We start from the raw sequence: 144,179 nt of genomic DNA, 5'->3' as shown, positions 1-144,179 counted from the left end.
TGAAGATGACACGTCTCCATTCGTCCCTCCATTCACGCCTGTCGCGACACCACTGGAGGCGGGCTGCACGATGTTGGGGCGTGAGCGGAAGACGGCCTAACGGTGCGCGGGATCGTAGCCCAGCTTCATGGAGACGGTTGCGAATGGTCCTCGCCGATACCCCAGGAGCAACAGTGTCCCTAATTTGCTGGGAAGTGGCGGTGCGGTCCCCTACGGCACTGCGTAGGATCCTACGGTCTTGGCGTGCATCCGTGCGTCGCTGCGGTCCGGTCCCAGGTCGACGGGCACGTGCACCTTCCGCCGACCACTGGTGACAACATCGATGTACTGTGGAGACCTCACGCCCCACGTGTTGAGCAATTCGGCGGTACGTCCACCCGGCCTCCCGCATGCCCACTATACGCCCTCGCTCAAAGTCCGTCAACTGCACATCCGGTTCACGTCCACGCTGTCGCAGCATGCTACCATTGTTAAAGACTGCGATGGAGCTCCGTATGCCACGGCAAACTGGCTGACACTGACGGCGGCGGTGCACAAATGCTGCGCAGCTAACGCCATTCGACGGCCAACACCGCGGTTCCTGGTGTGTCTGCTGTGCCGTGCGTGTGATCATTGCTTGTACAGCCCTCTCGCAGTGTCTGGAGCAAGTATGGTAGGTCTGACACACCGGTGTCAATGTGTTCTTTTTTCCGTTTCCAGGAGTGTATATGTGAAACACTATTTTAAGACAATAAATATCATAAAAATTTCTTTTGATTCTTTTTTAACTTCTCAAGATTTGTTTTTAATTTTAATATATCATAATTTTTATCATTTCATCTTAAAAGACACTAAAATTGGTGTCACATATTTAAAATGAAAAAAGAAAAACAATTTCACTGGCCCCAATACCTCTTTGGTGAGGTGAACGCAGTTTTGTGGAAAATATTTGTAGGTGTCCCAAGTCACCCCACACGTCCCAAGCCACCCCAACCTGCGGGGTGACTTGGGACACCAACAAAACATTAAATTAAAAATAAATGACCGAATTTAAGATAATATTTGATACATAAATGTAATCTACTGACCCAGACCTAACTTTTGATATACATATCCTTTTCATAAGTTGCATGGGCTCTGAGAAATAGCTAAGGAAACACAAAAATTGTCCCAAGTCACCCCTTTTTGTGGTGCTGTACTGTAAAACAAGGTGGTTCCATTCTATAGAGGCATGGCAGTGGCAATATTTTGAACTGTTGAAACAGTGGTTTACAGTGTTCAGTGCTTTCTTTACATTTCATTATTCGTACCACATGTTTTTGTAACTAGAAAATTATGAGAGACTCAGAGCTATTTCCCCAGTAGATTAGATCATACCTCAGGACAGGCTCAAACGGCATGATTGTGCATGGGCCTATGCTTTATATTATGTCTGTTATATTTCGTTTGGTGCCTGCTTTTCATTTCGTTTAAGAGGTAGTAATAGATAACAATCACTGAGCATTGTTGCATTCCAGATAGTTCGCAGGTATTAAAATTGGTGTCAGTTTCGGCTGTCAGAAGTATTGTCACCTTACCTTTAATCTACAAATGCTGGTTTGTAAATCTAATTTGATGTAATTGTCGCTTTAAATCACATGAACGAACGGACAGAGCAAAGAGAGAAGTGCATCACGACTTCTGTATACAAATGATTATGCCACAGTTAGTGCTGTTAACTTTTGACAACGCTTTCTCGTACTGCTGACACAATTCATACGGCGCTGCTACTCTGCCATCTGTTGGCAACACCGAGCAACTAATGTTTTGTCACGCCGCTCAAGTGTTCCAAATGCGGTACGTAATTTGTTTCCCATTTTGAAGATTTTTATTGCCGTAAATGAAGTAAGACTCATATCACAAATACACCTATTTTGATCGTTTGTGGAGTGGCTATAAACGAACTTGGACCCGAAATATTTATAGTGCATATATCTCCTACTCGCTTCACGAATATGATGGTGGATTCTATTTATGTTTTTTGTTACACTGACCAGCGTCATCTAGAGGGTTGGATCCCCTCCTTCGAAAGCGTCAGATTGCATCGTCCGTCCGCCTGCTGGCTGTCCATCGCCGTCGTCGTAACCGCTGCCGCCGCCGCCGCCGCCGCCTGCTGTTCGTCCGTCTGTTCGCCGCCGACGCCGACGCCGACGCCGCCTGCTGTTCGCCGCTGCCCATCGCCGACGCCGACGCCGCCTGCTGCACGTCCGTCTGTCCGTCGCCGTTCGTCTGCAATGAGTACTCCCACCTCCACCGTCATCTACACCTCCCCCTCCCCCTCTCCCACAGTCACTTCCTGGAGTGCCGCCTCTGGCCTCCCTCCTTCCACCTCCCCTTCCCTTCCTCCACTTACCCACCCCCCTATCTCCTCCCCTGCTGTATACCCACACCTCTACACCCTTCCTCCTGCCTCCACACCCTCAACAGCTCCCACTACTACCCCCGCCCTCACGTACGCCTCTGTTGCCGCCTCTGCTGCCGCCCCTCAGGTGGTTGGCTTCCCCTCTCTCACCGACCCCGTCGCTTCGTCTTCTGCATCTCCCGCACGCATCACGTTGCGCCGAGCCACCATCGCCACCACTGAACCAGCTGCTTCTCCCGGTGCCTCCACTACGCCACAGGGATCTGCCACCCGCCACCTCCCTCTCCTCCCCGTCCCTCTCCCCTCCTCCCAGCCTCCAGTCTCCAAAAAACCCCAAAAGCGCGTCCTTACCGACTCTGCTCCCGCCACTTCCCACAAAAAATCAACGCCACCTCCCCCTCCCCCTGCCGTCACCATGGACACCACCCCTCCTCCTGCCACCCCTACCTTGGCCCCTACCCTCCACACCTTTGTCCTGTCCACTCCCGATCCTAAGTTCCTCGACGCTCGTACTCTCACCAAGGAAATACGAAAGTACTTACCTGGTGCTCCCATCTCCCAACTCATTCCCCGCAGGGACTCAGTCCTTATCAAGTCCCCGTCCCCATCATTTCACACAGACCTCCTGCGAAAACTCCCACGAGTTATGTTTGGCCCCCACGCCTCTCTGACACCCTTTCTTTCCGCTTCCACTCCTCGTCAGCCCCAGCCTCCCCGTCGCCCCCCCACCTACACCGCTGTGATCACCAAGCTCAGCCCGGTGATCACAGAGGATGAAGTGTTGGTAGAACTGAACTCCCACCCGGACTTGGAAATCCGCTCTGCTCGCTGTATCCACAATGCCTCTGGTCCCACCTACCTCATGCGGGTATTCTCAGAGTCCGCCCCGTCCATAGACCATCTCCTCACCCAGGGTGCCCTGATATACCACCGTCGCCACCCTGTTGAATCCTCCAAATCCCCTCCCCAATCCTACCGTTGCCAACGGTGCCTGATGTACAATGACCACCTGACTCCCGACTGCAAAAACCCCCCCACCTGTCCCCATTGCAAGGCCTCCCACTTTCTCAAGAACTGCCCCAACCTCGCTGCTCCTCCTTCCTGTAATACCTGCAATGGCCCCCATCCCACATACTCCCACAAGTGTAAAGCTAAACCCCCTCCAGCCACCCCTGAACTTACAGTCCCAGTTCGTCCCGTCGATCCTCCTGTCCATCCTAACAATTCCCTCCGTCCACCCCCCACGGCCGAGGACATCATCCGGTTCATTACCGTTGTACTCCAAAACATTCACCCTTTCCAGCGCCCGCACACCTTCCAACAAATATCCCTTGCTGCTCGCTCTGTTTTCCACCTGAACACCTTCGCCACTTACTCCCACAACCAAGCCCACTTCACCTTCACCCGCCTCGACACCCTAGTTTAAGTCTCTTCCCTTCCCTCTCTTCCCCCCCTCCTTCCCGTCATGGCGCGGCACGAGTGTCGCATCCTCTTCCAGAACATTCGCTCCTTCCGCTCCAATAAATACCTCCTCATGCACACCCTCTCCCACCACCAGGTCGACACCTTCCTCTTGAACGAAACCTTTCTCCAGCCCAACCATTCTATCCGCTCCTCCCCCTATATCCTCCACCGCACTGATGCTCCTGGTCCTCGTGCGCAGGGTGGAGTCGCGATTGGCCACCTTAAGCATATCCCCGTCCAGCCACAACCTCTCCTCAATGACCCCACTGAACACCTTATCCTTAGCGTCTTTTTCCCCTCCCTCACCATTACCTGTGCCACCATCTATGTCCGCTCCACTGCTCCTCTTCCTTATGACTTCATCTCACACATTGACCACACCTTCTCCACCTATGTGATTGCCGCCGACCTCAACGTCCATAGCCGCACTCCTGCTGCCCTTCGGCGGTGGCATCAGTTCCTCTCCACAATCCAGGGTGACCTTGTTCCCATTCCCCAGCACACCCGACCCGAAAGTAACACCACCCCCGATGTTGTCATTGCCTCCGCCAACCTCCTTGGGCGTATCACTGTCGCCGTCCTCGACCCCACGGGTAGCGATCACCTCCCTGTCCTTCTCACCATAACGTCTGCAAACCGCCCCCCTCCAGCTCCGCAACCTGCACCCCCTCCCAAGGTCGTCCATGACTATCGCCGTGCCAACTGGGATGCCTACCGGGACTCCATCTCCACCCAGGTCAAAAGCCACCCTCTTACCTATCGCCATCCTGACGACATCATCCGCGCCTCGTCCTTCCTTCAGACGGTAATTACTGACGCCGTGGAGGCCCATGTTCCTACTAAAACCATCCACCCACACCGTCCCACTCTCCCTCCGCGGGCTGTCCTCCTCCTCCGTGAATCCCGCCGCCTCTATCGCTCCTTCCTCCGCACTCGTGACAGGGATACACTCCAACGCCACCGGCAAATACAGCGACACGTACGGAACCTTATTACAGCAACGAAACGCCGGGACTGGCGCCAGACCTGCACACGACTCAATGCCACCCTCCCTATCAACTCCTCCAAGTACTGGTCTGCCTTCCATCGTCTTACTGGTTCCCTTTCCGCTCCCCACTACCCCCTTCTCCATGACGATCGCCCCCTTCCAGAAAACCTCAGTAAGGCCAACCACTTCGCTTCCCACCTTTCCGAGGTCTTCTCCATCCCCGATGATCCCCACTTTGATTATTCTCTTTTCCCCACCGTCATGGAACGTGCTGATACCTCAGTCGCTCCACTTGCTCCTAGTCTCCAGTACTTGGGGCAGTTGCCCCCCTCCGATGTCAACACTCCCATCACAGCACAAGACATTAAGCTTCTCCTCCAGTCCAAACGCAACACGGCCCCTGGTCACGACTGTGTCACCTACCGTCACCTTCGAGAAAGCCCCTATTCCTTCCTAACTGTCCTCGCCCATCTCTATAATGTCATCCTCTCTACTGGCTTCTACCCTGACCTGTGGAAGACCTCCCGCGTCCTCCTCTTCCTCAAACCCAACAAACCCCCTTCTGCCGCCTCTTCCTATCGTCCCATCTGCCTCACCTCCGTCTTCAGTAAGGTCCTTGAATCCATCCTCTCCCACCGTATCCATCGGCAGCTTGCTCAACACCACCTCCTCCCCCTTACCCAGTGTGGCTTCCGACCCTCCTTCTCTGCTGACGACCAACTCCTCCACCTTGTTCACCTTCTGTCCCTCCAGCTCAACTCCCGTCGCTCCGCCATTTTTGTTTCCCTTGACCTCCAAAATGCCTATGACCGTGTATGGCATCCCGGTCTCCTCTTTAAACTCCAAACCTACGCCCTGCCTATCAATTTTGTCCGACTGGTCGCTTCCTTCCTCTCGCACCGTCCTTCCTATGTCACCCTCCACAACACCAACTCCCGTATCTTTTATCCCACGGCTGGCGTCCCCCAGGGTTCTGTCCTCTCCCCTCTCCTTTATCTCTTGTATACAGCTGATATGCCCAAGCCACCCCCACCAGTTCACCTTCTCCAATATGCTGATGACACCGCCTTCCTGGCTCTCTATCCTACCCTTCAATGGTCTCAACGTACCCACCTTAACCAGTTCACCACTTGGTGTAACCAGTGGCTCCTCCGTCTGAACCCCTCCAAAACCCAGGCAATCATCATAGGCCGTACCACTCGCTCCTTTCGCCTCCAAGATTTCTACCTCACCCTTTATGGTCGTCCTATCCAACTCACCCCCACCCTGAAATACCTTGGCCTCACCCTTGACCGACACCTCACCTGGACCCCTCATCTCCTGACCATCCAGCAGAAAGCCCATTCCCGCCTCCGCCTGCTGAAACTCCTGTCCGGCCGGACATGGGGATTGCATCCTTCCACCATCCTCCACACCTACAAATCCCTCATCCGTCCTATCCTCTGTTATGCCAGCGTCGCCTGGATCTCCGCCCCCACCCGCTTTTACAAGGCTCTCCAAATCCTTGAACGCCATGCGCTCCGCCTTGCCTTCCGTATCCGCCTTCCTTCCCCCACACGGCTCCTGTATGAACTGATCCCCTTCCCCCACCTCCTCTTGTTCCTCCAACATCTCCGCATCCTTTACATTGTTCGCAGGGTTGATCCCCCCCACCCTCTGGTTTCCTCCTTCCTCTCCACCCCTCGCCCGTTGCCGCGCCTCTATCGCTGTATCCCTCCCTCTCTCCACCTCCACACCCTCCATCTCCTTCATCAGGGCAATTTCCAACGCCTCCCCCTCCCGGATGACGAACTTCGCCGTGACATATACCCTTCCTTCCAACTATAACCCGGCCTTGTTCCCCCCCCCCCCCCAGGGCCCCCTTCTCCTCTTTCCTCCTTCTCCCAGAGCGGATTATCCTCCATCCCCCCCTCCCCTGGGACCCTGCACCCCATACTTGCCTCTCTCCTTCCCACATCCCTCCCTACCTGGCCCTCTTCCGAGCGCCCCCCATTCCCCTCCCCCATCTTTCCCCTCCCTCCCTTCTTCAGGTCTCCCTCATCTCCTTGAACCTGGCAGATCCTCTGTATTGATCATCATCAGTGTGCCACGTCAGTGTTGTTTCGTGCTGTTTCTCGTGTGCGTCCAGAGGTGTGATTTTAATTGTGTACTGCCTTGAGGTTCGCCGTCAGTGTTCCGTTGTGTGCTATGCCATCCGTCAACACCTTTATGCTCCAGTCATACTGTGCCTTGTGTTCTTTTAATCGTCGCAGAGTGTGGCTTTTTGTGTGTGCTACTTTTAAACCGTTTTTTTTTTATCTCCATTTTACAGTCACCTCGTTTTTTTTGTATATTGCCTTCCATGATGTTCTCCCTTTTTTATATCTATGTTCGCCTTCTTCTCTCCTTTGCTGTTTTTAAATGTCTTCTATTGTTTTGTTCTATGTCTTTCGGCTGAAGAGCAGCGTATATGCTGCTGCCAGCCCGCCCCGATGGGGAATTGAAATACAATAAAAAAAAAAAAAAAAAAAAAAAAAACTGACCAGCGTGAACATATAAGCCGATTAATAAACCTACTTCATATCGCTCAATCTCGCTTCTACCAGTAATAGGCAAAATATTTGAATCCATTCTAAATAACTGGTCCCACAAATTCATAAACAAACTAAAGATCCTCCCTCCAGAACAAGCCGGCTTTAGGCAGGAACATTCAACCATGGACCCTATCATCAGACTAGTCAGCACAACAACAGAAGCCCTAAACAGAGGCGATGCGTATTGGCACTGTTCCTAGATCATCAGACTAGTCAGCCCAACAACAGAAGCCCTAAACAGAGGCGACTGCGTATTGGCACTGTTCCTAGATATCGAGCGAGCTTCCGATAAGGTGTGGCACTGCGGGCTGGCGTATAAAATGGCCAAGCAAAATTTCCCACCGCACTATGTACGCCTTATTCTCGACATAATTTCCAATAGAACTGCAACAGTATCGGTCGGTAACCAGCTCTCCAAAAAATTCTCTCCTGCTGCTGGAGTAGCGCAAGGTGCCGTCCTCTCACCCACGCTCTACAGCTTATACACCGCCGACATCCCTCGCCCCAACAAGTGGAACGAACACTTCGCCCTCTACGCAGACGACACCGCCTACTGGTGCACGGCGCACTCGGTAGAGGAAGCGAAGAATGTAATAGCTTCCTACACACCCCAGCTAGAACAGTGGATGGCCAAATGGCGCATCAAACCCAATCCAGCAAAGAGCCAGCTGCTACTTTTTAGACACCGCAACCAAACACAAAGTGCCAGACTAAAACAAGACGACCTCCACATAACCCTACGGCAAAAGAGAGTCAACCCTGTACAGAGTGCAAAATATCTAGGGATGACTCTCGACTCTATCATCGAAGCACCACACCGAAAACATCATCAGCAAATGCAAACAAAGAATGAACCTTGTGAAGCTAATCAGCTCAAAATTCGGGGGCGCCAGCCCAGATGCAGTGCTACACACCTACAGAACATTTGTCCGACCTATCCTAGAGTGCGGTGCCTGTCTGTGGACAGCCTCCAGGGCGCAGTATGAAAGAGTTTCCGCATTTGACCGCCACAACTTGAGACGAGCGGGAAAGCTGCACTACACAACCGCCAACGACTTAGTCTACGCGGGCACCAACACCTGCCCTATATTAGACAAGATCACTCCTGAGGTAGCCAAATACGGCCGGAACAGAGTGAGAACAGATGGGTTAATGAAAGACGTAATATGCAACCCAATTCACGAATACAGGATCACCCTATTTAGATACCCTTACCCCCCAGACTTCATTGCCCATGCAATTCAACGAACATTCCCGAACAGCAAAGATCTCATAGATAAAATTAGAAAAAGAAGAGTGTAGTAATTACAGTGAAGTGAAGTGGCCCACTATCTCCCCCCAACTCTCTCCAACCACCCCAGTGAAGTGAAGTGCAACGACCCTCCACAAACCGTCGAACCCACAACTCAGAATAAGTTAGGAATAGAATTCACCATTTAAACTATTAGTCAGACACATTCTAAAATAGAGCAGTAGGTTAGACGATATAAATAACTCTAGAACAAAACTCTAAACAGAGATGAAACAATCTACCAATAGATCACTATTTAGTATAAACCTAGCATAATAAACACATTTCAACAGACGATAATCCAGTGCCATCCCGACTGGGGTTTTGGTGGTTTCCCTCAGTTGTAAGGCGAATGCCGGGATGTGGAATTCCACCACTTAGACATAAGAAAACTGACTACAAAATGGCATGAGCCAAAACATACAGAAAATCCAAGTAGGCAGGTTTCCCCACTGAAACTAATAAACAGAGTCCCAACAGCATCAAACAACCCCAGGCTGAGAAGGACCCGAGTCCTCAGCAGCCGCCACTTCCCGAAAGGGTATGGCAATCCTTTTAAAAAAAAAAAAAAACATAAATATTTCTTGCATTGAAGCTTCAAATTTTCGAACGTTCGGTTAAGCAGTGGGTCAGCTGAACTTTAAAGTACAAAGTGTGGTAAACTGGGAAGAATTTAAATGTGGTTAACTGGTTGTGCTATGGTTGTTTGTTACGTACTTGCCACTTGTAATTTGCGTGTCGTATGTTGAAATGGTTGTTCAAAACCATACGCTGTAACGGCTGGAAATTAAAAGTTTCCAGGTCATGTAACTACGATGGAAAAAATTACAATAACATTTACAGCTTGTGCTGTATCTACTAAAATATTTGATAGTTCAGTGACAAAAAGATAGTAAAACGCAAACAGTTAGAACATTGGCACAGGGTCAGAAAACGGTGTACTGTCAATAGTCAGTTGCAGTAAGAACAGAGTAGAGCAGGAATAGAATAATTTTATTGTCGTTAGGCCATTAAGGTAATATACAAAGTCATACATGTAACAATGTAATTCTCGTTGCAATAGAGCAATAGGTTTGTTATTACCCTATAATATTACAATTTATGAAATCTTACGAAGTCATAACACAATATAATTCCAGTTCAAAAGAGCAATAGATTTGTTATTACAGTATAATATTACAATTGACAAGGTCATACATATAATACTATATAATTCATGTTGCAAAAGAACAGTAGCTTTTTATGACAGTGTAATATTACGATTGGTGAAATACTACAAAGTCATACCTATATTACTGTATAATTTATGCTAGAAAACGGTGTACTGTCAATAGTCAGTTGCAGTAAGAACAGAGTAGAGCAGGAATAGAATAATTTTATTGTCGTTAGGCCATTAAGGTAATATACAAAGTCATACATGTAACAATGTAATTCTCGTTGCAATAGAGCAATAGGTTTGTTATTACCCTATAATATTACAATTTATGAAATCTTACGAAGTCATAACACAATATAATTCCAGTTCAAAAGAGCAATAGATTTGTTATTACAGTATAATATTACAATTGACAAGGTCATACATATAATACTATATAATTCATGTTGCAAAAGAACAGTAGCTTTTTATGACAGTGTAATATTACGATTGGTGAAATACTACAAAGTCATACCTATATTACTGTATAATTTATGCTAGAAAAGAGTAATCGGTTTGTTATTACAGGATAGTATTACAATTGATGAAATCCTTTATGTCATAGAATGGGTGGGCAACTAACAAGTCATACAGTGCTTGTTTGAATGGTTGCTCTGGTAAATTGTTGTTGTTGTTGTTTTTGGGGAACGAGACCAGACAGCGAGGTCATCGGTCTCTTCGGATTAGGGAAGGAAGTCGGCCATGCCCTTTTCAAAGGAACCATTCCGGCATTTGCCTGGAGCGATTTTGGGAAATCACGGAAAACCTAAATCATAATGGCCGGACGCCTGATTGAACCATCGTCCTACCGAATGCGAGTCCAGTGTCTAACCACTGCGCCACCTCGCTCGGTGCTCTGGTAAATCTTGCGTAGCTAGTGGCAGTTTATTAAATAATTTGTGCCCCATCAGTTCATAACTGTTCACTGATTTTGGGAGTCAATGAAATGGAGTATAAATGCATCTATTCACCCTAGTATTGTAGCAATGTATATTTTCTCTGTGTTTAGCTTCGGGTAGCTTCCTTTTTGTATAGATTAAGACATAGTATACAGGGTGCTCCATTGATTGTGACTCGGCCAAATATCTCATGAAATAAGCGTCAAACGAAAACACTACAAGGAACAAAACCTGTCTAGCTTGAAGGAGGAAAGCAGTTGACGCTTTGGTTGGCCCGCTAAATGGTGCTGCCATATGTCAAACTGATATCAAATGCGCTTTTTTTTAAAGAGGAACCCCAATTTTTTTTACATATTCGTGTAGTACGTAAAGAAATATGAATGTTTTAGCTGGACCACTTTTTTTGCTTTGTGATATATGGCGCTGTAATAGTCGCAAACATATCGCTCGTAATTTTAGATGAACGCTTGGTAACAGGTAGGTTTTTTAAAATTAAAATACAGAACGTAGGTATGTTTGAAGATCTCTGGAGGTACCTCAAAAGAGTACCGCCCTTCGATGAGTGCATAGGCATTTATCGAAGTCTTAGGTGTTCCAGGTCTGGCCAGCCAGCAGGAGCAGTAGCAACCATTCGTGAGCAGCAGCAGCTGCAGCCCAGCTGTCCCTGCAGCCCAGCCATCCCTGCTGTAGCCCAGCTGCCCAGCAGCCCCTGCTGTCGCCCTCCCACCAGTGGCAGTGGAGTGGGGCTCTGGCCCCAGTCTGCATCTACGTCTGTCCGTCCTTGTCCGTCCGTCTTTGTCCATCCATCTTCATCCGTCCGTATTCATTCGTCCATCTGTCTTTGTGAGTTCCTTTCCTTCTTTGTTTTCTCCAGTCCTGTCCTTCTCTTATTCCCTTCTAATCATGACTACGCCCACCAACACTACCACCACCACAGCTATCATCTTTACGTCGCCGTCCACCGCTGCCACCACAATTACATGGTGTGTCCAGTCGCCGCCCCCCCCCCTCCCATTGCATTCCCCCACTTCTCACCCTCCCCTCTCTTGCACTCTTTGTCGCCTTGTCCCTGGCTCCTTCTCCCCTTGCCTTCTCCTCTGATTCCTCCCCTCCCCTCCCTCAACCTGTTGCCGCCGTTCCTGTGGCCCCTACCAGGGTGATGCCCGCAGGGCCATGAGCCCACGCATAGCTGTCGCCATCGTCATCGCCATCAGCATCACCTTCTCCATCATCGTCGCGCACACCAGCTCCGGCGCCCACAGCGGGACCTGCCACCTCCCTCTATCTTCTGGTTGCTCCTGTCCCCCATGCACCTTCTCACCCTTCCGTCGCGGTTAAGCATCCCAGCGGCACACCCGCCTCCTCTGCTCCCCAAAAATTCCAGCCTCTTCCTCCTTCCACCCCCGGAGATGCCATGGATGTATCCTCGCCTGTCCCTTCTACCACCTCCTCTTCCTTCTCCCCCTCCTCCTACAAATACCTCCTGTCCCGTCCGGATTCCACACTCCTCGAAGCCCGGAACCTTGCCCTGCTCTTCAGCGCGCATTTTCCCGGAGCTCCCATTTCCTTCTCTCTCCCTGCCGAGACTCCATTCTCATCACCTCCCCTAGCCCCACCCTTCACACAGACATCCTCTCCAGAATCCCCATTACCCGCTTTGGCCCCAGTGCCTCTCTCACCCGTGCTCCTTTCCCGTTCCCCTCCTGCAAACCCCTAACCCTCGCATAATCCTCTGACATCAACCGCCGCAATCATTTGGGTTAGTCTGATGATCACAGAGGAGGAGGAGGTGGTAGAGCTTAAGGTACACACATACTTAGAAATACATGCCGTACGCCAGATTTTTCAACCCAGCCAGCCGCACCTGCTTTATGCGGGTGCCACTTCGATCGACCTTCTCCTGAATGTGTGTGCCCTCCTATTCCATTTACAGTACAAAGTCGACCCCTCCTGTTCCCCTCCTCAATCCCTCTACTACCAGAGGTGCATGTATTATACCTTACATCTGAGTGCTGCGAGACCCCTGTCTACCCACACTGTAAACTAGCGCACTTCCTCCGGCAGTGTCCCAACCTCCAGTCCACTCCTTCCTGCAACACCTGCAACCTCCCCCACCCTACCTACTCCCAGAAGTCCAAGGCCCAACCCCCCCCCCCCCCCAACCACTCCTGAACTCACTGTATCCATCCGCCCTTTGGATGCCCCCATCCTCTCCTGGCAATTCCCTTCATCCCACTGAAGAGCACATCATTAGGCTCATCACCATTGTCCTCCAGAATGTCCACGCATTCCAGCGCCCCCATACCCTCCAGCAGATATCCCTCACCGCCCGATCCATCTTCCACCTTAACACTTATGCCACCTATTCCCATAACCAAGCCCTCTTCACCTTCTTCCGTCTTGTCACCCTTTTCTAAACCAGTGTCATGGCCCAACAACACCATATCTTGTTCAGTAACATCCGTTCCCTTCTCGCAAATAAGAAACTCCTCCTGCACACCCTCACAACCCTCCGCGTGGATGCCTTACTCCTCAATGAAACCTTTCTTCAGCCCCAACATACCATACATGCATCGCCCTACCTCCTCCACCACTCTGGTAATCCCCTCACGATAGCGCGAGGTGGGGTAGCCATCGGCCAAAATCGCCAGATCCCTGTGCGGCTCCAACCCCTCCTTCCCGACCCCACAGAACACCTGAACCTTAGTCTCTTCTTCCCCGGCCTTACCATTACCTGCGCCACCATCATGTCCACCCTAACGCCCCTATTCCTTTTGACTTCCTTTCCCACATTGACCTTCTCCTGCTACATGATTGCCGCCGACCTCAATATCCATAGTAATTCCTCTGCTCAATTACAGTGGTGGCATAAGTTCCTCTCCTCCCTCCAATGCGACCTCATTCCCATTCCTCAGCACACCCACCCTGAATCCAATACCACTCCACATGTCGTCCTCTTCTCCCCTAACCTCCTTGGCCGTATAGCGGTGAATGACCTTGACCCTGTTGGTAGTGACCATCTCCCTGCCCTCCTCACCATATCAGATGGATGTTTCCGCTATCCCGATCCTTGCATCGACCCTTCCCTGACATACGTCCATGATTATTCCCATGTCGACTGGAATGCCTATCGGGATACCCTCTCTACCCAAGTCCATAGCCACCCCCTTACCTACCACCACCTTGATGATGTTACCCAAGCCGCCTCCTTTCTCCAGCAGACCTTGTCTGAGGCCGTGGAGGTCAACGTCCCCACTGTCGCCATCCACCCGCACCGTCCTACTTTACCCCCACAGGCTGTCCTCCTCCGAGAATCCTGCTGTCTCTAGCATGCTTTCCTTCACATGCATGTCCCAGACACACTATGACGCCACCGGCAAATACAATGACACATCAGGAACTTGCTCGCAACTAAGAAACGCCGGGACTGGTGACAGACATGCACCCGTCTTAATGCTACACTTGCTATCAACTCATCCAAGTACTGGTCCGCCTTCCGCCATCTTTCCAGATCTAAAACCCCTCCCCTCCCCCCTACTAACGTCTCCTTCATGATGACCAACCCTTCCCTGACACCCTTACTAAGGCCAATCCCTTTGACTCCTACCTTTCCGATGTCTTTACCCTCCCTGACGATCCCCAGTTGCCGGCCAGGGTGGTCGAGCGGTTCTAGGCACTACAGTCTGGAACCGCGTGACTGCTACGGTCACAGGTTCGAATCCTGCATCGCGCATGGATGTGTGTGATGTCCTTAGGATAGTTAGTTGTAAGTAGTTCTAAGTTCTAGGGGCCTGATGACCTCAGATGTTAAGTCCCATAGTGCTCAGAGCCATTTTTTGAACCCCCACTTTGATTACTCCCTTTTCCCAGATGTCCACGATCGAACTGACACCTCTGTCCCTCCACTCGCTCCTGGCTTCCTGTACTTGGACAACATTACACACAATGAACTCAATGCCCGCTACACTACTTAGGATATCATCACTACACTCTGCACAAAATGCAACACCACTCCTGGTCTTGATCGTGTTACCTATCACCACCACTGGGAAGCTCCCGCCTCCTTCCTCTCCACACTGGCCCAGCTCTATAACGTCGTCCAGCGGCTACTACCCCAACCCCTGGAAAACCTCCCGTATCCTGATGTTCCTCAAACCCAGCAAACCGCCATCCGCTGTCTCCTCCTACCACCCCATCAGCCTTACCTCGGTCTTGAGCAAGTTCCTGGATTCCATCCTTACCCACCTCATCCACCTGCATCTCTGCCAGCACCGCCTCCTTCCCGCTAACCAATGTGGCTTTCGACCATCTTTCTCTACTGATGACCTTCTCCTTCACCTTACTCATATCCTCTCTGAACAGCTCAACTACTGTCGGTCCGTCATCTTCCTCTCCCTCGACCTTGAGCGTGCTTACGACCATGTATGGCATTCCGGTCTCCTCTTCAACCTCCAAACCTTCGACTTTCCTACCAATTACGTCCGTCTGATCAGCTCCTTTCGTTCCCAACATCATTCCTATGTCACTATCCATAACACGGATTCCTACAACTTCAACCCCTCTGTCGGTGTGCCCCAAGGTTCTGTCCTCTCCCCTCTTCTGTACACGGCGGACATGTCGCTGCCTACACCAACTGTCCACCTTCTCCAGTATGCAGATGACACCGCCTTCCTTGCCTTCGCCCCCACCCTACAATGCTCCCAACACCTTCTCCAATCCCATCTTGGCCGGTACACCACTTGGTGTAACCAGTGGTTGCTCAAGGTGAATCATTCTAAAACCCAGGCGATCATTGTAGGCAAAACCACCCCTTCCTTCCATCTCCTTGATTTCTATATCACCATTTATGGCCGTCTTATCGCACTCACCCCCAACCTCAAGTACCTTGGCATCACCCTTGACTGTCATCTCTCCTAGACCCCCTTTCTCCAGACAATCCAAACCGAGGCAGACTCCTGACTCCGTCTCCTCAAGCTCCTTTCTGGCTGCACATGGGGTCTGGACCCCTCCACCATCCTCCACACCTATAAATCCCTCATCTGCCCTATCCTCTGCTATGCCCACCCTGCCTGGATCTCTACCCCTCCTACCTTTTACAAATCGCTTCAAATCCTAGAACACCATGCTCTCCGCTTTGCCTATAGCATCTGTGTCCCCTTCCCCACGCGAATCCTGTATGACCTTATTCCATTCCCACACCTTATCCTTTTCTTCAAATAGATACGGATCCTCTACACCTCCTGTAAACTTGATCCACCTCACCCGCTTGTCTCTCCCATCCTTTGCCACCCCTGTCTGCTGCTGCACCTGTATTCCCATGTCCCACCTGCTCTCCATCTCTCCACTCTCCATACCCTCGCCCAAGGTGGTTTCCACCAACACCCCTCCCTGAGTATGCCCTCATTCCCTCCATCTACCCCTCCTACCAACTTTGATCCTCCCCTTCCACACCCTCTTTTTTCCTTAGGGCACCCTCTCTCCCTCCTCCCTTCCTCCTCCCTCCTCCCCCCAGACATCCCCTACCCCCATACCTTATTTCCTCCCCCTACCATCTCCTCTGCCACTGGCGTCTACACTCTCCACTCTCCCTCCTCCCCACCTTTTCCTTTTTTGGCAGGTCCCCATTCGTGTGCCGGAGTCATCAGTGTTCGTGTGCAGTGCTGACTGTTTTTTATTTTTTACTACACCTGTGAATGGCTCCGTGTTTTTTACTCAAGGGTCTACTGTTTTTTGTCCACCATTCTGTCATTTTTTTCTGCGTCTTCCTTGTTTCCATTTGTGCTGTCTGTGGCCGAAGAGCGGCGTAATATTGCCGCTGCTGGCCCACCTTTTGTATAAGGTGTCAAAATTACAATAAAGAAAAAAAAATACGTTTGAACATTTTATTTCGGTTTTTCCAATGTGATACATGTACCTTTGTGAACTTATCATTTCTGAGAACGCATGCTGTTACAGCATGATTAAATGCATTTGGCAATACATGTAACGACATTCATTTACACAGCGAGTAGTTCACCTTCCGTAATGTTTCCACATGCATTGACAATGTGCTGACGCAGGTTGTCAGGCAATGTCGGTGGACCATGATAGCATATATTCTTCAACTTTCCCCACAGGAAGAAATCCGGGGACTTCAGATCCAGTGAACTTGCAGACCATGATATGATGCTTCGACCACCAATCCACCTGTCATGAAATACGCTATTCAATATCGCTTCAACCACACGTGAGCTAGGTGCCAGACATGCATCATGTTGGAAGTACATCACCATTCAGTCATGCAGTTAAACATCTTGTAGTAACATCGGTAGAACATTACGTAGGAAATCAGCATACATTGCACCATTTAGATCGCCATCGATAAAATAGGGGCCAATTATTCTTCTTCCCATAATGCCACACAATACATTAACCCACCAAGGTCGCTGATGTTCCACTTGTCGCAGCCATCGTGGATTTTCCGTTGCCCAATAGTGCATATTATTCCCGTTTACATTACCACTGTTGGTGAATGACTTTTGTCGCTAAGTAGAACACATGCAAGAAATCTGTCATCATCCTGTAATATCTCTTGTGTCCAATAACAGAACTGTACACAACATTCAAAGTAGTCGCTATGCCATTCCTGGTGCATATAAATATGGTACGGGTGCAATCGATGTTGATGTAGCATTCTCAACCCCGACACTTTTGAGATTCCCGATTCTCACACAATTTGTCTGGTACTGATGTGCGGATTAGCCGCGACAGTAGTTAAAACACCTACTTGGGCATCATCATTTGTTGCAGGTCTTGGTTGACATTTCACATGGGGCTGAACACTTCCTGTTCCCTTAAATAACATAACTATCTGGCGAACAGTCCGGACACCTGCATGATGTCGTACACGATACGGAGCAGCCTACATAGCACACGCCCGTTGGGCATTTTGGTCACAACAGCCATACATCAACACAATACTGACCTTTTCTGCAATTGGTAAACCGTCCATTATAACATGGGTAATGTATCATGAAGCAAATACCGCCCACACTGGCGGAATGTTACGTGATACCACATACTTATACGTTTGTGACAATTACAGCGTCATCTATCACAAAGCAAAAAAAGTCGTCCAACTAAACATTCATATTTCTTTATGTACTACATGAATATGTAAGACAAAGTGGGGGTTGCAATTTTTAAAAAAAGCAGTTAATATCCTTTTGACCTATGGCAGCACCATCTAGCGGGCCAACCATATCGCCATCTGGAATCCCCCTTCAAGCTAGACGAGTTTCATTCTTTGCAGTTTTTGCATTTGATGCTTATTTCGTGAGATATTTGGCCCAGTCACTATCAATGGACCCCCCTGTATACATAGGTTTAATACTGTCATAATTTTTTGCTCAGAAAACAAAGGTTTACTGTGTGTCTTATATGATGAACATGTAATCACCCTAATAGCTTTCTTCTGCAGTAAAGGGATTTCACACACACAACTGGAGTTTCCCCATAAAATGATACCATTGATTTATTATGCTTTGGAAGAAGGGTCTCCACTTAACAAATAATGGTGACTGCAACCACAGTGCCCAATGCGCAACTGAGCTAGAAGCATCTCTGCATGAAGAGAGAGGTGAAGGAAGTCTGTCCAAGCTGTTGGTAGCTGTTTAATTTCCTGGAGCTTGTTCTCATGTACAGAAGATCAGTGTTCATGCCAGAGAGATACAATAGTCCTACGTGCAGCAACGCAGAGATAATCTGAGAGGCCTAGGTAGTCGGACTAGAGTCTTGGGAGCAGCTTCGGCAGCTTCAGTACCCACACACCAATATGACCAGGGACACACATGAACATCACGTTGGCTCCATCATGAGCGAGCGAGTGGAGGCACTCGTGGATTCTTTGTACTAAGCAGTGGTATCTGTATAGCACACAGAGGCTCTGGAGCACACTACAGAACATCAAAACATAATATACAATTGTGAAGCCTATGGCATCATAATTATTGGGTGGATTGGTAGAGGGTGGAAAGTTGTGCAGTAAAAATCGAGCATTCGTCTACAGGACTGTATCTTAAATGTTTGTTACCAATAACAAAGTAGTATCCAACACCATGACTGGTCTTAGAGCTATCAGTGTAAAGGAAGGAGCTGTCTCCAGATTACGTGCAAAGTTCGAAAAACTTACAGCGATAGATTGAATCTAGAGTAGTGATCTTTGGAAGCAAACTTAAGTCCAAGATGAATGCGGACCTCTGCAAGGAGCCAAGGTGGTGATGGACTGTCACCCATCAAGAACGTGGGAGGTTAAGCTTACGAAGCAGTATATGAAAGTGAAATTTGGGAAGCAACAAAGAAGTTGCTCATACCTCGTACAGGCGGTGAAGGGAATTATCAAAAATAGATGCTTGTTGGTGGTGGGTTCTGTGTACCAGTGGGTAATATAAACGTCAATACGTGGTATGTGTGTGATGAGAAAATGTTTGCTGGTTAACAATCAACTGCATTTCTTCTCATAATACAGATGTGTTCACAAAGAGGAGAGTTCAACTTGAGTAAAACAATTTTCATGTTTTCTGTTATTTCCCAGACATGATTCACTGATGCATCAGCAACATCAGTGGGCATAAACACACACACATAACTGGCCATTAAAATTGCTACAATAAGAAAAAATGCAGATGATAATCGGGTATTCATTGGACAAATATATTATACTGGAACTGACATGTGATTACATTTTACACAATTTGGGTGCAGAGATCCTGAGAAATCAGTACCCAGAACAACCACCTCTGGCCGTAATAACGGCCTTGATATGCCTGGGCATTGAGTCAAACAGAGCTTGGATGGTGTGTACAGGTACAGCTGCCCATGCAGCTTCAACATGGTACCACACTTCATCAAGAGTAGTGACTGGGGTATTTTGACGAGCCAGTTGCTCAGCCTCCATTGACTAGACGCTTTCAATTGGTGAGAGATCTGGAGAATGTGCTGGCCAGGGCAGCAATTGAACATTTTGTGTATCCAGAAAGGCCCGTTCAGGACCTGCAACATGTGGTCGTCCATTATCCTGCTGAAATGTAGTCTTTTGCAGGGACTGAATGAAGGGTAGAGCCACGGGTCGTAACACATCTGAAATGTAATGTCCACTGTTCAAAGTGCCGTCAATGCGAACAAGAGTTGACTGAGACATGTAACTAATGACACCCCATACCATCACGCCGGGTGATACACCAGTATGGCGATGACAAATGCACGCTTCCAATTTGTGTTCATCGCGATGTCACCAAACATGAATGCGAGCATCATGATGCTGCAAACAGAACTTGGATTCATCCAGATAGATGACGTTTTGCCATTCGTTCACCCAGGTTCGTCGTCGAGTACACCATCGCAGGCCTTCCTGTGTGAGATGCAGCATCAAGGGTAACTGCAGCCATGGTCTCCGACCTGATAGTCCATGCTGCAGCAAACGTCATCGAACTGTTCATGCAGATGGTTGTTGTCTTGCAACCGTCCCCATCTGTTGACTCAGGGATCGAGACGTGGCTGCACGATCCGTTACAGCCATGCAGATAAGATGACTGTCATCTTGGCTGCTGGTGATATGAGGCTAATGGGATCCAGCACGGCATTCCATATTACCCTCCTGAACCCACAAATTCCATATTCCACTAACAGTCATTGTATCCCAACCAATGCAAACAGCAATGTCTTGATACGATAAACCGCAATCGTGATAGGCTACAATCCGACTTTTACGAAAATGGGAAACGTGATGGTACGCATGTCTCCTCCTTACACGAGGCATCACAACAACGTTTCAGCAGGCAACGCCGGTCAACTGCTGTTTGTGTATGAGAAATCGGTTGGAAACTTTCCTCATGTCAGCTCGTTGTAGGTGTCGCCACTGGCGCCAACCTTGTGTGAATGCTCTGAAAATCTAGTCATTTGCATTTCACAGCATCTTCTTCCTGTCGGTTAAATTTCGCGTCTGTAGCACGTCATCTTCATGGTGGATCAATTTTAATCGCCAGTAGTACGTACACACACACACACACACACACACACACACACACACACACACACACACACACACACACACACACAGATATATATATAACAGTCAAAAGAACTGTGTCTGTGACACAGTATCCATAGTCAGCTTTTGTCTTCAGGAATTCTGGGAGCAGGGGTGATGCAAAACTTTTTCTGATTCACCCCGGTGCCCAGAATACTGTATGACAGACAGAGTCCTTTTGACTGTTCGGAGATGTCACTAAACCCACCCAAAGATGAAACAACCATGCATGAGCAGCACCTATTAGACGGAGGAAGTCCGACAGATGATCAGTTACAGTCCTTCCACCAGGCTGAAGGTACATGGCTCGTGGTGTCTGTAGTTCAATCACGTCTAGACGGAAGTGTGCTGGCGTCTCGGAGTAACCTAAGTGATGTTGCTCGATCATGGAGGAGATACGGAGAGAGAGGAACTGTCTATGACATGCCTCGCTCAGTCCGCCCGATGGCTACTACTGCAGTGGATGACTGCTACCTATGGATTATGGCTCAGAGAAACCCTTACCGCAACGCCACCATGTTGAATAGAGCTTTTTGTGCAGGCACAGGACGTCGTGTTATGACTCAAAACTGTGTGTAATAGGCTGCATGATGCCCAACTTCATTCACGACACCCATGGTGATGTCCATGTTTGCAACCACGACACCACGCAGCACAGTACAAATGGGCCCAACAACATGCCAAATCAACCGCTCAGGACTGGAATCATGTTCCCTTCACTGATGAGTGTTGCATATACCTTCAACCAGACAGTCTTTGGAGATGTGTTTGGAGACAACCCGGTCAGGCTGATCACCTTAGACACATTGTCCAGCGAGGGCAGCAAGGTGGAGGATCCCTGCTGTTTTGGGGTGGCATTACGAGAGGCCGATCTATGCCGCTCGCTGGTGGTTGTGGAAGGCGCCATAAGTGCTGTACAGTAAGTGAATGCCATCCTTCAACTGATAGTGCAACCATATCGGCTGGATATTGGCGAGGCATTCGACTCCATGGACAACGATTCACGTCCCCATCGTGCACATCTTATGAGTCACTTCCTTCAGGATAATGTCATCACTCGACTAGAGTTGCCAGCATGTTCTCCAGACATGAACCCTATCGAACATGGCTGGCATAGATTGAAAAGGGTTGTTTATGGACGATATGGCCCACCAACCACTCTCAGGGATCTACGCTGAATCGCCATTGAGGAGTGGGACAATCTGGAAGAACAGTGCCTTGATGAACTTGTGGATGTATGCCACGATGAATACCGGCATGCTTAAGTGCAATAGGATGTGCTACTGGGTATTAGAGGTACCAATGTGTACAGCAATCTGGACCACCACTTCTGAAGGTCTCAATGTATGGTGGTACAACATGCAATGTGTAGCTTTCATGAGCAATAAAAAGGGTGGAAATCATGTTTATGTTGATCTCTATTCCAATTTTCTGTACAGGTTCCAGAACTCTTGGAACTGAGGTGATGCAAAACTTTTTTATGCATGTATATATATATATATATATATAAGGCAATGTACAAACTGACAGACAGTCCAGCCAAAACCGCTAAGGTTAGAAACTTCAGATATGTAGAGGGTGTGAATCTCACACTGTAATCTTCACTTAAGAAGTGATTTTCGAAATTCCTCTCTTGAGGGGATGAGAGACTTTTTGAAAATATGTCACTATTAACCCTCACATGTCATCAACTCCGGATAAGCATAATGTATGCCTGGGGTCTTGTTTGACCCCCAGAGCGATTCAAGCAACTTTATGGTGATAAAATTTGAAATAAGTCCACAAAAATAAAAATAAATTATTGAGAAACATATGCACAATGTTGATATTACAACTCCATAGTTTCATAATATAATTAAGTTACATATAAGTTGTAATTATTTACTGCATTTGTTTCAAATATGAAAACAAATTTGTTTAGTTTCAAAAATTATTTTAACATTAAATATTCATAACCTACAGAATGTGTAACAATACTGTTATTTATTATATTATGTGTAATATCTCTTATACGGAATTTTATTAGAAATACACTACTATTCGCTTTCCGAGTCATATGACAAACAATCATTACACAACACACTTATCCTAGCAAGTTTTTTACAGACAAACTTGTGACATCCATCACATTGTTGATTCACTTTCTTGTCCTTTGACTTCGGGCAGGAATCACACCGTTTTCTTTTCAGATCTGGAACATCAGCTTCCTGGTTATCATGTTGTTTTTCCTTTAGAAGATCCTTGAAGCCTGAAGATATTACTTCTGAATGAATGAGTTGTTTTCTGCACAGGAGCGACAGGATTTGTCGTTCAATGTAAGGTATAACTAGTTCATTTCCTAGTTCTGAGAGGAATTCTTTTCTCGCATTTTTACTTCTCATATCATGTAATAAATTGGAATACAAAACATAAGCATTGAGACAAGCTAAATCTAATATATCAAAAAAATACAGCTAGTGGTTACCTTCTTGTTCCACGTTTCACTGAATAATGTGAAGTTATCTTATCAATTGTATGAACTCCTGACTTCCTTGAGCTGTGGAGCATTATTATTTAAGGTTTTTTGTGCTCATGCTCACTTACATGAAATTTTTGGTGCATAGTAGACAACAAAATGAGTAATTTATTTTGTGTAAGAACATATGAAGCTACAACAGTATTCTGTTGTGGTCGATAATGGATGCCTCTGTTTTGATGGCAACATTTCTTTTGACATCTCCTTTCGGATGGCCCAAAGAGTCCCCACAAGTATCAATTTTGGAGCAAGAAGTTCTTGTCCCAAATCAAAACTTGTGAAGATGTTATCAGTGGTAATGTTCCTACCAGATCGCTCCAGGTGATCAACTAAATCATGTACCACTCATTTCCCTTGATTTATTTCCCTTCCTTCAGCAGATTTCTCCATATACACTTGTGCATTGATGACATAACTGGTCTCACTATCTACAGCAGCCCACAGTTTTATCCCATACTTTCCAGGCTTCGAAGGAATGTACTCCAAAATTCACCCAAAGGCTTCCCACGTGCCTTATGCAAGCCAGCTGTTATAAGCAGACCAAAGAATGATTGCAGTTCTGTAGAATCAAGTTCAATGCAGTGTTCAAGAGTTGGGTACAGAATTTTACTATCTTTTGCATGATTATTGGTACACATTATTATTGCACTCTGCATGTGATTGGTGATAAAAAGTTTGAAACTATCTGTCCTTACCTGTAACTGCGGTCTAAGGTGACGTGGAATATGCACAGTTTCACATATAACATTCCTTGAAACCTAGCATGCGTGCATCAAGAGGTACTATGTTATATGTTATCTGTCCACTTATAGACACAAACGTTACCTGAATACCATCATCTTCTTCACAGTCACTCATATCCACTTCATCTCTGACTTGTATATCTGCCTCTATCATAGCTCCATCAGCATCACTGTCAGCCTTATTTTCAAAAATTGATTCATTATCTCTATCACTCTTGTGCTAAGTCTGCCAAATGCTGCTTGAGACTGCAGCCCCCTTGCAAAAAGTATATCACCATGATGAATAAACTATAACACCACGTCTTCCTTCCACAAAATTCAATTATAAACTGTGAATTTGTTGTAACAATGCAAGTGAATGTGTTTTCTATTCACTGTTTAGAACAATGTACAAATGAAAGTTGGTTGATGAGGTGCACTGTTGCTAAGATTTATTTTTGTAACAAAACTTACATATAATGCTGAAAATCACATATTGTATACCGGGGGTATTTTCTGACCCCACTGCAAAAATTTGAAGTTGTTGTACTACAAACTGTGATATAATCATAAATATTTTACCCAGTTATAATAAAAAGTCCGTGAACAGCATATCTGAAGGATGAGTAGTCTACACCCGTGCGTCTTCTCCAAAGTGTAGCAAACAGAAACCACACTGTTACTAGGTATGACTTTTTTATCTCTTGCTAAGAGGAACGAGACTGTCGCCGTGTTTTTTAAGTGTCTGTCTACTACTGTACCTGTCTGCTTACTGTGTTTTTCAACTATCTTCACCAACTCTTGTATTATATCTTAACTCCCACAAATTTCCACCATTTTTAAAATTTAAATGTCACCGCTTTCTTGCCTACTTTTATCATTATAATCTTCTTATGTTGTTTTTAAAATTCTGTAGGCTGAAGAGCAGCATACTAAGCTTCTGCCAGTCCACTCCCTTGGGGGGAGGGGGGGGGGGGGGAAATAGAACACCGATAAAAGAAAAAACAAAACCACAAACAGTTGATCAACATCATTAAGTAACTACATTGCAAAGCATGCGTTCTGTATAATGAAGTAATGTTGCAAATAAAGGAATGTTGAAATTTTGAAGGATTTGTCCTAGAGAAAATAAAGAAAACTTTGGAGAAACCAGAAGCAGCTGCTGTTTGTCAAGAGCTCAGACAAAAAAGTAGTCCTAAGCACCGCAGGTCAAGGTAAAAGAAGAATATAGAGAGTCTATACAATGGAGATGATCGTATCAAGGTATTGTTATCGAAAGTGAAGATGTCGTAGATGAAGATGAGATGGGAGATATGCTATTGGGAGAGGAATTTGACAGAGCACTGAAAGACAGAAGAAACAAGGCCCCGGAGCTAGACTATGTTCTGTCAGACTGAAAGCCTCGGGAGAGCCAGCCATGATGAAATTATTCCATCTGGTATGCAAGCATTATGAGAGTGGCGAAATATCCTCTGACTTCAAGCAGAATGTAATAATTTCAGTTTCAAAAAAATGAGGTGCAGATAGGTCTGAACATCACTCAACTATCAGTAATTCATAAGTCAGGGTTATAAAAATACAAATTCTTTTCAGTGCGATACCTGCTCTTAGTGTAATTGCTAGATATGTAATGGAACTGATACAGATTTTATCTCCCCTCTGTCCATCTCCTCTGCCTACTTCCCTGTCTCAATGTCCATTTCTTTCCTTCCTCCCTTCACAAACTTTCATTCACTTCCGCCACCCGCACCCCTGTCACCCCAACCCCTTCTGTCTAATCTTGAGTCTTGTTTATACCTCATCTCCTACCATCCAAACTTCGCAGAAGCTCACCAGCAACCTCGCAGAACTAGCACACCAGGAAGAAAGGATTTTGCAAAGACATGGCTTAGCCACAGTCTGGGGGATGTTTCCAGGATGAAATTTTCACCCTGCAGCGGAATGTGCACTGATATGAAACTTCCTGGAAGATTAAAACTGTGTGTCAGACTGAGATACACTATGTGATCAAAAATATGTGGACACCTGGCAGAAAATGACTTACAAGTTCGTGGCGCCCTCCATCGGTAATGTTGGAATTCAATACGGTGTTGGCCCACCCTTAGCCTTGATGACAGCTTCTACTCTCGGTGGCATAGGTTAAATCAGGTGCTGGAAGGTTTCTTGGGGAATGGCAGCCCATTCTTCATGGAGTGCTGCACTGAGGAGATGTATCGAGGTCGGTCGGTGAGGCCTGGCACGAAGTCGGCATTCCAAAACATCACAGAGGTTCTCAGGAGAGCTTCTGTATCTGCAAAGTCTGGAAGGTAGGAGACGAGGTACTGGCAGAAGTGAAGCTGTGAGGATGGGGTGTGAGTCGTGCTTTGGTAGCTCAGTTGGTAGAACACTTGCCCACGAAAGGCAAAGGTCCCGAGTTCGAGACTCGGTTCAGCACACAGTTTTAATCTGCCAGGAAGTTTCATCCCAGAGGTATTCTATAGGATTCACGTCAGGACTCTGTGCAGGACAGTCCATTACAGGGATGTTATTGTCGTGTTTTGACTCTGCCACAGGCCGTGAATTGTGAACAGGTGCTCAATCGTGTTGAAAGATGCAATTACCATCCCCGAATTTGTCTACAACAGTGGGAAGCAACAAGGTGCTTAAAGCATCAGTGTAGGCCTGTGCTATGACACTGCCATGCAAAACAACAAGGGGTGAAAAACGACCACACCACCACCTACGAATTTTACTATTGGCGCTACACACCCTGGCAGATGATGTTTACTGTGCATTCTCAATACCCACACTCTGCCATCGGATTGCCACATTGTGTATTTTGATTCGTCACTCCACACAATGTGTTCCACTTTTCAATCGTCCAATGTTTATTGCTGATTATAGCTATATATTACAGCACAAAAGTAAACATATTGCTATAATTAGCGACTACGAATGGGGACATTTATAACTGTATGTTTATGTATACACATTACGTAAACATATCGTTATACACGGCCTTATTGGCCGACTTCTGTGCTCGTGCCTTTCGGTGGGGGGTTTGACTGTGTTGCACCCATTATGTGCTGCTCCACTTGGACACCCATGTTTCATCAGCAGTGATAATGTTTTGCCACCAAGCATTGCCCTCATCCTCAACACACTGTTTCTTATAGTGTCCCACATCAGAGCGAGCTCGTATCTGCTGTGCAGTGAGCAGCTGCGGTACACATCGTGCGCGCACCCTAGATATTTTGAAGGTTCTTTCAAAATTGTGTGAGTACTGGAGGTGTGCAAGCTATCTCAAAGTTAGATGTGAGTCATGACAAATACCTCCCTGAATTCAGCATTTTCCTTTCTATTGTTGAGATCATGATGCCAATTGCTGAGTCCCCATAAGCTCTCTTCAGGTCGTCGTACGTTTCAGTAGTGTTTTTCTTCGAGAGAACAAAAAACTTTATTGCGTAACACTGTTCGTTAAAATTAGGCATGACGATGTTTTGAGTCAATTATGAAACACTTCACTCTCACTAGCTGCCAATACTCATTTGAAGGAACTATTGCTGTGAAATTTGCAGCGACTACTGATTAAATTCCATAGTTCAATGGTGCACAAACTGATATCTCAAGCAGACACTTAACGGAAGGAAAACTGTTCAGAGCCAATCTTTATCGAACATACCTTGTATATTTACCAAAATGTTAGGTCTAAAATGATTTTTTTGCGTTTGGTTGTTGTTCTTGTTGTTGCTATTGTGGTCTTCAGACTGGTTTGATGCAGCTCTCCATGCTACTCTATCCTGTGCAAGCCTCTTCATCTCCCAGTACCTACTGCAGCCTACATCCTTCTGAATCTGCTTAGTGTATTCATCTCTTGGTCTCCCTCTACGATTTTTACCCTCCATGCTCTCCCTCCTATACTAAATTGGTGATCCCTTGATGCCAGAACATGTCCTACCAACTGATCCCTTCTTTTAGCCAGGTTGTGCCACAAAGTCTTCTTCTCCCCATTTCAATTTTGTACCACCTCATTAGCTACATGGTCTACCCACCTAACCTTCAGCATTCTTGTCTAGCACCGCATTTCAAGAGCTTCTATTCTCTTCTTGTCTAAACTGTTTATCATCCATGTTTCCCTTCTGCAAGGGGGCTACTTTCAGAAAAAGACTTCCTGACACTTAAATCTATATTCGATGTTAACAAATTATCTCAATCTACACTTTATATCCTCTCTACTTTGGCCATCATCAGTTATTTTGCTGCCCAAAGAGCAAAACTCATCTCAATTTGATTTCATTCCATTATTCGTGTTTTGCTTTTGTTGATGTTCATCTTGAATCCTCCTTTCCAGACACTGTCCATTTTGTTCAACTGTTCCTCCAAGTTCTTTGCAGTCTATGACAGAATTACAATGTTGTCAACAAACCTCAGAGATTTTATTTATTTTTCTGAACTTTAATTTCTACTCCAAAATTTTCTTTGGTTTCCTTTACTGCTTGCTTGACGTACAGATTGAATAACACCAGGGATTGGCTACAACCCTGTCTCACTCCTTTCTCAACCACTGATTCCTTTTTGATTCCCCTTGACTCATAACTGCGAACTGGTTTTTGTATAAGTTGTAAATAGCTTTTTGCTCCCTTATTTTATCCCTACTACAGGGTGTATATGTGGACAAGGAAAAAAGATTCCCGCATTATTCCCGGATTTCCCAATTAAAAATACACTGTCTCCCATGTGAAAATACACTTCTTTCCGTGTCAAGTGACAGTATACTTTTCCTCGGCACTGTAAAAGTCATCAATCCTTTGAATGTTTACGGTTTTATATACCGATGTAGAATTTCTCGGCACTTTAGAAAATGAAACTCGGGGGGAAAAACACGTTTTTAAAGACCTTTGATGTGCAGCAACATGTATGCTGCATATTTTCGTATTACGAAGGTATAAATTTGAATTCCACCACACAACGCATGTCACTTTCCGAAGCATTGAAATCGAGATTGCGATGCGCTTTTGTAAGCGTCATAGTTCATTCACGTGATCTCGCCAGCTGATGACAGCAATAGGACACGTGGTGTAGTCAGCCAATAGCAAGATCACTCTTAAGTAGCGCGAACACACAAATAAAAAAAAGTTAATGGCTTAAATTAATATACATAGCATTCACATATAATATTGGTCTCTAAGATTAATAAGTTGGAAGAGAAGCTAAGCTTCCACACATAATGATGATATTTTTTGCGCGTGTTACACTTTAAGATACATCACACAAATGTGCCAGTAAAATTTTTAATAACAACGCAAATGTCTGATCTTCTGGGCTTGAAATTCTTCTAAATGTTCATCGTCATAGAGTTGATTTTTTAAATGAGAGTCAAACGCTTTGTGATTTAAGAAATTCATCGTACATTCTTGCACATAGTTCATCTTGCGTAAAAGGAAATCTGCTTTGAATGTAATGCTTTTCAAACCACCATTCGCAATATTTTCCCGCGACCTGTTAGAAATAGGTTCCTTTCAGCAGTTGCAAGAAAGCGTCACCACGCTTGCACAGCTACGATGACGCAGGAAGCCCTTATGTTTGTACGTGTAAAACATTCAAAGATCTTACATTATGTCATAAAAGAAACAAGACATCAAAGGATACTTCAAGAGTGTTGGGATTTCGTGAACCATACTAAAATGCATAATTCAGCTTAAAATGCACTTCCGTATGTAAATTCTCTTGCAGTACCAGTACTCATGTTTGGTTCTTTATTACGGCATAATGCCATACGTGCACTTGAAATGCAGCAAACAGCTGGAACTAGCCAATAGTGTGAAACTAAACACTTCGTTTCAAATAAATTGACTGCCTCAATAGAAAGGATTAATAAAAGCCAAATCTCTTTAGCTAAATGGCAAAAAATAACTTCATTGTTCTGTAAGGCGATTAATGCTTGACTGTCAGAAAGGTGGAAATAAAATCTGAAACTATTAACATATTTTAGTCTGCCGTAATTATGCGAATGTATTTTAATTCATTTGATAGCTCCCGGCCACAAAAATCTGTTTTTGTTATCATTTAACGTGAGAGCAATAAACGAAGAGGAAACAACAAAATCACTGAACATAGACACAGGTCATGTGGAGACTACCCACCTCCCCACCACAACTTGGAGTGCTCTGTGCATCATCAGACCCGGATCTACGGTGTTTCCGAACCCGGGCAATGTTAAGTAGTGGCGCCCAGCCACACTTCTGTAACCAGAAGCGGGAGAAGGTACTGCTCATACGCAACTCAACTGTGCATGCGCAAGAGCCCGCCCGCAATTGCTCAAACGAATCTAATTTAAACAGCTGTCACGTCATGCTCATCTGAGGCAATTTGTTGCTATAAAGCATTGCATAGTGTTCCTAAAGCCTTTGACACACTTTACTGTTGGCAGACGCTTGTATGAGCACTGTTTTGTTGTTGTATACGGTGCATTTCCTTTGTAATTTAAGTTTTATTTTCGTTTTTTTCCCTCTCATTCATGTTTTGTTGCTGCAGTATAATTCTGCAGTAGCAGGATACAATAATATCTTTTGTTAGCGTTTGGTTCTTACCAGTCAAAATCACAAAAATTTAACTAAAACAATGAAAAATTCCTGGAATTCTAAACAATTCCCAGGTTTTTCCCGGTTTTTTCCTGGATGAAAAAGTTCCCGGGTTTTTCCCGGATCTCCCGGGTCGTATACACCCTGTACTACCTCCAGAGTTTTATATTACTGCAATTATTTATGCTACAGTCTGCTGTTGACAATGATATCTTGCATTAACCTAGCAAACAACAGTTAAAGGATAATTAACAGCTTTCAAAAACGATGTGAGACCACATTACTTGTGATGGGCTTTGCAAATTAGTAGGTAGGGGAGAGGGGGTATTTATATGTAACTCCCATAACAGAATCCATGCCATGATGTTTGGACACTTGCATTCAGAACTGTTGGGGTTCAGTGCCATACTACCACATACGTTTTGTGGCCGTGTAGTGCAATAAATGTTGGTCCTCCAAACTTGAAAGTGTAATTATTTTGTATGTGTGGTACCATCTACCTGTGTGCCAAAAATGATCGCAATCTGTCTTGTTCTTATTGGTGGAGTTCTTTTTATGACGATCAGTGTATGAACTAAAAGCTTTGTTGGAAATACTAGGCGGAAAAAGCAGCTGAGTAATTTAGGGGGAGCAATGACATTTTTCTTTGTAAATGTTTTTCTCCAAATGTACATGGACACACAGTAACATAAAAATGCTTTCCACAACCATCAGTGTGAGTAAATTAGCACTAGTGATACGCCAAGGTGATTATTTCTGCATGTTAAGATGTAACTAGGCTTGTTCCACAGCCGTGAAGGCTTTCCTTCTTGAGTGGAGTTCTGGAACGTGGTGTGTGAATGAACGGGGGATCAGTATTTTCTAATTTATAGCGACACGATTTCAGTTCGGGCTGTAATACATCATTTAAGCGATTATTTCAACGATATAAAAATCACTGAAACTTTCCTTTCCACCATATAAAATCATTTAAGCCATTGTTACTTCATTGTTTCATCTTGGCTTTTATAGAAAGCCAAGGGTACAATTGGTATATACGCTGCCTATTCCACAAGACTAGTGTATTTGGGAGGCAAGGAATCTTTGGATTCCCTCCCAGCACTCACGAAGTGAAGTGTCAAGTTACACTTGTGTAGAACATATGAGTAAGAGCTTAAGAGTTGTAGCTCTGCTGTCCTGCAGCTGAATACTAGCTGAATTCTGAGAAAATTGTTGAGTGCAAAAAAAACCATTGGACAGAGGACTGCTTGCATTGTGAAACTCATATACAATACCATTTGACAGCATCACACTTTCTTGTACTAGTGCATTGCAGCCTAATATAGCCATTTCACACATTTCCTACATTTAAACACACTTTTTTCAGTATAGATTGGGTTTCCACACTTTATTTACACTGTGTCTTAAGCTCTACAGGTTGTTCCATCACTTTCAAACCATATCTATTTAGTACCTTCTTTTTTTTACATTTTTCATTCATTTTTGGAAACAAGCATACTATATCTTGAAACGAAGTGATATGGATGCAATATGGCTGACATCAACACAAGTGACATATTGTGATATGCGTGCAAAGAAGGTGAACTTCAGTTCTCTCTCTCTCTCTCTCTCTCTCTCTCTCTCTCATCCCTCACCCCCCCTCTCCATGTTGCACTTTCAGTTTTGCCTCACTTGTTGCTTTGTTTTTGGTTTATTACAATGCAGATGTGTTGGAGTACATTATACGAGCAGAAAAGGTGGCAGAGATTACACAAAAGTTGTAAATGAAGAAAGGTTATAAAGGAGGGGTAACTTCAGGGTCATCAGGGACTGAACACCAGTTTGGATGAGGAAAGGGTAGGTGAAGGAACAGATGGTGACTTCAATGAAGGAGGAATCCCAGCATTAGCCTTAACTAGCAACATACAAGACCCGAGAACTAATTTTGAGACAGTCCAGGTCGATTTTTATCTATTTCTGGTGACTCAGTTCAGTTGAACAATCTTCAGGCCAAAAGTTCCATGGTAAGGGGGCAGCACTGATGGAGTTGTGGCTTCCCTAAGTGCCAGTCAACTGTGTAGAGTAAACAACTTGTTAGGGTGCAGTTGTAGCTATTCCCAGGGTACGATGGTTTTGAACTGTTCTCAGATATTGAACTAGATGCCGTCACCTGGATAGTATATGTTACTTTGACAAGCTGACTTGTAGCCATCCTCAATCAATAATGACTACTATTGTCATTACTGCCCGAGGATGATATGCCGGCTCATTAAAATATTACACCAAATGGGTGACCATATGCAACTAAATAACAGAGAAAAATTCAAGCAGTCCCGCAAGTAAACAAGCCCGCGAACAAACATTTAGTTCCATTTACAAAGCTGACAAGTACTTAGTACATGGTGCAGCATGTAAAAGCGGCCCGTAGTACGCAACAGTAGTATTCCATTGTGTCTGTGCATGTCGTCAATCATGCAAATTGAAAAATGTTGTCCACAGAGTTGTGCACAAACTAAACATTTCCTCTGACGTACCGACACTGCGCGAAAGTTTGTTGTTGTGTACGGCAGCTGCAGCCAGCGAAACTTGTTGAAACCAGTTGAGAAAAAAGCCTTGTTGTGTGAACCCGGGTAAGTGCGAGTGTGTGATAATGCCATATTCGTTATCCGAGTGTGTCGTCATTGTTGAAGCATGCATTCATACCGGATCGTTTGTGAAAACAAAGAATTTGTTTCAGGAGACATTTCCAGGGCGTTTTGTGCCAGCAAAAAGATACACGAATTGATTGAAAAATGGTGGCATACAGGACCGGTTCAAAATGCACCAAGGAACCGACCACCACCTGTCCCCACACCTGTACAACAGATAATGACAAGAAGTCCTCGTAAATCAACCAGGAGATCGAGTCAACACGTTCAGGCAAGTGAGAGAAGCCGCATATGTGTTTTAAGGGGCCTGAAGTTAAAACCATATCGGATCATTGTTGTGCAAGAAGTGACGGCACCTGACCTGCAGAAGAGAGTGCATTTCTGTTCATGGCTGTTGAGAAATGTTGCCAGAGGTGTCTTGGACCCACCAAGGCTCATCATGAGTGATGAGGCACAGTCCCACCTACCTGGCCACATAAATTCCCAAAACAACTGTTATTAGTCGACAGAAAATCAACGCTCGATCTACTAGGTACCCTTGCATGATGAGAAGATTGGTGTTTGGTGTGCCATTTCCACCATGTGCATTAGGGGGCCCATGTTCTTTGTGCTGACAGTGAACCATGACGTGTATTTGGAAATTCTGAGAGAGTTTTTCTCAAACTTGACAACTGGGAGCGTCAGTTACGTTACTTTCAGCAGGAGGGTGCAATGTGCCACGCGTCAACTGCATCATTGTGCACGAGATGTTTGCACCAGAGAAGACAACTGGCAAAGGCTTGTGGGCTCCTCGGACACTAGACTAGTCCACTTGTGACTCTTACTTGTGTATACTGTTAAAAGGAAGAGTATACAAAAGAAATCTGCACACAATTGAAGGACACAAGACCAGGATCCAGCATGTCATCAACAGCATCACAACACACAAACTGACAAGGATACGTACGAATCCCCTCAAACACGCTCACGTGTGTGCAGAAGTGGGCGGGGGGCACTTTCGGCACATACTGTGAAGGTGAGTAATCGTATTCACTACATTACATTTTATTTTACATTCATGTGTTGACTTGACAGGCCAGTTCTATGTGCCGCACCGTGTATTAGATACTCTACTTCATCATTTTGGTCTGGAGACTGTTTAAGGGGGGTAGGACATCAAACGGGTCGACTTGGAGCAGGAGAGGCACCACAGGACATTTTAATTTCCACTGTCTATACTTTTACAAGTAAATTCATAAAACTTTGTCAGCACGATCAGGAAGGATTCAGGATTCACACTCGTAGCAGCGGAAGTTCAAAAACGTAACAAAATAATTTTTTTTTACATGTGAAATTTCATCATTTTTTCACTTACTATTGGCTGCATTTGTTCCTATAGGTACACTTATCTTCATAAGTAAGAGAGACCGTTCGATGAATTTTGCACAGCATACAAACTCTAGAATCTATTTAATTTATGAAAAAATGAATGAGCTGTTACGTTTTAAACTTTATGTTTAGAAAAAAATCAAATTTTGTAGTTAATTATCTCAATTTTTACCCCAGTTTTTAATAGATTTGGAAAATTCTAGAGTTTCATACACCTGTAAGTATGATTTGTATGCTGTGCAAAATCCATCAAAAAATCTCTCTTACTTGTGAAGAAAAATGTACTTATAGCAACAAACGCAGCCAACAGTAAGTGAAAAAATGATGAAATTTCATATCTAAAAAAAATTATTTTGCTATGTTTTTGGACTTCCACTGCTATGAGTGTGAATCCTGAATCCTTCCTGGCCATGCTGACAAAGTTTAAGAATTTATTTGTAAAAGTATAGACAGTAGAAAATAAAATGTCCTGTGGTGCCTCTCCTGCTCCAAGTCGGCTTGTTTGACGTCATATCCCCCTAACTGAAGACAGCCAGCAAGAATAAATAAAAAACAACTTCAACTGTTTCAAAATTCATTTCCAAGTGATCAGTTGCTGCAGTTCCACAGGTGCCACAACTAAGCTCATCAATCGCATACGAGACAAAGCAGTATGTCCAGGTGTGGACTAGAACGCTCGCTCTTTCTGAGTGGCAGGAGTCAGTGGAAATTACGAGGAATGCAGGTGGTGTAGAAACAGGAAAATCGATTAAAACAAATACAAGTGTTGCAGCACTTTTATGAATCGCACGAACACGGCACGCTACAGGAATTGCAATATAACAGCAGAAGGATCAGTTCTGAGAAACTACAGGAAACACCCGCGCAGCAGCGGGACGGCAGGTACATCTGCGTGCCGATACACGTACTCGGACCACATACGTACAGATATATCCACGTGGCAAGTGAAAAAAGTTAATAACAATAACAACAGATACACAACTGTCTTAACTCCGAATCTCCAAATCGGAACGAGACGTCTTTCCTCAGTACACTAAAGCATCGAGGCGATACGTTGGGAACGTGCCTCACAGACTACGTGCTCCATTCTGCATCCCACGGAGCCGGGCAGTGGCGTCCACGTACGTGACACTACAGCTGCCGTGCACCGCTCCGGGCGAGATCGCGCCCGTTCCTCGCTACGTCGGCGGCCGAGGGGCGTCTGCGAAGGTGGCGCCGACCTCCGGCGCGGCGGGTCGAGGCCGGTCGCCCAGGAGGATGCGCTCCACCTCCTGCGGGGTCAGCAGGCCACGCAGGGGGTCCTCCGCGGCAGGCGGTGCGGAGCCGGGGGCCGGGGGCGCCTGCACCGCCGGCCGGTACGAGCCCTTCTCCAGGTACATCAGTGACTTGTGCTCGCGCCGCTCTTGCTCACTCTGCCACTGCACCTGTGGTAACACAATCATTTGAAAGCTGTATATTATGCACATTTTGTTTCAGTGATTAAGTACGGTGTAATTTTCTGGGGGACTGAGAAAACTGATCTACTCAAAGTTTCTGGACTACAGAAAAAGGGTCATCCGAGCCACAGTGGGAGCTAAAAAGAAACAACACTGCAAGTCTTTATTTGAAAAACTCATTTCAATGTCCATTCTGAGTGTGTATACGACGTGAACAGAGAGGTAAGCCCACCTTTCAAGAAAACATGTTATATGGATATGGGTATAGAAACACTATCTCCACATTAAAGCTGTTTCTACGAGGGTCCCTCCAAAAGAAATTCACACTATTTTTTTTTTTTAAATCCATCTTTTATTCTACATGTTTGAAAGTTTTACAGTGTGTAGATACATCCTTTAGGAACAATATTTTCGATTCTCCACATGATTTCCATCCCTCTCAACTGCCTTATGCCATCTTGGAACCAGCGCCTGTATACCCGCACGGTAAAATTCTGGACCAACCTGTTGGAGCCACTGTTTGGAAGCGTGCACAAGGGAGTCCTCATCTTCTAACCTTGTTCACGAAGAGAGTCTTTCAGTTTCGCAAAGAGATGATAGTCACATGGAGTCACGTCAGGACTGTAAGGTGGGTGTTTCAGTGTGTTTTTTGTTGATGTGATCGAACACGACTCAGTCGAGCTCGAAGTTTCTTCAGTGTCGTCACATATGCATCAGAATTTATGGTGGTTCTTCTTGGCACGATGTCCACAGGCAAGAGTCCTTCAGAATCGAAAAACACCACCGTAGCCATAACTTTTCACGCAGAAGGTGTGGTTTAGAATTTTTTTCTTGGGTGAATTTGCATGATGCCACTCCACTGATTTCCTCTTCATCTCTGGTGAAAAATGATGGAGCCATGTTTCATCACCTGTCACAATTCTTCCAAGAAATTCATCTCCACCATTCTCGTACTGTTCCAAAAGTTTGCTGCATATCGTTTTTCTTTTTTCTTTGTGAGCCACTGTCAACATCCTGGGAACCCACCTGACACAAACCTTTTTTAACGCCAACGCTTTCAGTATTCTGCAAACACTTCCTTCCCCTATCCCAACTTAACGTGACAATTCGTTCACTGTGATGTGTCTGTCAGCAGTCACCAATTCGTTAACTCTCTGCACATTGTCTGGAGTGTGTGCAGTACGAGGCCTGCCGTTGTGTGGACAAACCTCAATACTGCCGTGCCCGCTTTCATCACGTAACCTGCTCGCCCACCGACTAACTGTACTGCGATCGACAGCAGCATCTCCGTACACCTTTTTCAACCTCTTGTGGATGTTTCCCACTGTCTCGTTTTCACAGCACAGGAATTCTATGACAGGACGTTGCTTCTGACAAACGTCAAGTGTAGCAGCCATCTCAAAGACATGCTGTGACGGCGCCACTCACGGGAACAGTTTGAACTAAGTTTGAAAACAAGTGGGAAGGATGTATCTACACACTGAAAGCTTTCACACATGCAGAACGAAAACTGTATTTTTACAAAAATAGTGTGCATTTCTTTTGGAGTGACCCTCGTATAACTCTTCAACACACAGTGCGAAACACGCATGAAAAGAACTTTACAGCACAGTACCTCACACCTTCCTAAATGAAACGTTCAAAAATCCCTCCATTTGCGAGGAAGCGAGCATCAAACCTGACATGCTGATGTATGCCTGGAGAACTGTGTATTGTTTCACAGCCTTCCACAACAGGGTCACGAAGACAGCCTTATACCAGGATTCTGAACACCTGAGTGTTCAAATTCTGCCACACATAAAAGTCTAGTGGGTTGAGGCATGGAAACTGTAGAACCAGTTCGTCTCTACCTATCCATCTGTCACAGTATTTGTTGTTTAGAGGCCTTCTAACACTAACATTGGAATGATGAGGAACACCACTGTACATGAAGTACAGGGTTTGTCTCTGGTTCTTGGAAGTGGTGGAAGGATTGGTGGATGTGAGAGGAAATGGCATACGAGATCTGTTTCCAGACTAGGACTGGGGGATAGTGTCTGTCTGTGAAGGCCTTGGTGAGATTCTCAGCATACTGGGCAAAGGAGTCCTTGTCACTACAGATACGCCATCCCCGGGTGTATGGAAGTAACTTTTTGGTGTGGAAGGAATGACATGTTGAAATGCAGTTAATGTTGGTGGTTGGCGGGTTTAATGCGAAGAGAGGTGTGGATGGAGCCATCAGAGGTGAGGAGATCAACATCCAGGAAGGTGGCACTCTGGGTTGACGAGGACCAGGTGAAGAGGATAGGAGAGAAGTTGTTGAGGTTGTGAAGAACTGGACACACGGTGTCTTGGCCCTGAGTCCAGATCATGAAGATACTATCAATGAACCTGAATAATATTAGGGTTCTGACAGTTTGGGAGGCTAGAAAGGTCTACTCTAGATGGCCCATAAATAGGTTAGCACAGGAGGGTGGTTATGCCACAGATTTGTTCGTACATGTGCCCTTCAAAGGAGAAAAATTTTTGGGTTAGGTTACAGTCAGTAAGGTGCGTGAGAAATGAGGTAGTGGGCTTGGAGTCTGAAGGAAACTGGGAGAGGTAGTTTTCAACAGCAGTTGATGAGGGATGTTGGTGTATAGGGAAGTGGCTTCAAAAGTGATGAGTAGGGATCCAGGAGGTAAAAGGGTGCGGCTGGTGGAGAGTTGTTGAAGGAAGTGTTTGGCATCTTTGAAGTGGGGGGTTAGATTTCCAGCAACTGGCTGGGAGGTGTTGGTCAATTAGGGCCAAAATTCTTTCAGTGGGGGCACAATACCCAGCTATAATGGGGTGTTCAAAATTGTTGGGTTCATGAATTTTGGAGAAATGGATTCAGGGGAAAGGTTCTAAAAGGTCCTAAGGCTTTAAACACGGATTTGGAGGTTATGTTGAACTCTGCGATGAGCTCAGTCACAAAGAGTGTATGTGAAGGAGTCAGATAATTGGCAGAGGCCTTCAGCCAAGTAGTCACTGTGATTCATAACAACAATGACAAAACCTTTGTCTGCAGGTGGGACGATTACATCAGGATTTGTTTTGTGGTTGTGTATGGCTGCCCTTTCTTCTGCTGAAGGGTTGGTGTTTTGAGGGGGGGGGACTAGGGAAGGGTGGTGAGGCTGGAAGGGTGGTGAGGCTAAGTCGGAGGTAAGGAATTCCTGGAAGGTGACCACCGAGTAGTTAGGTTGGGGGCATCACGGTCGGATGGTGGTATGAACTAGTGGAGTGAGGATTCAATGTTGGTATTAGGTTGGCTTTGGTTGGAGGATCGGTGGCAAGTAAGCGTTTCCTCTGTACGGATCAGGAGGACAGTAGGTCACTGACTAGTCCAGCATGGGGAGTAGGGCTAACGGTGAGGCCTTTGGATAGAACTGAAACTTCTGTGGGCTAAGGGTTTTGGTGGAAAGGTTAACAACAGTGTTACAGGAATGTTTAGGCTCTGCACTTGATGGATTTTGTTAGTAGGGACTGTTGGGGGTTGTGGCAAGTTGATAAGGTCAGCTAGGTAGGGTCTGTGCGCTATGCGGGGTTGACAAGAAGAAACACTGTAGGTAGAGTAGCAGTTGGGCAGTGGCGTCCCAAGGCGGCAGTAGAATGTCAGCAGGTTGGATTCCTATGGAGGTGCTGTCTGGGATGGTCCTCCAGGTGCTGCAGTGCAAGGGATTCAATTTCAGGGATGTTATATATGTGGCACATACTGCCCACAAGTATTATCTTGCAGAGGGATCAGAGGTGGTTCTCTGATGCCTATGCTTGGAGATACATTTTTGCAATAAGGTTTCTGAGGGCCAGAGACTGGTAGGATCTGAAAAGGAGAAAGTTACTCTGAAAGGAAGGGTGGGATCCAGAGATAGGAATCTTTTTTTGGGAGGGGGGATCCACAGTTCAGGTAGCATTTAAGAAACAGAATGTGGGGCTGGGGTTTAGCCAAGGAAAGGTATACTTTTCTAAACTGGTGCAGAAAGATGGACCACGGGTCCACAGAGGCAGGAATGGCGTACGCGAAACGGCACCGATGTGGAAATGGGCAAATGAAGATGTTAGATGATTGTGAGGAGAACTCACATACACGTGACTTCTATCTCTGGCTTCTCGGGCCAGACAAACTAAAAAGTGTCAAACGAGAGCAATAATGTGTAGTGGAGGAGAGATGGGGGAGGGGAGAAAAAGCAGGGTAGAGGTGGGGAAGAGGAAACATGCTGCCTGGTGGAACATGCGGGGACTAGTCGTGGCAGGGGAGGCTACGTGGCGCAGTGTCAGGCTTACGACCCACCCTCACAACGTCACTTCTGGCAATACCTCACCTCCTATCTTCGTCAACAGACGGAATGGCTGCGGATGCAGAAAGCATTTTCAGTTTATGTGCAGATTTTCAGAAATCCAAATCCATGATCTTTTCACAACTTTTTTGTGGAAGCTTAAAGCACAAGCTTGCGTTGCCTGCACTGCACACTTAAAGTACATGGAAGCTGAGCAAGTTCATTCCCCCACCCCACAATACTCAACCTCTTCCTGCAGGAAACACACTGCATTCTCCCCACTCCCTCCATTCTATAGATGGCAAGTTATGATGTGGAAAAAATTTTTGGGCTGTGAAAAATGAATTTCACTCTGATTGGCGTTGTTGTTGTTGTTGTTGTTGTTGTTGTTGTTGTTGTCGTCGTGGTGGTGGTGGTGGTGGTGGTGGTCTTCAGTCCTGAGACTGGTTTCATGCAGCTCTCCATGCTACTCTATCCTGTGCAAGCTGCTTCATCTCCCAGTACCTACTGCAGCCTACATCCTTCTGCATCTGCTTTGTGTATTCATCTCTTGGTCTCCCTCTACAATTTTTACCCTCCACGCTGCCCTCCAATACTAAATTGGTGATCCCTTGATGCCTCAGAACATGTCCTACCAACCGATCCCTTCTTCTAGTCAAGTTGTGCCACAAACTCCTCTTCTCCCCAATTCTATTCAATACCTCCTCATTAGTTATGTGATCTACCCATCTAATATTCAGCATTCTTCTGTAGCACCACATTTCAAAAGCTTCTATTCTCTTCTTGTCTAAGCTATTTATCGCCCACATTTCACTTCCATACATGGCTACACTCCATACAAATACTTTCAGAAAAAGACTTCCTGGCACTTAAATCTACACTCGATGTTAACAAATTTCTCTTCTTTAGAAATGCTTTCCTTGCCATTGCCAGTCTACATTTTGTATCCTCTCTACTTTGACCATCATCAGTTATTCTGCTCCCCAAATAGCAAAACTCCTTTACTACTTTAAGTGTCTCACTTCCTAATCTAATTCCCTTAGCATCACCCGAGTTAACTCAACTACATTCCATTATCCTCGTTTTGCTTTTGTTGATGTTCATCTTACATCCTCCTTTCAAGACACTGTCCATTCTGTTCAACTGCTCTTCCAAGTCCTTTGCTGTCTCTGACAGAATTACAATGTTGTCGGCAAACCTCAAAGTTTTTATCTCTTCTCCATGGATTTTAATACCTACTCCGAATTTTTCTTTTGTTTCCTTCACTGCTTGCTCACTGATTGACCTTAACACCTTTAAAACAAGATTAAAATTAAAATAGTTTTATATTAATTATTAAAAACCTTTGGTATACGTATTAAAGAGATTTAAACAGAAGTGGGCACAATTAGACACACAGCTGTTCTAGCCGATACTCCTCGAGCAAACCCATGAGCGAGCAGCACAGCCGTGGGCAGAGCTACAATTTATACGTCACCTCCACTGGGTGTATACACCGTAAATAGCTCAATGAAGCTATGCCTCCAAATTTTTCCATTCGCACCCAGCCCTCGAGGTTGCAAATCACAGTAGCAGACACTTTGCTAACATGGCTTGCACAGACGGACACACAAGTCCCCTACAGATACAAAAGACTTGTAAGAATTCTGGTGAATATTGTATGTCTAATTTTATTAAATGGACTGCTCGGTATTACATTTTTTGGGGTAGCGCTAACTTGCTACTCCATTCTAGAATCACACCTAACTGACACACAAAAACTGATTCTGGCATTGTGTTAGTAGTAGTAGTAGAAGAAGAAGAAGAGGCTGGATTAGCAAATGGTTTAAAATGAGAGAGGTATATACATATGAAAACCTCTTAAAGGAAATGTCATACATCGAACCTGATAATTACATCATCTTACTCTGAATTGGCAGTGAAACTTGATAAATGTTTTTGATTTTCTTCATTCCCACATAGAAAAATCAGCAAGTACTTGAAAGTTTATTTGCCTCTCCTTTGTCCCCTAATGACAGTTCTTCAAAATGCCACAAAGAGGGAATATAAAGCCTACATCATCTGTGGAAGAACTGAGAACTTCATTTTTTTTTTTTTATTTTATAGCATTCCTGCTTCTATGTTGTGTGTAGAATATTTATTTCCTATTTCCTATGTGATATATGGATGGGAAATATGTGACATTTTTACCATTTTGGTAACTGCCAGTGCTAGTTTGCTTTTATTCTGGATCATAGTTTTCACAATTGTGGAAACCCACAATAAAATGAGACAGATTGTTATAAAACTCTTTTACACTAAACATATGTGGCAAAACTGACACAAGCAATGTCATTCATGTTGCAAAATTTTCCATCAATCAAAATTTCTGTCACACATGCTCTATGTTTGACAACCATGTCAAACAGCACCATACACAGTCAAATACACTGACAGAAAAAGAAATCTCAACACCAAGAAGCAGTTGTGAGACAAACAAAAGATGGTAGACATTTTTCTACATCTGAAAAATGATACCACCAGTTGCATAAGAGTAGCAACATTGTGGGCCACACTAATTACAGCCACATACAATGTGCAACACATTTCTGGGCCACACCTGTTTAAACAGCCTTATTATGGCTACAAAATGGGTGAAAGCAAGCTATAGTGGAAGTGAGTGTGGCTCCCCCATATTTACATGCCACAAGCAAAAATGTTAGTAGGTAAAAGAGATATCCAGCTTCACAGTTGTACTCTTATTTAAGTAGTCAAACTACATCTGAAACTTATGAACTGATGCCAGATACATAATTCTCCAGGATCTTGAAACACTATTTTGAATATATCATAAAATTAATTGGCCAACAACTGGTAAGACCAATATCAATATGAAACGCTGTATACCAGTTGCAACCAGATTGGGGATCACCTTTTTTTTGGTTACTGGTGATCCACACGGAAGTTTGACGGATCTCTTTTAAGTTCACTTCTCACCAATATTCCTCTTGATACAAATTTCCAGCTTGGTCCTACAGGTATTTTATCTTTTCAAGTGTTGCTTTGTTTTCCGAAGCTTGAAGTCAAAGACTTCTTACATTTATCTTAGTTGGTATGGTACTAGCTAATACACAAATCCTTTCAGTATTGAGAACACAATCACTGGTGAAAGCTGACTTCACAGTTCTTATTGAACTGGCATTGTGTCTACTGAACATTCTTCTCTCGCTAGGAACCGAATTGGCTTTTTAGAGGGTGGGCAACACCAAACAAGTGTGCATTAGTGACCTCAGCTCTAAAGTGACGTGTCATGTCCGACTGTGACGCGTGCTCATCAGTGTTGTTATTGGACTAATGTGTACTTAACATTTTTGGTTAGAATGCTTTCTAATCAGCACATGCTGGACATGCACCTGATGTGTGGACTTACAAACAGCAATGCTTCTGCAGCTGGACATTTGTATACTGAACAATACCCTAGATATTTACAGAAAAATAAAGACCTTTCAAAAGAATACATATACATCTTATGGAGACAGGCCCTTTTGAGAGGAGATTCTTTCATCGTGGAAGATCAAATAGTGACAGAACACTTGCTTTACAAGACTGAGAACTTCGTGATATTGAAGACAATAACTGCTGTAGTACGGGAGAAATAGTAGAAAATGAGAATATGAGTCACTGAAACAGATTGTAAATCCATGAAAGCTTGGTCACTGGGGATGTGTTCAGTACCACACATTCTGTCTACCATACTACTCACTGACAAAGCACAATTTACCAGGAATGGAGTGCAGCACAGAATTTTCACAACACTTGTGTATGGACAAACTCAATAGCTGACAGTTGATAGTTGATGGTTGGAGGGATGACACATTATCTGCAAATCCAGTAATGCTGGCAACTGATGGGTTACGCATGGGGATCGTATCAACCTGTACCGCATCAAAACAGCCTGAAGATGACGCAATGAAGTGTCGAAACTGGTAGTGACAAAATAAAATAAAATCATAAGGACGGCTGTAGGTTTTTTATTTTTTGTCATGATTGACAAAAGATTCCAGAATAGTCCCCCATTCAGATCTCTGGGAGGGGACTGACATGGCGGCGGTGACCATGAGAAAAAGATTGAATAATCAACAACAGGATAATGTTCTACGAATCAGGGTGCGGAATGTCAGAAGCTTGAACATAGTAGGGAAGACTAGAAAATCTGAAAATGGAAATGCAAAGGCTCAATCTAGATATAGTGGTGGTCAATGAAGTGAAATGGAAAGAAGAAAAGGATCTCTGGTCAAATGAGTATAGGGTAATACAAACAGCAGCAGAAAACAGTAAAATGGGAGTAGGATTCGTTACGAATAGGACGGTTATATATATGCAGATGTCGTAAGTTGAAGATGAAGAGAGAGAGAGAAAGTATATGAGGATATTGAAAGGGTAATACAGTATGTAAAAGGAGATGAAAATCTAACAGTCGTGGGAGACTGGAATGGAGTTGTAGGAGAAAGAGTAGAAGAAAAGGTTACAGGAGAATATGGGTTTGGAACAAGGAATGAGAGAGGACAAAGATTAATTGAGTTGTGTAACAAGTTTCAGCTAGTAATAGCGAATTCTCTGTTCAAGAATCACAAGAGGAGGAGGTATACTTGGAAAAGGCCGCGTGATACGGGAAGATTTCAGTTAGATTACATTGTTGTCAGATAGGGATTCCGAAATCAGATACTGGATTGTAAGGCATACCCAGGAGCAAATATAGACTCAGATCACAATATAGTGGACATGAAGAGTAGGCTGAAGTACAAGACATTAGTCAGGAAGAATCAATACGCAAAGAAGTGGGATACAGAAGTACTAAAGAATGACAAGATTCGCTTGGAGTTCTCTAACGCTATAGATACAGCAATAAGGAATAGCTCAGTAGGCAGTACAGTTGAAGAGCAAAGGACATCTCTAAAAAGGGCCATCACAGAATCTGGAAAGAAAAACATAGGTACAAATAAGATAACTGCGAAGAAACCATGGGTAAAAGAAGAAATACTTCATTTGATCAATGAAAGGAGGAAGTACAAAAATGTTCTGGGAAACTCAGGAATACAAAAATACAAGTCGCTGAATGAAATAAAAAGGAAATGCAAGGAAGGTAAGATGAAATGGCTGCATGAAAAATGTGAAGAAATCGAAAAAGAAATGATTGTCGGAAGGGCAGACTCGGCATACAGGAAAGTCAAAACAACTTTCAGTGACATTAAAAGCAAGTGTGGTAACATTAAGAGTGCAATGGGAATTCCAATGCTAAATGGAGAAGAGAGAGCGGAAAGGTGGAAAGAATACACTGAAAGTCTATGAGGGGGAAGATTTGTATGATGTGATAGAAGAAGAAACAGGAGTCGATTTAGAAGAGATAGGGGATCCAGTATTAGAATTAGAATTTAAAAGAGCTTTGGAGGATTTTAGGTTGAATAAGGCAGAAGGGATAGATAACATTCCAACATCATTGGGGGAAATGGCAACAAACTGACTATTCACATTGGTGTGCAGAATGTATGAGTCTGGCGACATACCATCTGATTTTCGGAAAAATATCATCCACACAATTCTGAAGACTGCAAGAGCTGACAAGTGTGAGAATTATCACACAATCAGCTTAACAGTTCATGCATCCAAGCTGCTGGTAAGAATAATTACAGAAGAATGGAAAAGAAAGTTGAAGATGTGCTAGATGACAATCAGTTTGGGTTTAGAAAAGGTAAAGGCATGAGAGAGGCAATTCTGACGTTACGGCTAATAATGGAAGCAAGGCTAAAGAAAAATCAAGACACGTTCATAGGATTTGTCGACCTGGAAAAAGCCTTCGACAATGTAAAATGGTGCAAGGTGTTCAAAATTCTGAGAAGAATAAGGGTAAGCTATAGGGAGAGATAGTTAATATACAATATGTACAATAGCCAAGAGGGAAAATAACAGTGGACGACAAAGAACAAAGTGCTCAGATCAAACAGGGATGTAGTCTTTCCACCCTACTGTTCAATCCATATATCGAAGAAGCAATGATGGAAATAAAAGAAAGGTTCAGGAGTGGAATTAAAATTCAAGGTGAAAGGATATTAATGACACGATTCGCTGATGACATAGCTATCCTGCGTGAAAGTGAAGAAGAATTACATGATCTGCTGAAAGGAATGAGCAATGTAATGAATACAGAATATAGACTGACAGTAAATCAAAGAAAGACGAAAGTAATGAGATGCAACAGAAGTGAGAAACTTAACATCAGGATTGATGGTCACGAGTAGATGAAGTTAAGGAATTCTGCTATCTATCTCGGCAGTAAAATAACCAATGATGGATGTAGCAAGGAGGACATGAAAAGCAGACTAGTAATGGCAAAAACTACATTCCTGGCTAAGAGAAGTCTACTAGTATCAAACATAGGCTTTAATTTGAGGAAGAAATTTCTAAGAACATACATCTGCAGTACAGCATGGTATGGTATTGAAACATGGAAACAGGAGACAATCAAAGCATTTGAGATGCGGCACTACAGACGGATGTTGAAAATTAGGTGGACTGATAAAGTAAGGAGTAAGGAAGTTCTGTGCAGAATCTGAGAGGAAACAAGTATGTGAAATACACTGACAAGGAGAAGGGATAGTATGATAGTACATCTGTTAGGACATCAGGGAATGACTTCCATGGTACTAGAGGGAATGGTAGAGGGCAAAAACTGTAGAGGAAGGCAGAGATTGGAATACCCCTAGCGGGATGTGGAAAACCGCCTAAAAACCACATCCAGGCTGGCCGGCAAGCGGCCCTCGTCATTAATCCGCCGGGCATATTCGATCCGTGGCTGGCGCACCTACCCGATTCCAGGAAGCAGCACGTTAGCACTCTCGGCTACCCTGGCGGGTGGTTGCAAATATGTAAACGTGAAGAATAAATTTACTTTTCAGCACACCTTCATACACGAAACAGAAGCTGTAGTTGAGAAGGGAGAGAGATGGAGCTGTAGCCTCTCTGAAGTGTTATTCAACCTGTACATTGAGCAGACAGTAAAAGAAATTAAGGACAAAATAAAAAAGAATTAACTGATTGATTGAGGGGGATAGGGACTAAACAGCGAGATCATCAGTCCTGTGGTTCCAAAGTTACACACTGAAGAGAGAGGGTCCACTAAAAGTGGGGAGAGAGGAGTCAGACTATAAAACGAGGAAGTTAAAACACAAATAGTAGAAGGTATAAAACGGTAGTCCAAATCTAAAAACAGGGAACACAGAGGGATAAAAGGGTGATCTTTGCAAGTGGGAGTGGTCATGGGTCTCAGACTGAGAAAGCATGAAGACAGACCACAACTACAGCCAACCAGCCAGCTCCTGATACAGGACCAAAGCAAAACCTTATATCTGAAAATAAAAGCCACTTTCACAGAGGAAACTGAGGACCGATTCGACAATCTGTGAATCATCCGCCAATATTAAATTTAAGGAATCTGGAAAACTATACTTAGTACAAAGGGTCAAAAGAAGGGGACATTCCAACAATATATGGAATACTGTCAGTCTGGCTCCACAACCACATCTTGGGATGGTTCATTACGCAAGAGGAAACAGTGAGTGAGTCTGGTATGACCAACACACAGACAGCATAAGACAGTGGACTCCTTCCATCAGGAGTGGAAGGAAGAGTGCCAAACTGCAGTGGACTCCTTGATTGTGTGACATTTATTACTTTTGGGCAAAGAGAGATTTTACATAGATTCGCATATCCGTAGCTGAAATCGAGAAAAAGGAATGAGGGGGGGTTAAGTATCTGCTTTTCTAGCCAAATGGTCAGCCAGTTCATTTCCTGGGATGCCCACAGGATTTGGGACCCAGAGAAAGACAACTGAGCAGATGGCACTGCTAATGGCAGAGAGAAGGTCACAGATAGTAGAGACCACAGGGTGACGAGAGCAGCATCAGTCGATAGCCTGCCCAAATTAAAACACTGTGGAGGAATACCTGGGAAACAAAATGGAGGGCTCTGAATGGCTAGGAGCTCCACTGTAAACACACTACACGATCCCAGCAATAAATGGTGTTTGAAACCAGCGGGAGACGTGAAAGCATATCCCACCTTATCTATCATCTTAGAACCATCAGTGTAGAAGATGATGGCACCCTGGACCTCTGCAAGGGTGGCACGTACAAGACGCCAGAAAACCATAGGGGCGACAAATCTTAGGACCCTGGAATAGGTCACTTCTAATCCTTGGTCTAGGCATCCAAGAGGGCGGAGGGCGGCGGGGGGGGGGGGGGGGGGGGAGATACATGGGCGCATTCCAGTGAGTGGAGATGGAGATCCTGACGGGGGGAAATGAGACGATTCCAACTGGCAATCTCACCCTTGGGCGGTTGTCATGAGGGAGACGTCCCTCATTTGCAAAGATGACAGGGTACACGGGATGGTCAGGGAATTGACGAATGGCAATCGCATAAGAAGCTAAGAGTTGACTCCATTGCGTTTGTGGAGGGGGAATCTCCACTTCTGCGAGAAGACTGTCTACAGGACAAGTGCGAAAGACACCAATAGCCAGATGGTCTGTACAACAGTTAATAGCGTCAAGTATTTGCAGAGTGGAAGGAGCCATTGAGCCATAAACCTGACAATCATAATCTAGTCTGGAAAAGACCACAGCACGGTAAAGATGGAGAAGAGTGGTATGGTCTACACCCCAAAATATGTGGGCCAGGAGGTGGAGAGCATTAAGCTTCCACACGCATGTAGTCTTTAGGTGGCAAATGTGCGGCAGCCGTGTCAGCTTGTTATAAAAAATAAGGTCCAAGAAACGTGACCATGCTACAACATCAAGGAGCTGGACACCTAAATACAGTTCTGGATCGGGATGTACTGTGAGTCAACAACAAAAATGCATAGCCCACGTTTTGGAGGGAGAAAACTGGAAGCCGTGAGAGATGTCCCATGCAGAGGCCTGTCAGATGGCACCTCGGAGCCTGCACTAAGCAGGTGCTACTGAGTGGGAGCTGCGTCAGATGCAAAATTGTCGACGTTAAACACTGTCCTAACCACAGGCCAAACAGAGATTTCAAGTCCATTGGTGGGTATGAGGAAGAGTGACACACCTAACAAAACCCTTTGGGATACTGTTCTCCTGAATCTGAGGGGCCCAGAGTGAAGTGCCAACTCGAACCTAGAAGAGCCAGAGAGATAAAAACTGACAGATAAAAATTGGGAAGGGGCCACGGAAGCCCCAGTCGTGGAGTGATGGCACCAAGCTGTGTCGTATGCCTTATCTACGTCAAACAAGACCACGAAAAGGTGCTGGCAATTAGTAAAAGCCTGTCAGGGTGCTATCTGAGTAAATGGTCAGTCAGAGACCATCCTTCGTGAAAGCCACACTGATACAAGGAGAAACGGCCCCGAGATTTGAGTATCCAACATAACATGAAGCTAACCATCCTCTCAAGCAGTTTACAAAGTACATTCATCAGGCTAATCATTTGTCAGGCTAATTGGGCGGTAGCTGTTGAGAGACACATTGGGTTCTTCCCGGGCTTAAGGGTGGGGATAACTATACTGTCTCACTATTGCGGTGGGAAAGCACCCGTGACCCAAATGTGGTTGAAGACCCTGAGGAAATGTTGCACCTGGGTAACGTCAAAATGTCGGATCATCTTGTCGTGGGTGGAATCGGGGCCTGAGGCCGTGTCACGCGAAGATGTGAGAGACTGCAAGAATTTCCATTCAGTGAAGGGTTCATTGCAGGTTTCAGCGCGGTGTGGGTTGGAATAGATGGGGTCTGTGCAACTCAGTGTCGCTGCCGGAGAAAGGTAGCGAGACAGGAAGAGGACGCCGATGCCGTCGCAAAGTGTGTCGCGAGGTGTTCTCCGAGGACCGACAGATCAGTGTCCGGAGGACTTTGGAGGTTAAGACCCTGGACAGTTGACCATCACGGGCAACCCAGATGGCTACAGAGCTCAGACCAAACTAGCAGTTACGTGGCACACACCCCAGGAGAGGAAATGCACCACTTCCCGCATTCCTTTTTACTCTGCTTAATAAGGTAACAGGCGTTAGCACAGAGACGCTTGAAAGTGAGGAGTTTGGTCTGTGAAGGGTGTTTGTTATTTAAACTGCTGCTGTGCCTGTCAGTAGCCCTGGACAGCAACTGCTACATCCACGGTCCACCACGGTATCGGTCGACGGCGAGAGATACCTGTGGGTAGGGGGCCAGCAGCATGAAGAATAGTGGGGAAGACACCTGCACGACTGCATCAATGCATTTTGAGAGGGAGGTGTCAAAGTGCACAGACGTATATAAAGGCCAATTGGCTCTGTGGAATGCCCAACATGGGGGCCTGTCTGCCTGGTGGCAGCAAGGAACGACAAAATCACCGCAAAGTGGTCACTGTCACAAAGTCATCATGGGATGACCGATGTAGGAAAGCCACGAGAGCAGGGGAGGAGATCGTGAGATCGATAGCAGTAAAGGTGCCTCGAGCGGCACTGAAGTGCGTAGGGGAACCGTCATCGAGGGGAGACAAATTGAAGTCTGTAATAAGCTGATCAATTATAAGACCCCTACCTGTTGAAGTGGCACTCCCCCACAGTGGGTGGAGGGTACTGAAGTCTCCAAGGAGGAGAAATGGGGGGTGGGAGTTGCTGTATTAAAGTAGACAGTTCAACATAAGGAAGAGGCCTACATGGAAGGAGACAGACATTGCAAATACTGATTGCTGGCGTCATTTGGACTCTAACCACTATTGCTACCAGGTTTGTACAAAGTCACTAATGACATCGGAGCAAACCAAAGTGCAGACCAGTGCAGACCACCAGATGCTAACCTGAGGCGTGCACAATTCCAACAGAACGCCCGATAACCGTGAAATGTTGGAGAGTGGTCACCACGGGAGAGCATTTCTGGAAAAGCAAGACAGAATGCAAAATAGGAGGAAAGAAGACATTGTATTTCCGGTAAGTGATAATAGTATCTGTTGCAATTCCACTAAATGATTGTGTGGTGAGAGGAGGTAATGTTACTTGGTCAGTGGTCGCCACAGACAAGGATGGGGTGACATCCATAAATAATCAGGTTGTGGGGGGAGATGGCACCTCTGGGAGCACCAGGGGAGGGGGACTTTTTTCGGGACTTGTGTTTCTTCTCCTCCTCTTTCACAGGTGGAGGAGGGCAGGGTGCAGAAGGAGTACAAGTGTCTGCAAGATCCGGAACCGAAAGGGCGACCTTGGGGCGCAAAGATGGTGCATCTCATGGCCATGTTGTGGTAGTGGTAGTAGTAGTAGTAGTAGTAGTAGTAGTAGTAGTAGGCTTCCGGCCCGAGAGACACTGGGGAGAGGGATCGTGGGGAGGGGGGGGGGGGGGGGGGGGGAGAGCCACATCACCAGCAGGTGCCGAAGATGGTGGGCACTTCTTCAGCCAGGCAGGGGAAACAACTCCCGGAGAAGAGGTCACGGGGTCTGCAGGGAGGGGAGGGGAGGGGAGGGGAGGGGAGGGGAGGGGAGGGGAGGGGGGGATGGAGGTAAGAAAGAGGTAAGAGGGGGAAAGGATATAACAGGGGCAAAAGTTGAAGAAAGTGACACTGGATGGAGTGTCTCATTTTTGGTCAGCCTCAGCATAAGACAGGCAATCCAGCGATTTGTACTCTCGGATCTTCTTTTCTCTCTCATAAGCTGGGCAATCTGGCAAGCGAGGGGAGTGGCCGTCATGACAATTGTCACATACAGGTGGTGGAACACAGGGCTTCCCTCGTGGAGTGGGTGTTCACAGTCACAACACAAGAGTGTCCAACGTACCATGGGGAGACATATGCCCAAAACGCAAGCACAAAAAGCACCCTTATGGGTGGTAGGACATACGGCTTCACGTTACACCTGTAGCACATAACCTTGACGTTCTCCATGAGGGTACCCCCTCCTCAAAAGCCAAAATGAAGGCTCTGGTATCGGAGCGGTTGTCTTTGCGACCCTTCTGCACACTTCAAACAAAATGAATGCCACGTGGCTCTAAATTGGCCCGGAGTTCCTCATCAGTTTGCAGGATGAGGCCCCTGTGAAATATCATTCCCTGGACCATCTTCAGAGACTGATCAGGGGCAATAGACAGTGGGCCATTGCCAAGACAATCACAAGCATGAAAAGCTGCATATTGGGCAGCAAAAAAAGATTTGATCAACAGAGAGCCTGACCGCATCTTACAGGGAAGCTCCACATCACCAAACTTGTCCTCGGTATTGTCCACAAGAAACAATGCGTTTGTGGTGGTGAACGTCTCCCCATCCGTCTTAGTACATACGAGGTAGTGGGGAAAGTGTTTCATCCTAAGAATGGCCCTCCTCGCACACTGTAGCCAGGGAAGGGAATGCTGCTGTGTCATACGAAGCAGCATTCAATGATCCTTAACTACTTGAAGAGATGGCTGTTTGAGAACGGCCAGATTTTTGCAGCTTCATATGCTTCATATGCCAAGCATCAGTCCTGATACCACCCACTCCGATCAGGTGCTCCTCCCATGGGCGCAGCCCAACAGCAAGGGCCACCTGGCACGGCGGCCATTGCTGGGAGTGCCGATACTCCAGGACGACAAGAAACCACTCCATGGCATACATGGGAGAGAAACAGCTCAGGTGTCCGTAGCTTGATCCCTGTGTTGTAAGGGGGCTCAGCCAGACGGGTATATTACAGCCCCACCACACGGACTGGCTACGTGTGCTCGTGACCTAGCAGGGCAGAAGAGGGCTACAGTAGGGAAGGGAGAGGAGAAGGAAGGGGCAGAGGAACCCACACCATTGACACTAGGTAGGGAGTTCTTCCCCATATGGCTCAGAGAAAATTTAGAAGTGGAGGGAAAACCTCAAGCGGGGACCTAAATGTCAAAAAGGATGAAAGAGATCAGGCAGGAGAAACAAAATTGCAAGTAATACAGGGAACCAGGTGGATAGCCAGGTCGATGTAAACAAGAACACCAAGAGAGGGGAAGGAGGGGGCAACGGGGAAGGAGGGGCAACAGGGAACGAACGCGAAACGGGGAAGTAGAGAGGATTGGGAGAGAGAGGCAGGGTGAAGTAAATGCAGCAAGGGAAGGAAGAATGGACTGCAATAGCTCAGGGCCCCGTCGTGTGTGCCATGCTCAAACTCATGGAAAGAACCATGAGCCTCCTAGGGGGAATAAAGAATTAAAGTTCATAGAGAAGAAATAAAATGGAGATGACAATGTAGTTTTCTCAGAGACAGCAGATCAGTCTGGCTGAATAGATAGTGTCTTGAAAAGAGGTTACAGGATGAAATCAACTAAAGTAAGTACGGTACTGGAATGCAGTTAAATTAAATCAGGCAATGCTGAGGAAATTAGACAAGTAAATGAGGCACTAAAACTAGTAGATGAGGTTTAACATTTGGACAATAAAATAACTGATGATGGCAGAACTAGGGAGGATATAAAATGCAGAAAGACAATAGTGAGAAAAGCATTTCTGAAAAGGAGGAGTTGGTTAACACCTAACATCAATACATGTGTTAAGAAGTATTTTCTGAATGTATTTGTCTGGACTGCAGCCTTGTAGAGAAATGAAACATAGGCAATATACAGTTCACACAAGAAGAGAGCAGAAGCTTTTGAAACGTGGTGCTGCAGAAGAATGGTGAACATTCGATCGGTAGGTCGAATAACCAATAGGGAGGTGCTGAAACGATGGAGAACAAAATGTACAGCACAACTTGATCAAAAGAAGGGGTCATATCATAGGACACATAGTAAGGTATCAAGGAATTGCCAGATTGGTAAAATAAGTGTTGGTACAAGATTGTAAAGGGACAGCAAGACCAGACTACAATAAGTAGGTTGAAGTGGGTATTGGCTGCATCAATTATGCAGAGGAGAAGAGATTTGCATAAGATATACTAGTGGGTAGAGCTGCTTCAAACCAATATTTGGACTGAAGACCACAACAGTAACATTCTTCTTTTTAAGTGGCATATGACCACATGCAAGGGCCTGTGTACACCACAGTACACAAAATGAAAGGTGAGGCAGGTACAGAAACAGGAGACAGCGAGACGCGAGAGCCGCGCGTTCCGCAGCCACTCACCTTCTGGCGGTGCTGGTGCACGGCGTCGATGACACGGGCGACCACCATGTCGCGCGTCAGGACGCCGTCCTCCGAGGCGTACGCCGCCGCCTGCCACGCCACGCCCAGCTTGGCGATCTCGCGCCCAGACATGCCCTCCGTGACGCGCGCGATCTCCGAGCACAGCTTGCCGTAGTCAAACTGCGCCACCTTCAGCCGCCTGTGGGGGCAAAGACAGTTCACAGTCTTTAATGCTCGTGACACTTGTTCTGAAGCTCTCAATTTTCACCGAGGTTCCAGCTATAGACAATGGAGTACTGCGTGAAAAAAATCTGCAGAAATATCCACCCCGATCTCGTTAAGTGAACAGAAATGTAAAATTACGCTCTTCACAAAATGAAGCAAGTAATATCGTGTAATTAAAATATCAATAAGTCACAACTGGAATCACTCAATTCGTACAAATACTTGCATGTAAGGATTTTGTAGGGATATGAGATGGATCCATCACATAGATTCAGCCATAGGTAAGGCAGGTAGCAGCCTTCAGTCTGCCGGTAGTGTAATAAATCGAGCCTTGTCAGGATTTCTCCCCCAATTGAAACCTAAAATCCCACCTGGTTTTTGTTGTCAGTGTTTCTATTTATAAAGTATTTAATTTTTGATTTTGGAAATTCTAGTCCTATTTCAGTACTCACGCCAAACTTTGCCACATACATATTTTTCCGTTTATACGCTATGTGATCAAGAGTATCTGGACACCTGGCTGAAAATGACTTACAAGTTCGTGGCACCCTCCATCCGTAATGCTGGAATTCAATATGGTGTTGGCCCATCCTTAGCCTTGATGACAGCTCCCATTCGCAAACGCACACTTTCAATCAGGTGCTGCAAGGTTTCTTGGGGAATGGCAGCCCATTCTTCACGGAGTGCTGCACTGAGGAGAGGAATCGATGTTGGTCGGTGAGGCCTGGCACGAAGTCGGTGTTCCCAAACATCCCAAAGGTGTTCTATAGGATTCAAGTCAGCACTCTGTGCAGGCCAGTCCATTACAGGGATGTTATTGTCATGTCACCACTCTGCCACAGGTCGTGTATTATGAACAGGTGCTCGATCGTGTTGAAAGATGCAATCGCCATCCCTGAACTGTTCTTCAACAGTGGGAAGCAAGAAGGTGCTTAAAACATCAATGTAGGCCTGTGCTGTGATAGTGCCACACAAAACAACAAGGGGTGCAAGCCCTCTCCACGAAAATTACAACCACACCATAACGGCACTGCTTCCGAATTTTACTGTTGGCACTACACATGCTGGCAGATAACGTTCAATCCCACACCCTGCCGTCGGATCGTAGCATCGTGCACCGTGATTTGTCACTACACTCAACGTTTTTCCACTGTTCATTCATCCAATGTTTACGGTCCTTACACTGAGCGAGGCGTCGTTTGGCATTTACCGGCGTGATGTGTGGCTTATGAGCTTCCGCTCGACCATGAAATCCAAGTTTTCTCACCTCCCATCTGTCATAGTAGTGGGAGTGGAATCCTGATGCAGTTTGGAATTCCTGTGTGATGGTCTGGATAGATGTCTACCTACATTACGACCCTCTTCAATTGTCAGCGGTCTCTAGATGAGGTCAGCCTGTGCGCTTCTGTGCTATACGTGTCCCTTCACGTTTCCACTTCACTATCACATCAGAACGAGTGGACTTAGGGATGTTTAGGAGTGTAGAAATCTCGCGTACATGACAAGTGACACCCAATCACCTGACCACGTTCGAAGTCCGTGAATTCCGCGGAGAGCAGCATTCTGCTCTCTCACGATGTCTAGTGACTACTGAGGTAGCTTATATAGAGTACTTAGCAGTAGGTGGCAGCCCACTGTACCTAATATGAAAAACGTTCATTTTTTCGAAGTGTCCAGATACTTTTGATCACATAGTGTGTGCTGATGATTACTTATGCTACAATATTACACCACGAAAATTTGTTTTCTAATGAATAAGAGTAAAATCATGTCAAACAAAATATTATCAAATATTCTTATTTTGCAAAGTTGTTTTGATGTTGTTCAAGAAACTCGTTACTGTTCTATTTTATCAATTTAACAATCGACATCAGACCAAATTTGTAATGAAACATAAAGCCACTAACTTCAGAAATATTCACCTTATTTTGATACACCCGTCAATGTTTGTCATTATCACAGTTACACAAAATATTTACATTTGTGAATTATAGCTATTAATTTGAAACTATGTTAATAACTGAAAGCAGAACTTAGCTAGGTAGTAATTTGGCCTATAGTACTTTCTGGAAACTTCCAGAACAGTTCAGAAACCATAAACACTATTCGTCTTGGCACAAAATGCACCACATTCAGTCTGAGGCTAATTCTGCTTCTGAGAGAATGAACACAATGTGAATGCTTTTGATTTATGTGGTTAGGAAGACAACGGCTCACTTCTTATCTTTCATGTGCATTCAGAGTAATTTTCTTTCTGATTGTGAGCAGTGTTCGTGACTGTGGAATAATGGATTATGCAAATAAGTAGTAATGCTTTAGGCTTGTTTTATGAATCGCCGGCCGAAGTGGCCGTGCGGTTAAAGGTGCTGTAGTCTGGAATCGCAAGACCGCTACGGTCGCAGGTTCGAATCCTGCCTCGGGCATGGATGTTTGTGATGTCCTTAGGTTAGTTAGGTTTAACTAGTTCTAAGTTCTAGGGGACTAATGACCTCAGCAGTTGAGTCCCATAGTGCTCAGAGCCATTTGAACCATTTATGAATCCCAGGACCTACTGAAATACATTTATACTCAGCAGTTATGGAGACCCCTGGATAATGAATATGCAAGTTAGGTAAATAATTAAAAATATTTGTGAAGATTCCTCTCTTGAACTATTAATAAACATTGCTACCAAAGTTATTACCTGTCCCCCACGTGCAACAACATTACTTTTAATAATTTCACTATAAATAATAAAGTGAGGCCCTTTACAATAGTAAAATGCTGTCAGTGTCCAAAGGAGATAGCTTACAAAATTCCCTTGTGACCCACCCTAGAATATTGCTCAAGTGTATGGGAGTCTTACTAAACAAAACTAACAGCTGATATCAAACGTGTACAGACAATTGTCACAGGTTTGCCTCAATCGTGGGAGCACATCACAGTGATGCCAGAAAAAGTTACTGACAGACACTGAAGATAGAAACTGAAAGGGTAGAAACTAGAATGGATTCAGTATCCTACCTTCAAAGTTTTGAGAATGAGTACTGAGGAAGGAATCCAGAACAGCTGTGTACATATCGGAACCTCACAGATTGGTAGGCCAAATTAGAGGTGTTCCTATGAGGTCTTGATAAAGTTGTTTTATACCTTTAAATAGGTTCCTTGGTGTGAATGGTGTACCTTGTGGTGTGGCTGTTATGATCCACTTTCTGTCACACACTTCAGATATTGGTTTCGTCACAACTGTCATATAATCAGAGTTGATTTACCAAAGCCAATACTACCAATTTCAAACATATGATAAGTACGATAAGCAATTACATCTCTATCGTTAAAACTTTCAAGACCAGGTACACTTGAAACTCCGCTATCACCTCTCACTATGGCTACAGTAAACCATCCATTTCCATGTGAGAATGTGTCGTTTATGTCCAAACTAAAATTAAGAGAACATCCAAGAAATACGCACGGTCCATCTACAAGGGCGTGGGCTGCAACACTCTTCACTGGAATGCGATTTTTCTTGTCTCCTGATGTTGTTGTTGTTCAATGTTTTTGATTGTTTTGTAGACTGTTGTGTGGGTATGGCGATATCTCCTGTAAGGCACGACGGCGGCGGCATTCAATGCAGTTGCCTGTGCAGCAGCAAGACACAGACTGAGCGTAGCGCGAAAGAGCGCTCGCTTATATACTGTGCGAGGACATTGACCTTAGATAAGGACTTAAGAGTTTTTGCAGTGGCCAGCGGAACATTATCACGGATGCGCATACTATCATCACTAGATATGCGCGGCCCCGCTGGCACGCCGCCAAAGCGAAGCGATAAGACTGTTTACATAACAAAACTGTTGCATCCTCAAGCCTCCGATTCTAGATGCACCCTCGTCCGGTTAGTGGCTGACGCTACAGATCTTTATTTATGGAAATATAGAGTACAATCAGATACAAATTTTACAATGATCCAAAGTCAATGCGATCTGGACTGATACTTTCTATTTGCACCACATTAAAACTTTGTCTATAAAAAATACGTGCTGATTTGAGGAGTTCCCTCACTTTTCTATGAAGCCTGATGCGCTTACAGGCGTAAGTCTTCATATGCTAGTTAACAAAAGTAGCAGGAAGCAATAACTATAAGCAAAGCTAAATAAAGGGTGAAGCCAAACTCCACCAACAAACTTTCAGAGGTTGCTCAGGGATACCTTCTGAGTATTTTGGTAGGCGGGACCCACAGTCTATGGCGGCTCCTTACATAGCTGTCGAATTTCGCTTGCTTTTTTGCCCCAGTTAGCTTTGTATCTGCATCACACTGAAAATATTGCACAACAGCCCAAATGTCAACAGTATGTGCAGTGTGTACTGTTTCCACTCACTCACAATATCTGCTGTTGACAACAATAATGCCCTCTTTAACTCGCTGCCTGCACATTTGCAATCAGTACTGCTCGGCCCTGTCTAGGGTTTTGTTTTCTGGCAGTGTTAGTCATACGTTAACAGTGATACGAAGGAGGACTACGAACAGGTTTACTGATAAACAGTTTACCAATACGATCCTCATGTGCGGGTTCACTGAATGCAGTAAAAGTGCTCCACGGCGAAGTTATTCTGAGTTGTTCCTGCACAGACGGCAACCAAATCACTGCCTATGAGAAACGGGATCCCTCCATGAAGTATGTCTCTTTTTAAAAGAAAATTAAAAAGACATCTGATCAATATTCGCACTCACAGTGTTAAAGAATATCTTGAAATAAAAAATTAAATTGTGTGTCAGTATACATTGTAAAGGGAAACTGCAACAAATGTAAGAGAGTGTATAGAATCACTTCAAGCACGCCAGACCAATGCACGAGCCCTGAATGCAAGCCTGTTATGAAGCAAACTGAGATATTTTTACTTCCCCTTTTGTTTTGCCATCTGCCTCCTTAAATTCGTTTTTTCATATTTAACTATTTACCATTAACATATGTGAGTATAATCTGCATTTCCATAAAAGAGAAAGGTTGACCCACAGTTTTAAAGAATATAAGACTAGATCTAATTTTGTGCTTAGTTGTATGTAATTGATTTTCTAATTTATTTAGACTATTCCTAGTTAGTATTTTTCAGTATAGGGCGAGATCAGTAATTGTTTCTTAACTTAAATGCTATTGTTGATGTATAAACAAATATAAATTCTGTACTAATTATAAACATTTGGAGAAACAACTAATTACTTTCTTAAAGGATCTATTTGGCTCTATTGGATAATATGTTAGCAAAGCCAGCCCATCATTAATTCCGAAGTAATTACCAATTTTGTCAGAAGTATTGTTTGTGTAACTATATTTCTTAATTTCATCATTTAAACAAATAATTCGGCTTAACCCTCATAGTAGAAGAAGAAACTGTTAACAACAACCAATTTTTCGGTGTATTCAGTTAATTTAATGAGTTAAGTTTTAATTGTAATTTCTGTAAATTTAACTTTGAACAATGTGTAGTTTCAGTACCTATTACTGTGAGAATATATAAGGGCCTGATTCTTGGTCCCAAGACAGTCAGTCCATGGCCGAGTTTCAGATGAGAAACCTGTGTTGGTTAGAACAACAACAACAATGCTTCACCTTAACTGTGAAATAAGTGTTGGACAATTAGGCCGTGTGTTAAAACAATGACAGTGTCTGTTCCCTACGTACCTTTCTATTCTTCAAGAACTGTGAACTTTGTGTTTAGGTTTTTACTGCTCATCAATGTTCAATAGTAAACTATTGTACAGGATGTGGAGGTTTGCCTGCAAACTATTAATGAGGCTTATGGAAAGTTAAAACAATAGCGCACTGACCAAATATAATTGTGTATTATTGGGGGGTTGTGAATGGTGAAAGTAAACTACTGTGAAACGCAACTGTGCACCTGTCAGCTACATTATTTAAAGTAGTCAGTGTTATTCTTCCACACCCCATTTTCCAGCCAGCATCACAATGCAGTACATCGACACCGAGGACAACAAACGAAGAAATAAAGAAGGCAAACCGTCACAAGCTGATCAACTGTTCTGAAAGTCTTACACGAACAGAATGAGATTTTCACTCTGCAGTGGAGTGTGCACTGATATGAAACTTCGTGGCAGATTAAAACTGTGTGCCCGACCGAGACTCGAACTCGGGACCTTTGCCTTACGCGGGCAAGTGCTCTACCATCTGAGCTACCGAAGCACGACTCACGCCCGGTCCTCACAGCACAGATACTGGCAGAAGTAAAGCTGTGAGGACCGGGCGTGAGTCGTGCTTCGGTAGCGCAGATGGTAGAGCACTTTCCCGCGAAAGGCAAAGGTCCCGAGTTCGAGTCTCGGTTGGCCACACAGTTTTAATCTGCCAGGAAGTTTCTTACACGAACAATCGCTGACAGAAGGTGCAATCACGGCAACCGGCAGATTTCCCTTGTCGAGTGGTGCTTGCAAATGGCTTCCTACAGCACTGTTCAGAAAGACCCCAATTCTACTGCTTTCATGTTGTTTACAGATGAGGCCCCATTTATTAGAAAGGGCATATTCTGAAGTAGGAATAGCCTCATATGGAATAACGAAAATCCACAAGCACTGACTGGTGTGTCGATCCTATTGACAGGCATTTGCTGTGAATGCACGGGCTGGTAGTATCAATGATTTTGTGACTGAACCTTACATGTTTCCTGCACAATGAACAGAGTTGTGCACAAAACATTGCTTCAAAACACCTTGCCACATTTCCTAGAAGATGTGTCACTAAGACTTCGTCAACTTGCGTGGTTTCAATATGACAGGGCAGTTGGCAGACTTTGCTCTCAAGGTTAGGAACCAAACTGAAGTAAAGGTTGGACGAAAGTGGATTGCTCGCTTCTGTTCTGCTCTGTTCTGTGGCCAACTCTGTCACCAGACATGACACCAATGGACTACTACTTCCGGTGACATGTGGAGCATCTAGTTTACGAGACTCCGATCAATAAGCACACGGACCCAGTCACTACAATTATCGCAACCATGGAAGTTGTACAACAACTCCTTTCTCAAGTGTGTAAGACAGTGGACAGTCAGCCACTGTACACTCTTGTGCAATCGTAGTGCTCAAAATTTTGAACAATATTCATAAGGGTACAGTTCTGCATTTGTTACGTGCAGTACTGTAGACCAACAGAAAGTACTGTGATAAAAGTGTACATGTTATGTCTGAGGGTTGTTGCATTACTGTGTGTCATAAATTTTGATTACTAGTATTACGGGCTTTGTCACTCATGTGAAGATATTTTCACAGACACAGGTTGATTACTGTAACACATTGAATAAATCATAATTACATTATTTCCCTGTAATGAGTTGCCAGAGACCTAAGGTCTCTTATGCCAAAATACTCAGATGGTAAAATTTTGTCAGTGAAATTCTGATTCACTCTGTAGAGGGCCCAATGAATTCCCCACTCCCCCACCTTCACCTTTGATCTACATTTTCCTTCATCCTCACTACATGTGGTTTCTCTTACCCTGCGGATGTGAGAAAGCAACAAATGAGTTCCCTGCTTATGCATGTCACTAGACTTGTTCTGAGTGCCAAATCGTGTATAAAATGTTTCAAACATTCATTAATAGATGATGCACAAATTTTGTGGCCTCTGTTCCCTCTAGAGTTAAAAGTGACATGTGTCCAAGCTTTTGTTCTGCAAGATTTACACATGACTGTGGAGTCAGTTAAGCTATGAACCTGTTCCATGTATGAGGTGCATTCAAGTTCTAAGGCCGCCGTTTTTTTTCTCCGGACTGGAAAGAGATAGAAACATGCGCATTGTTTTAAAATGAGGCCACATTCATTGTCAATACGTCCCAGAGATGGCAGCACCGTACGGCAGATGGAATTTTACTGCCAGCGGCGAGAATGAGAACTGTTTTAAATACTTAAAATGGCGACATTTTCCTTACTTGAACAGCGTGCAATCATTCGTTTTCTGAATTTGCGTGGTGTGAAACCAATAGAAATTCATTGACAGTTGAAGGAGACGTGGTGATGGAGTTATGGATGTGTCGAAAGTGCGTTCGTGGGTGCGACAGTTTAATGAAGGCAGAACATTGTGTGACAACCGAAACAATCTCGGGCTCGCACAAGCCGGTCTGATGACACGATCGAGAAAGTGGAGAGAATTGTTTTGGGGGATCGCCGAATGACTGTTGAACAGATCGGCTCCAGAGTTGGCATTTCTGTGGGTTCTGTGCACACAATCCTGCATGACGACCTGAAAATGCGAAAAGTGTCATCCAGGTGGATGTCACGAATGCTGACGGACGACCACAGGGCTGCCCGTGTGGCACGTTGCCGAGCAATGTTGACGCGCATCGACAGCATGAATGGGACTTTCTTTTCGTCGGTTGTGACAATGGATGAGACGTGGACGCCATTTTTCAATCCAGAAACAAAGCGCCAGTCAGCTCAATGGAAGCACACAGATTCACCACCACCAAAAAAATTTCGGTTAACCGCCAGTGCTGAAAAAATGAAATTCTTAATAAAGTATTTATTTTCAAATTTGTCTCTCTTTTTTTTTGCAGTGATGAGATAAGCAGTATAATTCCATGGTATCAGAATACCCTCTCAATTTCTTTCGCATAACACAGTACTTGAATCACTCAATAACACCCAAAATCACTGCATATTTACTTCACATAAATGTCATCACACTGGTAAAACAGGGGGCAACTGTCTGATCACGATATTTCCCTGAGATCTCCAGGACTTTCTAGGTTGAAATTCCAAATTTCTGTGAACCAATTGTTGTATATGGCAGTAAGCTTTGCTTTACTTGTTTTTCTGGTCAAAAATGAAGTTTTTTGAGTTTCCATATTAGATATTACTGATTATCCATAGTTCAGTTAGGATTTACAGTTTTATCTTCAATTCTTTGTCATAAGATCTTACTGCTCTTAGCAATTCCTTTGTTACTGTTTTCCATCACTGCACTATGGCCTTGTACAATAACCTTAAGTACATTATGAGAAATTCTTGCAAGACACTACTTTGAACCATTGTCACTGGGGTGCCTCAATAGACTATGATGACAATGTCACATAACTTTTCAAACTGGATGTACTTTGCACTGAAATTAGTAAGAATGAACCAAAGCCAGAATATTCAGTTCTGATCTACAAAACATGTTGTTCAAATATGGTTCCACATTTATATATTTCTGTCATTTGAAAAACGCTTTTACTTTTGTGTGAAATGAAAAATTCGCTGCTACATGACAAATCCCCCCCCAAATTCTGCCGGGCTGATAATCACAACCTGGACCTGGATCCCAATCACCCACTGCAATAACAAACATTTCCCAGGAAAACAAAAAAAGAGCACCTGAGATAGCAAAAAATGCTACAACAGTTCAAATCAGTACCTGAAATTTCCTTATGAGACTCCACAAATGACAATTTCTGGCATAGACACTTAATACGATTTGTAACAAAATGACTCTGAAGATTTCTTTCAATTGATGAACAGATCAATCCTCGAGTCTATCAGAATTCTCTGAAGCTTCCTCAACTCACTCAGTACACTCAATTTCACAGAGAACTCCCAACTTTGCACATTTTCCAGCCAAGGCACCACCGTGTAAAAGATTGACACATCCCAGCTCAACCGCAACGAGAGTTTTGGCATGCATATACGCACAACCTCCCCTGCCCCCCCCCCCCCCACCCCTCGAAAACACACACACACACACACACACACACACACGCACACACACACACGCACACACACACACACACACACACACACAGAGAGAGAGAGAGAGAGAGAGAGAGAGAGAGAGAGAGATTCATGTACTGCAATCCTCACCTCTTGCCCTCAGCGGCCGGCTGCAGGACAAACTTGTCGAAGTAGAGCCGGACGAGTCGCTCGCGCTCCTCGGGTCCCGGTAGCGAGAACTCCACCATCTCGTCCAGCCGATCATTGACTGCCCAGTCAAACTGCTCAGGTGTGTTGGAAGCTAGCACCAGCATGAACCTAACAGGGATAGGTGTACAGTCACACACAACAAACAAACAAGTTGAGTTACTTATCCCCTATTCTAACTATAATCTATCACAGATCCCTCGAACAAAAAACCATACCCAGTTCTTGGAAAACAGGCACAGACCACACCCATCTTCAAGAAGGGTAGCCAAAGCGATCCACAAAACTACCATCCAATATCCTTGACATCGATTTGTCGTATAATCTTAGAACATATTCTCAGCTCAAACATGATGAGGTGCCTTGAACAGAATGACCTCTTCAATGCCAACCAGCACAGATTTCAAAAACAGCGATCATGTGAAACTTAACACGCACTTTTCTCACATGACATACTGAGAGCTTTGGGTTGTAGCACCCACGTAGATGCAGCATTTCTTGATTTCCGAAAAGCATTTGACTCAGTACCGCACCTACGCTTATTGTCAAAAGTACATTTGTATGGGGTATCAACTGAAATTTGTGACTGGACTGAGGACTTTTTGGTGGGGAGGACACAGCATGTTACATTTGATGAGTCATCATCAGATGAAGAAGTAACTTCGGATGAGCCCCACAGAAGTGTGCTGGGACCCTTGCCGTTCATGTTGTAGACAACGTTAATAGTAAAATCAGACTTTTTTGCAGGTGATGTGGTTTATCTATAATGAAGTACTATCTGAGAGAAGCTGCATAAATCTTCAGTCAGATCTTGATAAGATTTCAACATGGTGCAGCGATTGGCAACTTACTCTAAATGTTTAGAAATGTAAACTTTTGCACTTCACAATACGAAAAAAATGTAGTATCTTATGACTATAATATCAATGTGTCACTGTTGGAATCTGTCACCTCATACAAATACCTGGGTGTAACACTTTGTAGGGATATGAAATGGAGTGACCAAATAGGTTCAGCCACACAAAGCACATAGTAGACTTTGGTTTATTGGTAGAATACTGGTGGAGTGCAATCAGTCTACAAAAGAGATCGCTTACAAATCACTCGAACGACCCATCCTAGAACATTGCTCAAGTGTGTGGCACCTGTACTAGATAGAACTAACAGGGGATATTTAACATATACAGAGAAGGGCTGCATGAATGGTCACAGGTTTGGTTAATCCATGGGAGAGTGTCACAGGGATACTGAAGAAACTGAAATGGGAGACTCCTAAAAATCTGAATTATGTAACGAATCTCGCACTTGGTGCCATAAACAATGGGGACCTCCACTACGGATAGCTGCCGAGCCAATACTGAGCGCCACAGCAAAGCGCAGCCGGGCGCAATTGCGAATGGGGAGACAGCTGTGCATAGCAATGTTGACAGACTTCGCCTATCACCTTCCCACGTGGCTGGAGCCGTTCGGGAACCTTACTTCTGGATCAACCCTCGCATAAATACAGGACTGCAATAACAGGAAAAAGACGTTACTCGACAATTTTGCTCAGGTTGTGAAGCACAGTGCCAAGCAGTTACTGAAGGAACGTTTGCTGAGCGGCAGGTATGCCTGCGGTCTAAGTTGCGAGGCTCACTTGTTGGACTGCTCGCCCGTTCGATAGAGGAAGGCGTTGAGCGTGGCGCGCAGGTCCTCGCTGATGGTCTCCGACGAGCGCTTACGCAGGAACGCGTCCGCCTCGTCCACAAACAGCAGCAGGCCACGGCGTGTAGATCGCTGCGACCAGTCGAACACCTTGTGTACCGCCGTCACGCCCTCGCGGCCCATCGGCGCCACATCACCACCCGTCATTATGGCGTAGTCCATCCCCGAGTGGGCCGCCAGCCTCTGCCGGACAAAAATGGTTCCGCCGTCAGATTGTGGCACACTCAGTGAAGTTGCGAAAGGATCTCATACTATATGCTTTAATGTTAAGAAAATGAAATTAGAGACTGATATTACACATACTGTGACTGTGGAGAGCAAATACTGTGTTACCGCTAACTGTAATAGGGCCCAAATCGCTGTACAAGTCTTCACAGGATTTATGAGACGTTGGAGCAGAAACAGAAGAGTTGAAATAGAAGCTAAATCCACCAAGTACCTCCCCCCGTGGAGACACTTGTGTTCCAGCAGTTTCGAACACGTGTTATTTTAAAGCAGGGAGTAAGGATGAGCATGGGATATTGCTCCCATTTATTGTTTGTGCAGGCGAAACTGGAAGGGAGATAATTCGTCGGCGCTGGCAAGTGTTCAGCGCGACCTGCCAAGAATAAGCAAATATGGCTCGGAAGCTCCGTGGCCGGCTGCAAAGAGTAATGTAGCTTTGTATTGTTGAAAAACAAATGGAGTGACTCGAGATAGTGACTGTTTAGTAGAAGTTGAACTGCTGTTGAGAGTACATGGACTGGACGTGGATAGTCAGCCACGATAAAAGCTTATGTATTAATTGTGTTCAAAAATGTGTAAATTAACTGATCTTGGGTGCCCAGTAATGTGTGGGCTTACGTCATTTGTTTTTTTGTACAAAGTAGAAATAAATATGTTCTGGTACGTTGAATGATATTTCACGAGTAGCATATTTTTAAATAAGAAGAGAGAGAGAGAGAGAGAGAGAGAGAGAGAGAGAGAGAGAGAAAATTTCCCCTTCCTAGCTGTGAAATCTTTGGAGAAGTGTCCGGTGCTAGCAGAAGACATCGGCGCTGCAAGAAAGCAGAACCAGCATTCTTCAACAAGTAAGTCCACGAAAACGCCTAAGCTGTATAGTGAGAGCTTAACATTACACCGGGCCACTGCAGTTTGTGTGTGTGAACTGTCTCACTGAAAGATTTCACCGAGATTGCCACCAATGTTCCAATATCCTTATCAAAAACTTCCCCAACATTAAAAGTATGGTAAGTTATGATGTCACAGCTATTAAAAGTTTCAAGGTCACCAATACTCTCAACACCTCCACAGTGAGCAATAGCCACAGTAAGCCATCCAGTACCATGACTAAATTTATCATCCTTTAGAAGCGAAAAATTCCGAATACCATGTGCCAAAACAAAAGGACAATCATGGACAGCGTTAGAAGCAATGCCTTTCGCCTTTCTCCTTGGCTCCAGTACTGATTTCAGTATTATCAGTGGCCTCTTAAACAGTAGCGCTGTGCAAATACAGAGAATAGCAGTGGTCTTGAAAGTTTTAATAAATGTGACATTACAACTTGCTGTACTTCTACTGTTAGTGAAATTTTTAGTAAGGGTATTGGTACATCTTATTTTTATTGTATGATGTCCTTTGTACTCAGGAGTTGTGGACAACATAAATTGCATCAAGATGAAGCTATTTATGTATGGTGTAAAAGATCTGGTGTTTGTAAAACTTGTCGGCAATTTCACTGTATATTATTATGAATAAAGAACACCGATTCTCCCCCCCTCTCCCCACCACCACAAAAAAAGCTACACGTTGATCTAGCCAAAAGCTGAGTAACGATTCTTGGCATTGAAGCTCCCAGGGGCAGTCTGGGATGCTCTCCGTTTCAGGCATCCCTCAGGATCTCAAAGTCACCGCCCATAACATGCGTAAAACTGGGCCATATACTAGTGTAGTTTGTGTACTCGTGGTCTTCGAAATTTTAATTGAACCAGTTTTTGTCATTTTCATGGCTGCAAATGAAGTTTTTTAAATTCAGAATTCAACAAGCTACAATTAACAGTTTTTGCAATAATCCTGTATGGTCTACAAGACTACATGAATGACAAAAATGTTATCCGTATTTAGATTGCATCAACAAGTCTCTTATGTGCATCCTCATTAGCTAGTCTCTTATTCACATCACAAGATGTTAAAATTTTGTAAACCATTTTAATCTAGTTTGGTACACCAAACTTCCAATAGCAGGCCTATCCCTTGTGATTTTTAAAAAAAAATGATTCATGTCACCAGAACATTTCTTGTCATCAACAAAGCGTTCAGCTCACCCTAGAGTACCAAAAGTAATTCATAATTCTCCTCAGATTTCAACAACTCTTCTATAAATTTCATTTCCACAATTTTTGGGTACAATAATATTTAAAATAAACTGGATAATATATTGGGACATTGGTCTCTGATTCAAAAATTGCTCCAGATATATTTTTTTCTTTTTGGTTAAAACGTGTGAAAGTAGTCACAGTCTGGACATTCTCCATTCGAAGTCTGCTCCCCATATGACCTCTTCTTTCCCTCGCTAAAGAAATGTGTGTCCAGGGCCTCCCCTTGGGTAGATTGGTCGCCTGGTGCAAGTCTTTTTAGGTGATGCCACTTCGGTGACTTGCGTGACGATGGGGATGAGACGATGATGAAGACAACACAACACCCAGTCCCTAATTGGAGAAAATCTCTGACCCAGCCGGGAATCGAACCTGGGCCACTTCGCATGGCATTCTACTGCACTGACCACTCAGCTATTGAGGCAGACTCCTAGCTAATAATCGTACTTTTGTTGCAAACAAATCACAACTACTATCATCAGACAATGCAAGGCATATCTTTTCACTTGCACCAATACAATATTGCACTCAGCTAGCAACGTGAACATGCAAGCAGTGATGCGCATTGAGGCTGCTGCATAAATGCACCCCTATGGAATTAGTCAGTTTGTTTACCACGTGAAATACATTTTTAATGACGTCACTGAGAGCCTAATAAAAAACACACTGGCATCACATTAAGTATTTTATTCGCAGACTGCGACTCTTGTCCTGTAAAATAAGCAAAACAGCTTGAACATCAATAACCACAAAACACAGCTGTGTAAGCATCATCCGATATTCTGACCAGGATAGTATACAGGGTGAACCAGACCTCCAACAACAAACTTTCAGGCATTGTTGAGGGATATCCTCAACACGAAAAATGATAATGTGAAATTAATGATTGTTTCGCAAAATAATGCAGAATTGGCATTTTTTAAAATATCACAAAATTTGTAAATTTTCTGTATAAAAATGTTATAAATCTGAGCATACCAGTTACTACTATTCACAAGATCTTTAGCAATCACCTTGCTATCTTCAGCTCTGGTTTTGTGTACTCAAGTGCTTAGTACTGTGAATCTGTTTGAATTAACAGTCATCATACAAGGGGTGTGTCCACTGGGGGCCGAACCGCACAATAACCCTAGGTTCGGTGTGAGGCGGCGGTGGGGTGGGTGGACTGCTGTAGCCTGTCGTGGGGTTGTGTACCACTGAAGGCTATAGCGGGGACAAAGCCTCTACATTGTTTCTAGATACCCAGTTCAATTACATACATACATAGATACATACATACATACATAAAGCCAAGTTCTGTCTAGGGTTTTGTTTTCCAGCCGTGTTAGTAGTGTGTTAACATGATACACAGAGGTACTACAGCCAGGTTTACTGATGAAGATTTGGCTGATATGCACTTCATGTATGGGTTCACTAAAGGTTCACTGAATGCAATAGAAGAGCAGCAAAATGACACAATGTTCAGTTGTCACCACAGCGACACCAACCATGTCATCCGTACAGTAATCCATGAAAAACCCGATGCTGTTTTGTTTTGTACATATTGAAGATTTCATATTACAGGGTTCTTCACTTCTGTGAAGATATTTTCTCAGATGCAAAGGTGACTAAGGTAAAAAACTGAATTTATCACAATTACATTATTACTCTAAAAAGCTGTCAGAGACCGTGGGTCCCTTACACCAAAATACTCAGAAGGTACTCCTCAACAACCTCTGAAAATGTATCAGCAGAGTTCAGGCTCACCGTATATTGAGCAATGGAATTTCAGAATGAATTTTCATTCTGATGATTCAAAACTTCCTAGCAGATTAAAACTGGACAAAGCTCTTATTAACTTAGAGCAGTAATGACGTGAGGGTGGGTCGTGAGTCGTGCCCGGGTAGTTCACTCACTGTGAGCACTGCCTGTGAAATGCAGAGGTCCCTGGTTTGAATCCCAATCCAGCTCAAGAGTTTTGATCTGCAGGAAGCTTCAAATCAACATACATGTACCACTGCAGTGTGAACATTCCATACAAGATTTAAATGTCAACAACCTCAGTTTCATTAACCTTCGATAATACTGTTAACTCTTTCAAATAGTATTCTACTACCCAACAAAGGAGAAAGCTGCCACCACTCACCTTTGCGAACATCGTCTTGCCGGTTCCCGGAGGACCGTGCATCAAGATGTTGCGGTACATACCCTGGTTACGCCGCGTGTTCTTTGTCGCGATGGCGATGTCCCTGTAACAGGGATTCAAAATCAGAGAGGTATGAGCTGTTACTAAGGATGTAGCTGTAGTCATACTTACGTTTATGAAAGTTCCCGATAAAGGTTATTTATTGTAATATGCTCCATACGCAACTGCATATACATTAGACTCTCGCTAATTCGGCCATTCCTGGCACATATGGGGGCCGGATTAGCGGAAGTGCCAGATTACTGAGTGCCTGAAATTTATTTTATTCACTTATTTTGTTTTTTATGTATTTTGAAAACATAGGTGATATAGTTTACTGTATTTTATTAAACCCAAGGATAAAATTTTAAAACATAGAAGATATACTTTATTAAATCCAAAAATACATTAATTTTCAAAGAAAACTTAGTCCTTGAGTGTATATTGTACATAATTATTTATTCATATCTCTCACTATGAAACATGTCCCTAATTTTTAACTCTGGCAATGATGATACGCGATGGTGGCATGCTGTATCACGCAACCACTTTACAAGCATTACACCAGTACTGCACGAATCTGGTTGTTTCATAATGTACTCCAGGAAGACCTCGGCAGCTTCAGAGAAATGTTCATGCCCTTTCCTCCTGTGTACTCTTCTTCATCACTTTCATCATTACTTTCTTGCATGCTTCTGACTATTTCTTCATCTGTTAAACATTGATCTGTATCACAGTTTTCCTCTTTCAGCCACTTAGCAACATCTTCATCATCAATTTCTTCTCCACCTGGAAGGTTGTGGAACATGTCAGTGTACAAAGTGATTGATAATTCCGAACTGAGTGGCTCATCACTGCCACTCACTACTGGATCCAACTCGGCATCACCAATGGATGGCCACAATTTTCTCCAGCTCTTCATTATGGTGGTGCTCTCCACTTTATCCCATGCTTTGGCTGCTTGGAAAACAACATCACGTATATTAATAGCTTCCCAAGCCTTCAGCGTAGTCTCTATAGACTGCCAAAACAAGTACCATCACTAGGCAACTTCAGGCAAAACTGTAGACTCATTTCGTAATGCATGTACATCCAATTGAAAAGAAAAGTAATGTCACAAAAGGCATGTTATGTCTCACTCAAGAGAAGGAAGAAATGAAAGTGCATGCCAGTGTAAAAAAATGTGTAGTGTTGCTCTACATTTAGAAGATTGTTTTGAGGTCCATCGAACCCAACCATCACAGTAGCTTCTATGCATTAAATCTGATATAACAGCGATCAGGAGAGCATTTAAATTGTCATTCGATTAAAAAAACTGAAGCAGTAATCAATCAGATACCAGATATTATCAATAACTGACAGTTTGTTTCTAATAAAATAAAAGTACTTTTCACCACATTTCATTTGAGTAACATGTTCCCTAAGACAGATTGTTTGCTGTGTAATGAAATGAAGATTTTGTCAACACACTAAATCCACTTGTAAAACTGTAAGCTGATGAATAACTAGTCGAGGAATGCACCATGCTAACGAAGGACTACAATGAATAATTTCCAAAAATGAGAAACATGTGCAGTATGTGTCTCAGGTAGTATACAAGTTTCCCGGTAAGTTTCCATGGTAAAAAATGAGACTTCCTCAAAGAATAAGAATGCTTAACAGAAAATATGATTTTTTTTCTTTTTTTCTTTCTTTTTTGTCGTATTTGACTCACAAATGCTGTACACAGTAGATTCATACATAGAACTATTGATGTTAATATAGCAATTTTAATAATCAACTTGAGAGCTGCTTAATAACGTACTGCTAAACAATATTTTTTTCAGATTTTTAGGCATTTTAGCCCCCTCCCCATCTTCATGTACAAGTCGAGGGATATCCCTTCCACTTTCCTACTGAGTCCAAAGTATACACACTCACTTTTTTTGCACAATGGAAAAAACCTTGGAAAGGTAATCCAAATGAAAAACTCAAACTTGAAAAATAAGAACCTTCGTACGGTATACATTTTCTGGAACAAATAAATGTTGATGTTCTGAAATGTTTGGCTGATACTTTTCCTATTCTTTCAGTTTTTAGTAGTGCAGGGAATTTGACATTCAACTTTCGATATACTATATGACGTATGTGATGAAAGTTAATTCTTGCTTTTATTTCTTTCCACGGCAGTGCTACAATCGCAGTTCACTGCATGTGCAGTAGTTGCTTTGAGTCAAGGCAAAGGAGGTGTGTTCTCTGTGTACTGTTTATACTGTAAAGTATTTGTTTTGAATGGCAATGTGTGATTAGGTCTGTCATTTGTTTTATAAATTAAAAAAACACTAAACCAGACAACATTCTATGATAGACTTGTGAGCTGTATGGGGAAAATGTGGCTAGTGGTTCAATGGCAAGGAGACTGGTATGACTGTTCAATAAAGTTGTGATGAAGTGCATGATGACAACCAAAGTGTATGTCCATGTTACAATTAATGAAGAAATAGTTTGTGTAGTTGAAGAACTCATACAGGATGTTTACAGTATTCGCTCTAAGAACTTTCCACAAATTTTGAGGCCATTTCTTCACACAACTGTTTCTGACAAAAATTGTGTTTTGAAAACTTTGTGCTCATTGATACCAAAAACATTTACAGAGCAACAAAGAAAACAGAGTGTTGCCAGTGCATGTCACTTGTGGAAACATTACAACAAAGATGGTGGCAAAATTTTATTTTTGATATTTTCCAGTTTCATCATAGTTGCATTCAAAAATCGAAATGACTGAGGTAAAGCATGTCAGCAGTAAAGACTAAAGTGAAGTCAATCACGATACCTCCAAAAGTCATCTGCACAGTCTACAGGGATGTACATGGCATTCTACTGGTGCATTTTCTTACAATGAGGTGAAACAATCAGTGCAAATGTGTACTGTATGCCGTAAGATGCACCGAACATAAACCGGCAAGTGACAACATTTTTCACTGCAAACTTTAATGTTTTATGCAATGTTGTGTTACAAAGTTTTATGCGCCATTATTATTATTCACGAATGGGCCCAGTAGGACCACACGAGGTACAATCCATCAGTGTCACGTTTGGTGGTTGGGCTATCTTTGTGCCCAAATTTGTTTCATCCTTTCATAGCGAAGTCTCTCTTTCTTTCATCAGACCATGGTGTTCCAGTCTGTTTTCTAATTTCCCTCTGACCAACTTTTCAATCAAATACCTTTTGTCTGAACGTTTTCCTGTCTGTAAGGTCTACCTGAGTTATACCGGCTGATTTAAGATCCTCCTCAATCGCAGCAATCCATTTCACTGGCTCAGTTTTGGCCTTACTTCTGTTTTCGTAGAGTTCTACTATTTGTTTTATCAATCTAGTGGTGCCATTCTTTTAATGTGTCCATAAAATTTAAGTCTTCATTTTCTCATGCCACCATGTATGTCTGTGCATTCTTCTATTTCCTTATTACTTCTCAGCCTATAAGCCTATTTTATAATGAATATCAATAATAAGTCTTAATGTTGGCAGGAAAGCTGTACCTCTTCCTAGTCTCGCCTAAATACATAATAAATTTTGGGTTTTGCCCATGAAGCATGACTTCTGCTTCTGTTTTTCATATTCTTTTTAAATAGGCAAAATTTAAATTGCTTTAATTTCACATTTTGAACAATATAAAGACAAAGACAGTAAGAGTAATTTATTCATTTTCACTTGTTGCGCTTCCTATCTTTTGTGGTATTTTACATTTCCCTGTATTTTACACTTTTTTGGGACAGTCTGCTGGAAAGAGTAAAAATGTGGTATTACTATATGTCATAAGATGCACCAAACAAACTGGCCAGCAACCACATTTTTCACCGCAAACTTTTCAAAATATGCACTCTGCGTACTTCACTTTGAGGTGTCACAACAACTACAGGTAACAGCGAAAAGGAAATCAGTTCACTGTCAAGGTGTGGGTATAAATGGTGGAAAAATAATTTTTTTTTGGGAAGTAGTTTCCTCAAAACCCAATGAAAAAGACTGCAGAGGACAAGCAAAAACCAAAAAGTGTGCTTTTCTTATTTTTTTATGTGAGAGTGAAAGCTTTACTGAGAAACTAATTAAAGCAATGAATGTAGATTTGCTTCATCTACCTGCCCCCCCCCCCTCCCCCCAAGCAAATCACACGACTTGAAATTTCACTCCTCATATCGTACAATATGAATTGCTTGAGTGATCAGTACCCCGTGTTGTGCCAGGCGATATGATGGATATACGTATTGGAGTTGTACCACTTCCATCCCAGCGTGAACCAATTGGGTCACTTCCATTATGTTTCTATGCACTCTGCCAATGCGAGTTACTTCTGCATCGTATTGCCTCAGTGTGAATTGCACCTGCACCTACACACACACACACACTTACACACACACATACACACACACACACACACACACACACACACACACACACACACACACACCTGAGCCGCTCCTCCAGCTTGGGCTCCAGTACCACCCCCGTCAGCGCGTCCTCCTTGCGCAGCACCATCTTCTTCTTGACACTCTCCACGGGGTGTCGAATCGTGTCCAGCAGGGAGAACCGCGACGTCTCCCGCACCAGCGACGGCTTCCCTGGAGAAAGGAGTAAAATATAGCCAATTCTAATGTGGAGCTGTTCCAGACAGGAAACATTCCAAAAATTTGTTAATTTCCAGGTAATATCTCTCTCTCATAATACAATACAGTAGAGTAAAAACAAGCTCTATACTATACTTTGTTCATCGCAGCCTCTCAGACAAATGGCCGTACCAAAATGCAGAAAAGAGATGAGCTGACCACCTAGTGGCAGACACGTTGACAAGCAAAATGTGCTAAATTTCAATGACTGCTTCACAACTCGTGCCACCAGGATCATCCCCCCCCCCCTCCACCACCACCACCACCACCACCACCACCACCACCACCACCACCACCACCACCAATACCAGTTTCTCTGAACTATGTAGATGGGACTTAACCTTTCAGAGAGTATAGGACCCAAAAGAATTAAATTTTGGTATTTTCCCAAATGCATTAAAGGCATCAAAATTTCTGTACCTTATTCTTCTACGTAGGTTGGAACTTAAATAGTGGCTGGAAACATTGTTGTAGTGACACTGTGCAATGGAGTCTACTATTGTTGCTGATAGCACACGTCGTCATACCTACCTTACCTCCGAGCAAATGGACTCACCCATCCCACGTCATCGGCGTACACACAACCGACTGAAACACAGTCACTTGTGAGTGAGTGGTCTAATGTAACGGTGTCACTATGATTTCGAAACAGGAACAACAGAGTTGGATCAAGATTGAATGTGCCAGAGGTCATACAGCACGACTGTGTCATCAAGGTCTTCACAAGATGTGCAGAGAATCGACAATGCTGTACAGAATAGTGGCACGTTGAGTAAAAGCCTTCAACAAAGGTCGGCAAACTGTGGCAGACGTGCATCAGGCAGGTCGTCCTAGCGTCTCTGAAGAAGAAGTGCATGCTGTTGCCGCATTAGTGGACAGTGATCAACGCCTTACGATTAGTGAGCTCGCCTACGAAACCGGATCAGCGCGTACGACTGTGCTTTGCATCCTGAAGGAACACCTGGGCATGCGAAAAATTGCATCACGATGGGTTCCGCATGACTCGACAGAAATGCAGAAATAGATGGGTTACGACATTGCTCAGATGCACTTGGAGTGCTGTGAGCGCGAAGGAGAGGCTTTCTTACGCCATATCATAACACTGGATGAGACATTGGCCACATCGTACGAGCCAAAACTGAAACGCCAATCCAACGAATGGCATCATTACGGGTCACCGTGAAAGTCGAAAGTGCATCAGAGCCCAGTACAGTGATTCTCATGTACGACTGTGATGGTGTCATCCTAACGCATTATGTTCCTCCAGGGCAGACCATCAACACACAGTATTACCGCTCGTTTTTGGAGCATCACATGCGACCAGCTTTGCGAAAGAAGAGGCAACACTTTCTGTGCAACCCACCCCTCATTTTGCACGACAATGCGCGGGCGCATACAACGCAAGCTGTGGCTGCTCTGTTCAGCTGATGTGACTGGGAAGTACTGTACCATCCACCACACTCCTCAGACTCAAGCTCTTGTGACTTTGATTTGATTCCATTCGCTTCAGAAATGTTCCAGAGATTCAACAGGCAGCAGACCACTCCATTCGCACCATCAACAGAACAGGCTCTGCTAATGGTATACTACACCTTCCATATTGCCAGCAACAGGTTCTACACGACGCTGATGACTACTTTGAAGGACAGTAACAGGTGCAAACACGTACCTCTTTTGTATAGTTGCCACTATTTAAGTTCCAACCCTCATATAATGAGGACAAAAAACGTTCTTGCGAACAGGGCACTCTGTTGATTTCATAACTGCTTTGATGTTGGGCTCAATTTTTGTCGTAGACATGCACAAAACTAGACTACTGCCAATTAAACAGTGTTGTTCCCAGTTGACACCAGCAGCTCTTGTTGTGCTAGTTCAAAAATGATGAGCTGTGAAACAGGCTATTATTCCAAATTGCAATCCCCTGCCACCATACCATCTAGACTGGCATGGCTCGAAAGAAGCAAGTTCTCTCTCCTTTCTCAGAGGGAATGAAAGATAAGTAAGTTTTTTTTAGAACAAATGCTCAGGGGCAGGCCACCATCAGATGAATGATGGGCCACATGTGGCCCACGGTCTGTGTATTCCTACATTAAAGCAATTGTACTGTCTAATCCAATAATAACTGAAAGATGCAAATATGTGCAAGTAGTCGGGAAGCTCTGTTACTTACGAGATGGAATCCTAAATTTTCGGGACTGGTGCTGCCATCCGGAAAGTAGTAGTAGTAGATCTTTGCACCAGTGCTTGGAAACTGGACACAATGCAAAATATGAAGAGACCGAGATTCTGGCCCCCACCAGCTTCTACTGGGAGAGCATCTTCAAGGAGGCCATTGAAAATTGCGTAATGGACATTCTCATAAACCAAGACACAGGTTTTCAATCAGAGAGGCACAGAAACCATTACTTAGCTCCATAAAGGAATCACGCCTCAAGCGGCCACATGATCCTGCCATGACGGCTGTCGGGCTCACTCCATGGGATTCCACACTGTGCAACGCCGGGACAGCGGGATCTGGGTTTGCGACTGCAAACGGATTGTCGGCGGCCGCAATCAAAGCGTCGGCACTCACTATTGGAATGTCGGCAGCCACAATCGGAAAATCAGCGCTGGGAATCGAAGCCCGACTAACGGACATAAATAACACCGACAATGAGCAGACAGACCATTCCATCAGAACCACCTGATGATGGTGGAAAGGTTATTCGCCGAAATATTGTGGGACTTAACGATCCCATCCGACTGGACACCCGAGAGCCCTGGAAACAACACATACGCCAGGAAAGCCTCTTATCACATAGAAACACCACCGGCTTGTTTTTCCTACTGATCCACATTAACTTACATTTTTTTCTAATTTAGAGCTATCTGCCATTCATCACGCCAACTAGGAATTTTTCCCAAGTCATATTGTATCCACCTATTGCCACTCAGTAATGACACCTTCCCATACACCACATCATCAACAAACAACTGCGGACTGCTGGTCGCCCCCCCCCCCCCCCTTCTTTTTTTTTTTTTTTTTTTTGTTATGTTTTTAGGGCGCAAAACTACTACGGTCATTAGCACCCGGTCTGTGACTTAGGAAAATAACGAAACTGGTAACCAGCAGCAACGGGAGCAAAACTCAAAAAATTGGGGAAACCAAAAACAGAAGGAAAGCTTAAAAAACCACTATAGAAGGGGGGTTGTTTGTCCCCAGAAAGAGCTTCAAATGACTGACGTCGTCTCACTGGCACTAATGAACTCGAGAACATGATCGGCTGATCGCGTGTCATCTGCTAAAATAGAATATATATCAGGCGACAGCTGTAGATGGGCGCGTAATGGAGTAAAATAGGGGCACTCAAGTAAAAGGTGTCTCACCGTCCACAGTTGAGAGCAGTGGGGACAGAGTGGGGGAGGTCGCCGCTTAAAAGATGTCGATGGCTAAAAAGACAGTGCCCTATCCGGAGTCTAGTTAATATTACCTCCTCCCGACGACGAATTCGGGAGGAAGAGGTCCAAGCACAGGGAACAGCTTTCACGTCCTGCAATTTATTATTGGGCAACGTGCGTGCATTAAAGAGCAACACGACGACATAAAACATTCTGTAGATCGGCGAAGGGAATCATGTGAATAGCTGGCCGAAGAAGAGAGACTGCAGCCTTGGCTGCAATATCGGCCGCCTCATTTCCACCGATACCAACGTGTCCCGGGAGCCAGAGGAACGCCACCGAGACGCCCCCCAAGTGGAGCAAGCGCAGACAGTCCTGAATCCGGTGGACCAGAGGGTGGACAGGGTAGAGAGCTTGGAGACTGAGGAGAGAGCTGAGAGAACCTTAACAGATAACATACTGTGTCCGCTGATGGCGACGGATGTATTGGACAGCCTGGAGAACAGCGTAAAGCTCCGCAGTATAAACTGAACACTGGTCAGGAAGGGAAGTCGAAATCGATTTGGGGTGTCGCCAACAATAGGCACTCCCAACACCAAACGATGTTTTTGAGCCATCAGTGTAAATAAATGTGGCATCCTTCATTTGTGCGCAGAGAGCAGCAAATGCCCGACGATAAACAAGAGAAGGGGTACCAGCCTTGGGAAACTGACAAAGGTCACGGAGCAGGCAGATCCAGGGCCGGAGCCAAGCCAGTGCTGTACCCCAAGTTGTCAAGAAAGTTTTAGGAAAGTAGAAGGAAAGAGAATGGAGCAGTTGACGGAAGCGGACTCCCGGTGGTAGTAGGGAGCAAGGGCGGTCAGCATATCCTAAATCCAAGGAGGCATCAATAAAAATGTCATGGGCCGGATTAGCAGGCATGGAAGACAGATGGCTAGCATAACGACTCAGAAGGACAGCTCGCCGATTGGACAGCGGAGGTTCAGCAGTCTCAGCATAAAGGCTTTCCACATGGCTGGTGTAAAAAGCTCCAGACACTAAACGTAATCCATGGTGGTGGATAGAGTCGAGACGCCGAAGAATAGACGGTCAAGCAGAGGAGTAAACTATGCTTCCATAGTCCAATTTCGAGCGCACTAAGGCGCGATAGAGGCGGAGAAGGACCACTCTGTCCGCTCCCCAAGAGGTACGATTCAGGACACGGAGGGTGTTGAGGCGGTCAGCATATCCTAAATCCAAGGAGGCATCAATAAAAATGTCATGGGCCGGATTAGCAGGCATGGAAGACAGATGGCTAGCATAACGACTCAGAAGGACAGCTCGCCGATTGGACAGCGGAGGTTCAGCAGTCTCAGCATAAAGGCTTTCCACATGGCTGGTGTAAAAAGCTCCAGACACTAAACGTAATCCATGGTGGTGGATAGAGTCGAGACGCCGAAGAATAGACGGTCAAGCAGAGGAGTAAACTATGCTTCCATAGTCCAATTTCGAGCGCACTAAGGCGCGATAGAGGCGGAGAAGGACCACTCTGTCCGCTCCCCAAGAGGTACGATTCAGGACACGGAGGGTGTTGAGGGCTCGCAGACAGCGAGCCGAAAGATAGGAAACGTGGGAGGACCAGTACAGTTTTCTGTCAAACATAAGACCCAAGAATTTAGCAACGTCCACGAACGGAAGGTTGACAGGGCCTAGATGTAAGGAAGGCGGAAGAAACTCTGTACGACGCCAAAAATTAACACAAACGGTCTTACTGGGAGAAAAGCGGAAGCCAGTTTCGATGCTCCAAGAGTGGAGGCAATCGAGACATCCTTGAAGGCGTCGTTCAAGAAGGCTGGTCCGTTGAGAGCTGTAGTAGATCGCAAAATCGTCCACAAAGAGGGAGCCCGAGACATCAGGAAGGAGACAATCCATAATTGGATTTATGGCAATGGCAAACAGTACAACACTTAGCAAGGAGCCCTGGGGTACCCCGTTTTCTTGGGAGAAGGTACGGGAGAGAGTAGTGTTCACCCGCACTTTAAATGTGCGCTCTGCCATAAATTCACGAAGAAAAAGGGGCAGCCGACCTCGAAAGACCAAAGCGAACAGTGTGCGGAGCATGCCTGTCCTCCAACAGGTATCGTATGCTCTCTCCAGATAAAAAAATATTGCTACTATCTGGCATTTCCGGAGAAAATTGTTCACGATATAAGTGGAGAGAGCAACAAGATGGTTAACTACAGAACGATGCTTTCGGAAACCGCATTGCGCAGGTGTTAAAAGACTGTGGGACTCCAGCCACCAGGCTAAACGGCAATACACCACATGCTCCAAAACCTTACATACACTACTTGTGAGAGAAATGGGGCGATAGCTAGAGGGGAGATGTTTGTCCTTTCCAGGTTTCAGAACAGGAACGACGATAGCTTCCCGCCATCGTCTGGGAAAAGTACTGTCAGTCCAAATTCGATTATAAAGGTGAAGGAGGTAATGCAGACTACGGTATGATAAATGCAGCAACATTTGTATGCGGATACCATCCGGGCCTGTGGTGGAGGAGCGAGAAGAAGAGAGTGCTGCTCGCCCTATCCACCAAGTCATTGATACATATAGAGAACAACAATGGTTCTGTCATACCTCCCTGGGTCACTGCTGACAATACCCTTGTCTCTGACAAATGCTCACCATCGAGGACAACACACTGGGTTCTATTACGTAAGTAGTCTTTGAGCAAATCACCTGTCTGGAAACCTATTCCACATTGTTGTACCCTCGTTAATCTGTTGTGGGCCACTGTGTCAGTTGCTTTTTTGAAATCTTGAAGTATGGAATCTGCATGTTGCCCTTCATCCATAATTCACAGTATATCATTTCAAAAAGGGGCAATAGTTCTTGGCAGTAATGTAGCCTTGCAGAGTAACCATGGGGCACATGCAAGACCACGAGATGGCTATCCAAATGACTTTCTTCACTGCTCCATAGTCCAGGTTTTATGGCTTTGGTACAACATTTTCCTGTTCTGGCCATTTGCACTGATGAGTGGTTTTGGGATTCCAGCCCACCCTGCAATTCCCTTCTGGTGCTGACAGGGTTTATGAGTGTGAGATTTACCGGGTGATCAAAAAGTCAGTATAAATTTGAAAACTTAATAAACCACGGAATAATGTAGATAGAGAGGAAAAAATTGACACACATGCTTGGAATGACATGAGGTTTTATTAGAACCAACAAAAAACAAAGTATTGCTAGACGCGTGAAAGATCTCTTGCGCGCGTCGTTTGGTGACGATCGTGTGCTCAGCCGCCACTTTCGTCATGCTTGGCCTCCCAGGTCCCCAGACCTCAGTCCGTGCGATTATTGGCTTTGGGGGTCACCTGAAGTCGCAAGTGTATCGTGATCGACCGACATCTCTAGGGATGCTGAAAGACAATATCCGACGCCAATGCCTCACCATAACTCCGGACATGCTTTACAGTTCTGTTCACAACATTATTCCTCGACTACAGCCATTGTTGAGGAGTGATGGTGCACATATGGAGCATTTCCTGTAAAGATCATCATCTTTGCTTTGTCTTACTTTGTTATGCTAATTATTGCTATTATGATCAGATGAAGTGCCATCTGTCAGACAGTTTTTGAACTTTTGTATTTTTTTGGTTCTAATAAACCCCACGTCATTCCAAGCATGTGTCAATTTGTACCTCTCTATCTACATAATTCCATGATTTATTCAGTTTTGAAATTTATACTGACTTTTTGATCACCCGGTACTTCTGCAGCAACTTTAGAAGCTGTTGCCCTCTTTATTTTTTGTCACAGTTCTCTTCAATGACTGACTGTTATGGTCAGTCCAGGGTATACACGCAGACAAAAAACAAAACAAAAAAATTCCTTGTCTTTTCCCAGACACCCCAGTTAAAAATACACTTTCACGGGTGGGGGAAAAAAAACACACACACAATTTTTCCTGCATGAAAGTACATTTTCCCGTGTTAAGTTATAATACACTTTCTCTTGGAGCTGTAAAACTTGTCAATTCTTTGAATGGCAAAGGATATACACACCGGCATAGAACTTACTAGCGCTTTAGGAAATGCAACACATAAAAAAAAAACAAAGCATTGTGGAAAGATCATTGATGCATGGCAACACGTATACTGCATATTTTCTTATTACGAAAGTATAAACACGTATTCCACCATTATACCATGATAGCTTCCAAAGCACTGAAATAGCCAATCATAGCTCATGCCATGTGATCTCGCCAGCTAATGACAGCAGAAATTCAGAGCATAGGAAACTTGATGCAGTCAGCCAACAGAACATCATTTTTTGCTGTTTTTCTGAGGGTGTGGTTAGGCAGGATCCTAAGAGTACCAGTTTAATTGCAGCAGCTGAATACTTCTGACAAGCACGGTTATAAATTTCACACACCAGACACTTCGTGGGTTTCCTGGCTGAATATATGCTCCGTCAAGCACTTCAACTTTCTCATAGTAAAGCCAGTTATGTGTGAAATTGCTCAAGAACTCACTTCGCACTTTTTTTAAGATAACTATATTTTTTGCCATTGCTGTTGCATAATTTGTAATCTTTAAAAGAATTAAAACAAATATGAAAGACTAGCCTTGAAACTTGATCTTTTTTAGCATGTGTTACCTTTTAAGACACATTAAATGAATGTGACAGTAAAATATTAAGTAACGGCATAAATGGCTGGTGTTCTGGGCCCGAAATTTTGTCTAAGTGGCTGGTCCTCAGCATTAAGTTTTGGATAAGAGTTTAACACTCAACGATTTAAGAAATTCATTGCACATTCTCGAATGTACCATAATTCATCTCACGTAAAAGGAAATGTCCTTTGAAAGTAATGCTTCTGAAATGACCGTTCACGATATTTTCCCACGAACCGTTAGTAATGTAAACTGTTGCGACATCATGCTCATCGAAACAAGATCCAGTGGAAAGATACATCAAAGTCAATATGTAGTTACGAAGTATTGTGTAGCCTTTCACACATTTTGCTTTCGGCAGACACTTGTTTATACACTGTATCAGGTCCTACTAACCAAAATTAAAAAATTTTAACTAAAAACTAAACTAATGAAAAATCCCAAAATTCTAAAAAATTCCCACTCTTTTCCCGGATTACTCCGGGTGAAAAAATTCCCAGGTGTTTCCCACATTTCCCAGGAACATGCACCTTGACAGTCAACATTTTGTCCATGTTGTGACTTAGGGGATGATGATCTTCCACGATGATCTTCCACTTTCTGTACACAGGGTATAAATCTTCGATACGGTGCCTCTCGACACATCAAACATATTGGCTCCTTTGGTTACGGAAACACCACCATTGGAGCACCAACAACTTGCTCACATTCAAATTTATTTACAAGGAGAAGTCCCTAGTGGTGGTGAAATCACTTATATGGTGTATCACACCTTCACCATTAGCCACCCATCCTGGTGGGCGCTCATTTGCGAATAATTGACCAAAAAAAAAAAATTTCGGAATTTTACATGACATTCAATAGCATTAAATACGTTATTTTGTATGACTGGTTGCATCATGTGTTGGATAGAATAAGGGTTTTATGTGCACAAAGTTGTGCATTCAAGTCTCATCAGGTACTTCAGCTTTTTATTTTTAAATTTTTGTTCAGTTTGTTGATTTAATTGTAATTTTTAATTTGTATTCCTTTGTCACATCAGTTTAATAACGTTGACTTCTTCACTTGCTGTCATTTTGCTTCCTATCATTCTTTTTCTGATTGAAATATTTGTTTATATGATTTTAGTTAATTTTATGTATTAATTTCGATTCAATTTCTTTCATTTTATCATCCTATTTTTTCAACCAAATTATTCCACTCAATATTTCTACTCCTAATTTTGGTTGAATTTCATTTTACTTGTGATCTATTCTTTAGTTTAAATCTTCATCTGCATTATTTTGCGCAAAGTGCAATAGCAATTTAGGCTATGTTTCAAATGTCCATATGACAATTACCATCCAAAAAAATGCATGTCTTGCAACAAAAAATAAATTTTTGATGCCATTGCACAGTCAATATACATAGATTATTTCGCCCTTTGCTTTTTTATCCGACAGACTGGCATTTTCAAATGTTTAAATATTACGACAGATAAATATAAATAATTAAAATCACATGGAGATATTACAATAGATAAACATAATTAAATTCACATTCACAAAAATTCTGAGCAGAACAAGAATGATATATAGAAAATATGAGAACCAATGAAAAGTTTTTCTTTTTAAAATTCAGTCTTGATCGCACCACATATGCTACAAGAACATAGGTGACCGGTGTCGGTCATATCACATGACCATCACCAGACCTGTAATTTTTTATGTTTATTAAAATTGTACAAGCGAAAAAGTTCTTATGATGATTAAAATGTTGTGAGACAAAGGTACATAAATAAAAATTATGTTCAAACAATTAACTGAATAAAAACAATGGTCAAAGTCATTTTCATGCAGATTTAAAAATAAAAATATTTAAAGTACCTGATGGGATTTGTACCCATGACCTTCAGCATGTAGAGTACTTACCCTATCCATCACACCATATCAGTCTACAAAATAATGGTTTTTTAGTGCTACTGAGCATCATGTAAAACTCTGAATTTTTTTTTCATCAATTACTCGCAAACGAGGGCGCACAGGTGGTTTGAAAAAGTCGGTCCCACTGCTTGAGTCCTCTCCTTGATAGTTGCAACATAGTGGATTCATAACTACACAGAACACTGTTTTGACCACAACTGACATTTGAGACGTATTGAGGACTTGCACAGATGCTGTTCACGGTCAAGTGCGACAGCGAAACCTGCAGGCTCGGTTAACATCTGCACATGTGTTTAAGAATGCCTTTACCACGGTGTTTCCATATTTTTGTCCAGTCCATATGTGTATGTACGAGGTTTGTCCAGAAAATACGTAGAAAAGTTGAATAATGTCTTTATGTTAGAAGTTGCAGTCACCGCCAGGTGGGACTACTGCTGTAATGAATCCCATCAACACTCAGTTCGAGTCAGAGCACTCTGCGTGAAGGTGGGAGTGTGCTGCAGCTTGTTGACAGTTACCCTTTTTCACCTGCCGTCGGCATGGAGCTCTCTCTGATTGAGGAACAGCGCGTCAACATAAAGTTTCTTGCAAAGCTAGGCACGAATGGCCGTGAGATTTTTGAGTGTTTGAAACAGGTTTATGGAGACAATTCTCTGAAGGAATCGAGCGTGAACAAGTGGTTAAAAAGGTTCCGGGATGGCCGAGAAGAAGTGAACGATGACCCTCGCCCAGGACGCCCGTCGACATTGAGTTCCGGTGCAAATGTTGAACAAATTCGGGGTTGTGTTCTTCAAGACCGTAGATTGACAGTCGGAATGATTGCTGACGAGCTGTCAATCCCCAAAACAATCGTTCACGAAATCCTGACATAAGTACTTGAAATGAAGAAATTGTGTGCGAAAATCGTACCGAAGCTCTTGACGCCAGAACAGAAAGCAAAGAGGGTCGAGTGCTGTGAGGATTGGTTGGAAGCAGAGAAACGAGTGGACTTTCTCAACCGAGTCATAACTGGAGACGAGTCCTGGTTTTACGAATTCGGTGTGGCGCTGAAATCTCAACGCAAGGAATGGAAACTAGCAGGAGAACCGAGAACAAAAAAGTCGCGAAAATCAAGGTCCAATGTGAAGACAATGTTGATTGTTTCCTTTGATTCTAGGGGCAATGTTCAGAAGGAATTTGTCCCTCCTGGCCAGAGAGTGAACGGAAATTTTTACGTTGAGGTTCTGACACGTCTCAGAGCTCGTGTGGCCCAAGTTTGACCGGCATTGGCAAAAGGGGGCAGGTGGATCCTTCATCACGACAATGCGCCTGCTCACACGTCGCTCGTTGTGCGAGTTTTTGGCCCGAAGCTCAATCACCCGCCATATTCACCCGATTTAGCCCCGTGTGACTTCTTCATGTTCCCGAAATGCAAAATGGTGCTTCGGGGGCGGCACTTGGGAGATGTGGAAGCCATCGAGGCGGAAACGACACGGCAACTGAACAACATCACAACTGAAGACTTTCAGCAATGTTATCAACAGTGGAAACGGCGTTGGCAGAAGTGTGTCGTGTCTCAGGGCGAGTACTTTGAAGGAGACCATATTGTTATACCTGAATAATCGTAAAATAAAGTTATTATTCAACTTTTACACGTATTTTCCAGACAAATCTCATGTGTGTGTGTGTGTGTGTGTGTGTGTGTGTGTGTGTGTGTGTTCGAGAGCGAGAGAGAGAGAGAGAGAGAGAGAGAGAGAGAGAGAGAGACCACACTACACAATATTAATGAAGTACGTGGACCCTGCCACATGCAGCAGGGCTTGCTGAGCAGTTTTATTCAGACATACGCACCGAGGCGAGACTCCACGTAGCGGGCAGCGACACCTGTGGCACCCTTGGCGGAGTAGACGCCGAGCGCGAGCAGCGACAGCCCGCCGGCCGCAGCCAGCACCTTGTCCCAGTCCTCCAGCAGCGCGTGCACGCCACTCCCGATCACAGCTCCGGCCGTCCTGGAAACCGACGTCACCCCTTACACCACCTCCATCTCGTCCAGCCACGTCGCTAAAACTGCAGCTGAAGCAATATTAGTCGACGACACGTACCGTATAAGAGGTCACTCGGCAAAGTATCCGACCTCATTTCTTTTCTGCAAACACCTCACGGATTCAAATTTAATGTGCTCACACGAGCCGATCTCGAACCTTCATTCGTTTGCACTAATTTTCTCCTGCCTGTTGGTAGCCTCAGTTGTCAAGCATGTAGTGTTCACGTCGATTTTTCACTGCGAGGGAAATGACGGAATGACTGGAGCAGTGCTACTACATCAAATTTTGCCACCGGGCAACAGCCAGGTGGAAACCAATCAGGAGATTTGGACAGCTTTTGGTGACAGTGCTATGGGCATCACACAGATTAAAGAGTGGTACAATCAGTTTAAAGATGGCCACTTGTTAGTGGAGAGCGAGCCACACCCCGCTCGGCTTTCGACATGCCGAAATGACCACCTCGTTCCCAAGGTAAACACATTGGTGATGTGGGACCATCATGTGACTGTCAGAGAAATTGCGCAAGAGTTGGGCATCAGTACTTTTTCGTCAGATTCTACTGTGATCTAAGGTTTGGCCCCGAAGAGAGTGTCAGCGAAGTTTGTGACAAAGCTGCTGACAGCAGAGCAAAAGCAACTTTGAGCTGAAGTCTCACAGGATATGCTGGACCCCACAAATAGTGACCACAACTTCGTGAACACCGTAATCACTGGTGACAAGTCGTGTGTGTGCGGGTAGGACCCGGAAACCTAGCCCCAGTCGTCACAGTGGAAACATTCCTCATCACTGAGACCAAAGAATGCCAACCAAATGTGCAGATAAGTCAAAGTGATGCCAACTGCTTTCTTTGACTCCCACAGTGTGGTGCACCACAAGTATGTACAACAGGGTCAAACTGTCACCAAAGAGTACTACTGGGATATCCATCATTGCCTATATGATGCCGTGTGGCATAAGAGACTGGACTTGCGGTCAAGGTGAAATTGGCACCTCCATTGCGACAATGTTACAACACATTACTCCCCCTTGACTCAGAATTATTTTCACGGAAAAAACAATGATTCTGTGCTTCAAAAGACTCCTTTCTCTCCTGGTATGGCCCTGTGACTTCTGGCTGTTCCCAAAACTCAAGAGGTCATTGAACAGAACAAGATTTCAGACAAGAGAGGACATTATGGCAGCAACGACAGCTGATTTAAACTCCATTCAGAAAGAGGCTTTTTCGGCATGCTTCCAACAGTGTCAGCACGACTGGGAAAATTGTGTAGAGTCTCGCGGGAAATACCTCGAGCACGATTAGTGTCTAATGCTCCATGTAAGCCAGTTTTTATTTCCCGGAAAAGAAAATTCTTTTCTAATAGACCTCATACCTGGCTGTACCAAGAACTCTGTCAGCTGCGTGAATAGATATGGCAACGTTCCAGATTAGAGTAAAGCACACAGTGTAGTGTGACAAAATTTTGAATCCCAGTGCAATTCTCACAGCCTCAGCAAAGTAAGGTAAATATTACTTCACAAAACACATTTAAGGAATATTTACCGAGCATACTTTTGGAAATACCGCAAACTCTTGACAATCTGGGTCTGGATTACTGTCAGTCTACAATCATCAAAAAAGAAATACAAGTAAAATTAATTCAAAACAACCTGGGAGTATTTTTTTTTTAATTATTATTAAATGAGTATTTTTGTGTAGAATATTAACTTTTGGTTGTGAAGACATACATAGAGAAAACATTTGAGAGCAGTTAAATAGTGATAGCCACAAATCATGATCTGAACATGTACCTGATGCATGTATAACAAAGTATGTCGGGTAGAGAAAAAGAGTGAAGATGAGGTGACCAAGACAGTGGAGCATGTCCGTCTGTTGTTACAGTGAACAGGACAAAATTTGCACAATTATGCCAATATGCGGCTGTGCATTATCATGGTGCAGCATCCAGCCAGCTTCACGGAAATGTGGTCCTTTGCGCCTTGTATGGATTCGCAATGTTTTCAGGACGTCCCTGTATAATTGTCCAGTTGCTGATGTGTATGCAGGTACAACATGCTGATAAACCATTCCATGAATACCAAAGAATGATATGACCATAACTTTCCCAGCAGAAGCAACCACTTTTGCTTTTTTTGGGGTTGGTGATGGAGGAGATTGCCACACTGAGCTTTGCTGTTTGCTCTCAGGATCAAAATGATGTAGCCAAGTTTCATCAGCAGTAATTACATCTGAAATAAACTCTGGATCTTCCTCTTACATCAACTTTAACTGCATGAAGACCTGCACTTGAATGTGCTTTTGTTCGGTAATCGACAGTATCGGAACCCATTGTGCACAAACACTTGTCACGTGTAATTTTTCTGTCACCAATGTGTGGGTGGCACCCAATGAAATGTTCAGTATTTCAGAAAGTGATCTTAAGGTAATTCGTCGATCCTCTCTCACAATGACAGCAGCAGTGTTGATGTTTTCTTCCGTAAGAGCAGTAACTGGAGCACCGGGTCCACCTTCCTTTGAAATTGATTGTCTCCTCTCTTTAAACACTTTAAACCACCTTCGAGCTGTACTGTAGGGAGAATAGACTCTCCACAGGCCTTCTGTAACATTGTATAGGCCTCAGCTGAAGATATGTTGAGACAAAAGTAGAATTTCAAAGCTGCACATTGTTCCTCGCATGTTACCTCCGTTGCAGCAGTAGGTGATACTGGACACTTCTGGCCTTTCCTGCTTCTCAGAGGCGGGAACCAGGAGTCCCAACAATGAAACTATTACGGCGTGCTTGTTGCACATTAAGCTAACAGAATATCATAAGATTAAATTTTAGCACGGGAAATTATGACCATAAAAAATTATGATCATTCTTTATTGAATAGCCCTCGTACTTTACACCTGTAACCAAATGACAATCACGCGAGTGGCGATGTTCCTCTTTGTACGAGCCACTAAAATCGAGACACACACTGCCAGTACAGTTATGACGACTGTGTTTTGAGATTGAAGTGGGGTCTGATCAGTCAACTCGATGATCGCAATAAATGCTGTGAAACACTGAAAAATCTGACAATGGGCAATTAGGAGCTGGTGAAAAGGAAAGTCTTGCAAAGGCGTAAGCATTCTCCGTGACAACGCTTGCCCACAAACCACCACTCTCCTGCAAAAGTCTGAACTGAATATCATTACCCGCCCACCCTATAGTCCAGACATGGCACTGAGTGAACCACCTGTTCCCTAAGTTCAAAGAACAGTAGCCTGTTAGCTTATATTAAATATGCAACTAGCAACACTTGTAGCCTGTGACCCTCTGTGCACTTGGATATCTGATGATGGAAACAAATCCAAAACATGTCAAGTAAGCAGCTTGAGTAGTAAAGTCATTTTTCACCACCTTTATGACTATCTTTGCAGCAACCTATTCAGCACCAATATAATACTACATTTCAATTTTGGAGAAAGTCTTGAACACTAATTTAGAGACAGTAAGCTTATTGCCACAATGCAATTTGTAACATTGGCACATTATGGCTGCACATCAACTACTTAAAACTGTCTGTTCAGATCTGACTGCTCAAATGCACATCTGTTGTTTGCAGTTGTTAATTGAAGCTACAATAATTACTGCATTGAGTTGCTTACGCACCAGAAATAAAAGCAGCCTTGAAACTTTTTGAACTGACAGTGTACGTAAAGTATAAGAGGCGTTCAAAAAGAAATGAGCCGGAATCTGGAATGCAAAAACCGGTGACAAGAGGATAATATCGTGGCGTGTGTAACGAGGTGTGTTCCGATCAGAGTGTTGAAGTTCACAGCCCGTCGCTAGAGGGCACGTGTGCACGTCACGTGACTATACAGAGCTAGCAGCAGCACGCACCAATCGTCCGACACTGTCAATCGCATTGCAAACAGTGACACGGAAGGCGTCAACAGGAAAGCAAAGAGGTGGTGTTCATTTTCTGACAGCAGAACGAGTAGGAAGAGCGGACATTCATCGACGAATGTCACAAGTGTACGGCGAACACTGCATGTCCCTCGCAAGAGTCAAGGTGTGGCACAAGCGCTTCAGGGCAGAACGGGTGTTGTTAGCCGATGATTCATTGTTTGGAACACCACACTGCATTGCAGATGACATCGTCCAACTGGTGGATGCACTCATTACCCAGGACCGCCGAGTGACCGTGAAAGCCACAGCCGCCGTGATCGGATTGAGCGTCAGAAGTGTTCACACCATCATGAAGGAACGACTGCGCATGTGCACAGTGTGTGACCAATGGGTGCCCCACAGTCTTCAACCACACCAGGAAGCATGGCCCACTGTCTTGTTCATCTGCAGTGCTATGTTCAGGAAGGGAATGTGTTCCTGGCAAAAGTGGTGGTGGAGATGAGTCACAGTGTCATCACTTCGAACCAAAATCAAAACAACAAAGTCTTCGGTGGAAGCATCCAGGGTCACCACCACCAAAAAAAGCCAAGGCCATGCACACAACTGCAGGAAAGGGGTTATGCTGACATTCTTCTTTGAGTGAGATGGCCCCCTTCTGATTCACCTCCTGCAGCATGCGACAACAGTGAATGCCCAGTGTTACTCGCAAAACCTTGACCACTATTTGCCAAGTGATCAAATCAAAATGACCAGGCAATCTGATCCGTGGGGTCATTCTGCTCCACGGCAATGCAAAGCCTCGTTCAGCCAACACAGTCGCGGCACTCCTGCAGAAATTCAAATGGGAGGTTCTCGGCCACCCTCCATACAGTCCGGACCTCTTTCCCCCTGTGATTACGCCATGTTTGGTCCCCGTAAAAAGGCTCTGAGGGACAAACGATTCACTTCGGACGACAACGTCCAGCTGTACGTGTGGAACTGGTTAACAACGCAGCCCCGGGAATTTTATGAGACAGCCATTCACTGCCATGTGTCAAAGTGGGACAAGTGTCTCAACAGCCAGGGTCAATACTTCTAACATACAGGTACTGGTTTCTGTAATTATGCCTCTGGCTCATTTCTTTTTGAATCCCCCTTATATTTAATTGTGATGAACTTTTCACAATTAAGAAGTTACAATCCGATTGTTGTGAAAAAATAAATGTGTATGGGGCTGGCGCCATGAAGGACTTGTAACAAGGAGACTCATTTGACAGACAGAATGTACACTTTTAATGTCTCCATCGTTTGCAATGGTATCACAAAGACACACAGGTTCCTCTATGTTCGTATTGATTGTTTATGCAATCTAAATGATCGATTTCAGAAATCACCATCCATCACCAGGTGTACATGGGAAACCAGACTCATATATTTCAGTTCAATAAGATAAGAACACACAGAGATAACCGATAGCCATCGCCATTCTGCCACACCATTTTATTACCAGCTAGATGAAACCATAAAGTTATGTGATTTTATATTACATATTTGTTTATTTATTAGCACATTTACAAAATTAAAACTGACTGTGGAGTGTAATAGTCAAAAGTCAGTGGTACGGCCAGTGTAGTTATCTGATATTCATCCACAACCATAGAGAATCGAAATATGATGTGACTGGTTTCCCAGACACTTCTAATGATGCAATGTGTGTTATGAAGCGAATCATGTATTCAGGATACATTAGATAATGATAAATTTACCTTTTGGAAATGTAAGGGGAGCAGAGAGGCAGTTCTGATGTGATTGATAATGAAAGCAAAATTGAAGAAAAATCCAAGATACATTCATAGAATTTAACAACCTTGAAAAAGCATTCAACAATGCAAAATGGTGCGAAAAGTTCAAAATTATGAGAAAAATAGGAATAAGCTACAGGGAAAGATCTACGGTATAAAATATGTACAAAAACCAAGAAAGAGTATTAAGAATGGACGACCATGAATGACGTGCTCATATTAAATAAGTTGTAAGACAGGGGCGTCGTCTAGTGGGATTAAAATACAGGGTGAAAGAATCAAAAATAAGATTCACAGATGACATTGCTGTCCTCAATGAAAGTGAAGATGAATTACAGGAAGTGTTGAATGGAATAAACAATCTGAGTACAGAATATGAACTGAGGGTAAACCAAAGAGAGACTAAAGTAATGAGAAGGAGCAGGAATGAGATTAACAATAAGCTTAACATCAAAACCAGAGGTCCACAAAATAGACAAAGTGAAGGAAGAAATGTAACCCATAAAGCGTAAACTGTGGAAAAATTATACATGTATTAATGCAAAACTGGGTGTGAATTAACATTGTGGGCATAGGAAATTTGATGGGAGCGATAAAAAATGTCATAAATAGCAGGAAAATGTAAATCCGGGGTTGTAAAAGTGGGGTTATACCGTAGGATGCTACATCTCGCTTAAGGGGTTAAACCTTTCTCTCTATTAATAATTTCATTGAATAACCTTATTTCGCCCCCCCCATGAACCATGGACCTTGCCGTTGGTGGGGAGGCTTGCGGGCCTCAGCGATACAGATAGCCGTACCGTAGGTGCAACCACAACGGAGGGGTATCTGTTGAGAGGCCAGACAAACGTGTGGTTCCTGAAGAGGGGCAGCAGCCTTTTCAGTAGTTGCAAGGGCAACAGTCTGGATGATTGACTGATCTGGCCTTGTAACAATAACCAAAACGGCCTTACTGTGCTGGTACTGCGAGCGGCTGAAAGCAAGGGGAAACTACAGCCGTAATTTTTCCCGAGGGCATGCAGCTTTACTGTATGATTACATGATGATGGCGTCCTCTTGGGTAAAATATTTCGGAGGTAAAATAGTCCCCCATTCGGATCTCCAGGCGGGGACTACTCAAGAGGATGTCGTTATCAGGAGAAAGAAAACTGGCGTTCTACGGATCGGAGCGTGGAATGTCAGATCCCTTAATCGGGCAGGTAGGTTAGAAAATTTAAAAAGGGAAATGGATAGGTTGAAGTTAGATATAGTGGGAATTAGTGAAGTTCGGTGGCAGGAGGAACAAGACTTCTGGTCAGGTGACTACAGGGTTATAAACACAAAATCAAATAGGGGTAGGTTTAATAATGAATAGGAAAATAGGAATGCGGGTAAGCTACTACAAACAGCATAGTGAACGCATTATTGTGGCCAAGATGGATACGAAGCCCACACCTACTACAGTAGTACAAGTTTATATGCCAACTAGCTCTGCAGATGACGAAGAAATTGAAGAAATGTATGATGAAATAAAAGAAATTATTCAGATTGTGAAGGGAGACGAAAATTTAATAGTCATGGGTGACTGGAATTCGAGTGTAGGAAAAGGGAGAGAAGGAAACATAGTAGGTGAATATGGATTGGGGGACAGAAATGAAAGAGGAAGCCGCCTGGTAGAATTTTGCACAGAGCACAACATAATCATAACTAACACTTGGTTTAAGAATCATGAAAGAAGGTTGTATACATGGAAGAACCCTGGAGATACTAAAAGGTATCAGATAGATTATATAATGGTAAGACAGAGATTTAGGAACCAGGTTTTAAATTGTAAGACATTTCCAGGGGCAGATGTGGACTCTGACCACAATCTATTGGTTATGACCTGTAGATTAAAACTGAAGAAACTGCAAAAAGGTGGGAATTTAAGGAGATGGGACATGGACAAACTAAAAGAACCAGAGGTTGTACAGAGATTCAGGGAGACCATAAGGGAGCAATTGACAGGAATGGGGGAAATAAATACAGCAGAAGAAGAATGGGTAGCTTTGAGGGATGAAGTAGTGAAGGCAGCAGAGGATCAAGTAGGTAAAAAGACGAGGGCTAGTAGAAATCCTTGGGTAACAGAAGAAATATTGAATTTAATTGATGAAAGGAGAAAATATAAAAATGCAGTAAGTGAAACAGGCAAAAAGGAATACAAACGTCTCAAAAATGAGATCGACAGGAAGTGCAAAATGGCTAAGCAGGGATGGCTAGAGGACAAATGTAAGGATGTAGAGGCCTATCTCACTAGGGGTAAGATAGATACCACCTACAGGAAAATTAAAGAGACCTTTGGAGATAAGAGAACGACTTGTATGAATATCAAGAGCTCAGATGGAAACCCGGTTCTAAGCAAAGAAGGGAAAGCAGAAAGGTGGAAGGAGTATATAGAGGGTCTATACAAGGGCGATGTACTTGAGGACAATATTATGGAAATGGAAGAGGATGTAGATGAAGATGAAATGGGAGATACGATACTGCGTGAAGAGTTTGACAGAGCACTGAAAGACCTGAGTCGAAACAAGGCCCCCGGAGTAGACAATATTCCATTGGAACTACTGACGGCCGTGGGAGAGCCAGTCCTGACAAAACTCTACCATCTGGTGAGCAAGATGTATGAAACAGGCGAAATACCCTCAGACGTCAAGAAGAATATAATAATTCCAATCCCAAAGAAAGCAGGTGTTGACAGATGTGAAAATTACCGAACTATCAGTTTAATAAGTCACAGCTGCAAAATACTAACACGAATTCTTTACAGACGAATGGAAAAACTAGTAGAAGCCAACCTCGGGGAAGATCAGTTTGGATTCCGTAGAAACACTGGAACACGTGAGGCAATACTGACCTTACGACTTATCTTAGAAGAAAGATTAAGGAAAGGCAAACCTACGTTTCTAGCATTTGTAGACTTAGAGAAAGCTTTTGACAATGTTGACTGGAATACTCTCTTTCAAACTCTAAAGGTGGCAGGGGTAAAATACAGGGAGCGAAAGGCTATTTACAATTTGTACACAAACCAGATGACAGTTATAAGAGTCGAGGGACATGAAAGGGAAGCAGTGGTTGGGAAGGGAGTAAGACAGGGTTGTAGCCTCTCCCCGATGTTGTTCAATCTGTATATTGAGCAAGCAGTAAAGGAAACAAAAGAAAAATTCGGAGTAGGTATTAAATTTCATGGAGAAGAAATAAAAACTTTGAGGTTTGCCGATGACATTGTAATTCTGTCAGAGACAGCAAAGGACTTGGAAGAGCAGTTGAATGGAATGGACAGTGTCTTGAAAGGAGGATATAAGATGAACATCAACAAAAGCAAAACAAGGATAATGGAATGTAGTCTAATTAAATCGGGTGATGCTGAGGGAATTAGATTAGGAAATGAGACACTTAAAGTAGTAAAGGAGTTTTGCTATTTGGGGAGCAAAATAACTGATGATGGTCGAAGTAGAGAGGATATAAAATGTAGACTGGCAATGGCAAGGAAAGCGTTTCTGAAGAAGAGAAATTTGTTAACATCGAGTATAGATTTAAGTGTCAGGAAGTCCTTTCTGAAAGTATTTGTATGGAGTGTAGCCATGTATGGAAGTGAAACATGGACGATAAATAGTTTGGACAAGAAGAGAATAGAAGCTTTCGAAATGTGGTGCTACAGAAGAATGCTGAAGATTAGATGGGTAGAACACATAACTAACAGGATTGGGGAGAAGAGAAGTTTGTGGCACAATTTGACCAGAAGAAGGGATCGGTTGGTAGGACATGTTCTGAGGCATCAAGGGATCACCAATTTAGTATTGGAGTGCAGCGTGGAGGGTAAAAATCATAGAGGGAGACCAAGAGATGAATACACTAAGCAGATTCAGAAGGATGTAGGTTGCAGTAGGTACTGGGAGATGAAAAAGCTTGCACAGGATAGAGTAGCATGGAGAGCTGCATCAAACCAGTCTCAGGACTGAAGACCACAACAACAACAACAACAACCTTATTTCGATGGTTTTCTTAAGTACACAACCCCAATAACAGAAAGTCGGAGTAATAGATTGTGTCTCTTTAAATGACATATTATGCCCTTCACTGAGACAATGTTCAGTGATGGTAGATTTTTCACACTGGAGCAAAGGTGTGGCGTTGATGTTCCATACACTGGGCATGAACTGTGCAAATAAACTGTCCAAAATAAGCCTTTCTGTAATGACAGGGAATTTTATATACCTCTTGCTTCCATAGTTCCACCTTTAACAGATCCAAGAAGGGCTCTAGTCTTGGTCAAAGGCAAAAATGACACTTTTTTTTTAAATTATTACTTGAGGATTCTTTAAATCCATGCAATGGGTAAAAAGCAACAGATTTACTGATTTCAAGGACCTGTTGTTGGTCCCCATGGTGATTCAAAGTAAACAGCACGAACAATTTGATGATCAGTCTATCCATTTTGCCTGAAAACAACCTTAAGGTAATCCATTTCATGTGTCAAATTATCAAAATCCAAAATAGCATAAGCTCTCTTGACCAGTGCATGAGAACTAGTACCATGGAGATAGTGGTCCGTATGTGTAGGTTTACACTATGTGCTATGTCCCAATGTCCTATTTTCTGTTTTATATACTAAAAGCACCAAAAAACGTAATTTGCCATATTTTTCCATTCCCATCCCAAGTTTGATGTATGAAAAGCTTCCATTCCATGAGGCCAAATGATAAAAATATCATCCACATATTTCAAAAATATATGTGGGTTTAAGAGCTGTTCTGAGTGCAGCATCATCAAAATCTTCCTTGAAAGGATTGGCAACAATAGGAAAAAGAGGACTTCCCATTGCCATATGGTCAGTTTGTTCAAAAAATGGATCATTAAATAAAAAATATGTTTATGTCAATACATTGTGACACAGCTGAGCCGTTTTATCATCCAAAAGGTGACCAATTAGCAACAAGGACTACTCCAAAGGTACCAAAGCAAAAACTGAAACAACATCCAAGCTAACTAAAAGGTCAGATGTTCCGAGGCACAGTGGCTTCAAGTGTTGAATAAAATTGATCGAGTCGGATATATTATCACATTTCACATTTCCCCACATGAGAGCTAAGGACCGAAGCAAGATATGTGGCTGAATTATAAGTAGGAACACCGAAACATTGTGATGTCAGCATGATGAAATCCAGCCGCATACCCATGAACAGCATCAAGTCTAAAAGGGTTATTTGAAATAAAAAATTATAATAAAATCACAAAATCCAATGCGCACTCCATGTTCATATGGCTGGAATCATTCCTGACATGGAACGGGTCCTTCCAGTTGCCATGAGGAGCACAGGATTCAGCCATCTGCAGAGGGTGGCTCACATTGGTACCAATGATGTGTGTCGCTTTGGATTGGAAGAGATTTTCTCTGGTTTCGAGCAGGTAATAGAAGTGGTAAAGACTTCCAGTCTTGCTTGTGAGATGAAAGCAGAGCTGACCATTTGCAGCCTAGTTGACAGGACCAACTGCAGACCTCTGGTACAGAGCCGAGTGGAGAGTCTGAATCAGAGATTCCGACAGTTCTGGGACCGTGTAGGCTACAGATTCCTCAACTTGCACCATAGGGTGGTTGGCGGTTCCACTGAATAGGACAGGTGTCCACTATACACAGGAGGCGGCTACACGGGTAGCAGGGGCAGCGTGGCGTGGACTGGGGGGTTTTTTAGGATAGAGGTTCTCGGGAAAACACAAGATGGGCTTCAGTCACAAAGGGCGCAGGCTGAACACAGGAAGAACGTAGATACAGGAACCATTGGTAAAACAGTTATAAATTGTTGTAGCTGTGTTGGGAAAGTACCAGAGCTCCAAGCGTTAGTAGAAAGGACTGACGCTCAAATTATTATAGGCCAAGGCCAAGGCCGGAGGTAAGCTCAGCTGAAATTTTTGTGAAGAGCCTAACGATGTTCTGAAAGGATAGGCTAAATACAGTTGGCAGTGCCGTGTTTGCTGCTGTTAGAAGTAGTTTATCTCGTCATGAAATTGAATTAGATAGTTCCAGTCAGTATGGCCAGAGGTCATTCTTGGCAACCGGAATGAAATAATAACTGGATCCTTTTACTGCCCTCTCAATTCAGATGATACAATTGCTGAAAGGTTCAAAGAAAAATTGAGTTTGATTTCAGATACGTAGCGAACTCATACAATTATAGCTGGTGGTGACTTTAATTTACTCTCGATATGTTGGTGAAAATACATGTTTAATTTCGGAGGTACACATAAAACATCACCCGAAATTGTGCTAAACGAATTCTCTACAAATTATTTCAAGCAGTTAGTTCATGCGCCCACGAGAATAGTAAATGGTTGTAAAAACATACTTGACCTCTTAGCAACAAATAATCCTGAGCTAATAATGAGCATCAAAATGGATGCTGGGATTAGTGAACACAGGGTTGTCGTAGCAAGCTTGAATATTGTAAACCTCAAATCCTCCAAAAATAAATGAAAAATATACCTATTAAAAAAAGCAGATAAAAATTCACTTGACACCTCCCTGAGAGACAATCTCCACTCCTCCCAAATTAACAATGTGTAAGTGTAGACCAGATGTGGCCTGAGTATTGGCAGCAACTGGGAGATTATACCAAATAAATCAACAAATGATAGATCTGATCCTCCTTGGCACACAGAACGGGTCAGAACACTGTTGCAGAGACAAGGAAAAAACATGCCAAATTTAAACAGACGTAAAATCTCCAAGATTGGCGATCTTTTACAGAAGCTCGAAATTTAGTGTGGACTTCACTGGGAGATGCTTATAATAGTTTGCACAATGAAACTTTGTCTCGAAACCTGGCAGAAAATCCAAAGAGATTCTGGTCATATGTGAAGTATGCTAGCGGCAAGACACAATTAATGCCTTCTCTGCGCGATAGCAATGGAGATATTATAGAAGACAGTGCTGCTAAAGCAGAGTTATTAAACACAGGCTTCAGAAATTCCTTCATCAAAGAAGACAAAGTAAATATTCCAGAATTCAAATCAAGAACAGCTGCCAACATGAGTAACATAGTAGTAGATATCCTCAGAGTAGTGAAGCAACTTAAATCACTTAATAAAAGCAAGTCTTCTGGTACAGACTGTATACCAATTAGGCTCCTTTCATAGTTACGCTGATGAAATAGCTTCATACTTAACAACCATGTACAACCACTGGCTCAACAAACGATCCGTACCCAAAGACTGGAAAGTTGCAAAGATCACACTAATATTCAAGAAAGGTAGTAGGAATAATCCACTACATTACAGGTCCATATCATTAAGGTTGATATGCAGCAGGGTTTTGGAACATATATTGTGTTCGAACATTATGAATTACCTAAAGGAAAACGATCTATTGACACATGGTCAACACGGATTTAGGTAACATCGTTCTTGTGAAACACAACCACCTCATCATTCGCACGAAGTGTTGAGTGCTACTGACATCGGATTTCAAATTGATTCTGTATTTCTGGATTTCCAGAAGGCTTGTAGTGGAACCCGTGTGGTTATGGAATATTGTCTCATTTGTGTGACTGGATTCATGATTTCCTATCAGAAAGATCACAATTCATACTAATTGACAAAAAGTCATCAAGTAAAAAAGAAATGATTTCTGGCATTCCTCAAGGTAGTGTTATATGCCCTCTGCTGTTCATTATCTATGTAAAAGATTTGGGAGACAATCTGAGCGGCCGTCTTATGTTGTTTTCAGTTGATGCTGTCATTTATCGACTAGTGAAGTCATAAGAAGATCAAAACAAATTACAAACCGATTTAGAAAAGATATTTGTATGGTGCAAAAACTGCCAATTACCAACTGACCCTAAATAAAGAAAAGTGTGAGGTCATTGAAATGCGCGCTAAAAGGTATTCGTTACACTTCGGTTATACGATAAATCAGTCAAATCTTGAGGCTGTAAATTCAACTAAATACCTAGGAATTACAATTGCAAGCAACTTAAATTGGATGGGACACACAGAAAATGTTGTGGGGAAAGCTAACCAAAGACTGTGTTTTATTGGAAGGACACTTAGAAAATGTAACAGATCTACTAAAGAGACTGCCTACTCTACTCTTGTCCGTCCACTTTTAGAATACTACTGCACAGTGTGGGATCCGACAGGACTGATGGAGTACATAAAAAAAGTTTAAGGAAGGGCAGCACATTTTGTATTATCATGAAATAGGGGTGAGAGTGACACTGGAATTATACAGGATTTGGGAAGGACAGCATTAAAACAAAGGCATTTTTTGTTGCAGCGAAATCTTCTGACAAAATTTCAATCTCGAACGCTCTCCTCCGAACATGAAAATATTTTTTTGCCACGAGCCTACATAGGGAAAAATTATCACCGTAACAAAATAAAGGGAATCAGAGCTAGCCTCAGAGAAAGATATAGGTGTTCGTTCCTTTTGCGCACTATACAAGATTGGAATAACAGAGAATTGTGAAGGTGGTTAAATGAACCCTTTGCCAGGCACTTAAATGTGGTTTGCAGAGAACCCATCTAGATGTAGAAATCCCACATGCTTATTGTACTGATTTTAAAAGTACTATTTTTCACATATTATAAGGTAAGGAAATGTTGAATGACCCGGTGCACGGGCTCCCGGGCAGGCTTTTTTCACTTACTTGATGGACTCCAGGACGGTGGTGCGATTCTCGGCGGCCTTGAGGCGGATCTGCTCGAGGGCGATGTCGCGGTTCTCGCGCTCTGCCTTGGCACGGGCGGCCGCCTCCGCCTCGGCGCGCTTCGCCTCCAGCTGCGAGCGCATCTCCAGCTCGCGGTCCAGAGTGGCGCGCCGCATCGCCTCCTGCCGCTCCACACTTGCCTCCTGCTTGCGCAGGTTCTCCTCGTTCACCTGCTGCTGTTGCTGGAGCTGGTCCTCGTACCTGCCGGACACACACATCTCACTGTATTCACGTACCGACAACATCCGGAGATACCAGAGAGAACCAATATACCTGACCTCTCAAACAAATGGCAATTTTGTTAATGTGGTTGCAAAACACAAAGTGTCGTGATGAAATCTTCAACCATTTCCAAATGTAATTAAAAAATTATGAGACATAGATACTTGCAGTTTGTGGCACTGTATACAGCAACACAGAAAATTTAATGCAATTTTTTCTAAACAATTTCTTCATGTGCTAAATCATTGCAAAAAAAAATTACACCTCAAGAGAGAACCAACTAATGGTGTGGTATGTGAAAACGAAATCACCTATTGCTTTCCAAGAACCTTCTGACCCGAATTTCAACAGCAGGCAACAGACACGATGATTAACACTCAGTATGACGAGTTCCTAGACACTAGGAGTATAAACAGACAGAGTTCCTAGACACTAGGAGTATAAACAGACAGTCATGATCTGGCAGGAAATGCAAACTGGTGAAATAGTAGAGGAGATCAGTGACCTTCTCAAGAAGTCCATCAGAATCAGTTCGTCGGGCATCGAGAGAGTTCAACTCCACTCGCTCGACAGTTCACAAGGTCTGAGACAGGAGGAAGGGCAGCATCAGTTGTGAATTTTTAATCTGTTTATTTGATTGACTTCAGCTGTGGAACTATCTTCGGTGCTACATGAATAAAAAACATAATGAGATTCAGGCAGCACATACCAAAAACTTACATATTAATTTCATTCAAGTCGTGATTACTCAGCTAAAGATTCCATTCAGTCACACACTGACTAGTCTGGTGTGGCATCTGAAGACTACAAACTGAAAGCTGAAATTTTAAATTCTGCATTTAAAAAAAAAAATCATTCTTGCTGGAGAGCTTTACAAACATTCTGTTTTTTTATCACTACACACAGTCCCTAAGGACAACGTAGTAATAAGCATCCCTGGCTTAGAGAAACAACAGAAGGCGTGAAAGCAACTAAGTGACCATGTCTGGATGGAATCCCAATCTGGTTTTAAAAAAGAGTACTCTACAGCACTGGCTCTTTATTTAACCTGCATTTATCACAAATCTCTCGCCCAGGTCAAAGTCTAAAGCAACAGGAAAATGGCACTCACAACTTCTTTATACAACAAGGGTAAAAAGATGGACCCGCAAAATTACAGACCAATATCCTTAACATCAGCTGCTGTAGAATTCTAGAATGTATTCTGACTACGAATATAATAAAATGTCTAGGGACCAAAAAAGCTTTAGTTCACAAATCACCACGGTTTTAGAAAGCATTGCTCATGCAAAAAACAGCTTACCCTTTTCTCCTATGATGTACTGCAAACTTTGGATGAAGGGCAACAGATTCCACATTCCTAGATTTCCTAAAAGCATTCAACAAGGTACCCAACTGAAGACTGTTAATGAAGGTACGAGAATGTGGGATAGGTTCCCAGATACGGGAGTGGCTCAAATACTCCTTAAATAACAGAACCCCATGTGTTGTCTTCGACAACAGGTGTTCATCAGAGACAAAGGTATTGTCACGAGTGACCCAGGGAAGTGTCATAGGACCACTACTATATTCTATATAAATAAAGGACCTGGCAGAGAGGGTGAGCAGCAATCTGCAGCTGTTTGGTGGTGATGCTGCGATGTATGGTAAGGTGTTGAAGTTGAGTGACAGTAGGGGGATACAAGATGACTTAAACAAAATTTCTAGTTGCTGTCACAAATGGCAGCTGGCATTAAATGTAGAAAAATGTAAGTTAATGTGGATGAGTAGGAGAAACAGTCCCGTAATGTTCAGATACAGCACTTGCAGTGTCCTGCTTGACACAGTCACGTCGTTTAAATATCTGGGCATAACACCGCAAAGCGATATCAAATGGCAAATTTTGGTAAACATTTTTTTGGAAACAGTGATCAATAGAGTATTATATTCTAACTAAAGTTCAGTGTTGATCACAACACTTATCAACATCAGTTCACTTCGTAGCAGCTGAGGAGAGCTCCGCCTACCATCCTCCAAGGAAGCCATGGGTCTGAAGATGGTTATATAAATATAACCGAAACCGGTCACCTATGTTATTGACACATAAGTGTTGTGATCACGACTGAACTTTAGTTAAAATTTGATATCAAATGGAATGAGCATTGGAGGACTCTCGTAGGGAAGGCGAATGGTTGACTTCAGTTTATTGGAAATATTTTAGGAAAGTGTGGTTCATCTGTAAAGGAGACTACATGTAGAACACTAGTGTGACCTATTCTTGAGTACTGTTCGAGTGTTTGGGATCTGTACCAGGTCGGACTGCAGTAAGACATTGAAGCAATTCAGATGTGGGCTATAGATTTTTTACTGGTGTCAATGCAAGTGTTATGGAGATGCTTGAGGAACTCAAATGGGAATCCCTGCAGGGAAGCAACATTCTTTTCGAGGAACACAATTGAGAAAATTTAGAGCAGCAGCATTTGAAGTTGACTGCTGAATAATTCTACTGCTGCCAACATACATTTCACATAAGAACCATGAAGACACGATACGAGAAATTAGGGCTCGTACGGTCGCATATAGACAGTCATTTTTCTCTCGCTCTATCTGTGATTAGAACATAAAAGGAATTGACCAGTAGTGGTTCAGGGCACTCTTTGCCACACATGCACAGTGGCTTTTAAAGTATGTAGGTATATACAAATTTAGGTGTAGGTATAAGTAACATCGCATATGGTACGACACTGACATTACAGATAACAAACATTTAAACTGAGCTTGCTGCTGACATTTCCATTCATCTAACCTTGATATGTGATGTCAATAGTAATTAGTGACCCATTTGTTATACTACTACTGATGTTTACATACTTGCTGAACATAGTTTAGTATTTAAAGGAGCCATTGTAATGTTATGTAAAGCTACAAAAATTTAGCATACAAACTACAATAATAAGGAGGGTGTTAGTTATTGTTGACATCACATCCCCAAGTTAGCTGCATGGACATGTAAGTAGCAAGCTAGTTTAACTCTCTGCTATCTGTAAGGTCTATGTGGTACCATGTGCGATTTTATTTACGATTAGTCGTCATGGCAAGGATGTAGTTGGTATGTAAATTTATTGTTTACAAGCTGAAGTGTTTGTGATCTGGTTTGAATTTATATTTTAATGTCCAATTCCAATTATGTTCTTTTATTCATGTAACACTGAAGATAACAATACCAGAGAAGGAAAGTTGCTACTCACCATATAGCGGAGATGCTGAGTCGCGATAGGCACAATAAAAAGATTCACACAACTACAGCTTTCAGCCATTGAACACTTTGTCAGCAGTGCACACACATACATATACACACGCACAGTCCCCCCCCCCCCCCCACACACACACACACAAACACACACACACACACACTCTCTCACTCTCTCTCTCTCTCTCTCTCTCTCTCTCTCTCTCTCTCTCTCTCTAGTCTCTCTCTCTCTATGGTGAGTTCCTTCTCTGATATTGTTACATTCCATCCTGGATTTTCCACTGTTTGATTTAACACTGAAGATACCTGCACAGTAGATAAAATGGATCTGCAATACACAGATTAAAAACTTTCGACTGATGCTACCCTTCCTCCTATCTCTGATCTCATTAATACAGCCATTAAGCACACTGTTCCTGATGGAAACAAACCTGAGGACTCCAAAATGTGCTGAATAAAAGAACTGGCTTTGTCATTTACGAACTTCAAAGTGTGCAAGCACTGAAGCAAATTAACTTGCAGCTATGCTGCAAATTTGCTATTGACTGGAAGAAGAAAAACTCCAGCTACCAACAAAATGCCACATTCTCTGACAAAGAAACCTTCCACACAAGAGGGAGGGTTAATCAGCACAACGCAACTTGTGTTCAGGAAACAGCCAGAGTTTTCGGGAATGTGTCAGTGACAGCGAAAAAATGAATGTGTGGAGTGCACTACGGGAAGACAGTGTAATTGGACCATTTTTCTTCATTCTTCATTGAACAAACAGTAACAGCAACTGCTTATCTGGACATGCTTGAGCAACTTGCTATCCCTCAACTTCATCCTTATTAGCCAAAGGTAATTTTTCATGAGGATGCTGCACCACTGCACTGGTATTTACCTGTTCCTGACTTCCTGGACCAAACATCTCCACAGCAACAGAAGTCATAGCGCATACACGTTTGTGGTGTACAGCATGGTGTCTTAAAAAACACAAGCTGTAGAGCACCAAATATTCAAGGAGAAGAATTTGGCAGAGCACTAGAGGACATAAGTTGAAACAAGGCATACGAAGCACATCGCATTCACTCACAATTATTGAGATCCTTCGGAGAATATAATGTGACAAAATTATTCTGTCCAGGATACGAGATAGATGAGACAAGTGGAATACCATCAGACTTCAATAAAAAAAAAAAAAAGTAATGATTTCAACTCCAAAAAAGGCAGGTGCTGACAAGTGCCATGGTTGCAAAATACTGACGACAATTATTTAAATGTGAATGAAATTATTGGTAGAAGCAGACCGTAGAGAAGATCAGTTGAATTCGAGACAAATGTTGCAGGACCATGCAAGGCACACTAAGACTTATGTTAGAAGATGGGTTAAGGAAAGCAAACTCACTTTCATGGCATTTGCTGATTTTAGAGAAAGCTCTTGACGGAGTTCATGGAATACCCTCTTCGAAATTTTGGAGGTGGCAAGGATAAAATGTTTGGAGGGTGTGGTTGTTTAGAATGGTACAGAAACCAGAAACTGAAGGACGTAAGAGGGAAGCAGTGGTTGAGAAGGGCACGAGACAGAATTGTACCTCATATCATTGTTATTCAAACTGTGGACTGAGCAAGTATGATGTGTGTTCAGTAAGTAATGCAACACATTTTTTTCTGAAAGCAGGGTGGTTTTATTCAGGATTCCAAACCACCTTATTGTTCCCCTGTATTCAGGTTACAAAAAACTATTTGTCAGCATGTTGTTGTTGTTGTTGTTGTTGTTGTTGTCTTCAGTCCTGACTGGTTCGATGAAGCTCTCCATGCTACTCTATCCTGTGCAAGCTTCTTCACCTCCCAGTACCTACTGCAACCTACATCCTTCTGAATCTGTTTGGTGTATTCATCTCTTGGACTTCCTCTGCGATTTTTACCCTCCACACTGCCCTCCAATGCTACATTTGTGATCCCTTGATGCCTCGGAATACGCCCTACCAACCGATCCCTTCTTCTAGTCAAGTTGTGCCACAAACTCCTCTTCTCCCCAATTCTATTCAATACCTCCTCATTATTTACGTGATCTACGCATCTCATCTTCAGCATTCTTATGTAGCACCACATTTCGAAAGCTTCTATTCTCTTCTTGTCCAAACTATTTATCGTCCATCTTTCACTTCCATACATGGCTACAATCCATACAAATACTTTCAGAAACCACTTTCTGACACTTAAATCTATACTCGATGTTAACAAATTTCTCTTCTTCAGAAACGCTTTCCTTCCCATTGCCAGTCTACATTTTATATCCTCTCTACTTCTACCATCATCAGTTATTTTGCTCCCCAAATAGCAAAACTACTTTACTACTTGAAGTGTCTCATTTCCTAATCTAATTCCTTCCGCATCACCCAACTTAATTCGACTACATTCCATTATCCTCGTTTTGCTTTTGTTGATGTTCGTCTTATATCCTCCTTTCAAGACACTGTCCATGCCGTTCAACTGAACTTCCAGGCCCTTTGCTGTCTCTGACAGAATTACAATGTCATCGGCAAACCACAATGTTTTTATTTCTTCTCCATGGATTTTAATACCTACTCCGAATTTTTCTTTTGTTTCCTTTAGTGCTCGCTCAATATACAGATTGAATAACATCGGGGAGAGGCTACAACCCTGTCTCACTCCTTTCCCAAACGCTGATTCCCTTTCCTGCCCCTCAACTCTTATAACTGCCATCTGGTTTCTGTACAAATTGTAAATAGCCTTTCACTCCCTGTATTTTACCCCTGCCACCTTCAGAATTTGAAAGAGTATTCCAGTCAACATCGTCAAAAGCTTTCTCTAAGTCTACAAATGCTAGAAACGTAGGTTTGCCTTTCCTTAATCTATTTTCTAAGATAAGTCGTAGGGTCAGTATCGCCTCACGTGTTCCAACATTTCTACGAAATCCAAACTGATCTTCCCCGAGGTCGGCTTCTACCAGTTTTTCCATTCGTCTGTAAAGAATTCGCATTAGTATTTTGCAGCCGTGACTTATTAAACTTATAGTTTGGTAATTTTCACATCTGTCAACACCTGCCTTCTTTGGAATTGGAATTATTATATTCTGCTTGAAGTCTGAGGGTATTTCGCCTGTCTCGAACATCTTGCTCACAAGACGGTAGAGTTTTGTCAAGACTGGCTCTCCCAAGGCTGTCAGTAGTTCTAATGGAATGTTGTCTACTCCCGGGGTCTTGTTTCGACTCAGGTCTTTCAGTGCTCTGTCAAACTATTCACGCAGTATTGTATCTCCCATTTCATCTTCATCTACATCCTCTTCCATTTCCATAATATTGTCCTCAAGTACATCGCCCTTGTATAGACCCTCTATATACTCCTTCCACCTTTCTGCTTTCCCTTCTTTGCTTAGAACTGGGTTTCCATCTGAGCTCTTGATATTCATGCAAGTGGTTCTCTTTTCTCCAAAGGTCTCTTTAATTTTCCTGTAGGCAGTATCTATCTTACCCCTAGTGATATAAGCCTCTATATCCTTACATTTTTCAACATAATCTCCATAATGTCCCCTTACTGGGAGGGCCTTTTTGCCCGAACAGTACCACTGCACCGGTCAACATCAGAGCCAATGTGTTGCTAGCATCAATGACCTCCCCATCATACAGATACTGCTTCCAGAGGAGTACATTCCGCACAAATGTTCCTTCATTGTTCTTTATTGTTTTCTGTTATGTGGCGAGAAACCCAGTGGACCCATGCCTTTGAGTACCCCAAATGGTGGACAATCGTGTCAGCACTACGATGTCCAGTTGTGCAGCAAGGTGTCTGATCACTTTGAATCAGAGTGTTCGCATGCTACAAAGGGTGTTCAAAAAGTTTTGCACAGTCATCTCTATTTTTTTTTTATTTTTTGCAAGAGGAGAATGAAATGTTTTGTGAACATACTTGGAACATTTAGTTATAAGTTGGTGTATAAAATTATTTTCTTTTATTTACAGGTGAGCCATAACAGACCGTGAAGTAGATGTCAGTTTGCAATAATGGTCGGTGATGGAGTTCCTCTTCAAGACCAACGATGACTCTGCCACATCGATTCACAGGAAGTTGCTCCCTGTTTTTGGGGAGGACACAGTGGACCACAGCAGTGTCCAGCGGTGGTTGCAGAGGTTTAAAGAAGGTGATTCCTCTCTACTGGACAATGCACTATGCGGTAGACCATCAACGGCAGTGAGTGATGTGAATAAGGAGGCCATTGATCGAATCATCCAAAATGACAGGTGCGTGATGACACACAGCTTGCTGAAATGACTTGTTTGTCATTGGGTAGTGTGGTATCACTGGTACAGTCATTGGGTACCAAAAAATCTGTGCACGATGGGTGCCTGGATTATTGACAAGAAAAATGAAAACTAAGAGGAAGAATGTGTGCGAGGGTCTCATGAAGACCTTTACTGAAGAGTGGAAACAGTGTTTTGATGGCGTCATTACCCAGGATGAAACACGGTTGATTTGTCCAAACCTGAGAGCAAAACCCAATCCATAGAGTGGCGTCATCCGGGTTCCCCTCGGAAGAAGAAACCAAGACTTTCACGAACAGCAGGGATCAGTGTGGTGTCATTTTCATTGAATTTTTGGAACCTGGCTTCACAATTAACCAGGACTGTTACTGTTTGTCATGGGACAAGCTGCAACGTGCCATCAAGACTCAAACCACAGCTTCAGGTTCAGCTGATCAAGACCACACCATGACAATGCCAAACCCCATACAGCCTTTATGACACAGCAGAAAATCAGGAACATGGGTTGGAAAATTGTTCCTCATCCTCTCTACAGTCTGGACTTGGCTCCTTCTGATGTTTACCTCTTTGGTCATCTGAAGGCCCACCTGTGCGGTAAACCATTTGATAGTGAGAAAGACCTTATTTCCTATGTCAAGTGATGGTGCAAAAGTCAATCCCCAGAATTTTACCAACGTGCATTTACAGCATGGAAAGAACGTAGGGCCAGATGAGTCACAGCTGATGGAGGCTACATTGAGTAGTCTCAATGTATAGCCTGTATGTTCACAAAAAATTTCATTCTCCTTCTGCAACACATACAAAAATTAGAGATTGGACAGGTTTGCATGACTGGCTGTTCTGCTGAAAGAAACTAAATGACAGCTCTCTGCTTGGAAAGCACCTCTTGTCACAGACACAATTTTGAAGGCTACATACAGCACTGCCACCTATCGGAACTCCATCAAACTATAGGGGCTGAAATGGGAATATTCCATGATGTCCCACAATAAATTCCTCATTATTTCAATCAAAGCAGGCTGAGGCAAAAAATTTTGCTTTACTAATTGAATGCCCCCTCTTGTAGTAAATAAAAGCAAAGAGAAAATTGGGAACAGAATTAAATTTCACGGAGGGGAGTGGGGGGAGGGGGGGGGCAGGGGAGGGGGTTGAATTAAAACTTTGAGGCTTGCCAATGACGTTGTGATTCTGTTCGAGACGGCAAGGAACTTGGAATAGTAGCTGAATGGAATAGATGATGACCTGAAAGGAGGTTGTAAGATAAACAGAAACAAAAGTAATAATGGAAGTAGTCATACTAAATTAGCAGATGCTGACAAAATTAGCTTTGCAAATGAGACACAGAAAGTAGTAGATGTGTGTCGCTATTTGGGTAGCAAAATAAGTGACCATGGTCATGTAAAGAGGATATAAAATTGAGAATGGCAATACTAAGGGATACATTTCTGAAAGCAACATTTGTTAACGTAAGTCATAAATATAAGTCATATACAGGGTGCACCATTTATCTTGACCACCTCAGATAACTGTTCGTCCAGATACAAATTACCAAATGTTTCAAGCAAATGTTCTTTAGCCGTCAGGGGGACATCAATCAGTATGATTGCCTTCATTGCACCTTTGTTTTTTACAAAGATATGAACAGTGGTGTGACTCTTTTAAATGGCGCTCTGTATTTTTTATTCGGTAATTCATTTCCTCTCTTAAAGACCTATTCAAAAATGTATCACAGTGTACCATTCACTCAAAAACAATGTTATTAATTACATAACACAACACTGACACTGATGTTCCCACTGCTTAGTGCAGGTACTCGGGGTAATGGGCCACATCCCCATGCTGACGCTGACGAGGACAAATGTAAACCCAAGTAGAATACACACCCGTCATTCCGTCAACCATCGTCAGTTGAAGAGTTGTGTGAGTAAAATGTACACCAACGACGAGATGATTGAAATGCTACTCATCTATGGGGAATGCAAGTTATCAGAACAGTAATTGCAATACTGTTTTCTTACGTACGGATACGGGTACATTTAGTACAGTAGTTTAGTCCTTTTAAATACTGTTGTGTAGAGTAGGCATACTGTAAAGGCTGTACTTCCTACAAACTGCATCGACATAATGTTTCTTTTATTGTTGTTGAAGTTAGGCGAAATGCTACGCAGGCAGTGGAACTGTACAGAGAGTGATATTGTGACAAGAACCCACTTTCCGGACAGATGTTTTCTCGTCTCGTTGTGACGCTTCACGAAACAGGAAGTTTCATCCCACGACAATGCAATTGTGGTAGCACTCGCACAGATGAAGCTGCCGAAGTTACTGTTCTCGCTTCCATTGCTATGGATGCACATGCGAACACACGACAGCTTGAACAAGAGACTGACATTCCTAAAACCAGTGTACATTGTATTCTTACACATCATCGGTTCCATCCTAGACATGTACACCAACATCAAAAATTGCTTGGGAATGATTTCCAGAATCGTGTACAGTTCTGTCAGTGGGCACAGCAATGAATCCTCACCAACCCGAACTTCTTCTCCAATGTTCAATTTACAGATAAATGTTCCTTCTCAAACAAAGGACAGGTAAATACAAGGAACACGGATTATTGGAAATTTCACTCTCATGGGAGTAAATAGTGTGTGAAAGATTTTTTCAAAACAATAAATCGTTATTAAAGAACTACTAAAGTATTTTTAAAGCTACATCTATGGAATCCAGTATTTGACTTCTCGGTTACCAATAAAAGGAGTGTGTGAAGCGAAATAGGAGATGAAATGTTTTTTTGAAAATATTTCATTATGAAAGTGTTTTTAAAACTAAAGCTATGAAAATTTGAATTTGGTTTCTCAGACAGAAATCAAAAAAATGTGTGTGTCACTTATTTTGGAAATTCTACCCCTATGGGGTTGAAATGAGGAGTGAAAATTTTTACTGAAATATTTCATCATGCAAGCATTTTTGAAGCTAAATCAATGAAAAGTTGTAGTTGGCTTCTCTTTCAGTAATAAAAGACTACACCTTCCATTGTCTTTGGAAAGTTGGCCACTTAGTGGTAAAATTCTGTATGAAAATATTTCACTGGAAAGCATTTTTTGAAGATAACTCTTTGAAAACTGGTATTTGGCTTCTCGGTTGGAAATGACTTATCGTCGAAAGTATGCTCATATGGGGTATAAAGAGAAACTGAGACTGGATTGAGGACTTCTTGGTAGGACGGACACAGAAGAGCTTCTGTGAAGTTTGGAAGGTAGGAGACGAGGTACTGGCAGAATTGAAGCTATGAAGACAGGTCTTGAGTCGTGCTTGGGTAGCTCAGATGGTAGAGCACTTGCCCGCGAAAGGCAAAGGTCCCGAGTTCGAGTCTTGGTCCGGCACACAGTTTTAATCTGTCAGTAAGTTTCATATCATTGCACACTCCGCTGCAGAGTGAAAATCTCATTCTGGAAACAACATGTTATCTTGGACAGAGAATCGTCATCAGATGTAGAAGTAACTTTGGGTGTGCCCCAGGAGATGTGTTGGGATACTTGCTGTTCATGTTGTATATTAACGACCTTGCGGACAATATTAATAGTAAAATCAGGTCTTTACCAGATAATGCAGTTATCTATAATCAAGTAATGTTGCAAAGAAGGTGTATAAATTTTCAATCTAATCCTGATAAGAATTCACAGTGGTGCAAAGATTGGGAACTTGCTTTAAATGTTCAGGAAAGTGAAATTTTACACTTCTCAAAAAACGTATTACTGTATGACTAAAATATCAGTCGGTCACTGTTGGACTCAGCCAACTCATACAAATACCAGGATGTAGCAATTCGTTCGGATATGAAATGAAATGATCACAGTGGTTCAGTCGTCGGTACAGGAGACTTCTTACAAATCACTCATGCGACTGGTTCTAGAATATTACTCAGATGTGTGGGACCCTTACCAGATAGGACTAACAGGAGATATTGATAGCATACAGATTAGGGCAGCACAAATTGTCACAGGTTTGCTTAAGCTGTGGGAGACTTTCACAAAGATACCTATGAATGGATCAGGAAGAAACCCTAATAACTGGTATAATGGGATGTACCCTCTGCCATGCACCCCATGGTGGTTTGCAGAGTATAGACGTAGATGTAGAATGGAAAGAGGTACTTTCAGGTCATTGCCGAAGCCCTGACATGCAGTAGATAGGGCCCTTAATAAACAAATAGCACTGCTTTAACATCAAACCAGAAGTTAGCCGAGGACATAGTATCATTCGCAAGCTGATACGTTCCAAGGGGGGAGCCAAATCCAGGGACCTCAAAACCTCATCACTCACCCTCTGTGGCTCTGCTGGTGGTGATGCACCCGCATCGGTACAGATCGTGCAAAGCAAGTTTAAATCGCCTTCCAAGAGAGAAGCAGAATCGTCACTGGATGTCTGAAACCCACACCTCTGGACAAGATCCAGCACCTAGCTGGCATTATCTGTCCAGCCATCCATAGAGAAGCAGCAGCATTTAAACAATGATTTAAATCAGCTGAGTCACAATGCCACTTCCTTTACGGTCTGAGGATTTGTCTGGTATATCAGTAATTTTGTTTATGGGTCAGTGAATTTGGGTAACAATTTTAGGTATCTGAAACACATCACTTAACAGTGAGAGTCAGACATAAGAGGCGCCATGGTCGCTCATTTGTCGGCAGAGCAATTACTGGCCTATACTGTGTACTGTACTCGCCTCTAAGAGCCAATCATCGCTGCGCCCTGCTCCGTCTACTGCTAGTGACTGCTAGTGGCATGGTAGCTCACAGCTCCCATTATAATCTAAACGTGATCAATCAAATCCCCTATAAAACTGCAAGAGGCGAGACCTGTCAGCGCCCCAGTTTTTTTCCGCTAAGGCATTTCAAAATATTCAACAACTGGAAGCCAAGTTAATTTAGAGTCAATTAATAAACCCAAAAAGCATACAGTTTCTTGAAAACATAAAATATTGTGCCCCATTGTGGGCCCTGGTTGGTTAAAACTTCAACAAGCACAGTTAAAATTGACACATGTAGTTTTCTAGGTCAAGAGCCGAAAACCAGTCGTCCTGGCCAAGGTTTCCAGCCTCCTAAGGGTCAGCTGTAGCTGCTTCGTCATCGTTATAAGATCAGACGAAGAGTAGAAGATTGCAAAGTCAACCACAAACAAAGAGCATTTGCCAGGGCTCCTGACTGCAGGGGAAATGCCACTGATAGCAATGGCAAACAATATGACACTAACAAGGGAACCTCCCCATTGCACCCCCCCCCCCCTCAGATTTACTTATAAGTTGGCACAGCGGATAGGCCTTGAAAAACTGAACACAGATCAATCGAGAAAACAGGAAGAAGTTGTGTGGAACTACGAAAAAAATAAGCAAAATATACAAACTGAGTAATCCATGAACAAGATAGGCAACATCAAGGGTACTGTAAGCTCAGGAGCGCCATGGTCCTGTGGTTAGTCTGAGCAGCTGCGGAACGAGAGGTCCTTGGTTCAAATCTTGCCTTGAGTGAAAAGTTTAATTTTTTATGTTCAGACAATTATCAAAGTTCTGGCACTCACACATAATCAACTTTGCTCTCGAAAATTCTAGGACATGTTCAGATTTGCTTGGACATATGCAGGATTTGACGGTCTACACACGGAAAAATTTGAAAATGTTAAAAACATATGTTTTGACACAGCACAGGGAAAACTGTGTGACTGTGAAACTATTGCATTCATTTGTTGCAGTTTATGTGACAAACTCTCATGTTTTCATCACTTCTTTGGGAGTGATTATCACATCCACAAGAAAACCTAAATCGGGCAAGGTAGAAAAATCTTTTTACCCATTCGCCAAGTGTACAAGTTAGGTGGGTAGACAACATATTCCTGTCATGTGACGCACATGCTGTCACCAGTGTCATATAGAATATATCAGACATGTTTTCCTGTGGAGGAATCGGTTGACCTATGACCTTGCGATCAAATGTTTTTGGTTCCCATTGGAGAGGCATGTCCTTTCGTCTACTAATCGCACGGCTTTGCAGTGCGGTCGCAAAACACAGACACTAAACTTATTACAGTGAACAGAGACGTCAATGAACGAACGCACAGATCATAACTTTGCGAGAATAAACTTTTCACTTGAGGGAAGACTTGAACTAAGGGCCTCTCATTCTGCTCACGCTAACCACGGGACCACAGCACTCCTGAGACCACAATATCCTTGATGTTGCCTACCTTGCGCATGAACTACTCAGTTTGTATATTTTGCTTATTTTTTTCATAGTTCCACACAACTTCTTCCTGTTTTCTTGATTGATCTGTTTTCAGTTTTTCAAGGTCTATCCGCTGTGCCAACTTATAACTAAATCTGAGGGGGGTGCGATGGGGAGGTTCCCTTGTAAGAACACTGTCTTAGGTGACCCCATTCTGTTGAATATAGGAGTCAGAGACGGCATCTCCAATGTGATATTGAAAACACTGATCGTCAAGAAAGGATTGGATAAGAAGTGTCAGGTGTCCACATAGTCCCCATTATGAAGTTATTGTAGGATGTTGTACCTCCAAGTAGTGTCATATGCTCTTTTGAAGTCAAAAAACACACAAATCAAATGGTTTCAGTGTAAGGAGGACTCCTTTATCGCCACCTCCAGTAGAATTAAGTTGTCAAGGGTGGAATGGTACTGCCTGAAACTGCACTGGAAATGGCTTAGGCAACCTTGGGATCGAGCAGCCACACAAGGCAGGAGTTAACAATGCATTCAGGAGTCTTACCCATACGACTGGTAAGGGCTGCACTCCAGCAACTGTTAAGAGCACTACAGCCCTTGCCTGGCTTCCAGAATGGAATTAATATTGCCTCCTTCCAAATTGTGTGGTACAGTCCATCATATCGGATCTGACTGAAACAAGAGGGAAGCTGTCCTTTCACTTTAGGGTACAGATGATAGAGCATGGGATCTCATCAGGTCCTGAAGCAGTGACTCTGGCTGCAGACAAAGTTGATTCCAGTTCCCACATGGAGAATGGAAGGTTGTAGACTTCCTCATTATGCGAGAAGAAACTGAGCTTCATCACCTCTGCAGTCCCACAGAACACCTAAAAAGCAGGAGCTTGCCTGGATAACGAGTAACAGTAAAGGTGTGTTCAGCTAAAACCTGAGCCATTTCTTCTGGCGTGTCCACCAAGACCTCATTACTTGACAATGCCATAAGGAGATGTGTACTGCCCTTGCCTGAAATCCGTCTTCTTGATTCCCGAACTTGCGCAGTGATGTGGACCGATTGATGGCAGTCGCGAACTGCCTCCAGGGAGACCTCTTCCATTCTTTTATCACTCATCTCGCATGTGCTCTAACAGATCTGAAGACCTTGCTTGTTGTCAAATTTCACAATTCAATGTCAACAGGAAGTTCCCTATAGGCTTTAATGAATGTCATTGCAAATATCAAAATATGTAACAGAAATAGCCATACCTTCTGATTGCTCCGACTTAGAAGCTTAACTTTTTTACATTTCCACAGCACTACAGACCTTAGTGTGTGACAAATTTTCTCTTGATAAGTCTATCCATTCCTGAGATGGATGGGCACAGAGGCAGTTGGATAACAAATGACTTTTTGTGTGATATAATTAGAAATTAACAATTTCAGATTTTTCCCATTTACTTACACTGTGAAGTGTTTCTTCTTCCCAAATTTCATGATCCTACACCAATGGGAAGTGACTTTGTGACTACCAAAATATGTGACATAAATGGGCATATCTTTTGATTGCACTGACTTACGGGCATAACATTTTTTACAACACCAAGGGAGCATAGACCTTAGTATGTGACACAAATTTCAACTTGATACATATACCAGTTCTCAAGAAAAAAGTTTTTTACAGTTGGACGGACAGGAACACAGACACCAGAGCAATCCTACAAGGGCTCTGTTTTTAATGATTTAGATTCAGATGAGGTTTATTCCCTCAACATTCGTGATGTTGAGCATCTTGAGGATCAATCCAATCAGAATGTGTCCTGCTAGATTTGCGTCAAAATTTGTACACGACTGCTTAGAACAGCACGGAAAGCACTTTGAGCAATTTTTGTAGGTTCACTGAACACTCTGTGTACTTTGTGCTGATGATCAGTTTGATTTTTCATTTGTTTAGTACTATTGCACCAATGCATTTTTGAAGACTGACTTACCACCAACATTGTCCTAAATTTTGAAAGGTTAATTAACAGTGATGAAATAACATCACCTTGTCTCGCACCCGTTTGATATGGAATTACTCAGACAGCTCCCCTTTGTATTTGACTTCGGCTATTGTCTCTGCTGTGCACACTTGGCCATATTTATTAACTTAATTGGTATACCAAGCTCTCTCAGGATGTTGTACATACTTGATCTGTGGATGCTGTCACAAGCCTTTGAGAAGTCCACGAATGTCACCAGAAACCGATGGTCAAATTCCCAGCACTTTTCTAAGATTTGCCTCATGGTGAAAATTTGATCGATGGTCAATCGTCCTTCCTGGAAACCTGCCTGGTACTCTCTCACGATATCTTTTGCAAGTATTATTAAAGACAAACTTTATAAGGTACACTTAGGAGAGAAATGCCTCTGTAGTCGTTACAAGTCCCATCACTGTTCTTTTTATGCAGTGGAATAGTGACGGCTGATTTCCACTCTTCTGGAATTTCCTTTTTTCCCCATATTTCTTTTATGAGATTGCATAGCTCTTTCTCAAGTGTTTCTCCTCCAGCCTTCAACATCTCTGCCGTCATCCTATCTTGTCCTGGTGCCTTATTATTCTTTAGTTTCGCCATTGCTCTTTCTGCATCTTGTTGAGTCACGTGAATGTTTGTGGCTTCTCCTTCACCCTCTGTGTTACTCTCATGTGAAAAGACACTCTCTGAATCTTCAGAATTTAATAGCTCTTCAAAATATTCTCTCCACCTATTCAGAATTTTTTCCCTGTCTGTTGCATATTTCCATATGACATCCTATTACAGGTAAGGATATGGAATAATGATTTATTTCAAGTTTCTGCTACAAGTCACTTTTCATTTTATCCTTAATTTAACACAATGCAACGCGTTTCGAACATGTTCTGTTCATCTTCAGGCATTTATACAAACATACATACATAGAGAAATGTTACTTAAAAATAAACAGTCTTAAACCAGATTAATCTAGAACACTTTGTCCATTGTTTTTTACTGCAGCTGCTGGTGTGGCATTTGGGTGGAAGGAAGGGGGCAGTGTATGGCTAGAAATCATTGATTTCGATTTCTAGCCATACACTGCCCCCCTCCTCCTACCCAAATGCTATACCAGCAGCTACAGTAAAAAACAATAGACAAAGTGTTCTAGATTAATCTAGTTTGAGACTGTATACTTTTGAGTAAAATTTCTCCATGTATGAAACTTCCTGGCAGATTAAAACTGTGTGCCGGACCGAGACTCGAACTCGGGATCTTTGCCCGCGAAAGGCAAAGGTCCCAAGTTCGAGTCTCAGTCCAGCACACAGTTTTAATCTGCCAGGAAGTTTCATATCAGCACACAGTCCGCTGCAGAGTGAAAATCTCATTCTCTATGTATGTTTGTACAAACGCCTGAATATGAACAAAACATGTTCGAAACATTTTGCATTATGTTAGATTAGGCATAAAATAAAAAGTGACTGGTAGCAGAAACTTGAAATAAATAATTATCCCACACAGTCACGGTTCACAAACATAGCCATTATGGTTGCAAATAATAAGGATATGGAAATTTGCTAAAGTGGAAAATTTTAAATACCTCAGTATATTGTTCAACAGGCAAAATAATTTAAAATAGGAAATAAACCAACACATTGTGAACAGCTCTAAAACTAATTTCAGTCTAAAGCAGATAATGTCATACAAGAATCTGTCAATTAAGACCAAACTTAAAGCATACAATGCCATGATAGTCCCAGTACTGCTGTATGGGACAGAAACCCTAGGTACAACAAAGAAGGATGAAGAAAACTTGTTGGTCTTTGAAAGAAAAATTATGAGAAGGATCTTACGGCTTGTCCAGGAAGGGAACATATGGAGACATAGAAACAAAACAAGAATTGTATGAGCTGATGAGGCAATCGAACATCGTTCAAAAACTGAAAGCGTGGAGAATAAGCTTGGCAGGCCACACTGCCAGTAGACCAGACACCTCTCGGGCAAAAGCTGTACTTATGGGAAGACCTGACTGTACTCGTCCAATTGGAAGATGCAGAAAGCGATGGGAGGATGAGCTACAGAAAGACTTTCGCCAGCTAGGAGTCCGTGACAACTGGATCCAAAGTGCACAAGATCGCCGTCTATGCAGGAGCATAGTGAGGTCGGTGCATTATCTACATGGTCCTCGATCGCTGATTTGATTTTGATGACGACGATGATGATGATGATGTAACATCCACGAGATAAATTTTAGCTACAGTGCAACAAGAGGAAATTATGCCTCTAACAGTTATAAACATTATCTATTCAACATACAAAAAAAAACAGTGAAAACGATGATAAATATTAATTACTTATATAATATTTTATGATGTAATTGGACATATCGATGTGTATCATACAAAGACAATGATAATTGTAAATACCTTTTATGATCTGTGTTTGTCTTCCTTTCTTTTTTACCTTTTGTTGGTTGGCTTTTGTAGGTTGTGGACGCATATCAAACTGAGGTCTCCTAAGAAATTGCAATTATTTGTTAATTATTACATGAGAATAGAGTTCATTATTATTATAAATATGAGTGAATAATTATTTATAACTTTAATTCCTCTCTGAGTAAGCATTATCTGTGTTAATTATTTCTTTTCCCTGCAAGGAGTGCAGCCATTGATGATAGCAATTTGTATCGCGTTTTTGTCTGTGTTTTCCTTAGAAAAAAAATCAAATGTTTGCTTGATGAAGTCTAAATAGTGCTCAATACGAACGTAAAGTTTAATAAGCATTTCAAATACTTATCCTATTTGCTCTAACAATAGAAAGTCTCTATCAATTGTCTGCCGCCATCTTAACAATTATCTCAGCGGCAAATTCAAATTATGCAACTCTGCAGACATAAATGCCGAAGGTAATAAAAATGTGTAAAAATAAATGTGCACCGGTGGTCCCGAACTCATTTTAATGAAAATAATTCGAATCAGATTGGTTCTTTAAAAACAGTGCTCGTAGCACGATCCTTATAACAAACTTTTCTAGCTGATGTATAGAGCCGAAATTAATTACACACGAGTTGCGAATATTGTTTCAGGTAACACGTCAGTGTTGTGCGCAGCTGATATTCGGTGGTTTTAATGATCATTTTGATGAAGATAACTGTTTCCATCATAATCAGTAGTTGTACAGAATCTGTAGTATGAACTGCGATTTAGTGACACACAACTTACAGACAACACTTTAACACAACGTTAACTTGGAGTTCTTTAGCAACTTGACCAAATCTTTAGCCGGGAGAAAAATTATTTAGTAATTACTCAATGTAATAAAATAAGATTATCATTTTCATTTACAAATTAATAAAATACCAAGCCACCGAATAACACAGCGAATGATGATTAGTTCCAGCCATGACAGAAATTTTAATTTACTCCTTCCACTTCTATCACTATTGAAGATAAAGTTGAGACTCATAGGTCTTAAGGGAAATGTGCCATCATTATTATCATAAATAACATTTATTCCAGATTTCTAGAAAGCAACAGAACTGTTGAGCAGCAGCTGCAATCACCCACCTCTTGCGTGCCAGCTGGTCCTGGTATTGCGCACGTGCCTGGTGCTGCTTCGTCTCTTCCTGTAGTGTCTTGCGACGCTCCTCCGCTGCCACCCGCTGCTGTTCCACCTTCATCTGCTCGATGTGTGCCTCGTACTCCTTCAGCTTTGAAGCATACTCCTGCTGCCGCGTCGTCTCCTGCAGCTTCGATAGTTCTAGGGCCTCTTTCGCGTGTCCTGTGTGGTATGCAGAACAGGTGCTCATCAGGGTGGCTGCCTCACAGGTATGTGGAGTAAGGTGTACTAAGGGGACACTGTACATGAAATTCATTGACATCTGACATTTTCTGTTTTCTACTCCATAATGTACTTCAGGCTTTCCTGAACATTTTGGTATGTAATACATTCAAATCAGACAATTGTGAGACCTTCAAATAATATTTTAATGAAACTTCCTGACAGATTAAAACTGTGTGCCGGACCGAGACTCGAACTCGGGACATTTGCCTTTCGGGCGCAAGTGCTCTACCATCTGAGCTACCCAAGCACGACTCACGCCCCGTCCTCACAGCTTTACTTCCACCAGTAGTGGCGATTCATTTCTGTTGGTCGAAGCCAATTGCTGAATCTAATGACTTCTTTTGGCAAAAGATACAGATTGATAACTTTTGTTTTTGACATGGATAACACAAGATACACAATTATTGATCTGGTTATTATTGACTATAAAATTGCTTAATGATTTTCAGACATATTTCTTTATTACTGTTTCTTGGAATATGACAGGAATTCTTTGACACAGTTTCGTATTCCATTCTTACAGTTTGATTACAAGTTCACAAAGGCAATGAATGTGACTCAAGGAAAACGTGGTGGCGGACTAATCTGTAGTATAGCTAAATTACCATTCTGAAAACTGTGCAGTATTTTCAAAATGTCCCAATTTCCAACTATGTGGTTATACAGAAACCAAAATGTACAGATCAAATTTTACAGAATATTCTGTTTCATATGGCAAAATTTTACACAGTATATTCCACTATGACACCACAAAATATTCATCATTACATGTTATGATGATCTTTACCGGACACTATTTTCTCATTTGTTCCACCATCTTTTCTTTTCATCTAATGATTCGCCATATCCATTTCCTGTCATTCAAGGGGCAAATAGTTATCAACTGCAGAGCACAATGCAAACACCTATTTATACACTGTAAGCACACTTTTACCCAAGCACATATGGAAAAACATGAACACACAGCAGCCTGGTTCACCGATATCCTTTGTCAAATGTGAGGCTCTAGGATAGAACAGGAACTCCTGAGAAAATTGGGGACTAGTGTAGCAGGGGATACAATCCGTCGGCTTTGGACATTGACGTCACAAGTCGCCAATCGAGAAGCGATTCTTCTTAAAGTTGTAGCTCCCTTCAGTGGCTGATAAGCGTTTTTTGGCTTTTAAAAAAAAAAAAATCTCACGAGATAGAATAAACAGATCCACTTTATTAAGCAATCAGTAAAAAAACGAAACTGAAACATAACAGCAAAAGCGAAAATAGTAAACTGCTATCTGGCGACTTGTGACGTCATTGTCCAAAGCCGACGGGTTGTATCCCCTGCTACACTAGACCCGAAAATTGTGTTTATGGAAGAATGGTTAACAATTCCTTGTCCAAATATAAAATGTACCTGGAAGTTGATGCTTTTAAGAAGCTGGTGCTTCTTCAGATATGCTAAATAGGACTTGGGTGTGACATTGCTTTAAAAAAAAAAACAACTTCACACCAGTGACTGGCAGATTTGTAATGGTGACGGAGGTTTTGCTAGCCAGGTAGTTTGACAAGAGTTATGTAGAACCACTCCTGCATTTTTAACTGATGTAGGACACACACAATATGAATCACACTGCTCATAACAAACTTTGTCTATTACGTGATAGGATCCTTCTCAATTTTGCAGATTTAGTTGTACTGAAAACAGGGTTAATTATGGAGATAACCTAGATCTTGGGCAACTCTAGACACCACTTTGTTACCAAAACATTTATTTAGTATTCAACTTCTTTGGCTTTGCCAAATACAATTTACTGTCAATTCCCAACCTACCTAGAACTCAGGCTATACTACAGATCACTCTGGTAAGACCAAAATTTCAAGGTAGTGTGGTCATCATCACCTCAAACTGATACTCCGATTGTCAGTTACCAAAGCCAATGAACGTGAATACAAAATAAAGACAATAGTAACAGACTGACCTAGAAGTCAGCCTAATGTATACATTTGTGGTTGGCAACATATCCTCCATATTTAATACCTGTCACTACGATAGTAAACCAGTTTTAGTGATTTTATCTGAGCTAACTTTCACTAATAATTCAACACACTCCCCTCTATAAATAAACTATTAGGGATATTGGTAAATCATGTATAGCACACTCGCAATAGAGAATATTCAAAGAATAGTTTGGGACAAATAATGTATGTACACTATACATTAACTACATAAAAACACCAATGACAGGGTCGAAGGGGAGGGAAACCTTAACGCTAGCTGCTATGTAGGAACTGACTGGAAGTTAACAAGGTTAATTTGCATTTAAATTAGGGTCTTGAAAATGATTACTGTACAGACTCTGGCCTACACAGAGCACAGAAAATCCTACAGCCCATTCTATTTACAACTATGCATTAACTAAGAGTGGTAACCAACTGTCAATGTACCTGGGTTGTACGAAAATGGTTCAAATGGCTCTGAGCACTATGGGACTTAACATCTGAGGTCATCAGTCCCCTAGAACTTAGAAGAACTTAAACCTAACTAACCTACGGACATCACACACGTCCATGCCCGAGACAGGAAGCGCCTAGAACTGCTTGGCCACAGCGACCAGCACCTGGGTTGTAGCAAATTAATTCAAAGCAGCAGTTTTCCTTAAGTTTACATTTAATGGAGCAAGCAAAAACAGTATATGGCTGCCTCATAATTACTGTTTAACACTCGTAACAAAACGTCATATGACAGTTGTTTGTCTTTGTTACTGTATAGGCCTATTATGAATGCATTAATGGGACCGAAATCTGTAATAACGTCTGTTGGATCAAAATTAATGGAATGAGAATGACTTGTGTCAGAACTTATTCTGATATCGCCATAAAAGCAACTGTCTAAAGCAAATCACTGATGCAATATCTGTGTCAACAATGTACTTCGGAATTCTGCAATAGAATGTACATTAACAAATTTAAGTCACCCTAACATTAGTAGCCCACTAATAATAAGTCCTAAAAACTTCTAAAACAATCCGTAAAGAGGCATAACGTCCTGTGGATATTAACTTGCAAGTAAGGAGGTTATGTAATCACAAACACATATTGCACAGAATTTACATACGGGATTTTTCGAGTTCCCTTGCAGCCTGTGCGGCTCTTTCCAGAGCTGAGGAATCAAACCGGTACGCCTCCATCTGAGATTTTCTGGCTTTGTCATCACCATCACCCCCAGATGAGATGCCGGGTGGCGGCTGCGGCGGCTCCATCGGCGGGGGCGGTTGCTGCCCTCGAGATCCGAATAGCCACGACATTTTTCTGCTCAGCTGTGCGTTATCTTCCCGTGTCACCTCAAAATTTCGACGTATTCACAAAAAACTTCACCGCCGCTCTCACGGTATTCCGACCTTATCCGCAACACGAGGTTCACACTTCAAAGATCTCGATGTAATCATAGCGAAGACATTCGCTTTCTGATGTAACTTAATTTGCGCTTTGCTTTATTTGCTTTCTTAAAACATAACAGAAAGAAATCTCAGATACGTTGCCATTTTACCATCGCCAAGTTTAAGCGAAAGTTTTTGCTTAATTTTCTTACGCAGAAATGATTATTACATTTTAGGGCAAACATCTTCACGTTACGTAGGGAAACTGGAGAGTGGATATAATCTGACTGGTACTGGCGGCCTGGACTTTGGGCATAATGTGCGATGAATAGGAAGAAAACTGCAAAATTCATAAATGTAAAAGATCAGAGCAATTTACAAGAGGCAGAACTGTGCTTTTATAGGCGCACAGAAAAAAAATATCGCAAATAAAAGTGTCGTAAGTCACGTAGTGGTGCGTGGAACATTTCGTAGGTTATGTATGTTATACTATATGTATATGATATAGGGTAATATACTCGTTGGGGACATATATTGTGAATTTACTTTGCAGTTTTATTTTTTGTTAACTAGGAAACGACATTTACACTGGACTCGCATTGGGGAGGACGACGGCTCAAACCCGCGTGTGGCCATCATGATTTAGGTTTTCCTTGATTTCCCTAAATCGCTTCGGGCAAACGCCGGGGTCCGCAGCTCGTGGTCGTGAGGTAGCGTTCTCGCTTCCCGCGCCCGGGTTCGATTCCAGGCGGGGTCAGGGATTTTCTCTGCCTCGTGATGACTGGGTGTTGTGTGCTGTCCTTAGGTTAGTTAGGTTTAAGTAGTTCCAAGTTCTTGGGGACTGATGACCATAGATGTTAAGTCCCATAGTGCTCAGAGCCATTTGAACCATTTTTTGAAGCAAACGCCGGAGGGTTCCTTTTAAAGGGCACGGCCGACTTCCTTCCGCGACCTTCCCTAATCCGATGGTCCCCTTCCCCCAAATCCCTCAACCAAAACTGCATTTAATATGGTGCGAACGTTGACAGTTTACACAATAGATTAATATTTCGCCGCACTCTTTATTTAGTATTCATGTTTACTGGAAACACCACCCAGTACCCACTCAAGTAAAATGTCGCCTTACAACATAACATACCACGGGGTATGATACAAATCAGCCTGCCACCCTAACCAAAACTTTCATTGCAGTGAGGCCCTATCACATTTTAGTCAATATGGTTTAAATAACTATCAAATTGTTTTGAAACGCGGCGGTGATTGTGAAGAGTAATATGCCTGCATATTGTGTGAAGTCTCGAGCTGCTCAGTCAATGCATATGGTATGTTTCAGAGTGCTTCAGCATAAATTGTACGTCATGGAAAAAAAAAAAATGCTTGTGTCTACATTAACGTAAACCATCAATGGAATCAAAAATGTATCCAAGCAAGCTTAAAGAAAAAAATTAGAAAATATTAGCGATTATAACTTTTTGTCATCTAGGTTTATCAGGAGTTTAAATGAGATAGACATGTAAGTAATTTGTCAAAGACACTGACGTCAGTGTGCTGCTGGTTGTGGATATTAAAAGCTGCAGCAAGTAAAGAAACAGTGGTACAGGCATACAATGCACTGCTTTCCTATCGAGTCATTTTGTGGAGAAATGCTATTCAAAGCATAAATGTATGTAAAATGCAGAGAAAGAGCATTCAGGGTAATATGCGAGCATGAAAAACTATAACATTGCAAACTTCATTTTACTAAATTGGTGTTATAAATGTCCCATGTTTGTTGTTCCTGAAACACCATTCATTTACAATCTCATGAAAACTAGCTAGCTTGTACAGAACAAGCAGGTGCACGATTATGGTACCAGATGACAATCAAATATTTTCCAGAACATCATTCTGTCAGGAAAGTGTACCTAGTCCACAGTGCCATAATATTACACAGTAACACACTAGAAGAAGTAAAGATTACTCCAGCACCTAAAAACATACAAGAGGCATTTCTGAGAAAGCACCGTTTTTATTCTATAAAAGAATTTATAAATATGTAACCTGAGTAATTTTTCTTCAGATACGTACCGTTCAACTGTACATAGAGCATAGGAATGTTCATATATTTTCCTTTTTTGTTTTTACTGTACGTTATGCTATTCTGACCTGTGCAGTAGAATTTGTACAGCATATGCTGTGCACCAAAGCAGGATCAAAATACTTACAATACAAAACAGAAATGGTAATTTAGGAAAAAATGAGGCAAAAGATAATTTCTCAGATAGTAAATTCCGTAAACATAGACATCTCCAAGCACCTTCAAATTCTAACAACAAAGACCAGATTCAAGGAACAGGTTGGCCAGTGGCGTACAATAAGTCATTCCTTCCAAACTCCTTTAATGTATGGAATAGGTAGGAACATTAATGCAGATTATAGTGAGAAGTACCTCTTGATAAAAGATGCTAGGGGAAAAGTTATACTTCCATAGATATAGCCAAATATGCATTAGAAATTTATGCACGGGCAGAATTGCTCAATCACATTAGGTAGGTGAACTGTATTAAAAACTTCTTCATATAAGAACAAGTAAATATGCCATAAATATATGGAATTACTTTGTAAAATGCTGCACAGACATTCAGTCAGATCTCGATAAGATAAGAATGTGGAGTAATGTTTGACAGCTTGCTTTAAATGTTAAAAAATGTAGAACTGTGTGCATCACAAAATGCAAAAATATAATATCCTCTGAATAGAGTATGAGCAAGGTACAATTGGAATGGGTCAACTCATACAAATTCCTGTGTTTATAATTTGTAAGGATGTGAAATGAAACGATCACAGTCTCAGCTGTGGGTATAGCAGATGGTAGACCATGGTGCATTGGCAGGATACTGGGAAAGTACAGTCAATCTACAAAGGAGACTGCTTATGAAAAATTTATCTGACCCATCTTAGAATACTGCTCTAGTGTCTGGGACACATACCAAATTGGAGTAACAGTGGTTATTGATTGCATACAAAAAAGGGCAGCACACATGATTACAGATTTGTTTGATGCATGGAAATGCGGAGAAACCAGAACAGGCAGGTGCTTCAAGACATAATGCCAACTGTCCCCCAAAATCCCACTTACAAAGTTTAAAAAACTAGCTGTAAGTATGGTCTGTAGGAATATACTAAAACCTGCTTTGTATTACTCCGCTACACACGACGAAGATAAAATTAGACTAATCACAGTGCACAGAAGTGTGTTCTTCCCACTCACAATATGAGGAGAAGCCTTAATAAATGGTACAATGGGAAGTACCCTCTGCCGTTTGCCTTATATTGTTTTGCTGAGTAGGGATGTAGATGTAGAGTATCTTTAGTCCGTACTTATATCTGCATTTACATTACAGAATCATCCTATATCACTACTGACATGCATACGGCAAAATATCCATGTACACTATCCCCATTCAAACATTACACAGCCTTCTTTTCAAAACCTCACTATGCTTCTTTTTTCCCATCTTGCTTCAAAAAGTGTGCCTTCCTTTCATAAAGATGGGGTGCTGAAGACCTTGCTGTTGTCATCACAACAACAACTTTCATGAAGTTGCTATATACATAGATGTGTTTGAAACAGGGAAAGCAGAAAAACACACCCACCCACACAAAATACCGGGTGATCAAGAAGTCAGTATAAATTTGAAAATTGAATAAGTCACGGAATAATGTAGATACAGAGGTGCAAATTGACACACATGCTTGGAATGACATGAAGTCTTGGAACCAAAAAAATACAAAAGTTGAAAAATGTCCGACAGATGGCGCTTCATCTGATCAGAATAGAAATAATTAGCATAACAAAGTAAGACAAATCAAAGATGATGATCTTTACAGGAAATGCTCAATATGTCCACCATCATTCCTCAACAATAGCTGTAGTCGAGGAAAGTTGTGAACAGCACTGTAAAGCATGTCCAGAGTTATGGTGAGGCTTTGGTATCGGATGTTGTCTTTCAGCATCCCTAGAGATGTCTGTCGATCACGATACACTTGCGACTTCAGGTAACCCCAAAGCCAATAATCGCACGAACAGGGGTCTGGGGAGTTGGGAGGCCAAGCATGATGAAAGTGGCAGCTGAGCACACGATCATCGCCAAACTACGCGCGCAAGAGATCTTTCACGCGTCTAGCAATATGGGGTGGAGCGCCATCCTGCATAAACATTGTACGTTCAAGCAGGTGTTTATCAGCCAGGCTGGGGATAATGCAATTCTGTAACATATTGACGTACCTCTCACCCATCACCGTAGCAGTTACTGACGTTTTGCTGTCCAGCGCCATCTGTCAGACATTTTGTAAACTTTGTTTTTTTATACAATATTATTAATAATAAAACCCCATGTCATTCCAAGCACGTGTGTCAATTTTTACCTCTCTATCTACATTATTCCGTGGTTTATTAAGTTTTCAAATTTCTACTAACTTTTTGATCACCTGGTATATTTATCACTCTCTCTCTCTCTCTCTCTCTCTCTCTCTCTCTCTGCCAGATCACATTCCACATTCCTTACAGCCAACGAGTCGTGCTGCTTGGAAGACCAGAGAGTCAGGTACGTGATAGATTTTAATTTTTCCTCACATCACTATAACGCAAGTTAATCACAACTGAATTAGCTCATGATAGTTATCTGGTGCATTTCTATGGCACATTACCAGTAATGATGTTCCATATGCTAGTGACGAGGATGGAACACTAAAATTACCAAATGCAAGTTAAAATGCTCTAAGATTGTTGCATTATGTCTACATGCATAGTTTACTAAGGTATGGTATATTGTTCAGGCGAAATACAACTTTTGCAAAAACTGTCATTTAAACTTTAGAAGAAAACTGTAACACTAATAAATGATGTCACCCACAGAGAATCGTGTAGAGGTATTTTTAAATAATTAAAAATCATGGCCCTGCCAGCTGTATTTATATGAGAAAGTACCTGTTTTTCTTAAAGATCATCAAGAGTATGCAACTCTGAACAGAAAGTTTCACAATTGTGAAAGCAGGGAATGGAGGAGACTTTCGAAGGGATGTATATTCAGAAACTACGTATCTACATCCATACTCTGCAAGCCACCTGACAGTGTGTGGCGGAGAGTACTTAGAGTACCTCTATCAGTTCTCCCTTTTATTACAGTCTCGTATTGTTCATGGAAAGATTGTCGGTATGCCTCTGTGTGGGCTCTAATCTCTCTGATTTTATCCTCATGGTCTCTTCGCGAGATATACGTACGTGGGAGCAATATACTGCTTGACTCCTCGGTGAAGGTATGTTCTCGAAACTTCAACACAAGCCCGTACCGAGCTACTCTCCTGCACAGTCTTCAACTGGAGTTTATCTGTCATCTCCATAACACTTTCACAATTACTAAATGAATCTGTAACGAAGCGCGCTGCTCTCCGTTGGATCTTCTCCATCTCTTCTATCAACCTTATCTGGTATGGATCCCACACTGGTGAGCAGTATTCGAGCAGTGGGCGAACAAGTGTGCTATAACCTGCTTCCTTTGTTTTCGGATTGCATTTCCTTAGGATTCTTCCAATGAATCTCAGTCTCGCATCTGCTTTACCGACGATTAACTTTATATGATCATTCCATTTTAAATCACTCCTAATGCCTACTCCCTGATAATTTATGGAATTAACTGTTTCAGTTGCCGACCTGCTATATTGTAGCTAATTGATAAAATATCTTTGTTTCTATGTATTTGCAGCTCATTACACTTGAGACTGAGATTGAGATTCAATTGCCATTGCCTTCGTTGCAGATCCTCCTGCATTTCAGTACAATTTTCCATTGTTACAACCTCTCGATATACTACAGCATCATCTGCAAAAAGCCTCTGTGAACTTCCGATGTCATACACAAGGTCATTTATGTATATTGTGAAAAGCAGCGGTCCTACGACACTCCCCTGCAGCACACCTGAAATCACTCTTACTTTGGAAAACTTTGGCAAGACTTCTCTCCATTGAGAATGACATGCTGCGTTCTGTTATCTAGGAACTCTTCAATCCAATCACACAATTGGTTTGATAGTCCATATGCTCTTACTTTGTTCATTAAACGACTGTGGGGAACTGTAACGAACGCCTTGCGGAAGTCAAGAAACACAGCATCTACTTGGTAACCCGTGTCTATGGCCTTCTGAGTCTCGTGGACGAATAGCACGAGCTGGGTTTCATGCAATCGTCTTTTTTGAAACCCATGCTGATTCCTACAGAGCAGATTTCTAGTCTCCAGAAAAGTCATTATACTCTAACATAACGTACGAGGGTATGCTGAAAAGTAATGCCACTGAATTTCTTTTTCTGAAAAAATTCAAAGCCCTTAAGTAAAAGAAACATTATTAAATTCTACATCTTTATTCTTCATTTCTGAATATTTATTTCTCAACACGGTCACCCTGGTGTCAAACACATTCCTCCCAACAAAAGACCGACTTGTTGATAGCGTCACTACAGAATGCCTGACAGTTTTGACAGAGCCACACCCTGACCTCTACTTGCACCACTTCATAATTATCAAAGGGAAGCCCTCAAAGGTGTTAGTTAGGTTTTAGGAATGATGAAAATCGGAAGTGACAAAGTCAGGATTGTGTGAGGGGTGATCGATGACAGAGAAACCGAGGTGTTGCATTGTTCCAGATGTCACAGCAGTCGTGTGTGGTCTGGCTTTATCATGCTGAAGGAGAGGGTGCGCCACGTGTGGAAAAACTCGACAGATTTGTAAAACTCAATTACATCATGCTGTTTCTGAAGCACTGACTTAGTTCCATAACACTCCATCATGTTAAGCGGTGCAATTCAGAGCCCTCTAGCAGCAGAGGTGGTCCCTTGTGTCAGCAAAGCAGGAAATTTGACCAAGTAATATGCATGACATGTAATACTTCAGCCAATATTGAGAACAGAATAAAAAATTGGGAGGTATTAATTTTCAGCTTGCCTTCATATAAGGACAGTGTACTATACAAATCGAAATTCTTTGCAATACATAGCCAGATAAGAGGACAAAAAATATTAAACTTTAATACAATTAGAAGAGAGCTAAGGTCTTCTACAGTGTTAATGAATGTTTGCAAAATTTGCTCAAATATCTGGGTTGTGCTTCATAATCTCTCTACTCGGCAAATTACACTACTGGCCATTAAAATTGCTACACCAAGATGAAATGCAGATGATAAATGGGTATTCATTGGAAAAATATATTATACTAGAACTGACATGTGATTACATTTTCATGCAATTTGGGTGCATAGATCCTAAGAAATCAGTACCCAGGACGACCACCTCTGGCCGTAATAACGGCCTCGATACGCCTGGGCATTGAGTCAAACAGAGCTCGGATGGCGTGTGCAGGTACAGCTGCCCATGCAGCTTCAACCCGATACCACAGTTCATCAAGAGTCGTGACTGGCGTATTGTGACAAGCCAGTTGCTCGGCCACCATTGACCAGACGTTTTCAATTGGTGAGAGATCTCGAGAATGTGCTGGCCAGGACAGCAGTCGAACATTTTCTGTGTCCAAAAAGGCCCGTACAGGACCTGCAACATGCGGTCGTGCATTATCCTGCTGAAATGTAGGGTTTCGCAGGGATCGAATGAAGGGTGGAGTCACGGGTCGTAACACATCTGAAATGTAACGTCCACTGTGAATACGGATTTTCGTGCAACTGGCATCGTAAAACCTGGTGCAAGGACAGAAAATATTGTTGAAGGCATCTCAGAACACAAGAATACAACAAGGGACAGTGACTTTGTTGTTTGTGTGACTGGTGCAAATGATGTAGCACATAATGAAGCCAAAAAGTGTATAACAGGTTTGAAAAATTTTTTAGATGTAAGTAAGGTGGAAAACACTATTGTCGTGACGATACCTCATAGACATGACTTGATCTATAATTCATGTGTTAACAAAGAGATTCGTAAAACAAATATTAAAATCAAACAACTATGTTCCATTTATGCTAAATGCAATGTAATGGGTATTAGCAGACTTGAAAGAAATTTGCACACTGAACATGGTGAGCATCTAAATTACCATGGGAAAACATTTCTGTGTCAGGAGATAAACAAAGTTGTAAATTAAATATGAGCACGCAGCAGCCTTGTCTTTTAAGACAGTCCCACAGAGCATGACTGTACACCTCCTTTTTTTTTTTTTAGAGAAAACGACATTGCAGACGAAGGAAAGTTAGAAACCACATTAAGTGGAAACTGCAGCAGTCTAATTCATTCAGATAATTGTGCAACCTTAGATCATGTAGCGAAAATAAATGAATACAGAAAGTTCTGTGAAAGCAGAATACCATTATGTAGCAGTGACAGTTTCCTCCTACTTCATATAAATGTACAATCTCTTAGGTGTAAAATCAATTAATTACAACACTGGCTCGATAAAATCAACTGCAGTGTTCTATGCATCAGTGAACACTGGATGAAAGACACTGAAATAAACTTGTGTGTTCCTCTTGGATATTCGTTAGTTACAAGCTACTGCAGAAAAAGTATTGTACATGGTGGGGTTTCAATATATGTCAAAAGTAACCTTGAATTGCATTACTCAGTTATAGACCTTAGTAGAATATGCCTTGAAGCTACAATAGAAGTAGCCAGTGTGGTAATGCACAAACAGAAAACTGTAATTGTCTCAATCTATCGAATCCCAGGCTCTGATGAGTTAGTATTTATAGAAAAAATTAATACTTTAATATTGTTGTTGTCAAAATATAAACAGCATAGAATTGTAATTGTAGGCGATATTAACATAGATATAAGGGCAAAGAGAAAAAATGTAATTCATACGATTAACACTCTGAAGTCATTAAACTATTACTGTCTCAATGAAAAACCCACTGGACTGAATGCATGCCTTGATAACATAATTAGCAATGTACAAAAACAGAAAAGTCAGCCTTCAGTTCTACAAAGAGAGAAGTGACATATAGAATTCTAGGTGAATTCAATGTAAACAAAGTGATAAACCAGTTAAAAGAAATGGATTGAACTCATGTAATGGATAACAAGAAAACGATTAATAAATGTTTTTCCATTTTCCTGACAGAGATCAAGCATATAGTAGAAATAACATGTCCCTTGATAACCAAAAGGTACCAGAGTAATATTACTCATAAGCAACAAAATACTAACAAGTGGTACACCCCACAACTTAACAAACTCAGAATACTACTGATGATTATGAAAGACAAATCTCATAACAGTGATACGGACAAGGAAAATTACACTAAAATGAGAAACCTTTACAGATTAGAAATAAAAAAATGCTAAGTGCTGTGCAAATGATGAATTTTTTTAAATTCTAAAATTAAATGTAAAGCTGCCTGGATTGTCATTAAAAGGGAAATTAATAATACCAATAAAGAAAGGAGTATCCCTATTGACTGCAATATTCTCAATGAATATTTTGTAAATAGTGTCACCACCCCACCCATCAATTCTGCCTCTGATGCAGAAGCATTGCTCACTTGTGCAAAACAAACAAGAAGTGAGAAATTCACTTGGACCCGAATCACATTAAATGATATTCATAAGTCAATAAACAAATTAAGTAATTCCAAAACAGAAGATTATTATGGACTCAGTAATCTCATCATTAAATGTACAGCAAAAGAAATTGAAATGCCACTTCTCTCACTATCAAACAGAGTACTTGATGAAGGAATATTCCCCGACTGTCTTAAGCTCACAGTTACATTGCCTGTGTATAAAAAAGGTGAAAGAAACCTCCCAAATAACTACAGACCCATTTCAATAGTACCAATCATATCCAAGTTAGTAGAAAACTGTGTGCATAAGAAGATATACAGGTATTTTGAAAACCAACAAAATTTTAAATGAACAACAGTTTGGCTTCAGGTCACACCTGTCAACTGTAAAAGCAGTAGAAGCTTTGGTTAGCAATGTTTATGAAGGGTATGAAAAAAGGGTATCAATGTCTGGAACACTTATTGACCCAAATAAAGCTTTTGACTCGGTGTCACATGACATACCCATCAAAAAGTTAAAATACTATGGCATTGAAGATGACACACTCCGACTATTCATAACTTATCTAAGCAATAGGTTACAACTTGTATATGCAAATAAGCAGAGGTCAGAAATACTGCCTATAGAAAGAGGAATACCACAAGGCTCTATTCTTGGACCTTTTCTGTTCATTGTCTATGTTAATGACTTCTCGAATTACATACCGTGTAAGAACATGCTTACAATATGACATTAATAAGTACAAGTGAAAACTTACAGAGTGTACTGGACAAAAATAAAGAAATGATGCAAATGGCTAATTATTGGTGTCAGGCTAACCAACTGTGCATAAATCAAACAAAAACAGAAGAAATAATATTTAATCTCAAAGTAACTAAAAATGAAAACAAAACAGTGAAATTACTTGGACTAATCATAGACCAAAAGCTCTCATGGAAAGGACACACCAGTTATCTATGTAGTAAACTAGCACGAGTACTTTTCTTATTGTATAAATTAAGAAACAGTGTGAGCAAGCAATTGCTACTTCACTCATACTACGCTTTTTTTCATTCCCAACTGCAATATGGAATATTGCTTAGGGGTAACTCCCCAGGGGCTGAATGTATTTTCAGATGGCAGAAGAAAGCAATCAGGTGCATGGAGGGGTTAGCACCCAGAGAGTCCTGCCGAAATTATTTTAAATCTCTTGGCGTAATGAGATTAGACTTAACTGTCTAATATATGCCAGAGAAAATCTGAAAAATTTGAACATGAGATGTGATGTGCATGCACACAATACAAGAAACAGTCACCTGCTGGACTTGCCTTCCACAAGACTTGCTGTAGTCCATAATAACTAACCTGGCTAAAAAACAACGAATTCTATACAACTGAAGAATTCTTAGAAACTAATCATCAAAATATATGTTCTACCTAAGTTACGAAGAAAATGTTTTGATATTATATAAGCTAGTTATTTGCTGTGATTCTTTTCTTATGTGCGTATTTAATTACTGTATGAAGAAAATGTTTTGATATTATATAAGCTAGTTATTTACTGTGATTCTTTTCTTATGTGTGTATTTAATTACTGTATAAAACATTGTTTTACATAATGCTGAAGAAAAGGTCTTTAGTTCCTTTTCTCCCCTTTCTGTAACTATTTGAATATCGTACTGAAACTAAAACCCTCTGTAAACTTTGACGAAGCCAATTGTATGTAAAATACCGAAAGGCTAATAAAAATATTCTATTCTATTCAGAGTGCTGTCAATGTAAACAAGAGGTGACCGAGACGTGTAACCAATGGCACCACATACCATCACGCCAGGTGATACACCAGTATGGCAATGACTAATACACGCTTCCAATGTGTGTTCACCACGATGTCGCCAATCATGGATGCAACCATCGTGATGCTGTAAACAGAACCTGGATTCATCCAAAAAAATGACGTTTTGCCATTCGTGCACCCAGGTTCATCATCGAGTACACCATCGCAGGTGCCCCGGTCTGTGATGCAGAGTCAAGGGATCCAGCACGGTGTTCTGTATTGCCCTCCTGAACCCACCAATTCCATATTCTGCTAACAGTCATTGGGTCTTGACCAATGCGAGCAGCAATGTCGCAGTACGATAAACCGCAATCGCGATCGGCTACAATCCGACCTTTATCAAATTTGGAAATGTGATGGTACGCATTTCTCCTCCTTACATGAGGCGTCACAAAAACATTTCACCAAGCAATGCCGGTCAACTGCTGTTTGTGTATGAGAAATGGGTTGGAAACTTTCCTCATGTCAGCACGTTGTAGGTGTCGCCACTGGTGCCAACCTTGTGTGAATGCTCTGAAAAGCTAATCATTTGCATATCTTCTTCATGTCGGTTAAATTTCGCATCTGTAGCATGTCATCTTCATGGTGTAGCAATTTTAATAGCCAGTAGTGTATGATTATCAAAGTATTCCATGGTAAAACAAAAGATCTTGTACTAATGTATTCCTGTTAATAAATATGTGCAGTTATGTGTCTTTTGTGGCCATACTTGTGGACATTACATTTATTTTCTTGTACCTATTTAACTAGAATATTGCTTACTTTAGTAAAATCAGTCAGCATGACAATAACTCTTCAGCTATGTGTCTTTTGTGTCAGTATTTGTGTAGACTACATAAAATTTTGTTTTCGTATACTTAACTAAGTATTGTAGTATTTTTTTTATTTTATTACAATCAATCAAGATTTGCTGGTAAGCACAATAAATGTTATGATCTAGAACATGCCAAGAGAACAAACACCGAACACTTATATATAACTAAATAAAAAGAAGGAAAAGAATATTAACAGATTTTTTCATTGCGATTTATCTCTACTCAAGAATTTCTCTATAGTATCAAAGGCGTTGTTAACACCTTTCCGCATAGTGGTCTATATATGTGCCAGACCCAAAAAACTGCAGCGTATTTTCTGCTTGAATTTTTCTTTTAGTGAAACAGGTTATATATTGCCTTTTGATATTACTAGATCATATTGACAAGTAATTTTGGAAAAAAATTATTTTCCAAAATATAAGAAATAAATTAATTTGGAACACTTCTGGAACACCATCCCTGTAATGTGCAATATCTATCATTATATATTTCTTTTACTGCTACTTTACTAAGTTACACGTCATAACTACTACCTTATTCATGCCCCCCCTTTTTCAGATGATGCAGTTATCAATAATGAAGTACTGTCTAAAAAAAAGCTGCATAAATATTCAGTCAGACCTTGATTTTTAATGTGTGTTAAATGTTGAAAAATGTATAATTTTGAACTTCACAAAATGAAAAAGAAACGTAGTGTACTACAACTGTATTACCAATGAGTCACTGTTGGAATTTGCCAACTCTACAACTACTTGGCTGTAATAATTTGTAGGGATATGAGATGGAATGATCACATAGGTTTCTTAATGCTTAAAGCAGGTGGTAAACTTTGGATAGTTGGTGAAGTACTGAGGAAGTGCAACCAGTCTACAAAGTATATTGCTTACAAATCACTTGTGAGACCAGTCATAGATTATTGCTCAAGTGTGTGGGACCCATACCAATATAGGACTAACAGGGGATAATGACTGTATACAGGGAAGGGCAACATGAATGGTCACAGGTTTGTCTGATACTTGGGAAAATTTCACAGAAATACTGAAGAAACTGAACTGGCAGACTCTTGAAGATAGAAATAAATTTTCCTGAGAAAGTTTCTACAACCAGCTTCAAATGACTACTCTAGGAATACACTACAACCTCCAATGTATCACTCACATAGGAATCGTGAGCACAGGATTAGAATAATTACTGCACATGCAGAGGCTCTGAAACATTCATTCTTCCGTGCTCCATACGTGAATGGAACGGAAAGAAATGCTAATAACTGCCGTGCACTTTACAGTGGTTTGTGGATGGTAGGTGTACATGCAGGTGCAGATGTAGAATGGCATGTGATCTACATTAATACTCCATTATTCATGCAGTATGGAAGATTTTCAAACAGTTTCTGTTGTTGTTCACACACAAACGAACTTCACAGTTCACACAGTGGATAAAGGATCTACCCAACCTTCAATTGTGGATATTTGCATCGCTGTTAATTCCCCATATAATTAAGTGTTGTAACCTGTTGTGACCGCGACCGGGGAAAGTGCGGCGGGACCAAACAGAGAGCGGCCCATGCACAAGCAAACGAACGGGAAGGACGGACACGAAACGACGACCGACGATGGAGAAAGACCTTATGACGACAACACGCAAGACGCAACAGAGTGACAGAGACAACCAAATGAATCCAAGACATCCACGATTAACGAGATCAAGGTATGATAAACATGCTGTCTTGTCGAGGCGATGTGTCGAGACTCACGCAACGATTAGACTTGCTGGCAGAGTAAGAGGCCGACTCTTAAATACTCTATCAGGGGCGCCACTATTGGCTGCTGGAACGACGTGTTCCACGGTGGTGCCCTCACATTACATCCAGGCCAGTACATGCCACAGCTTACGGCGTGATGATGCAGAGCTCTAGGGGTCTTCGACGTCCGTGATGTCGGGCGGAGATTCAAATTCCGCGGCGCATAGCACCAGATCCCTTACCCCCAGAAACTTGCGCGAAGGGGCGGAAACGCCCCGGACGGTGTCGAGGTGGTCGGCAGTGGGGAGAGGAGCCGGGCTCATCAACTGCTAGTGGTGGGGAGGAAGGGACATCCGAGGTATCCGTGACAGCCGATCCAAAGTCCAGGGTGTGGAAGGGAGCCATCGATTCACCCGGGGGCCGAGAGGGCCGACGGCAGGCCCAACTGGGAGAGGGCAACCGGGTGCAGGGATGGTGACTCGAGGACCGCGTCCGCACCTGAAGGAGGTACGGGAAGAGGCGGCGGCGCGAGCCCTGTGAGGGCATGTGAGTGGAGCTGATTATGATGGCCTCGCTCCAACCCTTTCAAGGTCTGCACTGACGTCACATGCCACCCATGGGCCGCGAAGACCGTGGCGGGCATCCAGTCCGCCTTGCACCCGTACTCACGGGCTCACACGGCTGTGCCAGGAGCATACCACCATGAGGGCCGGGAGTGGTGGCAGGAGAAAGATGGTGTCAGCAAATAGAGCAGGGTCCGCAGCTGGCGCCCGTGAACGAGCTCTGCCGGACTGCATCCGCCAATTGGCGTAGTGCAATAGGTGCTCAAAAACAGGGTGAGGGCCGACGTGGTTCGAGAAGTGTCGACTGCCTTTGTCAACTGCTGTTTAAAAGTGCGGACAAGCCGCTCCACCGTGCCATTGGACGAAGGGTGGAAAGGGGGGCTACGGATATGTTTGATACCGTTGGCCTGGCAGAAGTCGTGGAAGGAGGACGCCATAAATTGGGGACCATTATCGGAGACCAAAGTGTGTGGCAAGCCCTCATGGCTAGAACCTGGGTCAGGGCCGTGAGTGTAGCCTCCGTGGTGGTGGACGCCATGCGGACAACATATGAGTATTTGGAGTAAGCATCAATGATGAGCAACCACATGGATCCCAAAAACCAGCCCACAAAATCAACACGGATGCGATCCCAGAACCGGCGAGGCACAGGCCAGGGTGCAAATGACTGAGGGGGGCTGGCCTGGTGACGTGCACAGACAGCGCAGCCATGGACCAGGTGCTCATTATCGCCATCGATGCCGGGCCAATACATGTGCCGGCGAGCCATAACTTTCATACGGGACATACCCCAGTGCCCGCGGTGTTACAAACCGAGCACCCGAAGCCGCAATTCCAGAGGGATGACCACCCGATGGGCATCCGACTCTGTGGCCAACAGAAGGACATCGTCGACCACAGAGAGCCTGTGGGACAAGTGGCGCCAGGGGCTGAAATCGGACTGCATCCGATGAGTAACATAGGAGAGCCACCCGTGGACCATGTAGTTGAGAACCTGCCACAAGACAGGGTCTTGGTGGGTAGTCGCAGCAATGTGAGCAGCCTTAAGAGGCAGACCGTCCAGCGCATCTCGGCGGGCGGAATCAATGAGAAAGCAGAGAACCTCCTGCTGGTCAAAGGCAGGATCGGGGCCTGCTGGGAGACGTGACAAAGCATCCGCGTTAGCATGGTGGGCGATGGGCTTAGACCGGATGGTGTAAGTGTAATTATGTAAAAACAATGCCCAGCACTGGAGACGTTGAGCCGTCCACTCTGGAAGGTGAGAGTGGGGTCCAAAAAGTGTAACCAAGTGTTTATGGTCCGTCCGGAGGGTGAACTTTGCCCCAAGGAGATAGGTGTGAAATTGTTCGACAGCAAACACGATCGCCAAGGCCTCCTTTTCAATCTGGGAGTAGTTTTGTTGTGCTGGGGTCAAGGTCTTAGAGGCATAAGCGATGGGCTGTTTGGAGCCATCGGCATCCCGGTGCTCAAGGACGTCCCCAATGCCGTATGCCGATAAATCAGCCGCCACAACCTAGCGGCGGTCCGGAGAGAAGGGAGTAAGGCAAGGGGTGGACTTCAGCACCGCCTTTAAACAGAGAAAAGCCTGGTCACAGGCAGGAGTCCAATCAAAAGGTACCCCTTTGCGATGCAAGTGATTGAGGGGCTGAGCAACGGAGGCAGCCTGGGGCAAGAACTTTAAGTAATAAGTAACTTTGCCCAAAAACACCTGCAGTTCAGATGAGTCCTTGGGACGAGGAAGGGCCTCAATGGCCGTGACATTACTACCTGAAGGGCGAATGCCATCTTTGCTAAGCCAGTGGCCTAAGTATTCCACTTCTGGTTGAAAAAAAGAACACTTGTCCAGCCGACAGTGTAAACCAGCAGACTGCAGAACGTGAAATAGGGGGCTGAGGTTTTACAAATGTTTCTGACGGAAACACCCGGTGACCAAGATGTCATCCAGATAATTCACGCAGGCGGGGATAGGCTGTTAAGCTGCTCCAGGAAACGCTGAAAGATGGCCGGTGCCGAAGAGACACCAAAGGGAAGGTGCTTATACTTGTACAATCCGAAAGGCGTGTTGATAACCATGATGTTCTGAGATTCAGTATCTGGGGGGAACTGGCGGTATGCGTCAGCCAGGTCGATCTGGGAAAAATACTCTCCCCCAGCAAGCTTAGCAAGGTCTTCCTGTCGGGGAATAGGGTAAGTGCCAACGAGGGACTGAGCATTGACTGTAGTGCCGAAGTCCGCACACAGCCGAAGGGACCCATCGGGTTTCCGTATGACCACCAGTGGTGTCGCCCATGGACTGTAAATTACAGGCTCCAGCTTGCCAGCCGCCTGGAGCTGATCAAGTTCCTGCTTGACCACTGGCCGTAAAGCCACTGGAAGGGGCCGGGCCCAGAATAAACGAGGCTGTGCATCTGGCCGTAGGGTGATGTGTGCCTGAAAGCTGGAAGCACATCTGAGATCCAGTGCAAACAACAACACAAAAGCGGAGCACAGATCGTCCAAGTCCTGAAAGGGAACAGCCATGGAAATGACCTTAACTTCGTCGGAAATTGGAAATCCTAACAGTTAAAATGCATCCAGGCCAAAAATATTCGAAACGACGGATGGTCAATGACAAAGAGGGTAAGGAGCCAGAGAACACACTTGAATGTCACCCGGACGACGAACTGCCCATAAAGGGAAATGGAACTGTCTCCATAGGTGACCAAATGGCGAGAGGGAGGCGACAACGCAGGAGAGCCCAGCTGGGTATATGTTGCATATTAATCAGGGAGACGGTAGCCCCAGTGACAACCTGAAAACTGACATCCTCAGTGAAAATTTGGAGTGTGAGGAAAAGCTTCCATGCTGATGGGTCATCCTGTGAACCTCCCTGTTACACAGTGTGGTCGTTTTCTAGTGGTGGGGACAATCAGCCCGCGAATGCGCAATAAAGCACTGTGGGCAAGAGGGAAGTGGGCCGCATAACCGGCGACCAGAGGTGCCGATGCCATAGAGACGTCAGACAATGAGGAGTCCCAATGGCGCTGGCCTCTGTCGGCCGGGTCAAGTCAACGTCGTGAGGGCAGAAACCGCTGTGAGGCTGCGATCGCCGCTATCTGCAGTCGGGCCATAAGACGCTCGATAGCCCCTTGAGCAATTTCAAAGAAATGGGCAATGTGGAGAATCTCTTCCAAGGAGGGGTTGTTGAGTTTCAACGCCACAGTATGGGCCTCAGGATCAGGAGCCAGCTGAACCACCACATCCCGGATCAGGGAGTCCACATACGAAGCCTTACACTGCTGATTGGTGCACGTAAAATCGCATCGACGGATGAGACCCTGCAAGTCCGTGACCCAGGAACGATTGACCAGGCTGTTTATGATACTGGTGGAACTGCAGCCGAGAGGCGACCACATGGTAGCGTTTGTCAGCAAAAGGCATATCTCCTGGAAAGAGAGAGCCACAGGATCGGGCAACAGTGCCAACTTGCGGAGAAGAAATAACGTGTCACGGGAGGCCCAAGACAAAAACACTACAAGGAGTCATCTGTGACTTGAAAAGCAGTGAAATGTTGTTTCAGCCAATGTAAGTAGGTTTCCCAGTCCTCTTTAGCATCATTAAAGGGTGGAAATGACAGCGGGCGTGGGAAAGCATCGGACACCCGAGGAATCGGAAGCTGTTGTGGTAACACATCCCGAGCATCAACTTTGTCCGTCAGCAACTGCAGCAACTTTTGTAAGATGTCTAACTGAAGCTGCTGCTGCTGCATGAGCTGCTGCTGTTGCTCCAAAAGACAGATTAACTTTGCCTCCATTCTAGTAACTACCACCGTTTACCTTGTCGCCAGTGATGTTGTTGCACAAACAAACGAATGGAAAGGACGGACACGAAACGACGACAGACGATGGAGAAAGAACTGACAACAACAACACGCAAGAGGCAACAGAATGACAGAGACAACCAAACGAATCCAAGATGTCCATGATTAACGAGATCAAAGTACAATAAATGAGGCGATCTGTCGAGACTCATGCAACGCTTGCTGGCACAACGAGAGGCCGGCTCTTAAATACTCTATCAGCGGCGCTGCTATTGGCTGCTGGAACCACGTGTTCCACTGTGGCACCCTCACGCTACATGCAGGCCAGTACATGAGTGCCGCCACAGCTTACGGCGCGATGATGCAGAGACCTCTAGAGGTCTTCGACGTCTATGACGTCTGGGAGGGATTCAAATTCCGAGGCGCACAGCACCAGAGAACAACATTTGTTCATTTGCATGTGAGTAAGGAAAGAAACTGTTTCACTATGTTGCATACTGTGTGAGTAAATGGGTATTGATTTAGATCATGTGCCATTACACAGGATGATTTTTGTATGTTGTACAGTACTCGTAAAGAAACACTAAACTGTGAGGTATTGCACCTTACATGCTTGGTGTGCCAGATATGTGCCAAAGCATTTATTTCTTTTATTTTGGAAAATATTTGTTTTATTGATTGTCAACATATCCAATAAGCTGAAACCCACTACAGTGAAAGAAAAAAAAAAAATATATATATATATATATGTCTGCTTGTGTCTGTATGTGTGGATGGATATGTGCGTGTGTGCGAGTGTATACCTGTCCTTTTTTCCCCCTAAGGTAAGTCTTTCCGCTCCCAGGATTGGAATGACTCCTTACCCTCTCCCTTAAAACCCACTTTCTTTCGTCTTCCCCTCTCCTTCCCTCTTTCCTGATGAGGCAACAGTTTGTTGCGAAAGCTTGAATTTTGTGTGTATGTTTGTGTTTGTTTGTGTGTCTATCGACCTGCCAGCGCTTTTGTTCGGTAAGTCACCTCATCTTTGTTTTTATATATAATGTT

General features: G+C 43.0%; 1 protein-coding gene across 1 annotated transcript; it reads right to left on the bottom strand.

Moving 5' to 3' along the window:
* Positions 1-35,410: 35,410 nt before the first annotated feature.
* Positions 35,411-124,929, bottom strand: LOC124720335 (ATPase family AAA domain-containing protein 3). The gene is made up of 10 exons (XM_047245652.1): positions 124,603-124,929; positions 121,232-121,445; positions 101,691-101,951; positions 87,181-87,338; positions 75,203-75,353; positions 70,719-70,821; positions 66,172-66,422; positions 64,479-64,646; positions 54,440-54,638; positions 35,411-36,072 (listed from the first exon to the last, which is right to left on the bottom strand). Exons 1-10 carry the CDS (start codon positions 124,790-124,792, stop codon positions 35,827-35,829), a joined length of 1,941 nt encoding a protein of 646 aa, XP_047101608.1. The 5' UTR covers positions 124,793-124,929; the 3' UTR covers positions 35,411-35,826.
* Between the last annotated feature and the right edge of the window lie 19,250 nt (positions 124,930-144,179).

Source organism: Schistocerca piceifrons, chromosome 11, assembly GCF_021461385.2.
Source record: "Schistocerca piceifrons isolate TAMUIC-IGC-003096 chromosome 11, iqSchPice1.1, whole genome shotgun sequence".
Lineage (NCBI taxonomy): Eukaryota > Metazoa > Arthropoda > Insecta > Orthoptera > Acrididae > Schistocerca > Schistocerca piceifrons.
Note: the sequence above shows the minus strand (reverse complement) of the source record. Positions and strands in the feature narration are given on the sequence as shown.

Bases quoted from the DNA above. Each gene is read 5' to 3' on its own strand.
- LOC124720335 (XM_047245652.1), bottom strand. From the start codon at position 124,792: ATGTCGTGGCTATTCGGATCTCGAGGGCAGCAACCGCCCCCGCCGATG. The intron at 121,446-124,602 runs GTATGTAAATTC...CATACCACACAG, and splicing joins AAGGGAACTCGAAAAATCCC to GACACGCGAAAGAGGCCCTA. The intron at 54,639-64,478 runs GTGAGGATTGCA...TTGCCCCCACAG, and splicing joins CCGGCCGCTGAGGGCAAGAG to GCGGCTGAAGGTGGCGCAGT.